This window comes from Teleopsis dalmanni, chromosome 1, assembly GCF_002237135.1.
Source record: "Teleopsis dalmanni isolate 2A chromosome 1, ASM223713v2, whole genome shotgun sequence".
In the NCBI taxonomy this organism is placed as follows: Eukaryota; Metazoa; Arthropoda; class Insecta; order Diptera; family Diopsidae; genus Teleopsis; species Teleopsis dalmanni.
In genome coordinates, this window is record NC_051846.1 from 170,877,154 (window position 1) to 170,989,019 (window position 111,866).

The 111,866-nt window shown below is 27.8% G+C and overlaps 7 protein-coding genes across 12 annotated transcripts; 4 read left to right on the plus strand and 3 right to left on the minus strand.

Annotated features, from left to right (window-relative positions):
• Positions 1 to 2,992: 2,992 nt before the first annotated feature.
• LOC119670340 (transcription initiation factor TFIID subunit 8) lies at positions 2,993 to 4,302 on the minus strand. Its single transcript, XM_038080569.1, has 5 exons — positions 4,082 to 4,302; positions 3,721 to 4,007; positions 3,505 to 3,652; positions 3,316 to 3,444; positions 2,993 to 3,257 (listed from the first exon to the last, which is right to left on the minus strand). The coding sequence occupies exons 1-5, from the start codon at positions 4,224 to 4,226 to the stop codon at positions 3,022 to 3,024; spliced, it is 945 nt and encodes a 314-aa protein (XP_037936497.1). The 5' UTR covers positions 4,227 to 4,302; the 3' UTR covers positions 2,993 to 3,021.
• Positions 4,303 to 5,716: 1,414 nt separating this feature from the next.
• LOC119670116 lies at positions 5,717 to 10,025 on the plus strand. 2 transcript variants are annotated; one of them, XM_038080242.1, is made up of 3 exons: positions 5,717 to 6,072; positions 8,804 to 9,429; positions 9,496 to 10,025. In XM_038080242.1, exons 2-3 carry the CDS (start codon positions 8,843 to 8,845, stop codon positions 9,944 to 9,946), a joined length of 1,038 nt encoding a protein of 345 aa, XP_037936170.1. In that variant the 5' UTR covers positions 5,717 to 6,072; positions 8,804 to 8,842; the 3' UTR covers positions 9,947 to 10,025. The 2 variants fall into 2 exon arrangements, with proteins under 2 accessions (XP_037936170.1, XP_037936169.1); XM_038080241.1 differs by having other exon boundaries at positions 5,718 to 6,072; positions 8,814 to 9,429.
• A 4,418-nt stretch (positions 10,026 to 14,443) lies between these two features.
• Positions 14,444 to 18,753, minus strand: LOC119670117 (NPC intracellular cholesterol transporter 2 homolog a). The gene is made up of 4 exons (XM_038080243.1): positions 18,575 to 18,753; positions 14,922 to 15,035; positions 14,664 to 14,839; positions 14,444 to 14,603 (listed from the first exon to the last, which is right to left on the minus strand). Exons 1-4 carry the CDS (start codon positions 18,654 to 18,656, stop codon positions 14,520 to 14,522), a joined length of 456 nt encoding a protein of 151 aa, XP_037936171.1. The 5' UTR covers positions 18,657 to 18,753; the 3' UTR covers positions 14,444 to 14,519.
• A 3,788-nt stretch (positions 18,754 to 22,541) lies between these two features.
• On the plus strand, positions 22,542 to 23,653 carry LOC119670351 (protein transport protein Sec61 gamma-2 subunit). The gene is made up of 2 exons (XM_038080580.1): positions 22,542 to 22,707; positions 23,239 to 23,653. The coding sequence occupies exon 2, from the start codon at positions 23,264 to 23,266 to the stop codon at positions 23,468 to 23,470; it is 207 nt and encodes a 68-aa protein (XP_037936508.1). The 5' UTR covers positions 22,542 to 22,707; positions 23,239 to 23,263; the 3' UTR covers positions 23,471 to 23,653.
• Positions 23,654 to 25,164: 1,511 nt separating this feature from the next.
• Positions 25,165 to 34,779, plus strand: LOC119670118 (zinc finger matrin-type protein CG9776). 2 transcript variants are annotated; one of them, XM_038080244.1, is made up of 12 exons: positions 25,165 to 25,527; positions 25,612 to 26,187; positions 26,259 to 26,456; positions 26,888 to 27,078; positions 30,079 to 30,434; positions 30,503 to 30,677; positions 30,747 to 30,914; positions 31,299 to 31,459; positions 32,108 to 32,758; positions 32,877 to 33,047; positions 33,174 to 33,919; positions 34,026 to 34,779. In XM_038080244.1, exons 1-12 carry the CDS (start codon positions 25,422 to 25,424, stop codon positions 34,577 to 34,579), a joined length of 4,053 nt encoding a protein of 1,350 aa, XP_037936172.1. In that variant the 5' UTR covers positions 25,165 to 25,421; the 3' UTR covers positions 34,580 to 34,779. The 2 variants fall into 2 exon arrangements, with proteins under 2 accessions (XP_037936172.1, XP_037936173.1); XM_038080245.1 differs by having other exon boundaries at positions 25,612 to 26,181.
• A 3,877-nt stretch (positions 34,780 to 38,656) lies between these two features.
• Positions 38,657 to 46,543, minus strand: LOC119670120 (protein suppressor of sable). Of its 3 annotated transcripts, none has more exons than XM_038080248.1 (8): positions 46,464 to 46,543; positions 44,324 to 44,781; positions 44,031 to 44,248; positions 42,137 to 42,451; positions 41,215 to 42,068; positions 40,805 to 40,953; positions 40,666 to 40,736; positions 38,657 to 40,596 (listed from the first exon to the last, which is right to left on the minus strand). In XM_038080248.1, exons 2-8 carry the CDS (start codon positions 44,646 to 44,648, stop codon positions 38,938 to 38,940), a joined length of 3,591 nt encoding a protein of 1,196 aa, XP_037936176.1. In that variant the 5' UTR covers positions 44,649 to 44,781; positions 46,464 to 46,543; the 3' UTR covers positions 38,657 to 38,937. The 3 variants fall into 3 exon arrangements, with proteins under 3 accessions (XP_037936176.1, XP_037936175.1, XP_037936174.1); XM_038080247.1 differs by having other exon boundaries at positions 38,657 to 40,593; positions 40,805 to 40,992; XM_038080246.1 differs by having other exon boundaries at positions 40,805 to 40,992.
• Positions 46,544 to 48,909: 2,366 nt separating this feature from the next.
• LOC119670121 (serine/threonine-protein phosphatase beta isoform) lies at positions 48,910 to 107,226 on the plus strand. Of its 2 annotated transcripts, XM_038080251.1 has the most exons (6): positions 48,910 to 49,533; positions 62,984 to 63,274; positions 105,100 to 105,447; positions 105,513 to 105,856; positions 106,829 to 106,963; positions 107,024 to 107,226. In XM_038080251.1, the coding sequence occupies exons 1-6, from the start codon at positions 49,482 to 49,484 to the stop codon at positions 107,135 to 107,137; spliced, it is 1,284 nt and encodes a 427-aa protein (XP_037936179.1). In that variant the 5' UTR covers positions 48,910 to 49,481; the 3' UTR covers positions 107,138 to 107,226. The 2 variants fall into 2 exon arrangements, with proteins under 2 accessions (XP_037936179.1, XP_037936178.1); XM_038080250.1 differs by lacking the exon at positions 62,984 to 63,274 and having other exon boundaries at positions 48,914 to 49,533.
• The last annotated feature ends 4,640 nt before the right edge of the window (positions 107,227 to 111,866 follow it).

The window sequence follows — 111,866 nt, forward strand, 5'->3', positions numbered from 1 at the left end:
TTTCCCTCACTTACATCAGTCTGGAGGCAGAATTTCCGATTAAAGTCGGGACAGGTTAAAGTTGGTGCCTCAGTTAATTCTATTTTAATTCTGTCGAATGCTTTTTGCTGTATCTCACCCCAATTCCAAAATGTATTTTTCGTAAGCATGTTTATCAACGGTTCCATTATATGGTCGAAATTGAATACAAACCGCCGATACCAATATGATATCTCAATGAATTGTCTTAGTTGACCGATATTATTTGGTGGTTGAATATCGCGTATGGCTGCAACTTTATCGGGATCTATATATATTCCCTTTGAACTTACAATATGTCCCAAATATTTTGTTTTCGTTTTGAAAAAAGAACATTTTTCCAAATTTATTTTTAAATTAGCACTCTTAATACGGCATAGTATTTCTTTTAATATGACCATATGGTGTTTAAATGAACTACCAGTAACAATTATATCATCAAGATAAGTAAATGCATGAGGTTCAAGATCTGCTCCAATGACTTGATTTAAAGCACGTTGAAACGTTACTGGTGCAGACTTTAGCCCATATGGCATGATTCGCCAGTGAAATAAACCACGATTTGGTACTTCGAACGCTGTATATTTTTTACTGTCTTCATCCAACGGTATTTGATAGTGTCCATCTTTTAAATTGACAGTACTGATAAATTTTGCGTTACTCAGGCGATTAAGAGTGTTTTGAACACGTGGAAGAGCATACTGTTCTTTTATGCTATGTGCATTCAATTCCCGATAGTCAACTACGAATCTCCATTTTTCGTTTCTCGTTTTGAGGAACACTATTGGGGCGCTGTATGAGCTATTAGATGGTTCAATCCATCCTTTTGCAATGAGATATTCCAATTGATCATCAATGACCTTTAGCATGTATGTGTTTATTGGAAAGGCTTTCTGCTTAATTGGCTGTTCATCTTTCATTACAATTCTATGTGTGGTAATGTTAATTAAACCTGTTATTGTCTTGAACTTTGCTAGTTCATTATCTACAAACTGTTGTGCAACAACCATTTCGTCTTCGTCTAATATATTTGTTGAAACATTGCTTAAATTTTCTGTAGATGAGTCGTCAAGTGTGATGCTGGCTTCTCCCAAAGTAATGGTTGTTCTGATGGATTTGAGAAAGTCCAGTCCCAATATAACCTCATCGATAATATGAGGTAATATCAAAAAGGCTCCTTTGACTGTCTCATGACCTAACTGAATGGAAACTGAACTAATTGCCTTGTTAATAAATATCGAAGTGCCGTCTGCCATTTTTACTTGCGTCGTTTTAACTTTTTGCTGCTTATAAATACCCACCTTATTAGCCAGAGTATGACTTATAAAGTTGTTCGAAGCTCCCGTTTCTAATGTTGCATTAAGTGTGTGACCATTGATCTGGATTTGCACTATGAGTCGCTCATCAGCTATTTGAATAGCTGAAGAAGAAGAGTAGGCATTCTTTTTAGAATTTCTAATTTTTGGGTCATTCAATAACATCATGTGCTTACGATCTTGTCGTGGTGGATGATGCATGAATTTATATTATTTTAATATAGTTTATCTTTGGTTAAGAATTTCAGATGTTAATTTGACAGCCTGTAAGAAAAATTTAAAGAAAATTGCATCGTTTGAATTTTTATATTGAAAAACTGTTTTAGATGTAATATAAACCACTTCCTTAGAAACTAGTTTGTCGATATATATATATGTATGATTCTATTAATAGCATTTATTAAATATTTTTTACTTACATTTGCTGTCAATAATATTTTGTGTTGATTTAATGCCGCTTCGTTCAAACTCTAGACATAAACATTTCGCTAAATGGGAGCTTAATGTATTTCAAACTGTTCGCGCAATATTCATATGATTCCGGATACGCGCACTTGGGTTCAGGCATGTATTTTCAATACAGTTTCCGAGCAGGGTTGCCATTATATATTCTACTGTGTATATGGTATTATAATAAGTCTGTTCCACGAGCTACTCCTAGTAAAACTCAAGTAAAACACAAATAAAGTGCCACAGATTTTTTACACTGGTTTTCATGGAACAGTTTTGTGTAAAGTCTGGTAAGAACACCAGTGCCGCGCAAATAAACAATACAAAAATAAACAATACCAAAACAGCTTATTCACACAACACACAAATTTTACTTGAAGTAAAATGTACGAGTAAAGTCTGTGTAGCATTTTCAAATTTCGACAGGGATGTTAGATGATCTCATATACTCAAAGCATAGCACGAGTAGCTCGTGGAACAAACAGCGGTCATTAACAATAATAACTATTATTATAAAAATAATAATTATCAACATATTATTATTATATATATATATATATATATAATAGTTTTTATGTAAAATTAAATATGTCGGAAATGTAAGCAATCAAATATGAATTTTATGGAAAAAATGGCTCTTTTCCAATCTTTGAACCGATCTGGGAGATGCCGCGGAAAATTCTTCGATCTTCGAAAATTAATGGCACCCTAATGGACATACCTACTACCCTTTGCTGGACTGCACAACCGTAGCGAGTACAAATGTATAAATTATATACTCTTCCTAATATTTTATTCCTTGTTTTATGTGTTAAAGGAATTCAGTCTTCGAAATGTTAAACCCTCATTTTCTTTTATCGTTTATTTGTAGAATGGAATTTATAAAACTAGTACCAAATTGGTAATATGAAAAGTTTTCTCCACTCCTTTATTCAAATGTAGTTACTTTGAGTTGAGTTATTATATTTCAGTTACATTAAATGTATGCTGCTAGGTATAAACAATTTTTGAAACAATACAGATACTTTCCTTTAAACAAAATTTACAGTCTGACTTTAATACAACAGTTGCTTTTTGACACAGAACAAAATCATATTTTATTTTTTCTAATAATATAGATAGTGAACTTATTTTACTACATTAAAATTAAACGTAAAATTTTCACAATGCTTAAATAAATATATAATTGTATAGAAACTTCAAATAAATTATGTTTTATAAAACGCTAATTTAATAACTATCCTTGCGTTTTATTATTTAAGTTGAAATTAGCCAAAAGCGGAAGCGCATCACTTTTGCTACGTTTAGGTAACGTTGCTGTACGCAAGTATGGATTATCAATATTAGGATTCTCCATAATGGCTTTATGTACTGTTGATGTTGGTTTACTTGCATCAGGTTTTGGCTCCTGTTCATTCTTTATTTCACCATCGCCATCAAATTCATTTCCACTTTCATTTTCATCATTGTCATCTTAATAAATTTAATAATTACTAATTAAAAATGTTACATTAACTTATTAAATATTTACCTTTAGTGGTTACATCTTCTGTTCTATTTGCTACCAAATAGTGATATTCCAATTCTTCAAAATCAAATACTTGATCAGTTGGATTTAAAGCAGACAAATATGGTGGAAATGAAGGTTTGCAAGCTATTACTGTTTATAACAAAGCAGAATAGAATTAAAGTAATTAACTTGAGAATTATATATACTTACAAGGAAACATATTGTCTTCGGTATCAAATAAACTATGTGTTTCAGATGTTTTTGATAAAAACTTCGTTAACGCTTTTTCTATATCTCTTTTTTGAGTGGCGGCTTTTTCTCGTATAGCTTCATATTCAGTTACTGGTTGTTTATGTGTCTACAAGTAAACGAAGAGAAGTAATTAATAATTGTTTTTGTTTATGTATATATGATGAAATAATTTACTGGTGTTCTAATATAAGCGTGTGGATCAGGAAAAACAGGCAAAAAGCTAGATACGTGTGGTGGATGATTTGCCTTATTACCAGCTTGCAATAAACTGAGTGATTTTTGTTGTGACGCCTGTGCAGGCATTGGGATTAATAGACGATTTTCTCGCTTCGCATATTCTGCAATACCTCGTATTTGAATTCCTAGATTGATTAGTCCCATAATAACATCATTCACGACGGGCGTTGTACGGCCTGATAACTCACAAAAACTTCGTGTCGTTTGTCCTATCGACATTATTGCTAGTAATACAATAAATTATATTAATATGTTTTTAGTTAATAAATAGATTTATATTTATAGTAAATGCACATACTCGATTGGAGTATTTCAGTAATTGTCTCGATGCATTCTTTATCAGCCGATTCGAATCCTTTTTCATACAAAATTTGGGCCACTGCCGTACTAAGAATTTTTCTTGCAACATGGTTGATAGGTAAAATAGATTCCGGCTTTTCCATTTAAAATCAAGTTTATTACAAAAATTTGTTTACTCAAATGAAATGTTTACTACTAATGCATTCACTAATAATTTTTTGTAGATAATAGGGTTTCCGTGTCAAATAATAAAATAACGTACGTATGCGTCATGTGTCAAACGTAATGCGATGCCTGAAACGTAATGTAATGTGTCAAACGTAGTGTGATGTGTTGTTCACTTCGACACATTTTTTATTTTTAACACGATTATTGTTATTTGGTTAAAATCTAAATTGTTTCAGTAACGAACTCAATTTTGTAGTAAATTAAAGTTACACATCAATAACATAAATTTTTGAAACTAATTGATTCAAGCTACGAATCAAAACACTCACCAAAAACAAATATATGTGCTTACAATTTTCACACAATAAAGATAACAACAGAACAGCTGGCTATTCATTTCTCTGCAGTCGAACAAAAGAAATATATCTCTGTGAACACCATTTTCACTAATATTCAGTAAACATACTTAATGCGTCGTTCTGAAAAGCACTTAGGGTCACGTTATGGCAATCATAACATTTTAAAAAAATTAATTTTATTTGTATTCTTTATACTATGTTAACATTGTGAAGTTAATAGTGGATTATAGCAATCACGAAGATTAAATGATTGAATGATTTCAAGTGCACGAATACCTTGGTGCTCATATATTACTCTAACTAGTTAGTGATTGCGCTCATTAGTAAAAAAGTCAAACCACGTCAAGACTGCAAATGAAAAAAAATATGATGTAACACATACACAAACACTAGGGTACAGTCACTTACGTATAACTTGTCCAAGTGCAATCTATTAATTACTTAGTGTACATAAAATGTTAAATATACGTATAGAAAGGTAAGAATTCATTCTAAAATGTAATTATAAAAATTTAATATTAGATATAATTAATATTTCCACAATCTCTGTGTTGAAAAAAATATGTTAATAAAATAAATAAAATCCTCGTCAGACATGCTAGAAACACTTTTTCTACTCATTTATTATTAATAAATTTTTTAAAATATTTTAATAAAACAAATATAATATCAAACGTATAGTTCAGACACACCTTAATTTAATTTTAATTTAAAAAATCTTAAACATCTTCGTTTTAGCTAAATTAAGTTGTTTTTTCCATACAAAATTCAGTTTTAAGGTTAGAACGAAATTAAGGAAAACGACCTTAATTTCGTTGAAATGAAGGTTGAAATTAAGGGATTTCAAATGCAACTATGCGTAAGATAAATTATAAGCAAAAGATAAACTTTAGATAACGAAAAAGTAATATTATTTTTAAAATAAATGTCTATGACAGTGACAAATGCAAATATACCTAATATGGTCTGCTTAATCGTTTAGTGTAAACATAGAAGTTGTGCTGTTAAATAAATAATCAGTTTTAGTTTTAACTGCTTAAAAAGTAAATCAATATAGTAACCTATAATCTTTATTTTAAATATTTTCTTTTGAGATATACATTTATCAAAAAAAAAACATTAATAATTTAGTAACGTAACTAATTGAAATAACGTTTCATTGTAATTATTTTAATTCTCGTAACAAAACCTTTTTCAAACGTATTAAGATATACTAGGAACGTAGCTGAAATGCAACTCTGTCATATATAAAATGGCAGCACCGTCAATTACTGCAAAAGTTTGACAACTTAACAAGTCGAGAAAAATGCTCTATTTAAGCGTTGTCGCATAATTGTGTACTAATGAAATAAATAAGAATTAAATACATTTAACAATAATTTAAGCATTAAATTACAATTGTGATTAATTTTTATGTGCAAGTGTTAACAACAGAATCATTTATTTTACGCAAACTCCTTTGGTAAGTGTTATATTTTGTTTTGTATACGCTTTTATATTTTGATTGCTTCTTGCGACTGTGTATGCTTTTTTCATTTCCCGCGATTATTCGCGCGGCATTTATAAACTTTCTCTTTCTATTAAAGTAGTAAATGTTTATAAAAAAAGTGTTCACACAATTGAGAATGAATAATTTGTAATTATTTATGAACAGTTAAATAGAAAGAAAATATTTTTTAAGCCGCGGAGAATGTAGCCCGCCATTTATATATTTTGGCGCATTTCTGCAACAACAATAGAATCAGTATCTGATATAGTAATTGCATAAATTATACGGTATATTAAAGTGCAATACTAAATAAAATAGTGAAATAACGGACACGATTAAGAAACATATTTTTTCAAGGACAGAATGGCATAATATATATGACCAACAAACCATGCATTGCAGCTTCATCAAATGTTTGAAGGATACAAAAACAACAATGCCGTGTAATAATTAGAAAACTTACTTATAAAATTGTTAACAAATTAATTATTACAGTTGAAGTATTAAAATTAAATATATATTAAAAATATGATAGGATTAAAATAATTTACACCGCCCAAATAATCTACTTCATGAAAGTGTGTTTTTATTGAGTACTGATTAGGAATATATATCTCTAAAATTTTCTGACCAACAGCTTCTATATTTACCTTCTATTTGTTATGGTAACACGTATGAATCTAAATGTAGTAGACCCGTCTGGACACGGGGTAATGTTCAATTTAAACCGCACCTGCCCCATCCACCCCGTATTCTCATTAAAGGAATTACAAAAACGTATACATGGGTTAAGATATGGTTAGGTAAAGTAGGTGGTGAAGAAAAGGAAGGAGTGTGGAAACGAGTGTGAAATATGGATGAATACGATTCTAATTGAAGTTAACCTGGTTTAAGACGGAATCAAAGATCAATTGGACTCAAGTTAGTGCGTACATTAGCACATGATAACAGATCAGCGACATCATAGGGGATAAAAATGTTGTTGGGGCACACATTACGAATTAACGCATTTATACGTGACAAATAACTTCCTGATGCAGCATGGGGCTATGCCCTAAACTCAATTAGGCTAAGGCAGTTGTTGCATGGAGAGGGCAAATTTCTGATCGAAAGATATTAGGCGATTGCCTTTTAAGAACTTTGTTACTATGCAACGGTGATCACGAGGAGGATAGTACATATGTGTGGAAGGCTGTAGGTCTATGTTTGTATTTAATCTCACTAATGTTAGCTCTATTGCTATTAGTGAAAAAAGAGTTCGAGTTTTTTCTAGGGTTCTATTATGTTATATACCTAAAAGATAAACATTTATTGTCAATAATATTATTATATGTTATTGTATTTTGTAGATTTTATAAAAATTTAATAATATTTTAAAAACATTTAATATCAGATTATCAATTTCAAATTAGTGATTATCACTATTAATTAAAATTAATAGAGCATCGCGCTATTAGCTATATTACTTAAAATCTCTAATCAGCAAAACTCTCACTTTTTAAAAAATTATATATATAACAGTATTTCCATTCACTAATTAAATTATAACAATTCTAGCATGAAATAATCTTATCTTAAAATGCACATTTGAAACTACTTAGAAGTAGATTTAGGAAAAGGGGACAGGGGACAGGACAGGGCGTTGATATAATGCTTTAATAGATAAGGATAGATTGTCTCTGCACGCTCAGATATATATTTAATTTTATAATAAAATAAAAGAGGAAATACACAATTTTTTTAAGGTATAATCGTATGTTAATATGTTCAGCTATATATGTAAATAAATAAAATATTATTAGAAGGGGTGTTAATTTATTTTTTTAAGTATTAGAATATATCAAGATGTTTGTAAGTATAATTATAATAAGACATCGGGGTGGCTGTTCATTCCTAATGACGCTATGGCTAGTAGAGCCCACTCTCCTAGATGCATTCGTCGATCCCTTTTTTCCTACTATTGATATATTGACACCTTTTGCAATGGAGCCAACAGCAGTGGACTTATAACCCTCCACACAGATGCAGTATCCTCTTTCAGACCAAGATTGCCACACAACAAGGTTCCTAACAGGCCTCCGCCTAACATTTCTCTGAAAGAATTACGTCCCCTGTTTCCAGTTCCCCTGTGCAGCTAGAACAGTTCTAGCTCAATTGAGATCAGAATAGAGCCAAGTACTAAACAGTTACTTGTCACGTATAAACACATGTATTCCTAACGTGTGTCCTCCATCTAATTAATTTTTGGTTCCACCCCATTGAAGTGATTTGGTTTCTCCGTCTGGACCCGGGTTTATGTTCAGTTTAAATCTCATCCTCCTCTACCACCCCTATCCTCTTCCCCACCCATGTTATCGTCTTGTATATCCTTTCATATTATGTGTTTACAGGTCCTAGCGGGTTACAACAACATCATAAGTTCCTAACCAGATATGTCTATGTTTTCAAGTGCTGTAATTAATTAGGATTATTATTTTAAGTCAACAAATTTGATTTTTGTTTAATTATAAACAAAAAATATTTAGATTAAAATTTGATTTATTCTTATATAAAATTAAACACTGTATATTTTGTTTAGTTTCCCTGAAAATGACTATCGAAGATAGTCGAAATATTGGAAAAATATTTCAATGAAATAAAAATCGTTTTTAAATATAAATAATAAATTGTAGTTTTTTTATTTCTATTTAAATTGACCAATTACTCCGTTTCAGCACTGCCACATTCTTTATTATATTGAAATATGTTCAAAATAACTGGTGAAAGTAGTCAGACTGCAACTAATAAGATGGCAGTATCAAGTACAGCAGTACAATCAACACAGCAGATTCCGAGTGGTGCAGGTATTGGGTCTGCTATTATATTTTCTTCACAAGAGTTGGCTGTGGAGAATGTAATGCCTGGCATTTATTTGACGAAGAACTTCATAGCTTGGAATGAACAGAATCTCCGAACGCATGGTTTTACACATATTATTATAATTGACAAACACATACAGGAACTTTATTATCCATCGCCAGTTTTTAAGTTAATCACGCAGGAAGCAAATGTCAATTTCGATCCATATAATGATTCGGGCTTTGAATACTGCAGTTCATCATCGACTTCCTCATTAAGCTTTGGGAAAGAATTTGAAGCGATTGACTTAAATTTCGGTGAAAAATCTTACTTAACGACCGTCTTGCCAAACTGTTATCGTGCTGTTAAGTTTATTAATAAGGCACTCCAAAGAGGTGGTACTATTTTAGTTATAGATTGCAACGGCAGCGAACAGAAGTGTTTGACTATTATTGTAGCGTATTTAATGTATAAACATAATATAAGTTTCAGGTAAGATAAACTAAATATACTTTAGAAAACAAATTAATAAGAATATAATTTCATTTCTATACATAGTGCTGCTTTTTCGCGTTTAAAAGAATTTTATAATAAAGCTGATCTTGACCGATTTTACATAAGTCAATTGTACGAATATGAACCAATATTGCAAGTACAACGCGCTCAATCAAGAGGACAAAGCTGTTCACGCGAGTTACATTCTGCAATATTAAAACGTAAAAAAACTACTGATGAAGAAATCAACTATGACACAAATGAGTTTTTAGATTCATTTAATCCACTTTCTCATTTCAATCCAACAACAACCACAACAGCAACAACACGAACACAAACATTACTTGAAAAACTCAAACACATTGAGAAAAACAAAAAACAAGTCAGCAACATTGAATTACTCGGGCGACAACAATCAACTCAACAGCAGACGCCGCCAGAAGTAGTTATTAAAAAACAAGCAGAATTTCCAACCAATCAAATGATGTGGGATGAATATGCTATGGAGCAGTAGTTATATGAGTTTACTTCGTAAAAGAATTCTAATTTTTATTATGCATTATAAATATATTTAAGTAATTTTAGAAATTTAAGTATAAACATTTTTTAAGTAAAAAGCATATATATATATTTATTTATATATGCACTCAAATCGCAATCATAATATGCAAATAAATGAATTGACAAACTTCTGAACAAAAAGAGCCAAGACAGCAAGAGCCATTCTTGGTTGAATGGGAGATAATTTCTCATATAGATGGAATAATTTATACAAACTATTATTTAAAATGATGTAAATCAATTTTCTTTAATAAAGCATCTTTTTAAAGTTTACATCTTTTTGACAAATTATCTTTACCCGAATCAAAAGACTAAATTTTATTTTATTTTTTTATTTTTATAATAAATAATTTAGTAAATAATTGACATTTTAAATGAAGCACAAAAGACTGTAAAGAAATCGGTCAACTAACAAAAATGTATTTGCATTAAAAAATACTTTATTTCCATTTAGAAAAATAACAAATTAATGAACTTACTTTTTTTTAATGAATTAATTATATTAGCATAGATATTATTTATAGTTAGTTGTAAAGATATAATAAGGCTTGTAAACTTCAAAATTGACAAAACCAAAAATTATATATATTTTTAAATGATATGAATTTATTGTTATTAATCTAAGTTAAAACTGTAAAAGATAGTTTTTTATTTTAAACTTAATATGAATACAATTTACAAATAAAATGTAGTACTTCGAACTGCAATTGAAATGGAAACTGATATTTTTAACGTATTGAAAACTGGAATCGAATGGAATGTATAAAGGTTTATTTCGGTTTAGGAATGTGTAGCTTGATGCCTGCTCAATCAATCACATTTTTCAATTGTTCAAATATAAATTAAATTATTCTTCAATTGTTGTAAATTTCATGAAAGAAAGTTAAAAACTCAAAAATAGTTTTTATTTGTAAAATTTGCTTTTTTCCAAAATATAAGCACAATAATTTTAATTAAGATAAAAAACTTATTTGTAATATAAATATTGAACCAAAAAAAAAATTATTTTTTCTGAAAACAAATTTGGAACCAATATATTTTTATTATTCAAAATGGAACTCCAAAATATTGGGGTCGAAACCTTTTCAAATTGTATTAATAAAAAGTTATAAGTTAGGCAAGACTTGCTTGCTATACATAAGATCCGTTTATCGTCATTCAATAATACAGTTGTATTGAATTGCATACAGACTTACTTGAATACAAAATCTTCCTTTTGGAGAGAATAACATATCGTTATGTAGTAGAAAAATATATTTAGATTCCCGACCCAAGTCTGGGAATTGGTTTGCAATTCATTTCAAATTATAATGTAAATTATAATGTATAAATGTAGTAAGTTATAAATAAATTACTTACAATCTGAATGAACAATGTAAAATTGAGTCATATAGATTCTGCTTAAATGTAATTCTAAAGATTTTACTTTAACGAGATAAGGTATCTGTTCATCTGTGCTTGGTGGTGTCTAGAAGAGAATAACGAAAGGGTTCAATAAAAATGTTTTGAATTTACTTTTAAAAAAACACATGAAAAAATATTAAGGAGATAAACATATGCAGTACTGATTATGACTATCACTTACATTATTAGTTGAAATATATATATATTTTTGTATTAATTTATATTTACAATATAAACAGTAAATTGAACAAAATTAAGACTAAGACTTCTTTGTAATATTATAAATCTTAATTTGAACTTAAAGAAAAAAAAATATTGCCAAATCCAAGCATTTATTACAAACTTAAAATAATTTACTCTTTTACAGTTTTAACTAATTAATAAATTTAAATTTATATAAAAAACAAAGCAACAAAATAAATGTTTTAAAAACGTTTGATTTATAAACAAAAAATATTTTTAACGCTTAAGCATTTATAACAAATAATAATATATTAGGTATAATAATATATAATAATAATATATATAATATATTAGGTTCTCATATCTACAAAGTGTATAAGTCTATAAAGCGATTTAAGTTAAGGTTTAGTTAATGCTATGTAAATGAATGTTTTAAAATGAACGTATGATAAAAATCGAATGAATAAAAAAAGAATAGAAAACTATAGATAATAGTATTTAGAATTTTTAATTTATATATATTAAATTAGTTTAAAAAAAATCTTTAGGAATATGAATCCCATTTAGAAATTAAGTATAACATTTTAATAGACTTACATATAAATATATATATATATATATAAACATATATTTGTATAATAAAAGCATAAAACATAAAAATCACTTCGGAAAATAAAACTCATTAGTGTTAGTTTTTATAAAAAAAAAAAAGATAAAATAATTAATACTATATGATGAAACTATTTTTGCAAATTATATACTACTATAGATCCAATTTAGAGATATATATAAGATTAAGACGAATGAAAAGAATATGTCAAAAATGTAGCACAAAAAAAAAATCAAATTTATAATAAATCTATGATTTTTATGAAATGTGAAAAAAGTGTATATTAATTATTTTAAATTAGCACAATTCATTTCAGTTGAAATATTTAATTAAAATATAGATTTATTTGTGTATTAAAAAAATTTATTTTTTTATATAATAGATTTATTAATCCGACTTTAAAATATGGAGTCTAAATTCAAAAAACATTTTTTAAATCTAGCAGTTGCCTAGGGTAACTTTGAATATAGTATATAACACACTATTTTCCCATTCAAGTAGAAGGAAACCAAACTGAGAAGACTATAAACTCGGCTATGTCCCCTAATTTTAAAGGGAGATACCTCTGTTAGAGTTTTTAAGGAATTTGATTCGTCTCTTAGTCCATAATTGTCACTAGTATATATAGTGAAGTACTGTTTTCTCCACAGCCACAATCCTGACAATAGTTGTTGGAGGGTAGACCAATATTGTTTGTATGCCTTCTTTTATATGGAATAGCTTTTCAGAAAGGATACCGTAGCACTGAGTTGGTTTTGCTTGAACTAAAACAGTAGAACAGTGCGAATTTTATTAAATTTGAACCACGTTAATCTTGTAATCAGACAAGAAGAACCTACTTAGTTACCTAAGACTAATTATTTACAAAAAAAAATTCGAATATTTCCTAAGCCCACTGATGATTAGTATTTGGCAATACTCGAAAAACCGTTGAATGGTCAATTAAATTTCAATAAATTAAATAAATATTTGTCCTTGTCTTTTCTTTGCTATTCGAATCCGTCTAACATTTAAATAGTTTCTTTTCGCCATAAAGACGTGTCACTCTCGGCAACAAAAATTTAAACATTCCTAATTATTAACGTTTAAGAGCCAGTTTAGCTGTTCCAAGAGGAGTACCAATATCCGAGAAGTGAATATCGGGGAGTAGTGTGCCTACTTAAGCGAGTTATAATAATGTTTAACAGTTATCCAAGAAATCCAGTATTCTCGAATTATAAGGAGAAGCACTGTTAATGTTTACGATAAATTCAACTGAAACTTGGATGTCCGAGAAAATTGCAATAGTTCCAAAAACGGCCGGGTATCAAACCAAATGCCGTTCATCACACACTAAACGGATTTTACAACAGATCCCCAAGGGCTATAAGAATAACAATAGAAAATTTTTAGTATTTACATCACATACTTATGACGCAAGATGGATTTTACTGCATACAATATTGTCGTTGTCAGGACTACAAGCGACCCGAAAAAGCCTGACCTTACTCCGAAAGCTTTAAGTAGCACAAACAGTTTTTAAACAAGTTTCTCAGTCTAAATAAATTACAAAATAATCACCGGTTTCTTCACTGGACTTGCTGCTGTTAACTGCTAACTTCTTTTAAAAATTTGAACTAAAGAACATCGACAGCTGCACATTCTGTGACATGCAAAGTGATTTTTCCGCACTCTTCATTGAACCGAATGCGGTTTGGAATATGGAACCAAACGACATTGCAAGGATTGTCAACAAACTTAATTAGAAAAGGTTTGCTTAGAAATATATTTTTAGGAATAACAGAATAGATCTGATAGGTCGCAGTGTTTTATTGTTTCTTCTTATCATAATCTCTTATTTAATATTGTAGTGTATCATTATTCCTTCGAATAATAATAATAGTGTCTGCGATTGGAATTCATTAAAGAACAGTTAGGTTATTATTACAAAAGTGATTTAAATATCAACTCTAAAGAGTTTAAAAAGTTCAACTTTAATAAAATTAAAGGTTGGCAGCTTTCTAAATTGATGTGGCACTGGGCTTGAACATCTAGATGCTCATGAGAACATTTAACAAGCTAAACGACTGCTCTTAGAATCTATGTTTGACTAATATTACTAATGCTTTAAAAAATGGTTAGTTATGGTTAACTTTACTTTGAGTTCTATATTTTTACAAATAAAATGCATATATATCAATTCTTTACTTTAATACATTTTTTATTTTTGAAAAATTCTAATTTTACAATTAATTACTTATTGCTAAACATTAATACAATCACTAAAAATATAATAATTTTAAATTTTCGAGTATTCTATATATATTATAGTTTATTAACATTTAATGTTTTACTGGATTTTAGCAGGTATCTCAACGCAAACGATATCATCGCCATTTTGATCTTGTAATTCCCATTTCACTAAAACAGTAACCTATAAAATCACAAGTGATATAATTCAATTTTTCAGAAGCTTGAATTGTATAAAACTTACTTTTGGGTAAGATTTGAGTACAGGTAAAGAAGCGATGTATTCATATGTCTCATCTTTTTCCAAAGGACATTTTAATCCGCTATCAACACAAGCATCGGGATTCTGTAAATGGAATGGCATTTCCACACCCAAAACTTTGCCATGCACAACTGTTTTAATAGCAGTTACTTCCTCAGCTATATACGTTAGAGAAGTAGAATAATTAATATATAAAGGGATGTATTTATGACATGTAGAGATGTATGATAAAATATTTACCTAAAGAGAAGTCAATTGTAATGGATGCGGTGGTATTACGTTTAAGTATGCATTCGTTCTTTGTAGTATCGCAGTCGGACACTACGACTTTTGTAAACTTGCCAGTTTTGGAACCTACAAGTAAAACGGAAAATATATAATAAGAGAACAATTGTTATGTTTCAAATGTCTTCAATGTTTTTAATAGATGATAATACAATAATTTTATTATTAGTATTTTATTGCACCAAGTAAATTCTTAAAAAAGGAATTACAGATAAAAGATTTGTATTTATTGTAACTCGTCAAAAATATATTTCCTTAAGGTAATACATATCCTATAAATACGGTTATAAAAAGTTAATTATTTATTTAACCTAAACTTATTTAGGAGCAGGTTATTTTTGATTTCACAAGACGCCACATCAGATTTATGGTATATGTCTCACTTAAGAATGTAATGAAAGACATAGTTATATTACTAAGTATATCTAAAAATTGATAATTGCTAAAGTACCTCAGAATAACAATATTTTTTGATTTTAAAGAATGTTCTCTTTATCATAACATATCATGGTAATACCATACTATTACCATTACCATATATAATATATATAATTAATGGAACAATAAAATAATTAATTATATAGTATTATGAACTTTGATAGTTTTAATTAGTGTAACCATTATTACATTTATAGGTTAAGATCTTGTATAAACCAGTTTATTATAAACCTATAAATAATATATAGATATTATTTTATTTAAAAAATATATGATATTATTAAAGAAAGAAGTAAAAAAATTATATAAATCATAATTTTCTAATAACTAATATAAGAGCTTTATTGCTTTATAGATGAAATCAAATATAATATAAAGTGAAACACTGATGATTACTAATCAATATATTAATCATACTTTAAAACGAATTTATGTGATAATATAAATATGCCAGCTATCGTTTGTAGACCCCAAAATATATGAAAACACCATAAAATGTTGAAATTATATTGATATTGATAATAATTCCAGAAAATCTATATATGGCAAAGATCAAATAAACGTTAATTGTTAATAAATATATATGAAAACATATATATAAATAAATAAATAAAAATATATATAAATATATACATAAATATATATATAAATATATGTAAATGTAAATGCAATTAAATACAGTTTATAATATATATTTTCTGCATGTGTTATTCATCAATCAAGCGTAAGTTTCAGACAAAAAAAAATAGAATATGTATAAATATTGATAACCGATTTATTGAAAACTAAATCACTAGCTCCTATCAAATTAACAACGTCTGTCTTAAGTAATATCTTAAATGCACTGTTATAAGCAACCTATATATTCTGTTATTGAATCTCTATAAGCACTAGCTATGTAAAAATTATACTCCTTCAACTTTAAAATCATAAGTCACATAAGAAATTACCAATTCAAGTTGATAGAAATTAATCGGGTGTCTACCTTTATAAGTAAGATAATAGTATTACATTAACGATTGTAGTATATTCATTTTTTACCTTAAAAAAATGTGGACAGTAGATTGAATGCTATAAAATTTTTTAGTAGACAGAACTCTTTCCATTTATGACCCCAATGCCAACACGTTCTATGATACTTGCTACGATAGACTAACAATTTTCAATATATGGTCGGGCAGATTTTTATAATTAAACATTGAGAAAGACCACAAAGATAATAAGAAGATAATGTTTATGAGGACTCTTAAGGACAGATAGAATGAACAGAAGCAAGTTTTAAAATTAAAATAATATATTTATATTTAATAATATTTTAAACAAACCAAGTTATAGTAAACTAAAAGAAAATATAGTATATATTATAAATGGTAATAAATTAATTTTATATATCTATATGACAATATTTTATCACCAGGAATAATAAATAAAAATTTACAAGATCTACGCCGAATTCTTAAAACTTAAGCATATTGAGAAATGGTGTTTTGAATAATGAACTATTAAATATCCGATAATCTCAGTAATTTAAATAAAATGTATTTTATTAAATATTATAAATATGTATATATAAATGTATTCCTTCAATTCATTTCAAAGCGGTTGCAGTCTCTCAATTGTCGTTGGCTACGTGCGATGGTAGTGGCAATATATAACGGCGTAACGACACATTAAAGTTTAATCTCATGAAAAATTTGGATTTTACAAACATGTTATATATATACATCTACATATATAACAGGGCTGTCCAAAGAATGATCCGCTGTTTTTGTCAAAAACAACTACGAACGCATTTGTTTCTTTCTACGACCCTCTAATCTGTACAGTGATTTATAATGGCCCGTGATCTTTTCTGGTCTGTTCAGTCCTGATATATAACATGTATATTCATATTTTGTACGTTATATAAACATATATATATACTTGAATAGACAAGCTTTATAATTTTTAACTTGTAAAGACTTTAAATTCTAAAAATATATAAGCCATAAATGTGGTATTTTAAAGCATAATTACTTTTATTCATAAGACTTGTATATATCTAATATAAATAAATACTTATTAAAAAATATATAATATATGAGAACAACACTAAGGCCGTATGCGAGTTCGAGTAAATTGATGGTAAATTGAGGAAAATTGTAAATTATGTCGGTATGGCACCGAATGTTGGTATTTACCAGAATTTCGAGTAGGGTAAATTAGATAAAAAATAGGTTAATTAGGTGTTACCATTTTGAAAATTTTATAAGATGTTTAATAAATAAATTTGAAAACTTTTAACCAAAAGTAATAAATAATAAAATAAATAAATAAATATTTACATAAATGCAGTGCAAAAAATCCCTAGGAAATTTTAATTTACTTGAACTCGCACACGGCCTAAATACACAAAGCGTTTTATTTTACTTTGCTTAAAAATAAAACACCCGACGTTTTATTTTACTTTGCTTAAAAATAAAACACCCGACTTGCAACTTATATTTGATTTATCAAAAATAAGTTGCACAGAAGGCGTTTCAAAGATTGATTATCTCAATTATCTTAAAAGATAATCACATTTATCTATAGTTTTCTATTAAAGGTATATCAATATTACAGAATATCTATTAATTAATATTATATTTATATATATAAAATAAATATAAAAAAATATATATAATAAATATAAATACATATATTTAATATATATATATAATATATATATTTATATATATATAATAATAATATATATATTTATATATGCGCTAAATTTTATCACAAAGTACATTTTTTTTATTTATTTGTAATATAATATATTTGTATATTTTTTTTCTCTTTAAAAAACCATTATTCATATTATAATATAGGAAATATTATTCATAATACAAAATGTTATTCAGCAGTTTTATTTTATTGCTCGAATCAATTAGTCACAAGTTTACATTTACAGAACCTTGACTTAAATTTGCTAAAAATGTCTTAATTAAATTTTTTCTTTATTATCTGTAAAGTCATGTATATTTTTTCCGCAGACACAACTGATTTGATTTAATTAAATTAAATTGATCCGCACAAAATTAGATTTACCAAACAAAGCGAATCCTCATACACAATCACACACGCACACATACACACTTGTAGACCTAAGGGTAGTTAAACTCAGTTTAAAAAAAATTCTATATGTTTACCGCAATCCGTAAATTGTAATCCATAAGTGAAATTTTGATAAGCACTAAATAAAATTGCTAAAATGAAATAAATTTGCTTCATTCTGATATAAGTTTCAATTTTTTCGCAAATGTTGACGAGCACCGAACCGCACTTGAGGGCTGCTAAGAGACTAATGAGAGAACACTGTTTATTTTAAAATAAATTTGTTGATAAAGGAACTAATTTTTTTTCTTTGAACGATATCGGTCGTCAGCAAAAAGATAATATATTCTGTCATTCACATATAACTGCAGAATTTGTATTTTTCGCTCAAATTACTCAAATAATTTACTTGCTAGTGTACATTTTGAGTCAATAATAATGTTTAGATATTTTTATTTAATTTAAAGTTTTTTCTTTCTATTTATTGCTTTCACTTCACATTGCATCTTCCGTACTATACACAAGCAATCTTCTTTATAGAACTATGTACGTTACATTAGGCATACAACGGCTTTATGGTGCACAACTCATATGTATCGAACATCTGTCTAGAATTATACAATATCATAATTAGAAAAAGTTACTTAAAAATAACAATTATTAATAGTTCTAACACACAATTATAATTAAATTTTAAAGGCACCACATATGTTCAAAATTCTTAATTATGTCAGATATATATGTGAGCAGTACCTTTACATCACATAATATCGTTACAATAATAATTGAAAGATTTTATTGTGTTCCTTAAACTCTGCGCCGACTTAGGTCCGACTTCTATTTATATGAATATTTGATCTAATGCGCGTATACACAGTGTAGATTTATTTATATAGATTAAATCAATATTTTGAATCAGACGCTCACTTAGATCTGACTCGTATTCGTATGAATATTTGATCTAATGCGCGTATACACAGTGTAGATTTATTTATATAGATTAAATCAATATTTTGAGTCAGACGCTCAGTTAGATCTGACTCGTATTCGTATGAATATTTGATCTAATGCACATATATACAGTGTAGATTTATTTATAGATCAAATCAATATTAAAATATTTTGATATTTTAGTCAAGCATTTCTTGTGTTCCCTGATCAATTTACGCATACGCAGTATATAGATTAAATCAATATTTTGAGTCAGACGCTCTGTTAGAACTGACTCGTATTCATGTGAATACTTGATCTAACCCAGCGGGACTTTCAGCGCTGAGGGAATCGATTCCCTCAGCGCTGAATGGTAATGCCTAGCGCTGATTATTCAAAGGAAACTCCTAATTACTTTAACACGTGCATGTCATTGCGGGCAAGCGCTGAATCGTTCGATTACCTTTTCGTATTTGTAATGCAACATATCAGCGCTGACATGTTCGCTTACTTTTTCGAATTTGTAATGCAACATATCAGCGCTGACATGTTAGCTTACCTTTTCGAATTTGTAATGCAACATATCAGCGCTGATATGTTCGCTTAAATTTTCAATTTTACCTATGCTATTGATTTTTAAATAAAATACTAACAATTTTTTTAGATGAATTATATTTTATATTTATGTTTTATAAAATCAAAATATTAATATTTACATAAAAATATATAATATATTTATATATCATATTAACTTATTTACATTTTAAATTATTTATATATAATTATTTACATGTTAATTTATTTAAATATTATCTCATTTACATATTAAATTGTTAACATATTTTCATATTAATTTATTTAAATATTAACTTATTAATATCACCATTAATATGTTCAGCTGTACTGCAGGAAGGTGTTGTTTTCGTACCAAAAGTTTGAAAATCATTTTCTATAAAAGAATAAAATATTTTAATAAATGCACGATTAAAATTCCCTGTTTCATTTATACCTTCTTTTTTAAACGATAAAAATTCCTCCTTTTTCTTTTTCACCAAACATTTATAATGTCTTACAGTATGCATCTATATATAAGACAAAACAAAAATTATAATTATCATTTTAAATATATTTACTTAATTTTGCATATACTTACAGTGAGTTTATGTTAAATTACAAATTATATTTTATTTATATTTTTGATTTTAAAAATTAAAAATTGTTCACTGCACGCACTTCACTAAAATCAAAAGCAGACTAAATGTATACAATGTAGGCAAAACAAGAAATTCTTAATACTCATATGCTTTTCTTCTTCATTCTTTTATAATTTCAACCCCGAAATTGCCTATGTCGAACACGAATTTCGAAAACAAAGAAAAATAAAAACGAAGAGCTATTACCTCCTCGCTTACTTTTTCAGCGCTGGCATAATGGTACCGCTGGGAATGCGCGTATACACAGTGTAGATTTATTTATAGATCAAATCAATATTAATATTATGTGAAGGATTCCTTGTGTTCTTTAATCAAATGAACATATACATGGTGTTTATACCATTTACATACAAGTAGTTTATCGATAACTACTTGTATAAGGAAAAATTTAATTATTTTAATATTTTGTCAAGTATTCCATATGTATGCATTTTAATGCATTTTACTTATACATTCGAAACGTTTGAACGCGCGGATTAGCCTACTGTAGAGTGCTGTATTAAACAAACACTGGCAAACAACAAATAGTGAAATTTAATTCATATTGATTTTCTATTTTAAAATTGGAAAATACAAACATTAACAAAACTTAATTTGCCTTTATATTTTATTTTTTGCCTGACAAAAACCGATCCTAAATTTTATTTTCTTCCTTTTAACATGTACATACGTCAATTTTGGCGCTCAATATTAGCCGCCAAAATTTTTTTTTTTCAGTCATCGCGCCCTTTAAATTTAATTTATGTTTACGTTACGATTTACCATTTCCTTTTAATAAAATAATGCTAAACTTTTCTACTAGAAAAATTTGTTACAGTCTTATATTAGTTATTGTAGACATATTCCAGAGAATGTTTAATTCAAACGATTTCTTCTTTGGTTGAAATGTTCTTGGATTCAAACAATAACAATTAATACAATAAAAATTTTAATTAATTCGACAAACAATTTATTTTTAATTTTCTATTCAGTATTTTTTGCAGAATCAATTTTATTATTTTATTATGTTGATGCTGTTTTGAGCTAGTGCAGTTAAGCACTTATACTCTTTTTTAACTCGTGGTGTTTTCAAAACCTCTGTTTACACCTTGACTAGATTATTGTTAATCACTTCATCAGACTAAGCAATAATTGACCTCAGATCTGCATACCTCTCCGAGGATCCTGTAACCATTTTGAGATTTGATAAAGCGGTGTTAGTAAGTCTGTCAGTTTTCGCAAATAATTTCAGGGCTGTATGCTTTATTATATATTTTTTGATGGGATCAATCTTGATGTCCCTGAGGATGTCATTCGTCCTAATGTACCATGCAACTTTGAAAAGTCTTCTCGGAGTCTTATTTATAATCACACATCTGTGTTCAATTTGGTCCTTAATAAATTAGAAAGAAATCTAACAATCTAACTTATTGAGATGCACTAAAACTATATTAACATTATAGACATGTATGCTGACGGGTCATTGTCGGTTAGAAAATCATATAAGACATATATTTTTAATATTAAAATATAAAAAAATATTTTATTATTTATATTTAAAAACAGTTTATTTTTTATTAAAATATTTTTCCAATATTGCGTCTATCTTCGATCATCATCTTCAGGGAAATCCTGACCAATTAGTCCACTAATAAATTATTATATAATATTTTTGGTCACAAATAAAATAATAAAATATTTTTTATTAAATTTGCACGTTTACTTTTTACAAATAACTCATACAGTCAATTTTTTATTTTAAAACACGTAAATAATTATTATTTTTGTTATTTGAATGTATTTTAATTTTTTTTAAATGAATTTTTAAAATTATTTCCCAGTTAAGATTATTTACTTTTGCATTTTAAGTCAAAATAATAAAAATAAAATTGAAAATTATTCAACAAAAAGTTTATATATAAAAAATAGCCAAAATTTATTACATTTCCAAATAGTAGTATATCCAGAGCTTGTGTGCAACCCTCTTCGTGCGACGTGGATCTACGTTCGGCTCTTGTTGTTAATCTACGAAAAGTTGCAGTATTTCTGACATTCGGTTGAACACATACGTAGTTCATTTGTACAAAATTTGTAGTGGCTAAAAGGTGTGGAGAAAATTTGTTTATATTTAGTGAATTTATTAAAAATTTAATTCAATTAAATTTGATTAAAATTATTATTTGTAAAATCAATATTATATTAGTACTTTGATTTAAGTATTGTATTGTGAAAATATCTTAAAGCCATGTTATTGAACTTTTTGTTACATTGTTAAAAGTTTTATTAACGCATATTTTCCGTCTACAAATTATTAATTAAAAATATCAGACAATAGTTAACATAAATCAATTTGCAATTATTGCCATTATGTACGTTTTGAGTTAATTAAAAATAAGAATCAAATTTCTCTTTAATATTGCCACGAACACAAAAGTGTTTCAAGTGAAAGGGGTTGGTGCACTTGAAGCAACCACACTTATAATTAAGTTCATTAGAAAAAGCATTTCTTTTTTAATTAAAATATCTTGTAAAAGCTTTTAACATATTATTAGAAGAATATTTGCACAATATTAGTTAACATATAATTACATTTTATTTGTCATAATGATTTAAAATTTAACTTTCTTTTTTTTTAGCATATAACCTGCCTCAACCTCAAGAATGGATAAAGTTGTTAAATTCTGTGAACCTGGACGCGTTTTCGCTAAGGACTCAATCCGTTTGGTGAAACGTTGTACTAAGCCGGACCGCAAGGAGTTCCAGAAAATCGCTATTGCAACAGCTATTGGCTTCTGCATTATGGGTTTTATTGGTTTCTTTGTCAAGCTAATCCATATACCCATCAACAACATCATCGTGGGATCATAAGAAATGCTATTAATTACATACTTAATTGCAATTCTTTACCTACACCTCAACATCTTAATTCCATTTTGATCAATTAGTATATAAGGAATTATTTTTCATACTGAAAACTTTGGTTATATACTAATATTTAGCAACCTTTACATAAAATCATGTCAAAAGTTTCACGTAAAATCGTTTTTAAATAATTCGTTTAATAAAAATATTTACCAAATGTAAAAAATTGTGCTTTTATGTGATAAATGATTATAAATTATAGTACTTTATATATAGTAGCACTTATAAAGTATAGTAATTATATAGTACTTTTAAGTTATAAGTTTTGTAGACAACCTCTAAAGTTCTGGTGGTATAGTCCTATACATTATGAGATTATAATTAGCTAAAGTTTTGTATAACATTGAAAAAGTTTATAATCGAATATTACAAGTTTACCTATTACTTGCTCAATGTTAATGTTAGAGAAACAAATGTTGCTAATTTCAGCAAACGACGTGGGGGGAAAACCCATTACATTAGTATTTTGTTAGTGTTGCAATACCTCACTCGAATAAAAAAAAATTATAAGATTTTCAATTTTGGAACACAGTTTACGTATTGATTGCTGGATTGGAATTCTTAATGTTAACTGCCATCTGTAAAATATAGGATTGAACGATAGTGACACTAACAAATCTTGCTATGAAGACTACAAGACTCCTCTAAATAATGAATGAGGGATTTTTATGTTGTTTGCTTTTATAGGTTTCTAATTGAGCTTAAAAACGCATATACTATTTATATTATACTATTTATACTTGTAATAACTTTGTGTAATACTGTATGTACACAAGTGCGTTTCTCCAGCAAATTTTCGAATAAATAAGAGCATTTGGGAGAGCATTATATCCCTGTCGAAATTTGAAAATATTACACAGACTTTACTCGTACATTATATTTTAAGTAATTTCATTTAAGTGTTGATGTGTAAATCAGCTGTTTTGGTTTGATTCTAAATTTTTGAATTGTTTATTTGCCCGTTCTCACCAAATTTTACACAAAGCTGTTCCATGAAAATCTGTGTACAGAGCGAAATTTTACATTTTATTTGTGTTACAAATAAAGTTCTCAGTTTTAACTTTATTTGTGTTTTACTTAAGTGTTACTTAAGTGTATCTCGTGGAATAGACCTAATATCTGTATGATGCAATTGTACAAGCAGCTGTAGCTGTAATATATTAAAACACGGTGGACTCAGACCAGAATGTGTAGCTGAAGCAGTTGCTACTACTTTATCAATATTCAATAAGTCGGGTATAATGTTAAAATTATAAAAATTTAATCATATAAAAAAATATAATTTATCAATTTAATAGAAAATATTTTTATATTCGCTTTCGACTTTCTATTTTGTCGTATTAGGCTGTATTCATAGCTGCATTATTCTGTTTGTTTTGCCGCTTTTCGCTGTTGTATTATGTGTATACGGGGTATAATATAAATGAATTCTTCTAGCCGTTTATCGATAATATAATGCACTTTTAATTTAACTTGATGTAATTTAGTTAAAACGAAATAAAAAATCAAGTTTATTTTTTTAAATCAAATATAATAAAAATAAATATAAATTTGTTAAAATTTATTTCTAATATCATTAGTTGATTTTAATGCTTATTATTAACAAATTTGCTTTTGTGTACCTGCTTGTGATTTTTGCCTTCCATTCGTGTTTCGTTTTCACTGATTCCGCTACTAGTTCTTGTTTGACGGCATATGAAGTGAGACATTTTGTGTGAAAAATTAAAATTATGTGAAAATGTTATAAATTTCTTAAGAATTAATAAAACAAACAATAATAAATTATAAAATATTGAACTGTGCTATAAAAATAAAGTGTTTAATAGCATATTTGTACTCGGTTGTTTTTTGTTGTAAAACACGCTATCGTTTGACTTGTTCTCGATAAGAGAAAGCAATGGAGGAAGACTTAATATTACAACAACCAACGGATAGGCGTTTGGGCAATACTAATGCATTACCCCCCGGGCCGCCTGGCGTAGAAATAGAACCAAATGAATTTAGTAAGTATTTTTTATATACTACTTTTTTTAATACAAAATATGGTTTAAATAAAAACAAATTATACTAAATTTACTATTTAATAGGTTCTAAACAGCTAGAATCTGAACCTTTAATAAAAAAAAGTCGAAGACGTTCACCTTCAGGGAGTCCGCCGAAAAGAAAATCAGTATCTCGGAGTCGTCGTTCGCCTTCTCCACTAAGGAGACGTCGTTCACCCTCACCAAGACGTAACCGATTTCGTGATTATTCACCAGATCGTAGACGTATCAGACGTTCGCCGGATCGTAGACGTTCTCCAGATCGACGACGATCTCCTCCGCCACGTGATCGGCGAGATCGACGCGATCGTTTTCGTGGTCGAGGACGTAGTAATAGTCGTTCTATAAGTCCAATTAGAAGGGGTGGTAATAGATGGTCGCCAATGAAACAAAATTCTCCGATGTTGGTACAACAACCACCTCCACCAATTATAGCTCAGCCACCACCAAGTGCACAGCAGCCATATGGTGTTATGCCGCCACAAATGTATATGGGTAATCCACCCCAATACAATCAATATCAAACCGGCTTTCCTACAAGACCAGATCCCTATGGTATGCCGCCACCAACAGCACCTAATTTTAATGCTGCTTATCCACCACCAAATACTTGGGGTAATGGTAATATATTATTAAATATTTAAATAAAAAATTTTTTTATAAATGTAACAATATCTTTTGTAATTTTGTAGATGCATATGCTCCTCAGCAATGGATGCAACAAACTGTGCCTGTGCCAGAGCAACTTCAACAAATGCAACAGGCACCAGTTACTACTGCAGCACCACCAGAACCGATTATGCTAGCAGCAAATGCAACTGCTCAAGCTGTTAGCATGATACCTGAGGCGCCACCGGGCACTTTAGAGAACAATACGGTTAATCATAATGGTATGAAATGAACATCTTATTAATTATTATGTAAAATTCGTATTTATAAATTGTATATTTCTTCAAAAAATATATTCCACAAATTTTTTTATCACCTCATCCAACAAACCAAAATACAATTCATTATCTAAAATTGTATACATAGACAAACATACATACGTTTATGTATATCCATATAATCAACTCAAAGAACGTACATCAAGCAGCAATGTCACGCAATTTAGGTTCAAAAGAGGTTAATACTAGCAGTCCACAGAGTAATTCAAACTACTACCTGTGTCTCTACATTGAAGTTAATATTAAAGTATTTCACGGCTATACATTGATTTATGCGTGAAATCGTAAAAAGCGTAAATAGTGCATAATTGTAAAAAATAGTCATTATTAATATGGTACATCTAATATTGTTATTTATTTTTAATTTGTTTTAGCGGCCGTTGTTAAAGAAGCTGAAAATCAACGGGATGAATTGAAATGGCAACGACTAAATTATTTGAAGAAAACCGCAGGCCTTAAGAATGAATTGAAAAAGTTGAAGGAACAACGCAAAGAATTAGTAATAGGTGGAGCTCCACCATCTCCGACAACAAAGGGTTTTATTGACGAGAATGAAAACCTTCAGGTATGCGCTCATTTTAATATATTTAATTATAGTTTCACAATAAAACAAATTCAATCATATTGGTTATGCTAATGTGAGATATACAAAGAAAAAAATTATTTATTTAAACACGATGCAGAACTATTAAGTTGATTAAATGAAAATAATTGCATTGCTTTAAACTTATTTTGCAAAATGAATTATACAATTGTGTTGAGCTTGTTGAAAACTTAACCAATTAATTTTAATTTGCATATTACACTGTTATTGAGTTATATTGGTGTTTGGTGTAAAATTTAAAGCACATGTATACGTATAAAAATAAGCTCATTCCCAGCAGTATTATTGTAGAGGCACTATATGCTATAGCCAGCCAATTTGATCTATTTGTCGACATCATCGGTCGAAAACAAAAAGATTTGGTTAAAAAAATATTTAATTTATCTAGCTAAAAAACTAAGTTCCACACAGATTAACAACTCAATCGCATTTCAATCAATAGAACAATTCCTCCATGTTGCATACATTGATTCCTTTCTTCATATTAAAAAATTTAGTTCCATAGAGAATAACAACTGAATGGCATTTCGAGCAGTAGAAGAAGTCCTTACGTTGTATATATCGACACTTTTTTTCGTATCAAAAAACTTAGTTCCATAGAGAATAACAACTCAGGCCATGTGAGAGTTGGAGTAAATTGAGGTAAAGTAAATTGAAATTTCCTAGAGCTTTTTGCATTGCACTTATGTAAATATTTATTTATTGCACTTATTTATTATTTTTGGTTAAAAGTTTTAAACATTTAATGAAATTTTCACGATGGTTGCACTTAAATTACTTAATTTTTATCTAATTTACCCTACTCGAAATTCTGGTAAATACTAACATTCGCTGCCATACCGACATAATTTACTATTTCTCTCAATTTACCATCAATTTACTCGAACTCCCATTCTGCCTCAATTACATTTCGATCAATAGAACAAGTCCCCCACGTTGCATACATCGATACATTTTTTCCTATTAAACAACTTAGTTCCATAGAGAGTAACAACCCAATGGCTTAACGCTTAGTAGAACACGTCCTTACGTTGCATATATCGATACCTTTTTTCGTATCAATAGACATAGTTCCATAGAGAATAACAACCCAATGGTATTTCGCTTAATAGAACAATTCCTTACGTTGCATACATCGATACATTTTTTCTTATCTAAAGTCTTAGTTCCATAGAGAATAACATTTCGGTAGGATTAGGAGGAAATTTTCTTCACGTTACATATTTTGATACCTTTCTTTGTATTATGCATATGGTATATCAACACTTATGCAAACCAAGATCGATTGCATGTAAATGTAGAGTAATTATCTTTCATATTGAAACAGTGTCATTTTTGTGATCACATTCTCAACAGGTCTTCGTTTTAAAGTTCAAGGCACGAATATATAATTGGGTTTGGATATAATAAGGTGCTAAATAGTTAATTCTAACGTATAACTACGTTTAATCCCAAAGTGAGATCTAATTATAGCTCTATTCCGCATGACATCACCTATCTTTTTTCATGTCCAAATGCGCATACGAGTCCTATTCTATTCCAAGCCCTATTGAAGAAGTCTCCGTCGTAGTAAAATGATTAATTTCAGTCAGCTTGAGTTTAAATTTAATTAAGACTATTGATATCCTCATCATTTTTCGAACCCACATATTCCTAATTCCACCCTGAACCGCTTGTTACCCAAATTCAAACCATTTATATGACTTATCCATTTTTGCTGTGTTTAGTTACATACTGACATACGGAAAAATATATAGCGTGAAATCGATTCATACGCTCTTGACAAGCTCGTTTATGAATATAGAGTAATCTTCTTCTTCTTCTTGAGTTAGTGCTATTACGTACTTTTACTCTATAATGGCTGGGGGCTTATCTCTACCCCACACTAGGCTTTAACTAGGCTAAAAAAAAAATCATATCATTTATTTGTCTTTTAGTTGATGACGGACCTTAAATCTGCATATCTTCCTGAGAGTCCAGAAGTGGACTTGAGGATTGTTAGGGCGGGGTTAATTAGCGTATCAACTTTAGTGAATAATTTTAGAGTTCTGTCTCTGATATATTTTTTCACTGAGTCAATCCTAAGATCTCTATGTATGTCTGTTGATCTAATATACCATGGAATCCTAAACAGTTTTCTTAAAGTCAGGTTTTGAGCTATCTGTAATTGCTTTAAGGTAGTATTTGAGGCTTTGCTATATGTAACACATCCGTACATAATAATTCATATTAATGCAATTTGATCTAGTAGACTGTATTTTTTTATTTAAATTTTTTTTTTGATTTTTTTGACAATTGATGGATTTGTATTAAAAATTAACCAACGTGAATTGAATTTGTGTGATTATGGTTTCTTATGTTTATTAAAAAATAAAATTGTATATAAAGTTATTTTTAAAATAAGTGCGAAAATAAATACATGGTAATTTTTCACAGCTTATGCACTCGATGATATTTACATACATTTATTCACTTATGCGACTTATAAAATGTGCACATATTTAATGTGTATGCATTGAAAGTAACTGATACCGACTGCAAAAGTTCATATTGTATGGACACGGCAAGATGAAGAATATATGATGTTGATGAACTTCAGCAAGAGAGATGTTAGTTCATGAGGACATTATTTTATGAGCTTTATTCTGTATTCTGTATTCTTTTATATAAAAATTGTACTTAGGTTTATTATGTATATACGTAGATTGTATTTTTATTGTATTGTATTATTAAGAGCATGATGTTCACTTTAGTTTTAATTACCTAATTGAATTGTCGGTGTCTAACGTGGGATCTAACCGGATATTCATATCTTAAGGCTGTTGGATTGGATTGGAGATGTTTGCGGAATGGCTACGCAGAACTTACACCAATATGCGCATATAAAATATATAAATAAAATATTTTAATATATATACATTTTAATAGAAATTAATTAGAATTTTTTTTTTATATCTCTAGAATCAAATTGGGAAAAAGTTAAGTACTATTGAAAATGTAATTGATATGCTTAATGGTTTGATTGGTGAGGAAAACATTGAAAAGGATCAGGAGTTGGTGGAAGCCGACATCGTAGATGAAACAAAACAACAGTTGAACACAAATTCAGAACAAGTCAAGAAAACATCAAATAAATCGACAAGTTCCGAAAGCTCTTCAGGCTCGTCTAGTTCTAATGATTCTTCATCATCGTCGTCATCATCTGAAAATGAGGAGGATGAAAGTTCACCAGAACGTTTAAAAAATAAAGCAATGGAATCAATGAAATCAAAAATAAAAGAAACTAAAAAGGATACTGACAACAATAGAGATATTAGGTAATAAAAATTATATACATTTATTTATAAGTTAATTTCACTAAATATTTTATTTTTTTTTTTTCAAGTACAATCGATGAAAATCGTGTAAATTACGTATTTTACGATCCTGAAATGCATTGGTGTCAAACATGTGACGTGTTTCCAAAAACAGCTAAGGACTATTTAAATCATTTACATTCTCGAGATCACATGGATCGTGAAAGCATTGAAACTCCATGGCACAGCAATATGCCTTATGATGTAATATAATATTTTATTATAGTAATTGTATACCAACCAAATAATATACTTATAAATATTTCTTCACAGCAATATCCAACATATTCAAATGTACCCAACAAACGTACTCCAATACGAGGTTTATCATTTTTTGTTCCAGCCACCGCTTGGTACTGTAAATTATGTCAAGTTTGGATGGGCGACTTACATTGCGCCTCTACACATCTTAAGTCTCCTTTGCATTCAAATAAGTATACCGTAAGATATATTTACTTTATTTTATTAATAAATAAAATGTATGTATATAGGACGAATTGAATGGTTCCATCAGGTTGTTCAACAAGAAAGTTTTTTATTAGAGTTGTAGCTTACATACATATATGTCTATCGAATTGGAAACAATATAATGTGAAAACAATGTAATGATTTGGATGAGGTGTGAACGTTTTCATTTCATAATAACAAATCAGTTCAGTAAACTGATATAATTAATTTCAGTGAATCAATCTTTTTTGTGCATTATGCGAACTATACCATATATAAAAAGTTTTTTAAACTATTTTAGGCACTGGGATACATTATAAAAAGTAAAACTTATTTGAGTACATAAAAACATTAAAAAAAGTTTATTTTTTTTTATAGCAATATTTAGAAAAGAATCCAGACTATGAAGCTAATTGGCTAGCAGATCGTCAACGTATTTTGAATGAAAAAAAATCTGTATCGGCAAATGCAGTAACTACTATTGGCCAATCCAATAAAAAAGCAAAGAAAGAAGAGAGCAAAAAACGAAAGAAAAAGAGGTAAATTAATAATCAAAATAAATTAACTTTATATAATTTCCTGATATAAAAAAAAAGTAAAGTTCATATTACTTTACTTAAGTCCATATTATTAGTACTATGACTGTATCTCATGAGAGTGAAATTTGTTTTGTTTTGGTTAAACGTATAAAATGCTTGTGTGTAGTAGTGCAGAGAACAGAAATTGAGAGTATTCAGCATTAAAAGGTAAACATAACCATAACATTGCATATGTATGTGTGTTAAGTTGAAGAAACCCAGCAAATTTCATTGCGTGAAATTCATGAACTCACATCACACTCTCTTCCCTCTCTCATCAATAAGCAACCGGTTTTCAAGTTCATGTTCATGTTCATGATAGTGTAAGTAGGCCCATAGATTTTTTTTGTTATTTTAATAGAACCTTGATGTCTATGCGGTTGCTAACATATTGCGGGTACTTATTTTAACAACTTTGTCACCTATAACGTTCCACACCTTATTTTTTCGGATCTTAAACTTCTATATCAAGTGAATTTGCTTGACTTTGAGAACCATTTCTTTAAGATCTGGCTGTCGATTTATAATTTCATAGATTCTATATCATTGTTGTAAAACATTCTCTTATTAATTTCTATATATCATGCCATATATTTCATGTATTTGCAGCAGTGACAAAAAGGAGAAAAAGAAGGACAAGAAGAAACGTTCGAAAAAACGTAAGAAGGCAGCATCATCAAGTTCATCATCGTCAAGTTCATCTACGGATAATGAGGAACAGAGAAAAAAGAAACCAGTCATTGTTATAAAGGAATTAGATAATCCCAATCCAGCAGCTTCTATACGAGTAACAATGCGTAAAGAAGATAATAGAAAAATTGAGGAAGAGGGTCCACCGCCTCCACCAATAATTTCAGTAGCAGCATATTCAGCTGAAATTGATAATTCTAACATTAATGAAATACATGCTCAACAGTCAAAACTATTAAAAAATAATAATGTAGAAGACAAAAACGAGGATAATATTATACAACAATGGAATACTTTGCAGCCGGTTATAAGTGAAAAAGAGAAAAAGTTATTAGAAGAATTAAAGGGTAAATTAAAAAATAAACCACGTGAGGATATATTACAAATTTCTAACTTACCGCGAACTGCTATAGAACCCATAGAAAGGGAAAAAGTTAAAAATGTAACAGATCTGTCTCGAACTAGCAACAGACGGGAAACGGATTCCATTCGCCGCAAATCACGTAGCAGGAGCCGTCGTCGTTCTCCATATGATGCTACGAGAAAAAGGAGGTCACGATCACGAAGAAGGTATATTTTTGAAATTTACTAAGACTGAAATTTGTATACTTACCATGTTTTAGAAGTATAGAAGAAAAATTCACAGTATTGGGTAATATAATTTTTTATTTCAATTTCTAAATTAAAGGACTCGTTCACGTGATCGACGACGACGGTCTGTATCACGTTCTCGTACACGTTCAATAAGTCGAAATAGAGCAGGAGATTTTAGACGAGGGCGTCGTTCCAATAGTCGCAATCGGCGTTATTCTCCTTATGGCGGTGGTCGCAGACAAAGATCCCGGTCTCTTAGAAGAAGGTTAGTAAATCCAGAAATGTATTAATCTTTCATATATTCCAGTCCGTGGTAATAATCTTATATATATATAAAAAATGATAAGTTCGAACTAAGTAATAACATTTTTTTTGACTGCTTTAATTTTAGAAGTCGCTCTCGTGACCGAAGACGTCGTTCAGGTTCTCGTTCTCGCTCTAGCTCTAGAAATCGCGTTGAAAAACCAATTGTGAAACATCCCGAATTTAGACCTCGAGTGCCCGAAAAAGAGAAAGAAAAGAAAGCAGCAGACTCTAAAGAAAAGAGAGATATTTCTAAGAAACAAAAAATAGCACCATCCATTCCATCAGGTAAAAAGTTACCTTTTATAGGTAAAATGCCTGTGTTTAAGAAACAAACTCCTGGACAAAATGAAAATGGCTCAGATAGACGTAGCGATGAAAATGGTATGATTTACATGAACGAAAATAGTACTGGTGCAACCATGTATAATCTTCAAACACCAAGACCAATAGCGCCGACAGCAGCACAAATACAAATGGCAATGATGGAGGATGCATTTGGCAATGCACCACCTTTCCATCCTGATGTTGGTATGAGGGTTGATTATGATGATTTAATGCCAGATCCTGTGCAATTTGTAAGCATTATGTCACAAGCACCACCACCGCCCCCACCTGATAGCGGACCTTTAGATAAATCGGATGCTTCCGATAAAGAAGATATGCTACCGCCGGGAATCGATGAAATAGAAACGGAAGAATTTTCAGACAAGGCAGCACCTGCAGATGATGAATGCGCCTTACCAAAGGAATTTCAAGCTGCGCTCCAGATTATATATCCTGGCGATAAGAAGCCAGGTGATGATGAAAAAGATGGCCTACAAAAAAGTTCTGGTATGTTTATATTATTAACAACAAGTGCAAAACAATTGCTTTGAATCAGGAAGTCTTATGTATTTTTTTTTAATGGATGCAAATTTATTTGTTTTTATCTTTTTAGGTGAAACAAAAATAATTGTTGATGAACCTGTTATGCATCCTGAGGATTTAGTTAGGGAAGGTATACATCTGGTAACATTAGAGGAATCTTCAATTATGGGCATGGACGAAGTATCACAATTAAGCATGAATGAACCATTAGTTTTTAATAAACGGAACACAGTAACTTCTGTACCACTACCTGTTGCACTACCACAACTTGAGGATTCTTCTTCGCAAAATGCAGCTGATATAGATTTGAGTGCAAAGAATGTGCAACAAGTACCAAAGCCAACACCTATTGAAGATTTATATAACATTGAAAATGGATTTAATCACGATATTATAAAACTACCATTGGAACCTACTATGGTGCCACCTCCTGAACCGGCTGATATACCAATGCCTTCACCAGATAAGGATGAAGTCACATCAGATGTTGTCTATGATTTGGACGACATACCAAAACCACCACCATCGCCAACAGAAAGTGAGAAGAATCGTCGTCAAGAAGAATTAGACGATTTAGCTATGCTTGGTATTGATGCTGACGATATGGCTGCACAATGTATGTAGTAAAGAAGAAGACAAGACGATAAGGCAATACATATACAAAGTTAAGTCCTCTCTTATATATCAATGCTTGATTTTCTTAATTTTATTTAATTACTTTAAATTAAGTAAGTGACAACAATGTATATCTATAACCATACAAAAAAAATGGAATTATTGAATTATCATATTAAAAGTATAATAAAGGATAATATTATTTTAGTTAATAATTGCATAAAACTTAAAACAAAAATTTATGTTATTAATATTGTAAAGATAGATTTGCAAGATGCATGAGTAAAGTCAGCAATGCATTTTGAATACATTTTGTTCGATGAGCATTGCCAGAGCAGAAGAAGAAGTTCATCATATTACACAGTTCTTATTATACAATAATATTTTGAACACATTTTAAGGGGTGAAGTGCCATCGTCCCCTTAAATATAAAAAAAATTTAATGCAAGAATGAAATGAGAATAAATATGATATAATCTTTAAGCACTGGATTACCAGTTTTTATTTTGCATATCAGAAACCAATTTATATTTAGCACGTGTGCGAGTAAGCCTAAGTTGCGTTCTAAATGAGGGAAATTTTAAGTTGTGCCGATAATGTAGTGATGTGTCGATACGTGTTGATAAATGGCCATATGTGTGCAGTGCAAAAAATCCCAAAAAATTTCCTATTTGGGACGCGTGCGAGTTAGTCTAAGTTGTGTTCTAAATGAGGGAAATTCTAAGTTGTGCCGATAATGTAGTGATGTATCGATACGTGTTGATATATGGCTAAATGTGTGCAGTGCAAAAAATCCCAAAAAATCTCCTATTTGGTTTAGTATCAACTTAGCCTAACTTGCATACGTCCTTAGTGAGAATAACATTTCATTAAAGTAATAGAACACTTAACATTTTTTTAGCAAAACCAATTAAGCCGGGATATGTTGACGTTCTAAGTACATTTTTAATAATAAATAAATGGTTTTTCTTATTTCACCTCGTTGAAATAATTCATTTTTTATATATATATTTTATATAGTCAGTGTATACTTATCAGTTAGGATGTACATATTTTGAAATTTTTTTCATACAATGCTCTGAGCATGTAAAATGATTTCAAGTGAAATCACTTTCATTGTACACTATTAGAGAAAATATTTTCAAATATCTTTCAGACTGAGGTGGTGTATACAATAATAATATGAGATCACGTCATGATATCACACAAAAAAAATATGTAATTGATGTATTAAATCTTTCTTATGCATTGTATATATCAATTACATATTCAATTAATAAAAACAAAGATTTTTCCTCATTGCTTAGCTGTTCACATTTTACATACAAATAATATTTCAAATTTTGGTAATTTCCCTTGTGGGAAATTTATTTTCAAGGGTTGCATTCGACATTTTTCGCCTTAAATGAGTTGATTTATTGATAATGAGCTCATATATATGAAAGATTTTTGTGTGATAAATGAGCAAAATCGCCTAAATAAGAAAGTGTGATTGTGCTGATTAATCTTATATAGAACATTGAAATGCTTTAACACATATAGGTACTAAAATATAACTATATTTATCTATGTTAGTTTTAAATCTTCGTAATTTCCCTTGTGGGAAATTCATTTTTAAGGGTTGAATTCAACATTTTTCGCCTTAAATGATTAAATGATTTATGCATAATGAGCTCATTTATATGAACAATCTTTGTCATCATTATCATAAATCATCCTCATTAGTGGTTATTATGAGCAAAACTGTCTAAATGAGACAGTATGAATGTGCTATAAGAAAGATATTTCGACATTTGAATATAACATAAAAGTTAACTAAGAAAGAACTCTTGTAGTTTACCAATTTCATTTCAAAACTGACTATATACGAATAAAGTTATGGCCGTGAATGTGGTGTAATACCATTATTATAATTTATACATACTTTTTGCAGTTATTAGCTTTTTTGCAAATGATTTTTATAAGACAATCTGAGCGCCTAGAATAATTAGAGGTTAGTTTAGATACAGTTCCTAACAAATCTTGTTGATTTACTAATTGATAGATTACTGGAAATTTAACCCGATTTTTAATAGTGTATAGGTTAGGGTATAGTGTTATAAATAAGTTCTCTGTTTTTAATGATTACGAAGTTAAGGTCGTGTGCGAGTTAGGCTAAGTTGATGCTAAACCAAATGGGAGATTTTTTGGGATTTTTTGCACTGCACACATATAGCCATTTATCAACACGTATCGACACATCACTACATTATCGGCACAACTTAGAATTTCCCGCATTTAGAACGCAACTTAGCCTAACTCGCACACGACCTAAATACCTTTTATGAAGATAATAAAAATAGATTAATAAGTTTTATGTTACGATTCGGAAAGTTAACATATTTAATGAATTATTTTAAACAGTTCTATCTCAGATTAGATTAGACTATTAGATTCTAAGTAGTTTAAAACGTTTTAGCATATATATTATATAAATATATTGCAATATTAAAGTATGTTTAAAGTAAATGATAACTAATGTGTTGTTCTATCCCCCATCGTTGCGCCCTTTCAGACATACTACAACTGATATTTAATGACAGGTAACTAAATGACAAGTAATGATGGAAATAGAGTGAGACGTACATTAAATCCAAGGTACTAAACAAAAATATGATCAGTAAAATTTTGAAATCAATTGGGTTTGGATTTTGCTGACATTTTTAGGTTATTAATATGGATTGTCGTAAAACAGTGGTTCCCAACCGGTGGTTAAAAATGGTCTATGAATAAAATTTATTAGGTATGGATACATAGCTTATGTTTTGTCTACTGAGACCTCACTTGTTATTCATTATACATTATACCAGACATACATAAATTATATTAAAATAATTATACAGTTTATTATATTTAAACCTTGTGGTTTCTACTAAAAATAACAATATCATAGCGAACCTTGGTTAAAAAAGGTTGGGAACGACTGCTGTAGAAAGGTTAGGTTTGGTTAGTTGAGGTGATGGCTTTGTGTACCAAAGCCCATCTAACCTCAAATAATTTCCCGTTATGATTAGCGTTCCCACGGATTAGCGTTGATAATACGCTGAACAGAAAGAGCCCTCAAAAGTCTACTGTCTGTTCGCAGTAGTTAGCACACAGGCAAAACAGTAGTCAGCGCATAGACAACGCTGAAAGGCATGACGCACACATTCCTAATTTTACAGGATGTCAGCCCTGTCACGTTGTTAAGCAAAGATGTACCTTAAAGATTTTAAATCTTTTTTTGACCAAAGATGGGCATTGACAAAGGAGATGAGACATAGATATCTCATCAGTTTAAATCCGTTCGATCGTGAAGTCTGACAGTGACTCTAGGTCTAAACACTCATCGTTATGACTTCGATGTAAACTGCTGCAATTCTAATCTCATGTTATTTTCGCGTTATATAAAATATTAATGAAAAATTTCGCTATAAATTAATTTTAAATAAATTCTATGCAGTAAAAGTTTTTATTTGAATTAGAAAATATTTCTCAAAACTTCTTAAATATCATTGTATAATCTAAGATCTTTTAGTCACATTACTGTTAATTACTTAAAAATATTTTAAACATTAAATACATATATAAAAAAAAAAATTAAATAATAGTAAGATGTCAGTATAGGACACATATTTTTATAAAAAAATAAATAAAAGAAAATGATATAGACATGTATAATAATGTATACATTCTTGAATGCATTTGATTTAAAATATCATAAGGTTATTGCTTAGATAGATTGGTTTACAATCTAATCACATAATCGCATGAGTTTTATACTTACCTCATCTGTTGATGGTACATGGTTTAGGCATTCAAGTAAAACGCTCGAAAGCTCATTACATAAAGGGATTGATGGGGTCTGGTACAAACTTCATGATAACAATGATAAATAATATTGATTTAGCTAAGTATAAAGTGTAAGTAGATTTATTAATTATATATAGAAGCTCAATGTGGTTTCAATTATAATGTAAATTATATACATATAATTTCATCCGCATAAAGTTTATTTTATTAAAATAATAATACAACAATTTCTTCCATATTTTTTTCAGTTTTAACTTAAATCTACATAAACTATACAAATATTCTTATTAAAAAAAAGGGGAGGAAGTATATTTTTCAAATACTTCTCACGGCTAAAAATGCTTTCTCATGAGTGAAGTGTGGTGATTATGATATTTACATATGAAAGTAATATTAATAATAAAAAACATATCTAAAATACTTATAATTAAAACTACGGTCTTACAACTAAAAACTTAACGCTCATGTTAATCATCTGAAAGACAACGATCTTATATATATATCAATTTAAAGTCTAAAACGGTTGCAAGTTATATCTAAATTTTTCGACGATTACGATTGTTACGATTACCAGCATTGCCATTAAAATTACGTTGTTGGTGCATATTATTTAATAAACCCCCGGGACCAAAATTATTAAAATTCCCTACCGGTAATGGACCAAGTAAACCTGGACCCCCGCTAAAATTGGGATTTATACCCAAATCAGGAACTATACCCGGAAATTGATGAAATGGATTATTCGTACCACCTGGCGGCATACCTAAAAGACTTGGACGGCCATTGGGTCCAAAAGGTGGCATATTCATTGGAGGTGGTACAGGTATACCAGGTCTAAATATTTGTTGTGCCATTGGATTATTATCACTCATGTGCGGTCCCAACATATTTGGTGGCGGTGAATTGAGAAAGTCCATTTGTTGCTGCGTTGGTGGTGGTTGTGAGAAATTGGGCAATATTGTAGTGCTACTTCCACCCTCTACATTACTTTGAATTTCATTGTCGTTGTCAGCATCAGACAGTATCTCTCCATTATCATCGATATAAATTCCAATATTTGTAAGGATTTCTTGAAGAGTTGAACTATTGAGTATAAAAGTAATATCAAAAATTTTATTTGGATTCTCATCTTGGTGGAATTTTTTTAGTTCCGTAGCAACTAATGCCAGTTGTTGGTTAGCCATAATCTTAAATTTCGAATTTAAACTTCTATACCAATCAGACTTATGCGCTAAATTCCGTAGTTCTATGTTAAAATTTTGTAGTTGTATAGCGGAGTTCGTAGTGTTGGATTGGCTTGGAGAATTGTTAGTTGCAATTGGTGGCGTGGAAGCTCTATTTTTATTAGTCACGGTTTCTGCTGCCATTCGCCTAGGATCTATTCGCTTACTAGTGTATGAAGTTGATTCATGACTTTGATGCTTGCTACTAGTTTTTGGAGGTATATAATATTTGGGCGATGCACCGTCTGAAGATTCTGGTGATGCTATAGTATTGCTAACTTTAACAGATTTACGTATAAGAGTTTCTGTTCTTTTTGTTCCTGAGAGTTCTGGCAAACCCAGTATACGCCGCAATCGTGGATCATTTGTCTGATCCGACTTAGAACTCTTTCGCAACTCAGTGTAATTTGGTCGAGATAAGTCAATTTTTATAATTTTATACAATATAGGTAAATGCGATGAATATGAAGCATCGATTTCTGTTGCTGGTGTAAAATTAGCTACCGGTTGGAATGGTAACCTAAAATCAATATCAACTAGGCCACTACTGTTTTGTATAAAACGCATATCTTTATCAGATTTCATGTTTAATGCCGATTCCTCTTCTCTTGCAGCTTCTTCAGGACTAAGATCATATATTGTGGCACGTTCATATTTTGGAAGACCATTATCTTCATCTAATTTTGGTGACTGTGATGCTTCAGGAGTAGCTGTACCGGATCTTGGAGTATTTGAACGAGAACGTCTACTTAGTGATGCAAACAAAATCTCATCATCACTATCATGTCTAGGTGACGGAGTATTTTCAAATTTATTATACTGTACCGAGTCAGTATTTATTTTGGAACGTGGATCCTTCATAGCTTCAGAAATAGGTTTGTAAATACTACTAAAAGGATTCTTTAATGATTTTTCAATATTAGTAAGTTTAGGTAATTTTTGTTTCGTTTCATCCATTTTAAAAGTTTTCTTCTGAAATTAATTTAAATACGAGAGCATTAATATACCAGCATTATTAAATTTTTTATATTAAAATCTCACCTCTTCACCATCATCATGCTCTAAATTGATGTCATCGATTATCAACTGTTCATCATCTCGTTCGTCATCGCCTGAATTGAAAAAAATGTTTAATTAAATATACAAAACTAATTGGGTTTATTGGTATTATGTTACTCACATGAACCACTTCGGTCAAATCCCAAATTTGAATCTTTCAAATACTGTGAGTAGTCAACTACCACAATGTTACTGCTATTTGAGTTTGAAGCTGAATCTTCTTTAAGAATCTCATCTTTATTTTGCACCTCATTTCCGAGTGATACAGTACTAGGAAGAAAACGCATATCAACATCTTGTTTTGTGGAACTATATTAACATCGAAAATAAATGTGAAAAACACAAAATGTAATAATAGGTGAGTAATTTACTACAAAATGTTAGTAAAGGTGTAAAATGAAAACAAAATTGCTAAAACTATGAAAAATATTACACATTGTGAAACAGATAGTACTCAAAATTATTAAAAATATTTTATAAATTAAACTCATAAAAAATTTACAATGCTTTGTGCTAATTTTAATAACTTACTTATCATCAGTGCTGTTCTTTTGCTCAGTTTTAGATTCCTCTGTTGGTTTGGAATCAGATTTAGCCATTTTAAGAGCATTAACCTGTATATCACTAATCTCAGCGGCAGTCAATCCAATCTGATTCAGTTGGCCTACAGTTAATTGATTAATTTGCTCTAGGTTTGTAATATTAAATTGTGATAATTTAGATATGTGCTCATCACTTAAAACATTTTTAAGATTTTTAATATCCAAATAACTAGGTCCATTATTGGCTATTGATTCCGAATTCACTAAATTACTACGTTGATTATTACTACTAGAGTTTGTTTCTAGCCAACGTGTTTTACGTTTATCACCTTTTGTTTGTGCTGGATTTAAACTATTAGAACCATTTCCCAGATCCATGTCTTCTATATCAGGCTTTATTATAACCATATCTAATAATGAAGGTATATTTGGTGTGGCCTTAAGTGTGGGTTGCTGCTTTTGTTGCTCAGTTTTGCGATTATAGTTTATGTGCTGTGTTGTAATGGACCAAGTATTTTCAACATTATATTGTTTACATAACTCCTCATGACGTTTATTCATTTGAACCACAGCATTTTCACGAGTAAGTCTCTTAAATTTGCCTAAAATTTCTTTTGGCGCTGTCTCGATATGTTTTAATAGAATACCACGTAACTGTTCAGAAAGTGGTTCGCTATGTGCAAATTTACAAGTTTCTATATTTGGGCAATCCATACCCAAATAATAGTATTTACAAGGAAATTCCGAATGCATATAGGAACATTTGTCTTTTTTCGCACAACATTCCATCAAATAAAATTTGCAAAGTTCTAATTTACGTGGTTCTTGTCTTCTTCCATCCTCCTAAAATTGATAAAAAAAAAAAAACTATTCAAATAAAATAATTTAATAATATTATAAGTAAGACTTACAGGTGAATCATGACGTTTTCGTTTATCTTGTCTGTTATTTCGATCTTCACGTCGTTTACGTGAATCCTTTTTACCACGCCGTCGTCTGCGATTACCAGTTTCAACATCACTATTATCACCTGATTCAAAACTGTCATATGATGTATAAGAATCTTCTGATTCATAATGTTCATCTTTGTAAACATTAACAGGAAGCAACGGTGGATGAGAAATAGGTGGTGGGCTACCACCTCGTACATTAAGCATCTCGTATTCATCGAAATCCTCATCAAGCTCAGGCGCGGGCTCAGGCGGTGATTCAAACCTTTGCTTTTTCTATTTTTTTAATTAATACATTGTTAATGATTAAATAATTAATAACTTAAAAAGTTATAAAGAAATGTTAAAAACGTTTAATGAGTTTTTAAGTAACGTAAAAAAATCTATTAGCTATATTGTTCGTTTTTAGTTCTTCAATCATTGGGCTTGGAAAACGATCAAAAGAATTTAAGTATTAATTTCATTTAAAAAAATATAACTTTTTTAATACTATACTAATATAATAGCTAATCACTGAGCATCTTAAAGATTTAGAAGCGAAAGAGATTTCATCCCGGGGCTACACACGTTGGTGCTGTTTTAGTAGCCCTTGGAAATCTATATGGCATATAACATGGAAGGAATTAGCTAAACGAATACATTGGTTAGGATATTGTGGGGTTATGTAAATGTGGAAGAGGGGTAAATTATTTGGGAACCATAGTTTATTATGGATGGGTGTGATTTTCGGAACTACACAGACACATTGACGATTAAGTAATGGTTAGCGTTCTTGATGGGGGACACGGCGGACTATAATGTTAGTTTTGATAACCAAATTTTTTAATTTTTCTAAATGTAGCTTTTTTATGAAAATCTTAAACATTCTCTTGGCATTATATCTTTAATTGAGATAATGTAGTTGAGATTATTTTAAAATGTATTCAAAGTATGTTAATTGAAACATAAGTTATAAATATGTATTGTATATTGTCTTATGAAATATTGTCATTATCATTGCCTCATATATATGGACTTTGTCATATATGGAATGGCATTTAATCGATCAATCAAGGTTTAGCTTATGATGAATCTTCCTTTACTAAAGAAAGTTTTTTAAATATAATATATAATTTTTTAAATAAATGTAACTTTTTAAATAAAATATCTTAAATAAAAAATAAATTTTTAAATGAAATTAATATTTGAAATAATATATATTTTTTTAAATTAAAATATAATTTTTTAAATGAAATATAATATATATGAAATAATATATATTATTTTAAATAATATAATTGTTTTAAATAATATATTATTTTATATTATTTTATATATATCTTATGTAAGGGGAAGCATTATTATTATATTAGCAATTCATCTACTATGGTGAAAATTCTTTTAAACGGTCATTCATTATCAACTAATTTTTGTGTTTAAGTGGCGTGTTTGGCTTAGTAGTTCCAAATAGAGGTTTGTAGTTTCAAAATATAATTAAAAAAAATTGGATTTAAAAAGGGGTACGCTAGAATTTTCCTTTTGGGTATAAAAAGTTGTTCACTTAATTCACGTGTGCTTTAGACAGGGACAGGGAGGGATATGTGTTAGAAGAACTTTCAATTTGGGTTTAAAAAGTTGTCCACCCAATAGAGGTGTGTGTTTGACAGGGTTATACGTTAGAAGAGTTTACATTTTTGGTGTAAATATTTTACATCCAATAGAGTTATACTTTGGAAAGGTGTGTACGTTAGAAGTATTTTCACTGCATATAGATCAAGATCAACAGTAAGTGTTTAACTACCGTTTTTAATATTATTTGTAACTAATTTTTATGCAATTTAAATATGTATGGCCTAAATTTGTTTTAAGGTATTACCTTTTCTTTACGTTCCTTATCTTTATCCTTTTCGTCACGTTGTTTTTTTCGTTTTCTACGACGACTGCTTTTACTCTGACCATGTCCTGCCAAAATATCACTATCTTTCGCATCTAAGAGACCGTTACGTGGTTCGAGTAACTTTGGTAATGGTGGTTCAATACCTTTCTTTTTCAATGCATTTGCAATAGCATATTCAATACTACTAGCATGATCGTCTAAATTTTTGTAAAAAAATAAAAATAAAAAAGGATCCCAATATAAAAAAATATGAGTTTCTTCGAAATAGCTACCTTCTATAGGTTGTGGTTTTTTCAATTTTATTGGTGCTGGAACAGCTAAAGATGCTGGTGTTGTATCGCCTACTAGATCAATGGTTTCTATTTTACTTTTTTCATTATTTTGTTTATGTGCATTAGTTTTTTTATCTGTTAAAGGACTTAATACAATTGGACTATTATTTTTGGATGGCGGTGAAGCAATAGTAACACCAGTTATCATTAAATCATCATCTTCTCCATCATCATCTATTTCACCATCTTCCAAATCATCGGCCACATCAGCCAATTCAACTTTATCGGCATGGAGTGCTTTACTCAAAACCTCTACCTCAGACATATTGCTCTCTCTCTTTCTCTCTTTATAATAGATAAGCAATTATAGCAGATATAACATAACAGGATAAGGGATGCCCTTATATCAACTTTATATGAATAATAGTTATGCTATATTAGGTAGTTCTTATTTAAATCTGTAAATAAATCAGTACATATGTATATAACTATTAAGCGATAAAAGAGTTAGTATATTTTATTAAATTTTGCTTTATATTTTTTCAATATATGTACATATATATGTGTGTACATAATACATCGCCCCGTCGTAACATTGAGTTTAATTAAAATAATATAAATTTCAATGTGAAATAGTTTTAATATAATTTGAAAATCTATGCTTACTTTTAGTTGAAAAATTATTTTTTTTTTTAGAAAAATATCTATGTCTGTATGTATGTCACTTTCATTATTTTATGATGGTACGATGCATATATTTAAACAAAACCTTTGCAAAATGTGTTGGTTTGATGACATAATTTTCATGCAAAGTCGAGTTAAACTATTCTTTATAAAAATTGTGTTCAATAAAAAGCATGATTTTGCGTTAACTTTTAAATAAATAAGATAATACACGTACAATTTTATCAAATTTACTGTTTTTACTACATAAAAACGTAGATAGAAGTGGTTCATTTTCCCAACAATTATGATTAATTGTTTTTCGCTCTTCTGTATAGTCAATAAACTAATACCAACACAACGAAAGATACAGAAAAAAAGAGCGAGAGAGAAGAGAACTGGTAATGCCTCATTTTACAGCAAAGACAAAAACCATGAACTAAAATCATACAAGAAAAACAACAACAAAAAAAGTAGTAATATACATAAGCAAATGTTGTTTGTATTTACGAGCAACATTTAAAATGGTTAATAATGTAGATACGTAAATTGTTGTTATATTTTCTAGCACGAGTTATAATTTTACATAAACACTTTTAAAGTAGATAAAACATCAGTCAAAATCTATGTCCATGTCCATGTCCGTGTCCACACAAACAAATGCAAATGTATTGTCCTCAAGTCAGGTCTGCTTTATTTACACATACCAACGACGCAGGTATACGATGACCCAATAATTAAACAAATAACATAAATTATTTCCTCAAAAACAGGAACTATGTAATGAATGTACCAAACAGCTTCAAATTATTTTTAATGTTTTTGTGCAAATTAACTAGGTACATTATTCTCCCCGATAGAGGAGCGAAGAGCAAATATACGAACACATACCAAAGAAGATATGTGAAAATATATGTATAAAAAAAAATGTTTATGACAAAGAACAATGCATCCAGCCACGTACAGCATTCATAATATATTGAATGTAGACAAAAAAAAAAAAGTTTGCAACGTCATACTGAAATTATTTGATTGAATTATTTAAATAATTATTTTATTGATAACGCGTAAAAATGCACAGATCGTAAATTCGTTAATTTTATATAACACTAATATTTACATTTAATAGGGACGATGACGCTGCTCTCTGTAATAAATTATATAAATTCTGCAACATTAATTATTATAGTACGTTGTTGCAAATAAATATTGCAGCAAGTCAAACTTTATTTTATTCCAATCCCTAATCTCCAATCGATTAAGCAAAAAAAACAAATACAACGAAAATAAAGAGAGGACAAAATGTCGCGCAGTTCGTATTATATATTCGCTACGTACAAATACATACATACATAGATATGTACATATATAAAAACCATTTGCATCTGCTTTTTGTTTAAATATAGAAAAATAAATTAAGCTAAATTATAGCTTATTATTTTTATAAATACATTCGACTAAATTTAATTTTCATTACTTTTACATTGAATCGCAGTTTAAAACATATGTGGTGTTCCTCTTAATTGCATAATTAAAACATATATAATTTTTATATATAGGCCTTATGTGTTTGTCAGATAGAAAAAATATTTCTTTATATACTATAATTTTCCAACTTTAACATAAAAATGTAATGAACAATTCAACAAATTCAACTTGAATGAAATGTAAATCTGTTGCGAAGCAAAATTTAACCTCGTATACCGCACAGTGTTGTATTTAAGCGAAGCTGAACATTTACGATTTGTGTATATGTACTAAATGGAAATAAATTTCAAAATGTTGCTGCGAAAAAAATTTTTTTCAAATTATTTTATGCTAATAAAACTGTTTGTTTAGGTTTAGATATATATTTCTATACAAATAACTTAGCAATTCAACTAGTACAAGAGATAAAAAAAATAGTAATAAATATTATATAAACAATTATTATTTGATTTCACAATAGCACGTATATATAAGTACTTGAACATATCCTACTGTTTAGAAGAGGAAGATATTATCACTTTCTGCATATATGTATGTATTAACACATGTGCATACACTTTCTGTATACGTATATAAACGCGTGTGCTATTGTTTTTAAGCTCAATTTTATAAAATTAACATATAATAGGTCTATTCCACGAGCTAGCCTTACTCAAAAACTCAAGTAAAACACAAATATAGTTCAAACTGATAATGTAACGCAAATAAAATGCCAAATTTTGCTCTTTACACAAATTTTCATAAAACGGCTTTCTGTAAAGTCTGAGAAGAACACCAGTTGCGCGCAAATAAACAATACAAAAATTAAAATTCAAATCAACACAGCTGATTCACACATCAACACAAATTTTACTTGAAATAAAATGTACGAGTAAAGTCTCTGTAGCATTTTCAAATTTCGACACAGAGCTCACGATCTCTCAGATGATCTCATTTACTTGAAAATTTGCTGGTTGAAAACACTTCTTTATACATAGTGTTACTCAAAGTTACTACGAGTAGCTCGAGGAACAGATCTATCGATTAATCTGAACACGGTGTGAAGGATAGTGGAACAAAAGCTTTCACAAACATATTAAAAAATTGTCAATATAATTTACCGAAGTAATTAAGTCAATTGATCCATATAAAATTATTAAAAATTTAAACTAATTCATTTTCATTACTTTAGCTATACAAAATCTTGATAAAAACTATGCAATGATGTGACCGATAAGAGTGTACTTCATTTTTAAATCTACTCGCTTAGGAAAAGTTGCTTCAAAAAATTCTAATGTAGCAATTATGGATGCAAGTTTAAATAAAAACTTACAACAATTAAACTACAAATCAAAATAAATTTTATACATATTGAAAACAAAAGTGCAGAAAGATAAAAATTGCTGACTTACATAAGACAAGCTAAAGTCTCAACGTACTGTCTTTCCATTCTTGCAAGTTAAGGAAATTAAATAAAAATCAATTAAGTAAAAAAAAATTACAAACATACTAGCTAAGAGCTTTAAAAATAACGAAAAGTACCAGCTAATAGCACCAAAAATGGACAACACAAAACGAGCATACTTTTGCTATTAATATAAGGTGATTTGCTTATTCGGATATTTTAGAAAAAAATAAATTACCTTATTTTGAAATGTCTTATTGAAATTACAAAGATTGACAACTTTGTATTTATAAATGCGACAACTGACATAAATATGAGGTTTAAAAATATACGTCAACTTGTCAAATTTTTGTAAAACTCACATTTTTACATACAAGGCAACAACAAATAGTTTAGTATTTGTGACGTCTTATCACAACTTTATGACAGTCGTATATATACGGTACTATTATGACAATACTTTGAACAGGCTTATCATACACCACTTATAAAAATTAAAAATATATATATATATACATATATAAATAAATTAAAAATAATTATAAAAAACATATTTTATAGTAAAAATATCTACATATAATCACACATATATCAAGTAGTTATTTACTTATATTTAATTATTTACGTTACTGAAATTTTTTCCACAACACTAATCATTTATGAGTACTCGTTGCATATTCTTTTAAGATAAGCAAGATTTCGTTTTTAAATAGTTAATTATAAAATTACGGTACTTATTATTTCAAAAATGCAAATATTTATATTTTGTCCAGAATATTTTTTTGTTTTTATTAATTTTCAAGGATTATTTGATTTAATTGAATTAAAAAAAGTTTACATATATTATTACATTTTCATTATATTGAATATAATTTTTTTATTAAAATATTTTAATATAAATATAAGATAACATTTTATAAGAATATATACGGTGTTTATGCAAAAATTTAATGACAAGGCTCAGATAAAGAAATCAAGTTGTCAGATAAAAACAGTATTCACAATAGTTAATTATTATACTTAGCTATTGTGACATTTGTTCAGCACATTATACATCAGTTCTATATTAGCGGTCGCCATGTTTAGTGTTGTTTTGTGAGAGTCGTGGAAAATGTCAACTAGAAAAGTATCTATTAATGATATTTGAACAAATATAAAATTTAAATGAAAATTTGTTTATAAAAATTCAAAAATTATTCAAAATTAAAAGTGCAAAATTTTACCACCAAAGAAATGATCTAACTAGATAATTCTTAAAGTTAAGGCAATTAATACAAACTAAGTATTTTTGATAATAGAATTGTGGTTAAATTGATGTTGGAAGCCAATAGAAACAAATTTAAATCAATTTGCATTTTGTTAATTTTTTATTAATTAAAGAATACATAAATTCCGATACCTCGTTAATTTTGGTTAAAAAATTTTTATTGGAAAAAAACCATTACACAAAAAAAAGCAACCATACAATATTACTTAAACTAAATAAAAAGTACGGCAAGAAAACCTAATAGATTCTGTGTAATAACTGCAGAAGATATAATTATTATTAGTGCATTAATTGATTTTATTGCAATTGGAGCTGTTGCAATATTTTTTATTTGTCATAAATAAATTCTATTCACAATGGCTGATTTTGATCTAAATGTAGACAGCCTTATACAGCGGCTACTAGAAAGTGAGTATTATTAATAAATTGTTTCAAAATTATAATACCCATTTTAATCATAATAAATTTGATTTTTTTATTTTTGGTTTTTTATCTTTCTGTTTTATTCATGAGCGTTTGTGATGAATGATAACTTGTGATGTAATTAAAAGCCGCATTTGCGAGTGTGGGCTGCTAAAGGAATATTATTCCATACAATTTGTTTTTTAAAGAAAGTAATGTAGTATCGAGTTTATTTACTTTTATTCTATATTCTATATAGATCAGAGTGGGTTCTGTTTTAAAATTCTTCGATTTGACTCATACTTATTTCGATTGAATTACTAACATTAATTTTCTTACTAATTAAATTAATAAGCAACCAATTGATATGGTTAAGCCGCAAATTTTTTTGTTTTACGTTTTCATTCTACGATATTAACCATTTAAAAAGAATTTACTTAATACAGTTGTCACTCAGAATTTTTCGTTGTATTTCGGCCTCAATTTGACTTTAGAATCAATTAATTTTAATTGATTTTCATTGCTAAAAATGTACATAAATGTTGTTGCGCCTTGTTAGTCATTAAATTTTTTACAATAAGTTTTCTAGATAAACAAAATAAAAAAATATAGACATATTTTATTGTAGATAAAATGGAATTGCAAGTTGTTTTTCTTTTGCTTACGAAGAAAAATAGATTCTAAATGAAAAAAAAAATTATATATACATTTAGATACATAATAATTATTCTATATAACTCATATATAATATGTGCCAACTGTAATAACAGTAGAATCTGATCGCTTTGTGTATTTCTTTATGTTATGTCTCTTTCTCTTTAACTGTTCTACTAATGCCTTTTTTTGTTCTATTACTATTATTGTCTATTTCGCACAGTATGGCATAGAGTCTCAATAATTCTAAATCTGACTCTCTTTGGTGCTTTTCTGTAGATGTCTTTCCATGTATATAGTGCTTCCACGTCTTAGTTGGCTTACCAGGTCTTCTGCTATCTTGTAGATTCCATGCCAACGCTTGACTCGCTATGTAATCTCTCGTTAATCTAAGGTTATGAGCTGTCTACTTTCACTTTCTCTGATTTCTGAGCCTTTTAGTTTAGCAGGCGTTCATTCGTGATATTCGTTCTGGCCATTACATTTTGAGAATTTTACGTAGACACTTGTTGACAAACACTTGCATGCATTCTCCCCATATATCTGGAGTGCTTCCATGTTTCATAACCGTAGTACAAGACAGATTTTACATATTTGTATTAAATTTTAGTAAGACTTTATTTATATATGGAAAGATGTATGTATAACAGCACTGAAAATAATAAGATTAAGGAAATGAACTCCCAGGAGTTATTAGGAATTAATAGCAAAATTGAAGAAGAGGGTATATGGCGCTTTCCTCTCCAAATGCTTTATTCCTTATTCAGTTTCGTAGTGATCCATCAAATCATATTCTTACAATGTTAAGTGTACTTTTTATTTATAGATTGTTTAAATACATGATACGGTAATACATCGTTCTCTATAAAATTTTTTGTGTTGAAAGTTTTAGTAATTATTAGTTTATAATATCTGCAATAACGTTTAATAAAAATGGGCAATATACATAAAATAAAAGTAAATACATATATATTTCCAAGAAAATATTTGATTAAAATAAATTTAATATATTTTCTTATGAAATAGTTAGAAACATAGGCATTAGCTCTATCTTATCCATTCAGAACTGTGATTGCATTTGAAGTGCAAAATAATTCAAGTCTGCTTTCGATAAATGTGATTTTTTTTCTACTAACTGATATATGATTCCAAATAATAAAAAAACATAACTACTACAATAAATCAAACATAGTTTCTTTTAAAAGACAATATTATTATAACACATCAAACTAAATAATTTTTCGAAGAACCCTTTAATATTTTATTTTCTATAGATAGTTTCTTTTTGTTCTTGATCGAAATATTTTTTTTATTTATTTATAATCTAATAAAAATTGAATGGAATTAGAATATCCATTGGTATTAATTGAAATGACAAAACAAAATTCATTATTTTAATGAAAATAGTGGCATATACAATATAAAAACAGCTATTTCATATTGCAAATTAGACAATATAATCAAATTAAATTATGATTACTAATTCTAGCTACTTACTCAGACTGAGTGTCTAACTAATATAACTCCGTCAACCGTTACTAGTGTTCTATTATCTAATCTTTACAAAATTCCAAATTAATTTTATGTATATATTATTTCATATATGGTATATCTATAAGTGCAATAGTAATTTAAAAGTACTAAGTAATAATTAGTGTACCTTCTTTATAGATAGTATTTAAAATAATGTATATGAGATTCGATTTACGATAAGGACTTAGGTTCGCGGTGAAAAAGTTAATTAAGTTCAAAATGTTTTTTCTTTGTATTTTACCAAAAAATTGCAGACAAATAGGACTAAATTTAGTGTAATAAAAACGGTAATACTAATATCTATTTGAGAATACTTCTTTTCGATATCTCAATATGGGATAATCTTTGAGCAGACAGTGCTAATAATATGTCAATAATAAACGTTAAATTCATATCATTTAAACAAAACAAAAAATCTATCAAAACATGTATTTATACTTTTCCTTTCCAGTCAAATAGGCAAATAAATGTAAATATCTGGAGTTGGAAATAAATATCGGGCTATATAAAGATTTTTGTCAGATCACAAGACTCTCTTGGTCAATTAATACTGAACCAACTAAGTACTACGGCATCGATGCTGCAGTACACTGCTTATTAGGGAAGCAAGCAATAAGTCTAGGTCTATCTTTGAAAGATTTTGTCGTGGTTCTGGCTCTGCGAATGGTGGGGATATTGTGTCAGTCAGTATCTATTATTGGCTATCAGAAAATTTAAAATCTGTTTTCTAACAGCTCTATCAGCTGTTACTTCTTAAAATTATAGTCGTATCCAAGTTTACAGACTAGTTAGGTTAGTTTTCTTCTACTAAGAAATGAGAACGTCGTTTTTTCTCAAAGCGTTAGAATCTTCTGAATTTTAAAATTAAGATGGTCTTCAAGTCTAGCGAGCGATAACGATAACGAACAAACGATTTTGTTCGATTTTGTCGACTCTCTTAATCTAATTATATATATATGTAGGAGAATTAGATTCCGACTTTGTTTCGTTTTTAAAAGGCGTATTGCCTTCGTAGGACTACCATCTAGTCCAATCGCAGATTCATCAGGTTGTTTCTATAGCCTTTCAAGATGTAGCCTATCTCCATTTATTTTCATTTCAACTATTTTTTTTATTATTTTAAATATATTATAATCCATTAAGTTGGTCTATGTTTTATCTAAGAATGAATGTTTTTGTTATTTGAGCGACGTCTTTGGTCATTGAAGTTCTATTTTTACTATCAAAAAACTTTCTAAAATCTATTTATTGCTATAAATAGATAATTATATTTCTCCGCGATACAACATTCATCCCGTGTTTTGGGGATGTATATCATGAACATATAAACATAATTAGCATACATTTTATAGTTTGGATACCTATAGAAAATGTCTACTATTTTCGAGTATTAGAACGAAAATAATTTCAAAGAAAAGTTATTTATAAAACTCCTTCTACCTCTATATCGAAAAATAGTTTTCCTGTCTATATTTATACAAGGCTTATCAGATATTTCACCACATTTTGAGATCTTAAATGCGAAGAGTCGAACATTTGTAGAATATATGAAAATAATTTTGTGGCAAATGCGGAAATATTCAAAACGAATTCAGGGATTTGTGTTCTACAGAACTGAGGCAGCCAATATTTGTTTTTATTTGCATTTATAAATTTGTTGTTTTAATTTAATGAAAATTGATTTTATGCAACGTCAGATGACAGAGAATCATTTTTGTTTATTAGTTGAAAACATTTTCCATTTCCAATGTAAAACAGTCGGCAATGCCATTGTTCAAATACTTAAACAACTAAGGCAATTGAAGGTGACATATGCGTCAGAGGAGGCAACTTATGACCATTGAATTATTGTACAGATTTTGTGTATGGTCAAGGTGCCTGAGATGACTCTGTGTGCTCTACTGCTTTGGTTCTTAACGTGATGTGATGTGGGTGGTTGAATAATTTGTGTGAATAAATGAAATATTAATTAAAAGCTATGGAAGGGGAGAGTACTCGTATAATCAGTGTGAAAAGCAAATATTTAGCTCTCAATGGGGCATAAAAAGTGGGGTGCATCCAAACTATTTTATGTAATTTTTAATATATTATGGACTATTTCCTGGAAAAATTTTCATGATTATCTTGTTGTATATTAAATAGTTTTTCTTTGCAATAAAAGTTATTTAATTTATTTCAATCAAATTAAATATAATATTAATTTAAAGTTAAAAATTATATAAACATTTAAAGCAGATTTTTATTTGTTAGTATTGGCAAACAAATACATATGATGAAAGTATTTTGTTTAATATTAATTATTGTTTATATATTTTAATATTACTTATATGTATGCAATAGGCATATTGTTAACACCATGCAAATTGTTACTGAATTTTTTCTGTGCTGAAATTTTTAATAAAAATGAGAAAACTCAACTATATGCAGGCATCTGTATGCAATCTGCCCACTTTCCGTTAAAAGAAAATCCAAAAATCTCATTGAGATGCCCCGTAGAGATATCAGTCTTTTGGTAGGTTTATTTACAGGTCATTGCATACTAGGTAACCATGCTAAAAGATTAAATCTCTCTTTTAATCAAACCGGTCGCAGCTGTTGGGAAAACGATGAGAGTGCCTCTCATTTACTATGACTTTGCCCAGTTCATGCACGGCGACGATTTAACACATATTTAGCTCCTTTTCTTGAGGATCTTGATCAATTACACGATCTGACACTAACCAGCATTTTGAGCTACGCCAAAAGTTCTAGGTGGTTTTAAACCTTTAGTTGTTCCTATATATACGGCAACACAATGGGCCAGTAGGTCTAAGTGAATTCCCTAGGGATCGTTGATATAACCTACTATAATCTATTGAAAAGTTTTTATTCTGACATATGCATATAGCTAAATAGGTTCCAAAGAAAGAACCTTTTTGCGATACAAGAGCTGTTATTGGTAAATAAAAAGAGTTGAATTTTTATTTATAATTATATTTTTGCAGAAAAAAATTTATTTCCATGTTAATATATTTTATGTATATTAAATTTTAAAGTTCAAATTATATATATAGATTTTTATTATGATATATTTTATATAAGTTTAAATTTTATATTTTATATATATAGATCTATTGAAATCTGAAATGATTGGGCTATAGCTGTCGTATAGATTAAAATGTCAGAATGAATGAATCAAATATCAACTTATTCATCTTCAGAACTGCATTAATTATTTGCAGTACATTGAGGAGTTCAGTTTAGGTTCAAATTTGGATGTACATATTTAGAAATATACACTTCTAATTTATAGAAACTTTTTCTTTGACAATTATATTTATATGATACAATAAATTTTTATGTTTCAATTACCAAAGAATAAATAATTTTTAAATAATATAGAAAAATGTGTTAAGTAACAATAAAAAAATGATGTACTTTATAAGCCCGTAAGTTTAAGTGATATCGAAGTGTTTATTCTCAAGATATTGAGACCAATTTCGATAGTTCTTTACATAAAAAATATGTATAATCGTAGTTATGTATCGTAGTTCTACAGAGGAACTTTGTTAAATTTTTATACTTAAAAATTTATTAAGCTTCATGAATTATCGTTAAAGTTAATTCTAAAATTTAAAAGTAAAGTTGATGACGAAATGAAATAAAATTGACTGTTGAAGTAGAAAAAAATATTTATTGCTGAGACGTGATAAAGTGGTGTGGTGTGGTTTGGTTTGATATATTGAAAAAATTAATTCCATAAAAGTAAACAATTATGTCCATATTGCCTCAGACAAAACATGAAAGAACATCAAAAAATGATTGCAAAGCATATATGTGCTTTGTTTATTGTTTTTATATAATCTTAGAGGTCAATAAGCTTAGATCTTTTCTTAAATATATCAAACTTTATTGATCATGTTGTCTACATATCAGCAAAGCAATTGTTATAGTTTTTGTAGGGTAAACATTTTGAAAGTATATTTTGTGAAATTGATTGATCAAGGAAATATTGCAATGTTCCTGTTTATGAAACATTTTAGTTTTTTTTAATTATCTGGATGCTACTTTTGAGGTTGAGTTTATATACATGATTACCATATCATCAGCAAGTTTTTCTATATATGTTTTCATTGAGGTGAATAGATCGATTGTATAAATACAGTCAAACCTCTCTATAAGGAAGTCGTTGGTGCCTACAAAAAACTTCGTTATAGGGAGGTCTTTGTTATAGAGAGGTTGAACCAATTTTTTTTTGTTTGAATTTTTTTTTTTTTTGCATTTGACTGAGAAATATGTACGTATTTATTTTTAAAATATATTTAATTCATGTTTATTCATATATATATATATATATACATAACATTAAAAACAATAACTGTATATTGGTAAGCCTATAATTTTAGTTTATTTAGACATTTTTACTTTTTCCTTATTAAGGAACTCTTCCAAATCCAAATCTTCTAACAAGTTAATAGTTTGCATACAAAGAAGTATCTCATAAGTGACAAGTTGAGTGCTTGATTTGTATTTGAATTTAATTTGTTATAGAGAGGCTTTTTTGTATGCAACAATTTGTTTGCATACCTGAAAAAACTTCGTTATAGAGAAGAATTCGCTATAGAGAGTTTTGTTATAGAGAGGTTCGCTATAGAGAGGTTCAAATATATATAAATCGCTGTGTCTTCAACAAAACTTCGTTATAGAGAGGAATTCGTTATTCGCTATAAAGAGGTTTGACTGTATTATACAAAATTGGATCAAAAATTCTACTACTCACAACGACTCTAAAATTAACTTCTCTTATTCTTTAATTTTTCTTTTTAGAAAAATAAATTTTTTTATTAAAAAGTAAGTTTGTCCTATGCCAAAAAACCAATCTCAAATCGTCCAAAAATTATATATACTACCAATTAAACTAATAGATGTTTCTAAAAACCATTAATGATGGATATTTTACGATATCCGAAACAGCTGCCAAAGAGTTTACTTGATTAAAAAATAAACATTTTTTTGGATTTAAAAATTTCTTCACTATTACTTTTCCTCTTTTTCTATGCAAAAAGAAATGTTCCCAATTAACATTGTCTAAATATATATAAATAACATATATGTGTATATAGATTTTATTACTTTGAATATCTGTTGCTGTTCATTAAAACATTTTTTTCGAGAAAAATTATTCATCATTTTTTGGTATGCTAAATTTAAACGGAGTCGTATACACAGTCATCGGCACTAAACATTATGTTTGACCAAATGATGCTGTTATTTAGAAAAATGTTAAAATAATTAACAAACATAGCTCACATCAAAAATATTTAAAAAAAGTATTTAAGAATGTTGGACTTTATCAGAATTCCTTAGAATAAATCGAAAGTCCGATGAGTAGACATTGACATAATTAGCTGCGTGAATAGCAGGCAATGTGAACTAACCAGAAAGACTAAGAGCGTTACAGTTTGACGAAAAAGTGAAGATATTTTTATTACGATATTAATAACTTTAAAAAGATATTAAAACTATCTACTCATGGTAGTCATTTGTTATAAATTTAACTTTGAATTCTTCTTTCACCTAGCTTATTCTTCAGATCTGGCAGATTACCTATTAGTAAACTTTAAAAGTTTTCATCAAAAGAGAGTTTTCTCATCAAAAGAGACCGCGTGAACACTACAAAGCTTACTGCAGTTCTTTTTGGTCATTGGTGAACCCATACAGAGAAACTGCGCATTTCTCATAATCCTCACAGCAGTTGTTGTGGAAATCTCCAGAAAAATAAAAACCATTAAACTCTTTCTCTGTGAATGTCCGGTTTTGGCGCCCAGAAGAAATAGGTTCTTAGGACGATATTTCTTTCACAGTTTATCAGACTCTTCATCGGTAAAGACAAAAGACTTATTAAATTATTTTAATTCGACGGAATGGATTTAGCGGTTACTCTTTTATATTATGGATTCCTACGAGGAATTTGGTAGTAAATGGGAAAAAATCGCTAATTGAGGTACATAGAAGTTATCTAATAGCCTCCCACTGCAATCAACCAAACATTAAGCGGAGAGCTGCCAGAAATAAAGAATTAATATCCGAATTAACGGTCAACTTTGAAGATCCTATGAAATGATACGAATGTTGTTTTATAGTTCAAATACGAGAATACACTCATATTGTATCGTGTTAGAAGTAGATCATAACGCTGATCCTTTTTTCAAAATTGAAGTTTGAATTCTTTTCTTAGCCAGTGTAGTCTTTAGATCTGGTTCAAGTTTTAAATATCTGTTAGCTAACTTCAAAAAAATATTTGTCAGAAATAAAGAACTGATCACCGCATTAAGGGTAAATTTTGAAGATCCCGAAATTTAGTATCATAAGATTTCGAATTGTTTGAATGTTGTTTTAAAGTTCAAGAAAAGTAAACCGATAAAGTAGTTATGTGATTAAAATAATGTCTTTTCGTTAATCACAATAAAGACTTTAATTCTTTTGCTAGAGTAGAAAATTATTTTATTTTATTAAAAGCTTTTTATAATCAAAAAAAAAAAAATGAAAAAACTAGTAATTGTTTAAAAAACAATTTCGAAGATATTATATATAAAAAAATTAGTTTATTAAAGTTTAATTATAATTATAAGTTTTTTGCTTTGGTAAGTTTATAATGATCACTTGAAACATCATTTTCACTTAAGAAAGTGTAATAACAATTTTATTTTATTCTTTTATAATACTTTCAAAACATTTAATAATACTTCATATAAATAAAAATTGAATGAATATTGATAGTCTTGATAATAAATTGAGTTCCTATTTATTTATTTTTATTTTTTTTATTTTTTTTATTTTTCTTTTCTATTTTTTATTAGAAATTAAATGTGTTTCTGTATCTGTGTTCAATTACTACAAATATTTCAAGCTCTTGTCATCAATTTCTACGACACAAAGTTCATCCATTTCTATTTTTATTGTGATTATTATTGCCTCCATTTATATTGAATTGAATTGTAATTGAGAAGAGTGAGTGCTGAAGAAATTTTATAAAAATTACTCAAAAAACAAAAAAAAAATAACTTTTGTGTAAATTTAGTCGTCATTTCATTTATAGGTTGAAATTTCATTTTTCTTTATTCAATTTAGTTTACGTTCGAAATTGCCGTACCGAGACAATATTATATCAACAGAATGATAACACTTTTTAGTTGCACCTTATGCCATTAAGTATATATATATATATTATATATATATATATACTTTTTTTCTACCAATTTCAATTTGTGCAAAAATTGGCGTAGAGTTGTTACACTTATCAATGCGGTAACGGTGTTATAATATAAATTGCTTTATTTATCTCGCCGTCGCCTCAGCCTTCTTCCACTCCGCCTCCTCCACCTCCTCTGTGTCATCGTCTCATCATAGATGGTGAATTTCATGTAACGTCGATAAATTTCAATTTACTTAAATTGAAAATTGAGGAAAAAAAGTTAAAATTAAGTAATGATTACGCCAGGCATATAATATGCTAGTGTATCTGTGCAGTTAAGATGGCTTTGGCATCAATTTTATAAAGTATCTTACAAATTGTTTTTTTTTTTTAATAAATTTTTTTTTTACAATTTATTCGAACGCAATTTATTACACTAGAGCTAATGAATTTTTCAATTTATTGGAAATTATTAATGCATCCGATGGCAAAAAAAGATACTAGATATTTTCAAATTAAAATTACTTGCTCTAATATATGAAATGTTCACTATATTTGTCAACAGAATCTCGTAAAATGTATCTGTCAATAAAAAAGAGCACATTCAGTTATTTTTCTTGCTTCAATCAGATACACAAATATGATTTCGTTGATATCGGCACCAATCGGTATGAAGTCGCAATTTATTTTCGCTTAAATTTCAATTTCAAAATATTTATTTTTCTTATATTTACAATTTTTACATTTTCAATTAACGTCCAATATTTTCTTAATGTAAGAATTTAATTGTTTACAAAAATAATGAATTTCTACATTTTGTGAAAATAGAAAACTAATTGTTTTGTTTATTTGAAATCAAATATTGTAGAATTTAAAAATGGTTATTTAATTGTGTAAAAAGTAAAATAAAAAATATATACTGTATAGTTTAGTATATTTTTATAGCTTTAAATTGTTCAGTAAGTATATTTATTATTGTTAGGGGATGTGGCGCTGCTACCGTCGGGTATATTGTGCCTCCTTTTGGGTTTATAGTAGGTCTCTCAACCCTGTTGCGTCAATAAAAAGCAGTATGCACAGTTTTACTACTTTACATAGTTTTATTGTCTCTTCCGTAAGAATATACATTACCAGGAGCTTATACCGTATGTACATTAGCGCAGGGCATACTAACAGCACATGTGTGGCCGACTCCTCATTCTTTTCACAGAATCTACAGTTTGCATCTGCAAGTATACCCAGTCTTGTAAGGTGGTGTTTTAGTTCAGCAAGAATAACTAGAAAATCAAATATTATATTACTATTATTACTATTTCTTTTTGGTCACAAAGAATTATAGGATTTAATGAATTTAACAAAGTATCCTACCTTAGAGCAAAAGAACCTCTGCATTTTACCTCTCCAAGTTAATGTGGCTGCTAAAAATGCTGCTATATCACTTTTCCATGTTAAATTTGAATGATCTTTAGTGTAAGGTATTAATATAATTCAGTTATAAACTTTGATCTGGTCTAGCATGAAACAGCCATTACTTTGTAGCCATTCCAACATGCAAAACGGCTTTATATACAGATAAACTTTATTAAAATTGATTCTTACCTGATTAAAATTAATTAAAACCAATTATCCAGCATTATTCTATTACATCTGTTTAACGGCATACAACCAATATTATGCAGTGTTTCCATTTTCATTCATTTCCTTCTTCAGTGCTGCTCATATTGAAGTCATCGCAACATATATCACTAAATTTTTAACAAATCTTTTCAGTAATTACCTCAGATAGCATCATCTTTATGCTTTCAATTTTCAATTATTTAAAAATTAAAACAAAAATAAAATGATTTTTGTTGTTGCAATTTCGCTATTGATCGATAAAAATCTCTCTATTACAATAGAGACAATAGTTACAATAGAAACAATAGTTTATATTAAGAAATAAGTTTTTTTCGTCAAATATGAACATTAAAAATCTATCATCCCTATGGTTAATCTTCTCAAAAGCAAATTATCTTTCATATCTTTTCGGATAAGTTATTCTATTATAATTAATAAGTTCATGCATAATATGCTTCATTAAACTTTAGGTGAGAGCCTTTGCTTGCATTATTGTATATATTTGCTTGCAGTGTACACTTTTCAATAAATAATAATAATAAATAAATTACATGAAGATAATTTATAAAATTATAGCAAATTATTTTTACAATATTCGACATGTGAAACACTATTTTCAATAACTCTTCAATAATACTCAATTATAAATTTAGACGTACAAATTGACTCTTTAAAAATGAACCCAATGTCACATTGCTCTGGTTACTATTTCAAACCTATGGTAGTGTTAAACATACAAAACAGAATATCAATTTCTAGGTTCAAGCATTCACTCATTTGAAGTTAGAAATGTATACATATAACACCACCAACTGTTTGTTAATGGAATGGTTGGAAAGTATATAACAATATCGAGGGTAGAAACCCTAGTACAAAAATGATCTGTAATACTTTTGTTCTCTATTTAGGTACAAAAACCGAATCTGAGGTTTTTTAATTAAGCATTCTTTCACTCAATATCTATTCTTTATTTAAATTTTATTTTGTAGGTTTATATATATATAGGCATTTTGGTTCAATTGTTCACTAGTACTTGAATCGTGTTTGTTTTTACTTTTATTGTAATTGCTTTTAATACTGTTTTCTTTATCGATAATTTTATTTGGTGAAAAATATTCTTCTCTTTTAAAAAGTATGCATTTTACTACAAAAATCTGTGATTTGTTGAAGAACATCTGTTTTTTGTTGTCTTTCAATATTTTCTAGCTTCAATTCTTGTGCTTGACAGAAAATATATAACAATAGATTAACTTGTTAAAGACATACGCACGAATTCATTGCTTTCTATATTTTGATTCTCTATGGATGTGCTACCACTTATGTGTTTTCCACTTTATGATTTTACCTGTGCTATTTCGAGTATTTAAATATAAAATCAAGTTTTTACTTTGTTTGCTTATTAAGTGGTTTAATTAAACTGATTGACAAGTTGCTATATATACTATAGGGTTAGTAACGATAACAGGTACATATTAAGTTAAGGAAGGCGTAGTATGTAGACTCAATAAAGTAATAAACTTTATTTCATTTCTTCATTTCTTTTGTGTTCTTCAGTATAACTAATGGCGTTTTCGAATGGTAAGTCTGCATTTAATCTAAATTTACTTTCGATCTGTCAAATAGTGAGTGGACTCTTGCTGCCTCAGTAACCAGGTCAAGGGCTACATTTGGTATAATGTAGAACCTCTGACTTAATACACAGTAGCAAATCAGAGGTATCTAGGTTAATATCTGACTTTACAGAGCACTGAACCATAGGACGGCATGGAGCTAGACTTGGCCTTTCCTGTGTTATCTCCTGTAATGCGTATCTACCAACTCTCGAAGAAAGGACATCAGAACACCTGATGTGTCTATGTCTAGGTTTGGCCAGAACTAGGCTTAAGTTTTTGGGGACCCCTGCTTCAACACACTCGGCGATCTTTCTAGCATTGGCATTGGTTAGATTTTTGCATTTATAAATGCATCTGGCTGGTTCTAGCTTGACTTTCGCTCTACTACCCACTATCACTCTAGGTGACTGACTTTTTATCAGAGCTCAAAAATATCAACTTAAATGAAATAAATATACTACAAAGTAGAAATTGAAACTCAACTTATCACATCTTACAATATTTACCTAAGATATTTACCTAAATTTACTACTTAAGAAGCAAAAGATATTAATCTAGCTATAAAAGTATATGGTAAATAAATTTATTTTATATTCAAGTGTGAGTTTGTGTGATTGTTTCATTTATTTTTTAATTTATCATATATAATTTTTATTATTTAATGACTTTTATTATTACTTTTTTTTCTACAAATATATTGCAATTAAAAAAATATATCTAATTATCAATAAAATATTTATCTATTTCTGACAATGCATCCACATTATAAAATTACTCGATTATTTTAAAAAAACTACTTCCGCATCTATTGCATCTTTATATAATCTTACATAATTGTAATTTGTGCAATAAAATTAAAACTAAGATTATCGAAAACAAAAAGAAGCTGAAGAACAAGCACAAAAATTACTTGTAGCTCAGCATATGTTGGAATTAGAAAAAGAGAAGAAACAAGATGCGCGCTCGCCGACTTCAGAAGCGCCAACTGCTGAAGAACTGCAAGAGCAGGAAAAACGTTTATTGCAACAATATGCGATATCACCACAGAGTGAAACTATGATTTCAGCAGATGGTGATCAAATTACGGTGCATCACCCACGTGAAGAACCAAAAAAATCTAAATTGAAATTGCGGGATTTCTTTGTAGCGGAATTCGGTATTTACATACTTAATTGAATGAATGATTGTTGTTAGCTCTTTCACTCTCTTATGTAGTAAACGGATTTCAAATTAAATAAAAGCAAACAATTGTTGTTATCTTTGTCGTAAATTTGCTAATCGCTATTTGATTTGGATTAAATGCAAATAAAAGTTATTTTTTATTTGTTTTTAAAGTAAACTGACTTTTATGTAGCGCTAACAATTGTATCTTTTACCTTTAGACAATTTGAATACAAAAAGTGATAAAGTTTTTATGTATTTAAATTTTATAGTGTGTGTTTGTGTGTACGTGTGTCCTTTTTCATCCGTGATTGTTGTGATGTATTTGTAATTTAATTAGTTTTTGTATTTTTTCAAAATATTTCCATTTCTGTGCTGTTTTAGCTTTTATCAAAATTTTGCACATATATACCATATCTTTATTTTAGGTATATATAATATAATTAGTTTTCATCTCTATAAATATCTACTTCTTTACTGCTATTTCACCACTTCTCTCAATTCACTTTCTTTACTCCTTACTCCTTATGTGTATTGTTATTGTTTCTTACATAAAAAACTTATCTACTCATTTAAAACTACCACATAATAATCTTTGTACTTTTTTATATATAACTTCCATATTCCTTCTATTATCTGTAATAGTCGTATAATATAGTCGTATCATTTATATATACTCTTCTGAGTTTGGTTTAGAGTTAGAAATGTGAATATAATGTATGTAATAATGAAATTCACGATCTCGAGTAACGGGCTTGGTAATCGTATATTCGAATAATGGACTCGGTAATCGAATTCGAGTAACGGACTCCGCAATCAATTATTCGAGTAACGGACTCCGCAATCAAATACTCGAGTTACGGATTTGGTAATCGAATATTCGAGCAACGGACTTGGCAATCGAATGTTCAAGTAACGGACTCGGTAGTCCAGTAACGAAATCAGTAGTTCAGTAACGGACTCAGTAGTCCAGTAACGGAACCGGGTGTCCAGTAACGGACTCAGTAGTCCAGTAACGGACTCAGTAGTCCAGTAACGGACTCAGTAGTCCAGTAACGGACTCAGTAGTCCAGTAACGGACTAAGTAGTCTAGTAATGGACTAAATAGTCTAGTAACGGATTCGGTAATCCAGTAACGGTTCAGTAAAGGACTCGATAGTCCAGTAACGGATTCGGTAATCTAGTAACGGACTCGGTAGTCCAATAACGGATTCGGTAGTCCCTTAACGGACTCAGTAGTCCAGTAACAGACCCGATAGTCCAGTAACGGATTCGGTAATCCAGTAACAGACTCAGTAATGCAGTAACGGACTCGGTAATCCAGTAACGGACTCGATAGTCCAGTAATGGTCCAGTAAAAGACTCGGTAGTCCAGTAACGGTCCAGTAAAGGACTCTGTAGTCCAGTAACGGACTCGGTAATCCAGTAATGGACTCGGTAGTTCCGAAACAAACTCACTCGTTAGTCCACTAAAAGACTTACTCAGTAATCCAGTAACAGACACAATCGGTAATCCAGTAACGGACTGTAGTTAAGAAACAAACTCACTCGGTAGTCCAGTAAAAGACTCACTAGAGAATCCAGTACCAGATACAATCGGTAGTTCAATAACGGACTCACTTGGTAGTTTAGAAACGGACTTTATAGTTCAGTAACCGACCCACTTGTTAGTCGTAAATAGACAGTAACGGACTCACTTGGTAGCTCCAAAACAGACTTGATAGTTCAGTACCGGACTTTGTAATCCAGTAACTGGCTCGGTAGTCCAGTAATGGACTCAATAATCGATTAACATGGTAACACTGTAAATTATTATAATTAAATACATGTAGTTGAAATATATTTATTGTTGCTACTTTGCGCTGTTACTACGTTATTCCATTACCGAGAATGTTACGCGAGATCGTGGATACTTGTAATATTTTATAGAACATTGAAATTAAAAATTATGTTTAAATGTCTATATACTTCTTAAAAAATGTGTTTAACACGTTCTTAATGGTGTTGTAACTGTGATAGTATCTCTATTATTGGAGAAGTTTACTTGGTTTGTATTGGTTTAAACAAAGAAACGTAAAACTGGTAACTGCATTTAAGATCGTTCTATAATAAACTGAAAGAACCTAACATTTTTAATAATTTCTTCTATATTTAATTATTATTTTTTCTCAGTTTATATATATATTGTTCATTATCTATAATTGCTGAATATTGGATTTTTTGTAAAAACTTACCTTAAGAAAAATTAAATTATATTAAATTATAAAAAAAAACCATAATGTTATACATACATACATAGTAAGATGTTGAGATAATTTTATATTCTTTAAAATGATGAATTTAGAAATTAATCTGGTTGCAGTTCTTTCTTGATTTATTTAAATGCAATTAAATAAAAAACTTTACGTGCTAATTTACAGTAGTGAAGTACTACAATAAATTTTTTTTTAAATATTTTTATTAGTTGTATTTTTGGCTGACCATACAACTGTTTCGAGTATTGCCAAATACCCATAATCAGTGGTCTTGGAATTATTTCATATATTTATTTATTCATAAATAATGATTGCAAGTACTAAGAATTGAGCTTGTACCCTGTCAAATTTGAAGCTAAGAGTGAGCGTTTCATAGCCAACTAATCCAAATCCGTACTTGACTTATATGTTTAAACTTAAAGTAGTGTTAATTTTCTATCAAAGCTCATTAAAGCTGTGTTATATATGAACGTAATCAAAAACCAGCTATTGAATAATTGAATAATAATTGCAATTTAATAAAAAAAACTGACTATATTGCTTTAGCACTTTGTTATGATAACTGATTTGGAGCTATATATACAAATCTTTATCCAAATGTACCGAAAAGGTTTGATAAAGTGTGAACATAGTATAATAGTTACAATTTTCTTTTTTTTTGGATCATACGATCTAAATACGAGTATAGTATAATTGTTATAATTTTCGTTTTTTTTTGGAGCTCTTTAACTATTTTTTAATCTTTAAAACTTTTGCAGAAAGTGTTTTAAAAAAATGTTTGATATGGTTTCAACTCTTTGGTATAATATATAATTTAAAGTTATGTTTAGTCATATGTTCCATTTTTCATACAAAATCCATACAAAATTTTTTATCAAAATATGCTAAAACGGTTTCTTGCCTTGTTAAATCTAATTGTACACATAGTATAACAGTTAGAATCTTCGTCTTTTTGGTCACTCTTTAATTTTTTTTAAAGTTATTGTTCTTTAGCCTGCCAAAGTTCCACGTTTTTTAAGTACTGCTTTAAGTTTATGTGCAAATCTTATATCTAACATCCTATATACCATTGTTTTCATTGATTGACTAAGTCTTTCTTTTACTGCAATCTCAAAAATGTCTATATGGATACAATAATAATTTCATAACTTGTGTTATTAATTGCAAAGGATCGCTCGATTCTATACTAAGTGATATGATAAATTAAAACAGATATATTGTTATAGATAACAGAAATTGTAAAACTTTTGTTTTCATGAGATTAAAACCCATGTATTTCCTATAATTTTGTTATTAATTTCCTAATATATTTTCTAACATATTACGTTTTCATTTTGAATTTTATGGCACTTAGTAAAGATTAAAAATTTCATTATAGTGTAGATATACTGCAACTTGAAATCTATACGTTCGTTGTATGATGTCATAAGCAATCGGTGTTTACTATAATTAGTTGAAATTATTCTAATGTTTTTGTTTTTATAACAATAAATAAATTGTATTGTTAAATTACAGAAATTTAATTATACATTTACCATACTAACTAAGGTGTGAAAACAGAATGAAGAAAATTATTAAACCATGATTATAAATGCATTACTATGTAATCATAAATGGGAATTTCTATTTCGATATAAAATCCAATTTATAAAAATCACATTTTAACAAGAAAATCATATATTTACATTTCGACCGAAATCAAAATAAAAGAGTAAAATTATTATTCAACACCTTTTGGGATATGATTGTTGGAAGGAATATATATATAAAAAAATGAAGAAAAAAATTCTTTTGTGCTCGACACGCGACAAGTCAATTCTTAGTAATTTAGCGCCGCTGTCACCTCCCTGTACAGAAATGAGAAGATACATATTCCACGTGAAATACCGGTGAAACTAACTAAACTTGAAAAATAACACAATCCAATCAAGGTAGAAAGAAAATATCAATCACAGTTGTTAACATTGAGTAAACATGAAATTATAAGTTATATGTCTTCAATTTTCAAACAATTTGCGAAATTGAAAAGAAATTTCCAAAACGCACAGCGTGAAGGAAAAGCCTTTTCGATAATTTCGTTAAAATAGTAAAAATAAAAATAAATACTAAAAACTAAATTTTTCTTGAAATGTAACCAACCTAAACATAGCGTAAGCATTTGTACATTAAAAGTTCATGAAAACATTGAATTGATCGCTTGCAGCACGTAACAATTTTCCTCTTATTATTATAATTTTTCTTTTTTTTCCCTTTTTTTTTTCTCTCTAGAAGACAAGGTTACGTATACGTACAGACGAACCCCAAGCTAACGAGTTTAGCTTTTTTCCTATATAGTTTTATACTTTTATTTATATTATTTTCTATTTCTGTTATTCTGTTTTTTTTTTTTTGATTATATTCGCTTTTCTATATTCAAGGCATTGCTTGTTATAATTTTTCTAATATTATTATCATACTTACTTTCCCAGTTTGTTTACTTTTGCTGTTTGTGTACGTTTTGTTGAGGTACGTAACAATGAAAATTAGAGACAAAAAAAAACTATCTAAAGGTAGTTACGTACTCGAATTTACGTTTTTGATTCGGTATTTAAATGCTTTTATATAGTTAATTAACATATATAAAATCTGCAGTTGAAAATAGTTGGAATAAATGCAAGGGTATGGAATTTAACCTTTATAAATGTTAATTAGGAAAAGATGAAACGATAAGTAAAAGAGTAGTTCTTATCTAAATTGTAACAAATTTTGAATGAAAAATAAAATGAAATAGAAAATTGTTGGAATTAAATATATAACTATATAATTAATTGCAGATAGTGTGTAAAAAATAACTAACTTAACATCAGTTCAAAGATTAAGCTACCTAAAAATAAACTTTATAATTAAAATATGTCAAGTACGGTCAGTTGAGTCAGTTGGTTAAGATGCGCTGACTCTGAGCTTCAAATTTGGCAGGATTCGAGTTCGATACCTGGTACTTGCAGTCTCAAAAAATTATTTACGAATAATTAAATACAAGAATTATTTCCAAAAACATGGGTATGGGTATTTGGCAATAGTCGAAACGGCTGTATAGTCAGTCAAAAATTTAATTAATTAAAATAATATAAATGAATTTTGTTGTTGTAGTTCACTACTGCTCGAAAAAATATGATTATTTTAGCGTTAATTTTTTGTTCGTCAAACAGTAATAAAGAAGTAACAACCAAATTTTGATTAAACCTAATTATTATTGCTGAAAGCCACGCTTCTTATCGTGACAAAGAAGCTATTTACCTATTAAAAGTTGGAAACGGTCGAATAGAAAAGAAAAGACAAGAATAAAAATTTAGTTAATTTATGGAAATTTGGCTGACCATACAACACCATTTCGAGTATTACTAAGTACTCAACATATATGATTATAGGAAATATTCGAATCTTTATTTAATTTGTTTATAGTCCGTATATATGGTATAAATTGTTTGAACTGCAAGTGCCAGGCTTAAAACTCGTGCTTGTCAGTCTTCAATTTATATAGGTTAATGGATATATTTAGTCATCTTGGAAAACTGTAAAGCGAATTCGTTAAGGCCGACACGTGCTCTCCAACGATGATGCAGGCACGCTGTATTTTTTGGATGTTTGTGTCAAGATCTAATATATCCAATATACAATATCTATATGACCAATATCTAATATACTCTTTTTGGATATTAGTATCTCTCTTACAGCGTTAAAATTGGCATTTATACATAGAGGTAGCAATAAAAACCTGTATAGATATAAATTCTAGTCGGATCAGTAGATTCACCTGGATCTGTTTAAATAAAACTTATATCAGTCAACTGCTTAAATCAAAATAATAGTTGCAATCTATTTTCTAATGACTTTTGTTAGGGTTATGGCTTTGTGGGTGAGGAGGAAACTGTACACCATATCATGCGTCAGTGTCCATGTACTAAATGTTCTATAATGTTTTTTATGCCCTTATTCTGACGACTTCTACAGAAGTCCCTGTTGACTCATCAGTATGTTGACTCTTTTAATACTAAAATTTGGAGAGTGTTAGTTATTTTATACCATATGTTCGTTTAGAGTTGTTTGGGTACGTGACGAATTTAAGACTTAGTTATTGGAAAATTGTATAGTACCTTGCATACTTAACAAAAAACAGCATCTAATAAAGAATGTGTGCATATTGACTTAACACCATATTGTTAGTTCATTTATGACATATGTTCGGCCAGAGTAGTGTGGGTATGTGGCAGAATTACGACTGTTAAGCTGTTAAAAAATTCTTTAGAGAGCACTTTATTTTTACTTTTTTAATGCATTTTTTATATCTTGTTTGACCGTGCGTGCAATCCTATTGTCAGATATTCTTTGGTTTAATTAATTTTGTTATAACCGTTAATACTTTTTATTAATTTCTTTTTACTATTATTTGATTTTAATATTTTTAATTAAAAATATTAAAAATTAATATTAATTTCCACACGGCATTCTTAGTTAATTAATTAGTGTTCCTTAAACGTTATATCATAAAGTTCTTCTTACAGATTTTATTGAGAGCATAAAAGTGTTTTTTAAATTTAGTAAATGTGTTTTAAAAGAGATTTTTCGAAAAGTACTGAACTACAACAACAAAAACACATTTTTATATTATTTTAATTAATTGAATTAATTGAATTTTGGCTGACCATACAGCTGTTTCGAGTATTGCCAAATATCCATCATCAGTGGTTTTGGAAATAATTCTTGTATTTTAATTATTCGTAAATAATTTTTTGACATTGCAAGTATCAAGAATCGAACTTGTGCCCTGCCAAATTTGAAGCTCGGAGTCAGCGCAAATTTTTCTGGAGTTTTGTTAATTTGCTGTGAAAGTTTTATAAAGAAATTCACTTGTTGTGTTTATATTAGAATGAAATCATAAACCAGTTGTAGAATAATTGAATTAATTAATTATATTTTTATTTTCAATTATAAAATTTTAATACTATTCTTTCTGTAGAGGCATTATTTGTTGCATGATTGATATACATATTCTTTTTTATGTATAAAACCCAATCTAGGAACGTTAATACTGAGGAAGTCATGCTAATGTTACTCTATGAGTCGCACGAGCTTTTTAACTTTTATTGCTTTTTATTTATTTTTTTCTATTATTTTATATTAATATTTTTAATTAAAAGTATTAAAATTTAATATTAATTTTCACACGGCACATTCTTAGTCAATTAATTACTCTTCCTTAAACGTTATATTAAATTCTTCTTATAGACTTCGTTGAGGACATAAACGTGTTTGATAAATTTAGTAAACTTTTTCTTAAAATATTTTATACTTTAATTTGTGATCAAAATTATTATATTATTATTTATTAATTTAATTGGCTAATTGGTCATTTAAATAGAAATAAATCATAGAAAAGCTGTGATTTATTGTTTATATTTACAAACAAATTATATTTTATTAAAATATTTGTCCGATATTTTGACTATATTCGATAGACATCTTTAGGGACATAATCCCTTACTATCATCGATGACTATCATTGATGACTATCATCGATGACTATCATCGATGACTATCATCGATGACTATCATCGATGACTATCATCGATGACTATCATCGATGACTATCATCGATGACTATAATCGATGACTATCATCGATGACTATCATCGATGACTATCATCGATGACTATCATCGATGACTATCATTGATGACTATAATCGATGACTATCATCGATGACTATCATCGATGACTATAATCGATGACTATCATCGATGACTATCATTCCTGAAGATAGATTCTTGAAAATAGTCAAAATATGGAGTATTTTTATTTATTTAGTATTTTAAGAAAATATAATTTGTTTTGATTCTTGAAGATACTCAAAATATGGAGAAAAAGTATTTTAATAAATTATAATTTGTTTTGATTCTTGAAGATAGTCAAAATATGGAGAAAAAGTATTTTAATGAAATATAAATTGTTTAGATTCTTGAAGTCAAAATATGGAGAAAAAGTATTTTAATAAAATATAATTTGTTTTTAAATATATATAATAAATTATAGTTTTTTTTTAAATTTATATTTAAATGACCAATTAATTAGTCCGCTAATAAATTATTATGTAAACTTTTTTTAAGGATCTAGTCTTTAAACATTATATCATAAAACTCTTCTTACAGATTTCCATAAAGGACATAAATGTGTTTCATAAATTAATTATTTTTTTTTTTTTAAATCGAGTATTTTATGAAATATTGAATACGTTTCTCTTTCCTTACCTTTCATAAAGATTTTCCAAAAATTTAATTGACTGACAAAACCAAAATTTCATACTTACCCATCCACCTCTCTCTTGTTTGTTTAAAAAAGATTTTGCATGTAAACAAAAATTTAATTTTAATAAAATATACATTACCAACACTCTGAACCCTTAACCCCACCCCACGCAGAAACTGTGGTGGGTCATTAATGATGTTTTAACAAATTAGATTAAAAGTACAAAAATAACTGAGGAGTATTTACATATGCAAAATGTAAATTTGTATCTAATAGTACCCAAATGATTCTTTGCTTGTTTACCCGTACGAGTCGAGTATGAATGCGAATGCGAGTAATATGCGTGCCTATTTTACGTTTCGTGTTAGTTTGCTATGGTGTCACATGACATGACACTGTAAACACAGTACAAAGTATTTTGTATTTTTTTAAGTTTCATACATAACTTTTACTAAATTCGTGCCACTGGCACGTAAACACCACAAAAGTTGAAGAACTTTAATATGTTGAGCCTGAGCCCAATAATAAAATAGAGTACACAAGTACACATGTAGTATCTAACGGTGAAGGAAACTCATTAAATTTATGCACAGCGCTTATAAAACAGATACTCCCGTATAATATATATATATACAAATATGACTTTATAGAAATGAGCATATACAGTTATACGAGTATATATACCTATAGGTATATGCTTCGTTGTCTGTGGATGGCAGCAATAAAATTTGCACTTATTATTAATAAAATCTACACATTTTGTAAGCGAATTGCGGCATTTTCGTCGCGTCAGAGCTTTAATTTTTCACTTTTGGTATTAGACTTTTCAATGTGAGTGCAGATATAACATATATAATGTTGTAATGTAAAATGTATTAAAGTGGAACATGCATAGGTAAAAGGATTTTCAAGGTCATGTGCACATGGCTTCCTTTTTGCTTTTGTTAAACGATTTTGTTGTTTGTACGGTGCCTTTCGGACTATCATGCTTTATAATAGTTCTGACCTTTTGGCATACTTTATATATATATAATTTTAATAGGCATTGTTTAAATACATGAATTTAGCTAAACGAAGAATTATTATACATTCATAAATTATTTTGTCAGGAATAATACACTATTAAATATTTCACTATACTACAGCACAGCACACAAGCAGATAAATAGATTTATTCTTTCAAGAAATTTTAAGTTATTTATGATTATCAAGATTTTATTGTCTTAACACTCATAAAACATGAAGTCATGAATTTTATATTATTTGATTGTGCAATAAAAAAAATATTTTTTTTATGTTATGACAGAAAAATGTTACTCATACGTCATGATGTACCAGTCTGTACAAACGGTTGTAATATAGAGTTGTAAAAGTAACAATGCAGTTTTAAATAGAATATTAAAGTACACACTTTATATAAAATAAAATACAAAAAAAATAAACGATTTTTCAATATATTAAATTTAAGTTTATATTTTAGTCTTAAATTTACATACGATACGCTGTAATGACATATCCTTTTGTTTCCAATTGTGTCACTTGCGTTGCAAAATTTATGTGAAGTACGAAAACTGGCAGGCAAATGTTGTATATTTAATTCAACACGTGCATGATTTTGAGAATTTTCCGAAAGTAGTACAATGTCACAAAAAGAATGACTCAAAAACCCCCCACCCAAAAAAAATGAAACTTATTTAAAGTACTGTAAAGAACAAGAAGCAGAGTAACTAAATGGGCGTAGTAACTCTGTGAAGAGTACTTCAATAAAATATACTCACTCCAACTTATATATATATATGGAGTAAGATAAGAAAGTGTGTATTTATATGTGTGTATTTTATGTGCATTTGTGTGTATCTGTGTGCTTTGCTGCTTCAAGTTTATTCGGGTTTTTTTTGCAGCATGTAGTGCAGTAATTTAAACTGCTCACAAGGGACTTAAGTATCCTGAAAGGCGCTTGATATATAAGCGCAGCGTCAAAAAGGCGGCAACAAAAAGTTTCTCTTTATAAATTTTTTTTAATATCGTTTTTTTTTGACAGCCAAAAAGTTTTAATTCAGTTTTATATTCACGTCTTCCTCAATATCTATTCAGCATATTTTCTTTATTTTAAAGTTATTCTTTGAAATATTATTACAACTCAATATAAGTTTAAAATTAAAGGATTTCATAGAAATAAAAGTTGTTATATACACTTTCGTGTAACAAAAAACTGAAAGCTCAAAATTGATTAAATAGTTTTTAAGAAAAGAATTTGGTGTTAAGAATTTGGGATCAAATCTTAAAATTCAATTTAATTAAAAAATAATTCTCAATAATGACTTGAGTTTTAAAGCTTTAATTTTATTTCATCCAAAACGATATTTCGTTTTCATCATTGAGAGAATGACTTAACGAACTGCAATTTTCAGATTGTCATATTTTTGTATATGAAATTGAATTATATTAAACCAATGGAATATACAAAATTCACCCCAAATAACTATTATTATATCATCTATATTCTGTTTATCCATTCTATGCCTACACTATACCAATTTCAATGACATTCATCCTAAACGAATGCGCCTTCTGTTAAAACTAAACAAATCATATATATTGTCTTTCCCAATCCTTATTACTCATGCAAAAATTATTATTATTCTTTTGGAAATCCTATAATATATTTAATATTATTTTTATTATATTTATTATTTTAGAGGGTTTTTCGAATAGCAAAGAAAGAAATAAAGGACAAACACAAAAAATTATAATATTTTTTTCTTACAACATGGTTATTGTTCTTGTTTTTTAATGTATTTGAAGTTAAAACTTTCACATTAGTGTAGTTATTTTAATATAATTGAGGTTATTAAAAAGACTTTTGCTAAAGCACCTGAAAAACATATCGAAATTAATCTTTATATAGGAAAGTTGTTTAGCTCTTCTATAAAAATTCAAATATTCATTTGAGAAAGCAAGGGCATGAACTAGGTAGAAAGGACGATATAGAAGGGGAAGGGGTTACGGCTAACTAGCGGGGGTTGAATTAACAGTATACTTTGTGACTAGGGTCACGAAAGCCGCGGTTATATAAGGGGATAGTGGAGAGGTTATGGTCCACTTCATCGAAGTAGTGTGTTAGGTATTGGGGTGGCTTATAACGCAAAGCTAGAACAAGGTCTTCTGAAAGAGTGATAGGAGTAGAGACGTCGGGGGAAGGTCACGGACCTCACCTCATTATAAGCTTGGCTAAAGATTCAAGTTAGTTTTCAATCTCCGAGTTTTTCCTCGTACGATAACACAGCCCTTACCTTTGGATTGTCGTTATAACCTAATCTAGTCTAGGTAAAGAAGCTAAAGATTATACCAAAATTCGAATTTTCATATTAAAACTAATTTGGGTTTTGAAGATTGGAATAAAAATAGTTATTGTTGTTATTGTTGCTTTAAACTTCCTTTCGAATGATAAAACACCAACCATTCATCAATAGTGAATGGCATTACTGTCGATTATGAGTAACTTTCGGACATTTCTTGAAACTTTGTTAGTAATAATAGCGTTTAGTTAAAAAAAATAAGACAAACTAATACTAATATTGTATTTTAATCATCATTTTAGTTTTTAATATTATGGTCTTAATATATTATAATTATTTAATGTTGGGTGTAGTTACATTGCTTTGTGTTTTTCCATATTTTCCATTGTTTTAACAAATGTTTTTGTTCAGAAACTGTTTATTGAATAATTGATATACAACTATTTTGGCAGCTGGTTTCGAAACATAAGTTTTATCTTAAGCTATAGTAATGATTACTTCATACAAAAAGTGTTTTTTTATTTGATTTGTATTTTCTGTTTTTTATTTATTATTTTTTTATTATTCATATATATATGGTTTTTATAAGCTTTTAAATATTAAATTTTTATGAGAATTGTTACGTGCAATGTAGTAATAATTTTATTATATTATTTATTTTAATATTACGATTATAAAACAACTTTTATCGTACCTTATTCTGCTGGCACCTTGTTAAGAATAGAGACATATATAAGGGTATTATGATGTTCATAATACTTATTGTAAAAACATACATTAAGACTGAAAAGTTTTCGGAAATTCTCATTTAAAATTCGCGCGCTGTATATTTTTCGATATTTTAAGTTTATGTAGTTTGGCAGCACTGTCCTTAATTACTATGCCAAAAATGAGCTCGATCTGTCAGACAGTTCGTTTACGGCAGCTGTTGAAACCAGTTCACCTCAGTAGTGCGTTGCGAAATGTCTTCGACGGTCGTACGACCGTCCTGGAAGGCTTTGTACCACTCATAAACTTGAGTTTTCGATAAAACTGATTCCCCATAAGCCTTTTGTAGCATTCGCAACGATTCTGCACACGAAATTTCGTTCGAAACACAAAATTTGATGCAAACTCTTTGTTCAATATTTTTTTCCATTGTTTTTTTCGCAACGCCCTACTGAGGTGAACTGGTTTCAACAGCTGCCGTAAACGAACTGTCTGACAGATCGCGCTCATTTTTGGCATAGTAATTAAGGACAGTGCTGCCAAACTACATAAACTTAAAATATCGGAAAATATACAGCGCGCGAATTTTAAATGAGAATTTCCGAAAGCTTTTCGGTCGTATAATGTAATAAATTATCTATTATTAAATTATAGAAAAATGAAAGTATTCTATAAAAAATTAAAGGTTTCAGAAGTATTTATATCTATATCACAGCATCACTTGTTTACAACTACCAAGTACTGTTCACTACTTTGATTTGATTTTACCACATGAAAGAACAATGGACAAATTTAAATCCCATAATCACTTACTAAGAGAACTACTAATACAATTACAGAATCATTACTTTTATTTAAATTACATTACTCGTACGGACAGTGGAAAGATATATCCTACAATAACAATAGATAGAATACCGACGGGACCATTAATTCTGTCCCATAAAGAGGAGGTGTCCATTTAAAAGAATGTATTTTGTATGTGAAATCAATATTGGGCACTAGAAACATGACATTGTTAAGATAGTTGTCAGTTTATGATACTATTCGTTTAACAAAGTTCTATATATCGGGTATTTTTTTAGCTGGTTTGACAGTTGAGAATATCGAACTGTGTTGACATTTCTGTACAGTAAGGTTTGGCAATTCATCATGAATTGTTTAATGCTAGAACAAAGCTTCCAAATTGTGGTAATTCACCTTGAAATAATTAAATCTGTTCGCGAAATCTATAGAGTTCTTCGTCGAAGAATTGTGTTTAGTGTTGAAACTTATTTCTAGTTGAATGGTTATGTCTTCAATCCTCAAGCCGCTAATGGATGAATTGTTAACATTCATTAAAAATGACTGTTTGGTGCGGTTAACACGCTGGCGGCGTCATCGATCCTTATTTCTTTCGAAAGAATAAATGAGGAAGAAGCTCCCGTTACGGTGAATGACGAGCGTTATTGAGCCATGCTGACTGTAATTTTATTTCCTAAAATTATCAGTTAAACATTGATACAACGACGATATTTAGTTCCAACAAGGTTGTGGAGCAACTTGCCATATAACGCTCTAAACAATCCATTTATTGCAAAAACATATCGAATTGTTGGTAACCACTTTATTTCCAGAAGTGGTCCGTGCTGTTAACTGTCTCCCAGGTTCGTGTGATTTATTGCTTCTCGATTACTTTTTAGAACACATCAGTAACTCTTGAAGCATTGGAAACCAATATCAATGCCACAGTTGACGCCTTACGGTCACCATTATTGCAAAAAATAATTAAAAATTAGACTGATCGTATGGACCATGTAACTCGTAGCTGCGGCGAACATATGCCGGAAATCAGATTCAAAAAATAAATGCCATTAAATTATTAACTAGATTATAATAAAAACTATTTAATTCCAACAATATTTCTGTCTTGTATAATCATTTTAAGTTCTCATGGAGCTAAAAAAACGTCCGATATAACATTTGAATGGTTTAGAAAAGTTTATACGATTTATATATCACCCCGTTAGTATATAATGCAAATATTATATATTTACTCTTAGAAGACTTTTCAAGGTACCATAGTATATTCGGATGAATGACATCCTCAGGGAACTCAAGATTGAACCGATCAAAAAATACATGAAGGATAGAGCCCTGATATTATTTGCGAAAACTGACAGACTTACCAACATCGCGTTATCGAATCTCAGAATGGTTACAGGCTCCTCGGTGAGGTATGCAGATCTAAGGTCAATTATTGTTTAGTCTGATGAAGGGATTAACAATAATCCAGTCAAGAGGGCTTTTGAATATACCTCGGTTAATAAAGAGTAAAAGTGCTTAAGTGCACTGGCTCAAATAGCTTCAACATACATAAATATTGTTTATAAAAAATAGTTCTTTAAGTTTTAAAATGTATGTTTTTCAGTTTCGTAAGTTTCATTAAGTTTTCTTTTACTTTCCATTTTAAATGAGTAAACAAGGTATTAATCCATTATGCCAACATATGACAAATTAGCTTGCAGAAAATAAAGAGCTTGCAAATATTTTCCTTGTATAAATGCTGTCAACACTTTCGATTCACATAAAAACAATCGATCGATAGTTAAATCAACCGAAATGTGTATCTTAACGTATACTTACAAACTGTGGCAGCAAAGTGCGCTTACAACGCTTGCAACGCACATAACCAAGCAATTTAACTTAACGTCAGAGATTTCCACAATATGGGAATTTGTGCCACACCCAGCTGACTGCCACAATCATCCATTATTTTATATTTTCTACTAAGTTGATCCCTTTATTTTCTGCCATTTTCGTCAGAGTTTATCTTTGCATTGCAGTGTTGATTATATCGATTATCTTATTTTACAACATTTGTATACATGTAAAATAATTTAATTGCCCACACTTCGGGGATAATCAAGCACATTTGAGAGTGTAAAATAAACACTTCACTTTAATTATTTTATCAATATTTACATTAAATATTTTTACACATTTTATTATTATTTCTTTTTTAAATTTTTATATATTTTATGTGTAGTCGTACTTGTTGTACTTGTGTCTTGCATCTACTGAATGCATAAAAATAGTTTTTATATAGCTCGGTTCAAGTGGTTTAATATTTCTTTTAAACTGAGTTTTTTTTTACTTGACCTTTACAATTCGAATGGAATGAATATTGCAATATATTTAGTTAATGCGAGTATGTATATACATTTCTTTTACCTATTTACCAAAACATTTTTGTGTTTAGAGCCTGTAATAATTGCATTTTTGCTTGTGCTAGTTCAGGCGTTTTGATGGGTCTGAAGTGCTAGTGAGGTGGGACTAAGTATGGCCTTTTGTTGTAAATTCGTTGTACTTGGTTTTATTCTGGTAACAGTTGGAGCTGATATTGTTTCAGTTTTAGTATTTTGTGTTTTTATTTTTCTATTTCGTTTCATTAATAGTAAAAAAAGTTAAAAAGGTTGCTTTTAATACCATCTATGTGATAAATATGCAGTTTTCAAATTTAAAACCTCAATATAGAAAAGTTTTAATGAAAGTGACTTAAAGTTCAAAGTTGAAATATAAAACTGGGTCTTAAGAAATTAAATACTTATAAAAAAAATATAAATAAAAGAGAGAAAATCAATGCAATACAGTAGAATAAGGGTGTATACATTAGTTATATTGCGTGCTTCACGTGAAAACTGACTTAAGTTATCTTTAAAAGCTAAACATGCGGAATGATTATAGGTAGAGACTATTGTGATATTTGAAAGTATTGTGATGGGTATATGCAAACGCTGATAATTATACTTTAATTGTATCCTACCATACCTGATATAATTGACGTTATAAATAACACACTAATAAAATGATAAATACATAACGCCTATTGCTATGGCGCTTTTACTCTAAAATTGCTAATATTTTCGTTATCATTATTAGAATCTCTGTAAACTTGTTTTTCATAGGTGTCAACACAAACATTCATAGCATAGTTCGTTTTAAAAAAATATATGCCAATAATTCTACTATTCCACAAAGTACACCAAAATCGATTCATTATAAAATGTCGAAAAGTACTTAATATAAACCAGCTGTCAATAAATAAAATGTTACCCAGTAGGATGAGTGCTGCGAACTTAAAACTCAATTTTCTTAAAAAAAACATTCGGATAAAACAGGTTAAAAAATCATAGAAGATTCTAGTGGATCGTATCGTATCGTATCAATATGACTAGCTTTATTTTAATTGTTACCGCAGATGGTATTCAGTTTTATTGTAACTAGCAGCACATCTCGTGATTTTGATATACCAGTAAGAAAATGTCTTGAATGCAACAGTATCACTCCTAAAATTCTTAGTGAGTCATTGAATATTGATCCTAAATCCATCGGCAGCTCATTTGCTGATGTTGGTAAGTCAATGCAATAGCATTCTAAATATGCTAACAATACTTCAGGAAATATTGATAAATTTATCATCATGAGTCCTAACATATTGGTAGAAGTTGATATGGATAGAAGTGGCAAAATGCATCCTGAATCCAGTAGCAGTGTTTCTGCTAGTTGAATTTATTTTCAACAGCATTTCTAGAAATCGTAGTAGCTCAATGAAAAATGATGCACAATTTGCCAGAACCTCTATTGTAAATATTAGTTAATTTTTAAAAAAGCAATCTAAACAATAGCTTATCCAGAACCGTTAGTGTATTATTAACGAAGCGGTCTGAGTGCACCAATAGCGATCTAAATGTATCGGTAGTATATCTAGAGATAGTGAATCAGTAAAAAGCGACAAAAATACTTTAGGGATATACGTGAAGATCTAAGTGAACTATTGGACAAGGATTCTATATCAACCAGTAGTGCAGCATATCTAGTGATGTTGGTAAACCAGTAAATAAACGTCCTCTTCAGTTTTAAATTATATTAAATAAACTGACTGTTTTATGTAGTTGGGTTTTACTGCAGTTTCTTGTTTTTAAATCTGATGGTATAAGCCCTGTAGATAATATATGACTGAGAAGAAATTAAAAAAACTGATACTGCGTGCGACTATGCTACATATCATTTAGTGTTGCTGATATCGTCTATGATAGTCGATAAAGAAGATATACACAACATTTATCATAATTGTTGTTTCGGTTTTTGGAGATAAAGTTTGATTCTGAATATTATAGTGACGTATATATATTAAATCTAAGATACAAAAGCATATAAGATTATAGTGGAAAACACTTTTGGCTTTATATGACATTATATGACCAAGTAAATGTAGATGTTTTGTAATATATTTTGATATTGATATTGAATTCTTGAAAAAAACTGAAATAATAATCATATAGTTTCTAAGAATTATATAGAAAAATAAAATATAAAATTTAAAAGGTTAAAATATTATATTTCATTGTAACACTGAATATTTTTAAAAATACCTTTGTTTAGTATATATATACATAATATATGGTTTTCATTATTTCTGTTTTTCATTACTTTTTCCAATTTTTATTTCATTTAATGTGTTGTTTATCATGTAAATACATTTCATTGCCATTTTAAATAAAAAAAAATTAATTTTCACGAAATGTTCATTTACTTCAATTTGATTTTTTATTTTAATACTTGTGTTAACGTGTCTTACTTATTGCTTAATAAAATCTAGAATAATTTTCGTAATTCACAGACGAAAACATATTTTTTTTCTTTAAATTTAGAACACCGTATGAATCACTAGATTTTTCGTTATCTTTATACTAAATTTATTTTTATTGAGTTTAATAAACTACATGTGACGGTAGCCATAGTAGAATTTTAATCATTTTTTATTGCTTAAACAATTTATTGGGTGATAAATGTTTAAAAAAGCCTAATAATTTCTAAACTAAACATATAAGCTTCACATGAATGAATTTAAAGTATTATAATAAATAAGTTAATTAATTACGTTTTGTAATAATTAAATTGCACTTCTGAACACTGAATTTAAAATAACGAACTTTCCATTTTATAACATTAAGCTTACTACAAGCGAATTTTATGGATTGTAAATAAAATTAAAAATAAATAACATTTTTTAGTATATTCAACTTAAACATTTAATTAATAAATTTATTCAATTTATTTGCAACACAGCAACGAAATTTTAATGGATTTTATCATTAAAATTATTTGTACATAATAAACGTTGAAAATAATATATATACTTAATATAAATGTATGTACGTATTATAAATATACATATTAAATATAAATACACATAATAAATATAAATATATATATTAAAAATAAATATATACACATATTAAATGTAAATATATATATTAAATATAAATATATATATAGTTTATAAATATATATATTATTTATAAATATATATATTATTTATAAATACATATATTTAATGCAAATAGATATATTAAATACAAATATATATATTAAATATAAATATATATATTAAATATAATTATATGTATTAAATATAAATGTAGATATGAAATTTTAATAGATTGTATCATTGAAATTATTTATAAATAATAAATGTTGAAAATAATATATATACGTAATATAAAAATACATATTAAATATGAATAAAAAGTATAATTATTATATAATAATATAATTATATATATATAGTATAATTATATATATATATTTAATATAAATATATATATATTAAGTATAAATATATATATATTAAATATAAATATATATATATTAAAATAAATATATATATATTAAATATAAATATATATATATTAAATATAAATTTATATATATTATATATATTCATATTCTAAATAACGAATAAAAGTCCATATGAATATATGTTACTTTTAAGGTTTTACAAATTATTAATTTTATAAATTTTTTTTTTTAAATTTCCAAAAGTAAATAATTTTTTCCACATTTCTGAATGACGTCATTGCATTATGTGTATACATATATTCTTTCAATAATACATACATATATAAAAGAAGAAATACTTTCATATTTTTAAATGTTTGTTTATATTTTCTTTATATTCATTATATGCCAACTGAACAGAGGAGGTCGCTTTATTTGTTATAAATTTTTTGTATATTTGATAAGATAGCAAAAATAAGAAAGTACAAAATTTGATAGAAATCGACTTAAAAAAATTAAAGCTAAGCGATAACACACAAGGGAGAGTGAAAAAAAAAATAAAAATTGTTTTAAAACTTCTTTAGCAAAAAATGTGATTTTTATATTAAACAAATTTATTAAATCTAACTTTTATGAGTATTTTATCATATACGTTTTTTTTTGCAAACAGTGCCATAATAATTGTATTTAAAAAAACAAAAAAAAAATAAAATAACTGCATAAAGAGGCTTTGATTATGAAGAATAAGATAAAAGTTTATTCACAAACTTAAATTGGTATTTTTAGGTGTTAAAGTATAAAGGAGTAATCTTTCAGGAATGAATAAGGAAAGATTTTATTCAATCTATGGTCCAATAAATGGAATTTCTCACTATTTATTCCTGTCATGTAATTTTTTAAAAATTTTTTATGCTTTAACAAAAAAAAAGAAGAAAAAATAAATCATTGTATCATGAAATCGAACTGCTGTAAATTCATTTCAGATATTATTGATAGAAAGAGAGATAGTTTAATATTTAGTAAGTTAAATTCATTTATATTAGAAGGCATGTATAACAAGTAATGCAAAGGTAAAGGTAGTGATTGATGAGGAAGGTGTGGTAGATGGAAGACAGTCTTTAGATTGGGTCAAATATGGATGCTACAATATGGATTTAATGATCCAAAAAGGGGATAGTTTCGACTTCATTGAGGTGATGAACAAGGACGGTATGACATTATACTATAAAGACGATAATGGTGTCAGGTGCAAAACTATAGTTAAATTGGTTTGACTATAGACTCTGATCTGAGTCGTAATAATGCATAGAGATAAAGAATTCGAAACTATTCATGATATAACCAAAAAATTGTGGTGAATTTATGTCATTTTTGGTCATTTTAAATTTAACGCTTTTACGAGGGTCACTATTTAGATTTTGAGCCTATTAATAAAAAAATACTAACTTGCTTAAAATTGCTTTTATTATTATTATGGATAGGCTATGCATATATTGTGAGCTGAAAGATCTTTTTTGCAGTTAAAATTGCTTTATTGTTTCTCGAAGAATTCTACTCTATGATTAATACACTTCTGTATGCGTTCAAACCGTTTGTCAGAGCATTTTTTTTCAATCACTCTCAGACACTTCCAAAACATGGTTTTTAAATGCAACAACGGCTTCTACTTCTTTCGCCGACAAAAATCTTTATCCTCGTAATGTATTCTTGACGTTCGGGAACAATAACGTTGGGTAGTCATTGGGTGCCAAATCAGGACTGTACGGCGGATGACTCAACAATTTAATTTTTTAAATGTTCAAATACCATAGTCGGTTGTTAGACGAGATGTGTGAGTACTCGCATTGTCTTGATGGAGAATGATCCGACGGCGCTTGTTTGTTTTCCATATTTCACTGACGACTTCCGGTAAATAAGTAAACAAATGGTTGTATACCATTCGAAATTGACCGCTTTACGTTCCTGTAATGGTATAGTTGTTATGTGACAACTATAGTCGCTTGTTTCTTCAGGACAATAAGCATCTATTTGTTTCGAAGTGCTACGAGTGCGAACGATTTTTGATGAATTTGGTTTATCGTAGTTGATACTCTTATAGTAGTAGGTGTAGAACTATGGTTAGTTTAGATTACTTATTAATTCTGTGATTTGAGTCATTATAACCCGTAAAGGGAATGTGTTTGACGTTATTGGAATAGAGAGCAAGGATTTGAGAATGAAATTAATTTACTTTTGTTGATATTTGGATTTATGCCATAATACAATTCTATCATTGGAATAGAGACCAAAGATTTTAGAGTGAAATTAAGTCACTTTTGTTAATATTTGGATTAATATATGGCATAATACATAAATGGCGTATAATAATATATAAATACATATGGCATATACATATAATTTAAAAATATATTCAAAAATATAATTATGTATGTCTAAATGAATATAATAAAAAATAAACAAAGAAATTATTTCTTTCAATAAATATACATTTTATGAATAATAAATTTTTCTCCAAAGTTCGTTCACACGTGTTTCTATATGTATAATACAGTGAATATATATGTGTTTAACACAGATATATATATATATAATTATATGTTTAATTTTTTCTATGGATACATATATTTCTGCTTGTTTTGTTATCATTCATTGACATTCTATTAAAATTTTCCATTTCAATGAGACTTAATGTGTTCCATAATTTTTTTCTTGAATTCTGAGAAATTGATTGCAAAAATCAAGATTTGATATTAATTTTCAGAATTTTCATTAATTACACAATAAAAAACATATGTTTTAATTTATCTTGAAGTTAGTGTTTTGTGTGCATATGTATTTTTTCTGTTCGCATTTATATTTTATTTTTTAGTTGTAATTTTAAAAATAAAAATCAATAACGCGTTTGTTTTCAGTTTTTTTATTTAAACGCAACGTTTCCTCAACGTTTATTTTGTGTGTTTCAACACAAAATCTAAAAATAAAAATATTTAAACTTTTTGCAAGAAAACTGTATATTTCATATATGTTTGTGGTTAGGTGGAAAAGTTTAGAATTTTCGGAAAATGTTTTGAAAAATTGAAAAATTGTTTACAAAAATTATTTATAATCTGAAATTTGAAATAAAATAAAAACACTCATACGCAACGTTGTGCATAAAATAAATAGAGCATATTTTCAACTAATTGTTGAGTTAATATTTTGTTTATTTTTTTTTGGACCCTTTTTAATCCTTTTATTATTTAATTGAACTTTTTTGTTTGATTTTTATTAAACCAATATTTTGTAAAAATTTCTATACTGTTGGTTTTTGTGGTAGAATAAAAGTTGGGTAAATATATTTTTGCATAGTATATTTTTGTAGATATGCTTTATTTTCGCTTTTGGAAGTACTCGTATTATCGGTGCTCAAGTATGCGTTACTGGTTGTTTCTGGTATTATTTTCTATTTGCGATATTTTAGCTTATCTACTCTATTTTTTTTTGTTTTTTTTTTGTTTTGCTATTTACGTCTTTATGTATTGAATTTTTTGTATTTGCTTTTGATTTCATTTATTTTTATAAACTTTTTCGTTCTTATTGTTTTTTACCTCTTTATGCAAACATTTTTCTTAATTGTATTTGCATTTCGCAAAATAAGCTCAGAAACAAATGTAAATAATAGTATAATCCGAACTAATGTGCTTAACGTTAAATGCAGACATGTCACGTGTCTTTTATTGCTTTTCCTCTTTTCAATTGTCGTTTTTTTTTTGTTTTTGGGGCACATAAAATATAATTTATAAAAAATTAAATAAAATTAAAAACAAATTATATGGGTTTGATGCAAAAGTTTTGGGTTGGCAATAAATAGGGTTACATATTACGTCAGTTTAGAGTGTTTATTGTTTGAAATAAAAATTATAAAAGTAAATAAAAATTAGAGAATTAAATGATTCATATTAAAATGATTGATTATTTATAGAATGACTATTTTTAGATTTTTAAAAAATGCAGCTGTTTGGTTTTGGTTTGCTTTAAAGCCACAGATAATATTTAAATTGAAATTATTATATGTTTCTGTTTTTTTTGAAAACTTGTTAATTAGTTTCCATTTCACAACTACTATAGAATAAAATTATTATAGTCAACCTTTGCGATAGATAAATCAAACTTTTAAGATCTATATTTGGATGACTTCTATGATCTTTAGTTTGTGGCCTTCCATAGCGAAATACCTAATCTGACCTGGAGTTTTACACAGAAACTGTTCTTCACTTGTTTTCTTTTGCACAGTAACTGTTCTTATCTCTTTTTCTTCCTTCTTCCAGTTGTTTTTGCAATTTTAGTTGAAAACCAAAAAATTTATAGTTGTTTCTTCAACAATTATATTGAATCGAATACGTTCATGTTATTTAAAAATATAAACATGTTTTTTTGGCTTTTTCCAAACTCAGAATGATGTCTCTTTTCTTTAAGAGTTGCCATGGTATCAATTGTACGAAATCGACAACCAGATGGTTGGAAGAGTTGCCAATTTGTTGGTACTGTTGCTACAGATACTATATGTATCTTTTGTGAGTACTACAGAATGAGTTTTATAACTTCGATTGTAGATGTATCCAACAAGTTCATCGTTCACCACAAATTCTAGTTTAACCATTCTAATAAGAATTTTTTACAGGTCATCTTCGTCTTCTTTGATTTATATTCTACTAAACATAGAAAACGTTATTGAAGAATTGTATCCAAAAAAAATTATATTCCTGTAACCCCAATGTTGTTGAAGGTTTGTTGTTGCCATCTTTAACAAAACTTATTGGCTTCCTTTTCTCCAAAAGTTGCTTATAAAAAATTAACACAAAATTGTAAAACTAACCAATTCTGGAATCACTTTTTGTGCTCTTTAATAATTAATAATTCCTCATGTACTCGATCCTATTTTTTATATTTTTAGCCACTGTATATTTTTATATTGAAAATATTTATACAGTGGTTTTCTGCAACTCAATGGTAAATTTATTCGTCAATTGCTATTATCATTAAGTTGCTATCGTCGTTTACTTAGTATTACCAATTCTTTTTGCTCCACTAAGTAAAGTTGATTTGAAAAGCACGTTAAAAAAAAATCATTGGATGCAAAATCCAATGACAAAAAACAAAAATGCGCAATAATAACGATGTTGTCTTGTGTACTACACTATATTATTGTATTTGTGGGATGTAATGCAAATGTATTGCAAGTGTTTTACTGAGAATTAAAATTTTGTAAGGTAATTATTAATTTACAATACAACATAATTGTATGTAGGGTATACCAATAAAAATATAAATACATTTAGCAACATTTTCAGTATCTGATTTATTTACTTTAGTAATTCTTGTTTAGAATTTTTTTATTATGAATTTATCGCTTTAGGTATTAATTTTATCTCGATAGTAGATGTGTATTTTCCACATTCTTCATATCAGACTATTTAACTTAATTTAATTCTTAAACAGTTATACAGTTTTTTTTTTAACTATAATAAAATATTAAAACAATTAGTGGTTTTCCCAACTGTTTCGATCTGACAGTTACCTTTGTTTTTTCAACTTGTTTGTAGGTTTCAGTTCAATGAACCAATAAATCAATGAATGAACCTCGTTTTAGTAAAAAAAATTTATAAATATAAATAAATAATAAATAATGCATAAAAAATTTCTGAAAATATTTTGTTTGAAAAATGATGTCATTTAAAAGTTATTTTCACTTGCCATATATATTGTTATTCAACTAAATATCACGTTATGAAATTAGTTTCCTAATTAGAATTGGTAATTCAATATTTACATTATTATATATAATTTTGGAAAAGCCTTATCTCAAAGCATATTCAAACTAATTCGTTAATTGTAAAAAATGGTATTTATAATTAGAAATGTAATTACTTTTAATATGTATTGTGACGAAAGCAAAGTAATTATTCTTGCAATCAAATTATAATACTTAATTAATTAAAAAAAAAAAAAATATATTGAATGTGTTTAATAATCATCAGCTATAAGTAGTTTGTGTCTGCAATGAAGTTAAGATGAGATAAAAACCAAATAACGCATATCGTTTATTGTAATGATCGAAATATCTATATCGATTTATTATAATAAGTTCAAGTCAGCTTGAATGTATTATATGTGTATTAGGTTTTAGGGCCTTTGTGATTCTTATAAAGACATTTTTCGATTATTGAGTAGAAATTGAGTAAAGTAAAAATATAAAAGAAAACTACTCTTTGCTTTCGTTTGTATTAATAATGTTGTATGTTGTATTAATAAGTCAAGTCGTTTTTTGTTTAAAAAATTAATAATAAAAAGTATTGAATTTATTACAAACTACTTAATAAAAATAACTAACTACTCTTATAAGAATAAAGGTAAAAATAATTGTGTTCTAAACAATCATCTGACCCGTTCTAGCTAATTGGATACAATAAGCTTAACCTTTTTTTTCTCTGAAAAAGGGGAAACTTAAGAAACAATTGGTACTTGACGTAAACGTGAGAGAAATTTAACCTGTTACAAACATTAAGAAATTATTTTACATTTCTTTCTGTATTATGTTCTGATTAAATTTTGGGTTTTTATATTGTTTTGCATTGTGTGTGTTATGTCAGAACTAATCACTTCTTCTGTGTTTTGCTGTTTACGTTTTCTACGTTTGCTGCGTCTACGTCACCTTCAGAACTATGTGAAAACAGATGTAGCGCTTAATAAAGTGTAGAGATAATGTGGATTATTTTAGATTATTTGGTTGAAACTATAAAGTTAATAAAAATGTTTACAAATAATTGAATTCAAGGTTCTATAACACGTTTCAATCAGTAGGGAATATAAATTAATCAAATGTATTTTGCATTTTACTTAAAAAAATTATATTGTTTTAAAGGTTAAAATAAACTTGGATATAAATCAATCAGATACAATATTTAAATTTTGAAATATATATATAACTATATACGTTTTTAAAAGAGAAATAAATTAGATAATCATTACACAATTCCTAATAAAAAAATTTAAACTTCATGATTATATACAAAAATTTCTTTAAACTTAATTTAGAGATAATATGCAAGTAATTACCTCAAATGATTTATATTACATGTGCTCGTTCGCTTAACACCCCCACACATTTGTTAGGCGTTTAAATTGTTTGCTTTGGTAAATAATATACATTATGCTTAGTTAGTATCTATATACTAAAACAACTCACTAAATTGATTAGTTTCATTTTATCTCTCACCTTCACCTTTATTTTCAATTCCACTTTGCGTTTGTAAATGAAAATAAACTTTATAAATCCCTTATATTATCTTTTTCTGTTGTTCTGTTATTTTTACCATCACAAAGTAACCTCAAAAGATATTTACATATTTTTAGGTGTAATTTGGCAGAATTATCAGCAGCAACGTCTACTGGGTAAAGGAAAAAACATACTCGAGTATATATGCATAAATTCTATTTAATTTAACAATAAAAAGCTTTCTAGTAAAATGCAAATTATTTTGGTCGGAGCAAGAAAGAAAATGAAAACTGAAAAAAAAAAAAATAAAAAAAGATATCAAAAGAAAATGAAATAAAAATTATATTAAATTGAACCAAAACTCAAATGATTGAAATATGGGTCATTGCAAAGCGGAAGCAATTACTACTACTTATACCCGCACCCAATAGATTTGCATACTCTTAGGCGCTGTAGACGTTTGTCTGTGTGTGTGTTTGTTGTTTTAAAGTTGTTTTATTTTATTAAGAATTTGTTTTATAAGAAAATATTTTGTGGATAGTAATGTATGTAGTGTAAGAATGCTTCCTTCTGTACTTGTGCTCACATGCTCATTGTAATTACAGTAAAATTAGCTTAATTGGATAATATATTATAATTTGAAATTAAATGCTTTAAAATCTTTACTTACAGCCATACTGTTAAAAGTATCTAGAAAAAAACTCAAGAATGTAGCTTCGAAAAGTATAAGATTTATTGCTGATGATCTATACTTCTCTTTCTTTCTTATTAGGACTAAGTTGATCGCTGCCGATATCGCCGTTGTTATTTATTTGTTTTATAAAACGAATAATTAAATTGCTATTAGAGTATTAACAAAACTTTTTCTGGGTGCTAATATACTTTATGAATATTATGGCATATGAATCCTAACATATGAAAGTTATAACCTCACTAAACAAAATTTGCATTTTAATTGGGTTTGGGCTTGGGGCGATGGTCAACTGACTCTACCGTTGTTTTTAGCGTGTAGTAGTGGGTGCAGGTGTCATCCACTACTATATATTAACTCAAAAAATTATATTTATAACATTCAAGACTATCAATTTTTCTGATTTTTAGCTTACTGTGATGAAACTCGACAATTATTCCATACAAATCTTTCATTAAATGTTTCCACAAATAACTTCTGTTATCTTTATATATATATAATGTCTCTACTTACTTTTCGTAAATTATGTTATGGTAATCTATAATGATTTTGTGGACTTTTTCGTTGAGTTTTAAAGTAATTACTAAATTGAATATTTAGAGAGTTCAGGCATGATCGGTGTCTGTATTATTAAATTTGTATTAAACATTCTAGATGTTTGATAGTCCACATGCATGCAAATTGCAGTCTAACCAATGCACAAAATAATACACAACTACTAGTTTCAAAGTACTCATTACTTTTTGATCATACCTCGTAATAAAGGGACTGAGTTTAAAAGTACCAGAAATATATGTTACAAATTTTTGAAATCTATGATTTTAAAAACAAATGCTTTTGGTTGAAAACTCAATGATAGTGATAGACTATGTATCATAGTCATCTGTTATGAAATTGTGACTCTTTTTTTGGTTTTGCAATTATACTTTTGAGTGTTTTGCGCTGTTACAATTTGATCTAATTTTTTTATATTTATACTATATGTATTTTTTTTATTTTATTTTTTTAAATTTATATTATATATATTTTTTTATTTTATTTTTTTATATTTATATTATATATATTTTTTTTTTATATTATTTTTTTATATATATATTTATATTATATATTTTTTATTTTATATTATTTTTTTATATATATATATTATATATATATATTTTTTATTTTATTATTTTATATTTATATTATATATATTTTTTATTTAAATTTTATATATATATATAATATATTTTATTTTATATATTATATTAAATATATATTTTTTTAATTTATTTTATATATATAATATTAAAATATATATTTTTTTTATATTATTTTTTTTATATTATTTTTTTTATATTATTTTTTTTAAATTGTTTTTTTATTTTTTGTTTTATATTTTTTGTTTTATATTTTTTTATATTTTTGGTTTTTATATTTTTTTTATATTTTATTCATATATTTTTTTTTATATTTTATTCATATATTTTTTTTTATATTTTATTCATATATTTTTTTTTATATTTTATATATATATATATTTTTTTTATATTTTATATATATATTTTTTTTTATATTTTATATATATATTTTTTTTTTTATATTTTATATATTTTTTTTTATATTTTATATATTTTTTTTTATATTTTATATATCTTTTTTTATATTATTTTTTTTTGTATATTTTATATATATTTTTTTATATATTTTATATATATTTTTTTATATATTTTATATATATTTTTTTTTATAATTTTTTTTATATTTTTTTTTATATTATTTTTTTTATATTATTTTTTTCATATCATTTTTTTTATATTATTTTTTTCATATCATTTTTTTTATATTATTTTTTTTATACTATTTTGTTTACATTATTTTTTTATAATATTTGTTTTATATTATTTTTTTTATAATATTTTTTTTATATTTTTTTTTTACATTTTTTTTTTACATTATTTTTTTACATTTTTTTGTATTATTATTTTTTTTATATTATTATTTTTTTTATATTATTCGTTTTTATATTATTTTTATATACATTTTTATATATATTTTTATATATATATTTTTTGTATATTATTTTTTTATATTATACTTTTTATATTATATTTTTTTTTACATATTATTTTTTTTTATATATTTTTTTTTATATATTTTTTTTATATTTTTTTAATTATTTTTATTATTTCGTATTTTATAGTTTCTGATTCTTTTTACACAATATGTATATTTTTGAACTTATTCCATACTTAATAATTTAATATTCTCTCTTTTGGCTTTTATGCTTTTTTAGTTTTAATTAATTGTTCCCAACATTTCTTACACAAAATGTGTATTTTTTGCGGTGTACTTAATCAATACCTAATAATTTAATTATCTTTAATTTGATTTTTTTGAGCTTTTTTTTTTTAAATTTACAAGTTTAAATTTAACAAGTTCCAAATATTGAATAAATAGAATCTATATTTCTTCTGGTAAACTAAATGATGACTTATTAATTAAATGTACTCCTGTTTAGTTTTTGAATGTTTTTCTTCAAAAACGTTCGTAGTACTTTATACACAAAATGTATGCTGTTTGTTCTGAACTAAATTAATAACTAATAATTTAAAGTTAATTTATTTGATTATTTTATGTTTATATATTATTTGATGGTTCCATATACTTTTCAAACAGCATATGCACCTTTTGTGGTGAACCAATGAATACTTAATAATTTAAACTTCTTTTATTTGAATTTTTTTTATTATAAAAGTTATTTTAATACATCGCAAAAAAAAAAAATATTACAAGAAAATTTTGATTTTAATATAAATGGAAAATATCTTTCATAAAAAAGAAATTCTAAAATTTTCCCGCAGCAAATTTCAAATGTTAAAGTGTAACACGTGTTCCCTCCACGAAAGTTGACTTTTATTATGCATTTTATAAATAGGTATTGTATAGTATACGAGTATTACACCTATCTAAACAATATAAAATTTAAGAAATCATTTAAACTTAAGCACACAAAGATAGCATCTTTAATAACCGTGCTATTATCATAACAACAATAAACTACGAAACAATTTTTATACTCGCAATGTGTACTTAAAGCGGTACGTTTTTCATTGTAAAATTGCATCTTGTGAAAAAATTTTCTTTACTTGCCATAATAGTGAATTTCCACTTGAATTATTTTAGTGTTATTATTCTCATTGTTGTTGTTGCTGTTGTGGTTGCTTTTGATAATGTTCAGTACAACAGTAGTGGCAGTAGTGGCAGTGCTCTGGGTTAATGACGTTTAACTTTTGTTTTCGGTTACTGTCATACTGACATTTGAGAAGTTTTATACAGATTTTAAGTTCCCTATTGCGCGGCGTGTTTTTGACATTGCTTTTAATCTGCATTGCTGAGATGTAGATACATATAAATCTCGATTGGGTGGTGGTCAGTAGTACTACAGCCTGTTAGGCAATTGCATCAAGTAATTTTGTTTCGATAAAAATCAGATAATATTATAAACTAGTACATCAATTGTACGTCACACTCTGCGCTCCTTCCTCTCGTAGCCATTCACGAATCGTTTAAATTTGTCGTTGTCGTTGGCATAAATTTCATTGTTGAGCTTGGTGAAGGCATGTTTAAGTGGCATTTTTTAATGTTTCAAACTTTTGAAGGTTACTACGCTCTACTGACTTACTAAAAAGTTTTTCCATTTTTTCCATTTTTTACTCTTGTTTAATTTTGAACTGTATTCTGTTTTATTTAATCAATTTCTATTATTAAAAAAAGGTTGGCATAATTTTTTATATTCAATTTTCACACTTTAATGACTTTATTTAAGTATGATATTGAAAATAAAATTTTATTTTATTTACAATTTACGTGAAGTTTTAAATTTTGGCTTATATATTTCCAATGTCATGGTTAGGTGGTTAGGTTGGAGTAGCGACCTTGTGTACCAAGAAAGCCCACTTGTGCTCCAATAATGGACCGATGTGGTACCATAGGAATAGCGTTGGTTCGTACATAGACGACGTGATCAGTTTACGACCAACGCCAAAATAGGTAACTTGACAATAATATGAATTTGGCTCCCTAATATTGTACGATAGGAGCTCAGTCAGTTTGGACAGAAAAGCGGCCCCCAAGGTTTTTGATCTTCTCCTAGTTAAAGATGGGCACTGATATATGACATGGAACATAGTTTCCTCCTCATCTTCAGAGCCACAACCGCGACAAAGGTCATTATAAGGAAAAGCTAGTCTCATAGCATGCCTTTCTATTAAGCAGTGATCCATCAGCACCGATGCTGTAGTACTGTGTAGATTTCGCTTTAGTTGAATAAGCTGAATCGTAGGTTCAAATTAGACCAAACCGATCTACACATCGGACAACTGGACTCATCAGCCCATTGTTGCTTGGTTCCAATGATATATTTATATAAATATTTTATAATATTTATAAATACTTATATAAATACTTTATAACTTTATAACATTGTAAACCCGAATTAATTTAAAACATTTCTAACATTCTATTTCTTTTTTCAAAAATTTATGAGACCAGCTGCTTTATGAGAATTCTCCATTTGCATAGTTATTCTTTACATGACATCCTTCAACGTTTAAGGCAAACTGATTTAAATTTTGTCATATATTTTCGCATATCACTTTACTTACCACTTCACTTAACATTTATTAGCATATGCTTTACTTTACTTTACTTAAAAAAAAAAAAGAAAATCTAGCAAACAAAAAGAAATTTATTTTTCGTTGGACATATTTGGAAAATCGGGTCATAAGCACTTTCATTCAACTTTTCTATATGAACATTTTTTTTCTCATAACACATATTAAAAATGAAGATAAGTAAGATAGAATCCTGATTTTTTGTTATTAAAAAGGATTTCTTTAAAATAAACAGTTTTGGTGCACGGAGATTGCTTAATTGGAATATTTTTTTCAAGTAATTTTTATACACACTGCAAAAATTTTTAATATAGATAAGTAATTTAATTTAATAAGAAAAATTTGTTATTAATTTTAAATTTAAAATTTATATTAAGATATATATATTATTATTTTTGTTTTCTTTGTTTGACGAAATTCGAATTAGTCTGTAAAGCAATTTTATCCAATAGTGTATGTGATCACTTTGATGATCCACTGTGACTAGGGTTCTATTACAATATGAGAATACAAAATGAATACAGGATGTCGTAAAACAGCTTGTAGCTGAATAAATTTTATTGAAATTCAGAAATCGTTTAACAAACTACGACTTATATCATTAATTTATATAGATCGAACAGAAATGAGAATGTGTTATTTAGATAATTTTACAGAAGACTAGGCCTGTCTGTTTTTCTGACAGGATATATATCGCATTTATTTTTAGAGAGTGCAAATCAAAATTGGTGTGAATAACCGCACTAAACATTAAACAATTTCAGTGCTCTATTTTTAATATACTTTTGCACACTGTGACCATTGCCATAGGTCGGATACAAGTTTCTTCGAACTATTATGGTTGGAAGAGAAAGTGTTCTCTTTCATACTTTTTTTTCTTCCTTTTCTTTTATATTTTTTTCTTCCTTTCCTTTCGGACTTCCTTTCCTTTCATGCTTCCTTTTCTAAATGAAAGAAATGGAAATAATATAATACAATATTGTTATAATATGTTAGGTAATACTGGCGATCCTAAGGATCCACTTGAGTCGATTGAGCTATTGTGATATTTTACTAGAACTCAAAAGAGTAAAAACTACTTTGATTATTACAATAAATAAAAAATTTATTTTTGATATTATGGTAAATTATTTTTCTTTGAGCCTGAATATATTATTTGAACTATATCCAGTTTAAACCATTGACGTTTGAATATACTTCTGTTCAAACATTTGGCTAGCGTAGTTATCTATTTATAGTGTTTGACGTTTTGCAGTTATATGTATTTTTAAAGAACAAATCCAAAATAAAATGTAACATAGAGCGGTTTCCACATTTGGTACATATCGGAGAATTTCGAGTAATTCGGAGAATTTTGAACATTTTGGAGAATTTTGAGCATTTCGGACAATTTCCAGTATTTCGGAAAATTTCGGCATCTGAAGTATTCGATCCAAATTATTAAATGCGAGCTATCCGAACACTTTGTAACAAACATTTTGAAGCATTACTATCCCTTATAAATCACACGAAAATTTTATTTATTGATGTGGGGATATATAGCCATTACATTAAGTTTTTATTTAAGTCGATTTTCTAAACTTCGCTAAGTTTAAGTGTTCTTAAATGACACTTATATTTTTTTCAGTGTAGTTAAGTAAGTCATCAACTCCATCAAGTTTTTTTTTCAATTTTTTTTTGTTTTGTTTTGCATTTTTAATTTTAATTTATGTCACATAACTTCATCGTTGTTAGCATAGTTGATATTGTTAGTGCTTATGAAGATATATCTCTAAAACGACAGGCAACCCCCTCGTGTTTTTATGTAGCCATTCTTAATTTAAATATACAAATGTATTCATTCAACTGCTTGCTTTTCATTATTTTTATAATATGCATAAGTATGGCAACGCTATAGTAAAAAAAAAAAAATAAAAAAAAAATATACGCACTGTTTTTGGAGGCGTTGGGATATCCACCCAACTATAAGATTCCATGTTTCGTATTCTGTGCCTTGATGTTCATTCATATATGCAAAATTATGATAAAAACTGTTTTGGAAGTGCTGTGGACGTCAGAGAATATAAACGACATGTACAGGCTCAAAAGATATTTGCCACATCAGAATTAGTTGCCTTTTACTATGGCTTCGTTTATTTTTTACATTAAACATTTCTATAAGAAAATAAAAAGATATAAATTTAAAGTTTAGAAAGTTCTTCGTTTTGTGTAAAATAACTGAAATTCTCTTTGGCTTCTTTAGTAAAACTGTATCTGACAATTAAATATATCTGCTTATCATTAATAACAAAAAAAGTAGCAAGAAAATTGTAAACGAGGAAATAATTTGTTGTAAATTTGTATGGTCATTGAATGATGAATCATGTAAAATGTTAAAAGTACACAAATAAAGTTTAATTTGATTTGGAAAAATATTTTTTTTTGTTGAATTTTATGAATATATTTTAAATGCATTTCATTGTGAAAATTGTGAAAAGACATTAGTATTTCAATGCTGAATATGGTCAGAATTGGCAGCAAATGTGTGAAATTGTTTAGATTGTTTTCAATATTTTTTTTAACTGAATAAATAAAAATATTAAAATAATTCTGTAAAAATACTCTACCGCGTGAACACTGCAGTTCTTTTTGGTCATTGGTGTTTAGGAACCCACGCAGAGAAACTGCGCGTTCCACATAATCCTCACTGCAGAAGTTGTGAAAACTCGCAGGAAAAAGAAACCATAATACACTTTTACCGTGAATGCCCGGTTTTGACGACCAGAAGATATAGGTTCTTAGGAAGATACTTCTTTGATAGTTTATCAGACTGTTCATCGGTGAAGACGAAAAACCTATTAAATTATCTGAATTCGGCGGAATGGATTTAGTTTGTACTCTTCTATACTAGGGTTCTTGCGAAGAATGTGGTAGCAAAACGGCGAAAAATCGCTAATTGAGGTACATGGAAGTTATTGAATGGCCTGCCACTGCTACTGCAATCAACCAACCAACTCTATGTTTTGTAAATAAATATTACATATTGTTTTTTTTTTAATTATATAAAAATCTGTATGTTATTTAAGTTATTAGTATTTATTTTAATAAAAGAAATTTAATCTATGTATAACTTGACATATTTACTTTAAAATTCTCTGATAATGTCCACTTCAGTTTAATACGATGAAGGACATTTATCCAATTAACTTGTAATATTTACGAAAGCACATTAGAGGACAAAGCGAACTAATTTCATAATAGTTTTTGCTTACTAAGAGAAAAGATAGCCATAAGGTTTACTGTATTATGTTTCATAATTGATTATACTTACTACTTGTTTGCTTATTTTAATATCCTTCATTTGTCTATTGTTCAGAGTTCAAACATAACATTTTGGTTATAAATATTCGATTAGTCAATATATATTTTATGTATGAAATTTACAAGGCAAACGCTGGTAAATATTTATTTTCTTGCCATAAATTAGCATCCTTTTCATACAGAAAATATGAACATATAAACTCCAATGTTTCATATGTAAAGCACTAATTGAGGTCAACCTAAATAATGTAGTTTTAAATATATATATTTTCTAAATAAAAGGTGTTTAAATTGTAGCTATGTATTTTTGTATTGAAATACAAACACAATAAAACAATTTAATTTTAGATATTTATACATAATATTTTTATTTAAAAATGATTTCATATACATGAGTGGTTATTTCATTAATAACATGAATAATTTTGGTTTTAAGGTCATTGATTGCTTGAGGTTTATTGAAGTAAACCAATGGATTTTATATAACCGATATAAAAAAACTTTTCAACACCATCGCCTCACATTTGAATACTACGCATTCTTTGCTGAACACAACCTCCAATACTACTGACAGATATGTGAATATACGCACAGTATCAAAATGTAAAATTTAACGACTTGTTGTCAGTGGACTCAGATGCCCAGTTCACTTACTTATAATTAAGTGAAGATACTACAGCTAGCTATTCGAAGTAAACATAATAAGACATTTATTTCAATAGTGTTATATCGCATGATATATCCAGTTCCCAACACCAATTCTGCATATCAAACCAATACTGTGATATTGTATGATTTTAGTGAACAGTTCACATAGACATTTCCTGAATATTATATGGACATACAACTTTCCTCTTAATAAACTGATTTGGTCAGAAAAATTTATGGTATGGTACCACTATCTTCTTAAAACAGTATATCTTCCAATTTGAAATCATCTTCGTTAGGTTAAAGTGGTTGCCTTATACATCAAAGCTTAACTAAACAAATAATGGACTGTGGTTATATCTTAGAGCAGCCGTTATTCACACGCCAAACCATGTAGTCCACCACAAGCGGTATAAAGACTAAAATATTCGACAGACAATGTCAAAGAAAACAACTACGAGTACCACATTGTAATAAAAGTGAACCAACCGAAACAAGTTTAGAAATTTGGTTATGTTTCTAAGTTTGAGTGATAACTGCTTCGTCAGATGAATGAGAAAAGAGAGCTCCAAATATATTAAAACTTTGACTTATCAAATACGATCAGATAGAGAAGAATAGACTGTTCACTCCTTCATTGCAGTGCCGCAACCGCGACTCATTATGAAGTAACACAAGTTTTAAGGCTTGTGGCTTCCTAATCTGTTACTGACCTGTCAGTATTGATATCGTATACTTAGTAGTGAATACGTTTCGCTTTAGTTGAAGCAGCTAAATAGTATGCTTCTTTTCTAAGTTGTAATAGGTCTTCGAGTTTAAGAAGCATTTTCATCTACCGAGATTTTTTTAAGTTATTGCTAGATATATTTGTTTGATGGTCATTGCAAGTAGAATACTATTGCTTGGAAAGTAAATTTTAGAGAGTAGCGTGTTTATTTGAGACCAGTGGATGTAACCACAATTTAAGATGAAATGAGCTCCTTCGTTAATAATAATTTCCTGTGAAATAGTTGATCGGTTTTAAGCTTCTTTAAAACCCAATTGGCTAATGTTCTAAATGGAATGTTATGAAATTTTAATGTTATAAAAAGATTTGTTTTAAGCTTTTAAGTAAATAAAAATAAAATAAAAATCTTTATAAAGAATATTCCATGTGGTCCTACTTCTTGGGAATTTTTAATCGATATTTTTCGATTTGGGTGACAATATCCACATTTTTAGTAGTTTAGTGTAAAGTTTTGATGGGTTGATTTTTTTAACATGGTAAACATTATCTTTTGATATGATTTTATTTTTATTTTAGGTGTATATTTTAACCTTCAAGAGCCACGTAGCTTTGAAAAAAGATAAAATTCTTTTCCAGTTTTTTTAGTTAAAGTGTTTTGAACAGAACATGTTCCGGTAGCGATAAAAACTGTTTCGAAGTTTCAAATAAGTTAAAATATATGTTGTTTTATGTTTTTTTTTAATATATTATTTTAGCATTCTTTTTTTAGAAATGAAATGTGTCATATTAATTATTTATTAAAATTGAGTTTTTTAATTGTGGTTTCAATCTCTCAAATGATTTAATTCACCTAACTAGAATAGTTATAATTATGATTTATTTACCACCATGACATTTCAAACTCTCTACAAAATTTAATTTAATTTTTTTTTTATTAAAAACGAAAAATATAGACTTTTTTACTTTAATGTTTCGTTTAAACCCATCACTACTTATTATATTATTTTTTTAATACCACATTGAAAGCCAGCTCGTTTTCGCAAGTTCTAGAAAGTCTTTTATAGGATGTTGGATGTGAAACCTTTAATTGAAAGTTTGATATGGTTTGGACTCAGTTTAATGCCTAAGCTTATCTTATATGAAGTATAGTATGTTACTATATTCTATCCGTTGGTTTTGGTTACTATACAGCTCATATAAAAATATGAAAACTTCCAATAAAGGCGGCTTTTTTAATACAATTTTTAGAAGGGTTCGAACAATAATGAAGAAAAACAACAAAAATTTTTGATTCATTTATTGAAATATGGCTGACTATATAACGTTGTTTCGAGTATTGCCGAGTACTCATCATCAGTGATCTTAGGAAATATTAGAATTTTTATTAAATTAGTTTAAAGTTTTATTAAATAAAAATTTGAATATTTCCTAAAAACACTGATGATAAGTACGAGTACTTAGCAAAACTCGAAGCAGCGTTGTAACCAGCCAAATTTTAATAAATTAATTATAAATTTTTGTTGTTGTTTCTTCATTACTGTTCGAACGCTTCTAGTTACTTTTCGGCATAAGACGAGTAACTTTCGACAAAAAAAAATCAATGTTAATAAAAAGTTTTTTTTTTTTTTTAATTAAAAAACAGGTATCATCAACCAAAGAATCGCAACATTGATTATAAAATTAAGAAGGACTTCTGGTAGATTTTATTTATTTATCTTAATATTGATTAAGTCCTTTATGTTATTAACAACAAAAATTTTATTTCAGAATTATCAACCAAAGCAAATTAATTTAATTATAAACAGATATTAAAAACGAAACAAAGAATTTAGATAAAAAGAAAAAATTGAAAAAAAAAATTAAACAAAAATTAAAAAAATAAAAATAAAATGAGAAATAATAAAGAAAAAAAATTGTATTGGAAAAATACAAATAAAATTAAAATAAAAAATTAAATTATAGAAATATAAAAAAAGAAAAAATAAATAAATAAAGAAAAAAAGAATGGTTTAATAGTTTGTAAATAATTATCGGATTGCAAGTACCAGGCTAAGAATTTTAATAATAATTTTAATTTTTGAAATTCTTTTCTCTTGTTTATTGTTAAGATACAATAACTTTTAACATTAAACTTACATGTACTTGTAAAATAATTATTTAGAAATTTTTACTCGTGGGTATATTATATATTACTATGTAAATAAATTGTATAAATAAAATGCACATATATTCGGAGAGAATGCAATTATAACTATAAAATGAAATTACATTTTTGCCTTGTGAGTCAAATCCAATTTGGTTAAAACGTATATTTTCCACACTGTTTTTGTACCTATTTGTCATGGTTTTCCAGTTTTAGTTCTAAGCCTGAAATTCAGCAAATTGCTTTAATGCCTCGCTGTGGTTATCGCACACGTTCAACTTAACCACGTTTAAACCTAATTAGCGTCGTTATAGTGCTACCGTCCATTTTATCTTCTGCCGCCTATAGTCTATTTTGGAGATACAAAATTCAATAAACAATTTTGAATTCATTCTGAACTGAAGATAGATACACTTTTGTGTGTATTTTACATATACTGAATTTGCTTCTCAAAAATTTAATTATAAATAAAATTTTCTTAAATTTGTTTAAAGTATCATAAAAAAAGTTCACATACAATATATTTGTTTATTTTGATTATTCAAATTTAAATTAATTTTTTTTCGCCTTATTTGATGCTTCAGTTGATTTTTATTGCAGTTTAATACAATATTTTTACACAATTTTAAATGGAGAATTATTGTGAAAACGTGATCTCTCATAGAATATTTCAAATTACTTAAAATTTTAAAACAACTGAAAAATTGAAACGATTTGTTTGTTTTTTATAGCTTAATTTTTTTTTTGGATATAAATTTTTTATACTTTATTTTTTTTTTAATTTTTTAAGTTTTTTTTTATTTTTTTTTAAATTTTCATTGTGATATACAAATTTGTTCCAGTTAAAGTTTGTTGAACAAACTTTGGACTTTGATAAAAAGTCTGTGAGTTGTTGCACAAATGTTTAAGTTAAAATTAATTTTAATTAAATTTTGAAAACGTGATATATATACGATAAATTGAAATACAACTTAATAAAAATCAAAATTTTCTGCTTTGCGAATTTTTTTATATGGAAAAAATAAATATTTATAACTTAATCAAGAACATGAGGTAGTAAAATTTTTAAACCAATTATTATTTATTTGCACCCTTCTGTAGTAGTATGGATCGTTTATTATGAATACGGTATTTATTCGCTTCTAAGTCAAGTTTTAAGACTTTCATTCAGTATCTTCTTCAGACATTTTGTAAATATTACAAAAAATTTACTACACTGTATAAAAAATTATGAATAATTGATATGTATGACTCGATCTTTATTTAAAAGCGTGCGCTACGTTTAAAAGTTTTGTAATTTTTACAAGTGTTAGTAAAAGTCTCCAAAACCATCAAAATCTATAATGTTATATTCAAAAACTAATACTTAACATTTTTATAACAGTTCCTTCTTTGTAAACTTTTTTTACCCCACAAGTATTACAACTATTGTGAAAGTCAAAAACTAGGGAGCTTTGGTATACTAATCTACGTTTTGGACTATTAATTCAGTTTCATTAAATTGAACTTATAGCTTCACAACTGCAATTCACTTATTTAGGCTTAACACTTTCTGAAATTAGAAAATCCTTATTAAAATTTAAAAAAAAATTTATTAGGTTAGGTTATTATGGTATGGTAGTCAGTTAAATTAAACAACGCGCTGAGACCTTACAGATCCATTTTATCAACACTACTTAAACGGTATCTTAAGTGCTTCTTAATTGTTCATGTTCATGTTGAATCTTTTTTGACTTAGTGCATCTGGGCATTTTTACCCTTTGATAGCTGGGGGGTTTCTGCGGAGTTCCACCCTTCTCACTGACTAATTTATGAATTCCTCAAAAGCTTCGTGATTATGCTTGAAACCATTTAGAAATACTCAATAAACTGCTGACTACTTTACGAAGCTCTAGCTGATTATAACTAGAGCTAGACAGCTGTGTAATAAGCTTTTCACTGCTTTTTTTCATTCTAAGCAATAATTTTCTACTAAATTGTAAGTACGAACTTCCAACCTACATATGTGTCAGCTAAATTAATAGAAATTAATCACTAGAACCTTAAAAAGTCATCAAAAAAGGGTCTTCGTTTGTTTGAACAAGCCCAATTAAACTCTTGAGCGATAAATATTCGGGTATTACTTATATCTATTCTTCGGGGAAGATTAATACTATGTTCGGTTTATTCATCCGCCTTACAGTTTCCCACAATGTCCTTATGCCCCGAAACACATATTAGGCGTATACTAAATATAATGCTAATATATAATAAAATATTTCAGTTGATTGATATATTCTTTATTTTTACTTTCTGGTTCTATATAGTCTCTTATTACACACATGGACTTGGGCTATATAAAAAATCTTGAAAATATGTAGAAAATCTAAAAAAAATATTTTGAGTACTATAAAAAACTCAATAAGGAAATAAAAGTATCGTATATCTATAGGCATCGAAACGAAAAGTTTCGGTTATTATCGATATTTTATATGATCGACTACTTATCAAAATCATTAAGTTTATTCGTGATTTGAGAAACGAATCCAATGTGTTGCCTAGTGTAATTATTCCAGAGAACGAGATGTTTTTCATTTTCTACCGCAACATGTATTTTATTATTGTTCTAATAAATTATTAATACGTGTATCTTATATAGATTTTGTTAAAATGAAAGATTTGTTTATGACTATTGTAATCTTTCTTCTACACAGTTTATACAAATTTTTAATATATAATGTAAATACATTTTATATTAAATTGCATTCCATGTACAAAATGTAAAAATTCACTTGTTTCGGATGGTATTGTCTTGTATTTTAGTAAAATAGCCTGAAATATTATTTTAAGAATAATAAAAATTTTTAAAATATTATTCTTCCGCCTCAACGCATAATTTTGTATATTCCTGATTTCTAATATAACACAGTAAAATGCTATAACGTAAAAACGAACAAGTTCCAAATTAAAATCTTGGGATATAAATTGTATCTAATATCTATGTGATGTATTATATTAAGAAGCTAACTTTTAGTAAACTAGCGGTGACTATATAAAGATTAGATTGTGTATAATATAAATGTTTGTATATTTAGAGTTAACTATGCTCATTTCATAAAGTATTTTCTGCACTTAGATTTTTTGCTAAATTGCAAATATGTACTTAATTCATTTTCTACATATTTAAATTATTTTTTTTTTTGTTTTTTACATTATTTTATTTAATAATATACAAATTATTTATATACATGTCTATATTAAATTTATTTTTTTTAGTGCGAAGCTGTCGTACTGGAAAGTCAGTTCAAATGTCAGAGGCTGAAGTGCGTGGTTTATGCTTAAAATCACGTGAAATATTCTTGCAACAACCCATACTTCTAGAACTTGAAGCACCACTGATTATATGTGGTGACATCCACGGTCAATATACAGATTTGTTGCGTTTGTTTGAATATGGAGGCTTTCCTCCAGCAGCTAATTATCTCTTTCTTGGCGATTACGTCGATAGAGGCAAGCAATCACTAGAGACAATTTGTTTATTGTTGGCATACAAAATTAAATATCCAGAAAATTTCTTTTTGCTTCGAGGTAATCATGAGTGCGCCAGTATTAACAGAATTTATGGTAAGTTTTGTATACCATCTCTTAAAATAATATTTAATTACATTCTCTTTTTGTTTTGAACGCAGGCTTTTATGACGAGTGCAAGAGACGTTACAATGTTAAATTGTGGAAAACATTTACAGACTGTTTTAATTGCTTACCGGTTGCCGCTATTATTGATGAAAAAATATTCTGTTGTCATGGTGGTTTGAGTCCAGATCTGCAAAATATGGAGCAAATAAGACGTTTAATGCGTCCTACTGATGTGCCTGACACTGGTTTGTTATGTGACTTACTCTGGAGTGATCCTGATAAAGATGTACAAGGTTGGGGTGAAAATGATCGCGGTGTCAGTTTTACATTCGGCGTTGATGTTGTTTCTAAATTCCTACATCGACATGAAATGGATCTTATATGTCGGGCACATCAGGTTTGTAATAATATTCAGAAATAAATTAATAATAATATTAATAATAATATTAATAATAATATTAATAATAATATTAATAATAATATTAATAATAATATTAATAATAATATTAATAATAATATTATTCTTATTATTAATAATATTATAGAAATAATATTCAGAAATTATATTATATATATAGCTGAAGGCAGTATATTGTATATACTGCGTTCCATGTTTCAATCAAGACCGTCATATCAAATGTTGTTAGCGATAATATTATGATTATTATTTTTATTTTTTTTTATATTTTTTTTTATTTTTTTTTATTTTTTTTTGATTTCCATATTTTTTTATATATCATATTTTTTTATATATCATATTTTTTTATATATCATATTTTTTTAATGAAAACAACTAATAATAATATATATAGGTTGTTTTAGGTTTACTCATACATCGTGCACTTAGTAAAGGGATCTATTATATTAACATTTATTTATATGCATATTAAGTATAATAGCATAAATAACTAATCTTACAGTTAGTAAGTTCATTTTCTGTAAATTCTAGAAATGTACAGTTTTAAAAAATATTATTTTACTTTTGTACTAAAACTAACGAACATTTTGAGCTGGAAATTAGAGGGACTTTAGAATATCTTTCATTCTTATATTCTATGTTGTCATTAACAGCAATTCTGGAACCAGGATGGTTCTTTAAACACTTCTTCGATTTGTCCAAAGCGTCCATATGCTAATTTGTAAAAAGCTTCAGTATGCTGTATATGATGTCTGCTACAAATATACTTATAGGTATTATTTCAAGAGGTATTGCTTGAAATCAATAAGTCTTGATAAGGTTTACCACTAGCAACACTAACCTAATGCAATGAGCATTTGTTTTAGTTTAAAAATATTTTTTGTTTAAAAAATTAATTTAGTGTAATTTGATTAATTTATTTGATTAATTTTTTATTTTATTTAATTAAAGGTTGTTGAAGATGGTTATGAGTTCTTTGCAAGACGCCAATTGGTAACGTTATTTTCGGCGCCAAATTACTGTGGTGAATTTGATAATGCTGGCGGTATGATGACAGTCGATGATACATTGATGTGCTCATTCCAGGTACACAATAAATTGTTACTAATATAAATATTTTATTTAAAATTTTTTTTTCTAATTTAGATTTTAAAACCATCCGAAAAGAAAGCGAAATATTTATACAGTGGTATGAATTCTTCAAGACCTACTACACCACAGCGTAATGCTCCTTTAATAGCTTCGAATAAAAAGAAATAATATATCCATCCACTTCCGTTTCCTTGAAATTATTTATTCTATAAATTTATATAAAATAAATAACAAAAATATAAATAACGTAAAGAATTAAAAAAAAATCTAAAATATATAAAAAGTGAATTTATAACAAAATCTTTAAAAGTAAAAAAAAAAAGTTGAAAATAATTCGTAATGTTATCACAGAAAATGAATCATTTAAGTAAGATATTTCTTCAACTATGGGACATAATATTTATATCATTTTAAGAATACAATTATAAAATTAGAAAAATAGAAAAACAAAGTAAATATGTCATTTTGATTTTATAATTCTATAATTTATGAAATAGGTTCTTAATATAGTCTAAATTGTTAATAAATAAACGTATATTAAGTGTACATTTATGTGTATTTTTTAATATGCATGCATGTGTTATCTTAATAAAAATCTAACTAGAGTTGAAATTATTATTAAAAAGTTATTCAAAAATAAACAAACATTTTAAATATTTTTAATTAACATTAAAATGATATAAATTAAGTAACATATTGGAAATAGTTTAAGATAAATAATTTTTGCAACATAAAAAAGAAAATTACACTTAAAGTATGTATAATATTTATTTTCTAAATGATTAAGTATTTTATTTAGCTTAAAAAAAGTTTTCAAACTATTTTAAACGGTCTAAGCATTTAGAATATTTTACTTTCTGTCTTAAAAATGATTTAAGAATTCATTTAAAATTCGCTTAAGAAGCCGATATGTTGACTATATGTATTATAAGCTCTTTAATTAATTGCTTTTAAATTTCATTTAATAATTGGCATTTACTATCATTAATCTATGTCTTCAAATAAGTGCACATGCTGTTTAATGACAGGCTAATTTGTATATGTCTTTAAAAGTTTATAAAATTTATTTGTGTATGTATTTATTATACCTCAAAGGCAATGTAATCTAATATTTTATTTAATGTCAAAGGCTTGCATTAACATTTTAATAAATACGGTTGAGCTCTTCTATAACGAAAAGAAAATCTTCCCTATTAATATTTAGTTTCAAGTGTATAGCTTTTCGTTTCACTTTAATCTAATATAATTATAATTTCTGTATCATGAGTTTTTTTATATAAAGAAGTAATTTTCTGATCCCGTGTATATTCGCTTTAAGAAAGCTCGACTATATTTACTGTATTTACTTCATTTAAAATTTTAATATTTAGTAAACTAACTATACTATATATAAATATTATTTGAGCTATTTGAAACTTCAAATATTTTTATGTTTATGTCTGTTCGAGGAAATGCTTTGAGTATAGCGTGTTGCTTGAAAATATTCGAACACCATATTATATTCAAAGAGTTGCTATTATATGTATTTGTATAAAACAAAAGAAAAATAATATTAAATATAAAGTACATTTCGAAAATTTCGAAAACAATCAGTACTTGCATTCGAACATAAAAATGTAGCTAAAGTTCAGCCTATTTAAGCGCCCAGTGAGCAACTCGGAACATCTTAAAAGATCGTGAATATTTTCGAAAAATTTCAATAATCGATCCAACTGTTCGAATTCGACTATTCTCGAACTGTGCGAGTGTCGTAATGTTCAAACAGTTTAAAGTGGTCGTTGACAGCTATTTTACAACTTTAAATTTTAATCTATTTATATGTTAATTTAAAATTACATTAAATAATTATCTTTTCAAACGTATTTGTTGTGTCTAATAAATTTTATTAAAAACACATTAGTGATATAATTAAAAAATATTTAATAATTGATTTGTAATCTTTAGCTGGGACATTAAATAAATAATTTCGTATTACAACATTAATATTTTAAGATTCACTAATATCTTTTATAGGCACTATTATTGGCATTTATAATTGGAAGCGTAAAACAATAAATTTTTCGAAACTAATCTTCCAGTTTTTTAATATATATAATATATAAATATATTGTTTAAGAAGATATGAATTAATAATACACATATATTTTCATTAAAGTTAAGTTCAAGTTAAACAGTCTTGTGCACTATAAATTAGTTTTTAAAATCCAAGTACAAAACGTGCGGTCGACTTTTTATAAATAATATAATAAAATTAAAAAAAAAAGTATTTATATATGTGTACACAATATATACATATAAAAAAGGAAATTTTTTTCAATATTTTAGGTGCTTTAGCATATCTAATAACTTTTTGTTGTCAAAATTGAGTAGATTTATAAAGTTAATACTAAAGAACTATAAAAATTATCGTTAGTTTAAACTAAATTATAAAGACTAAATTATTAAAAAGTAATTTTACTTAAAACACCAATTTTCGCATAAGTTTATTAAAATTTATAACATATTTTATTAAAAAATGAAAATCATCAATCATAAATGGTGTAAAATAATATTTTCAAATAATTTTTTTAAACTTATTAGATGTAGTGCCTTTTTTGCCTCCCTTTAATGAAATCAATTTTCTGGAAGAAAATAAAAAACATTTAAAAAATAAATACGAATATAAACAAAAAGCAACCTACAAAAATATTTAACAAATATTTATATCAATAATTGTAGCATAATATAAAGAATTAATATATATATATATAAATATAAATATAAATAAATACATATAGTAAAATTTACGTAAAACTACTATATATATATATATATAAATAAATAAATAAATAAATAAATAAATAAATAATTGTTTACGTCAGTAACGATAACAGCAACAAGTCAATTAATTTAAGTCATATTCAACGAGAAGAACGCAAAGTTAAACTATACATAAGTTAATCTAATGAATATCATGAAGTACTTGACATAATTAATGATAATTAATCTATTTCGATTTTTTTTTAAGTTTGCATTTCTCGGCCTTACTAATATCTTCAAAAATGTACGTTCATTTGGAGTCGAAAATATGATAACAAAAGTCTAAGGAAAAAATGTACTTTGCAAAAATACAAAAGCCTTGACTTTAAAGCAATTTCTTTGTAGTTGAACTAAAATGTATAGTTAAATTTCCTTTGAGTCGATTAAGTCGACTTTAAATGTCCTGTCTGATTTTGTTAAGTTTTCTGTATTAAAATATATGTCTAGTGTTGCTCGTATATCTTTATAAAAAACTAAACAAATCACTTTATTACCTATTGAAAATATGTTAATATATATTACAATATATATGTAAAGTAAATACCTACTATTTAATTAAAAACAAAAAACAAACTATATTTATGAAAAACCAAGAAGAGAATAAAATTGTATTTCTGAAACTTAAAAAAAAATAAAGTTTTATTCGAAAGAAAAATTAATTTCACAAATAGTTGATAATAGTGCTGTTGTGGTGCACATTATCAATACATACTTATCTATGAGTAAGACCTTGTATTGAGGCGATATCTTGTAGGGGACTGTAGTCGTCGTCATATAGGCATGTATTATCATTGATGATCTTAAAGTTTTTTAGAAGAAGAGAATAAAATTGTATTTCTGAAATTAAAAAAAAATATAATTTTATTCGAAAGAAAAATTAATTTCACAAATAGTTGATAATGGTGCACATTATCAAGTCATACTTATCTATGAATAAGACCTTGTATTGAGGCGATATCTTGTAGGGGACTGTAGTCGTTGTCATATAGGCATGTATTATCATTGATGATCTTAAAGTTTTTTAGATAAAGGATGTGAAAAGCAGTGATCAGTCAGAACTTGTGTCATTTTAAAAAAGAGCCAGAGTTTCCGAAAAGTACTGTTGAATTTTAACTTGGTTCTTGAAAAGTGAGTGCTACCATATTTGCATCACGATACATCTGCTTCCATGGCAATGCTGTTTGTAGGCGAATTTGTATTCACTATTACTATGTTATATAAATTCTAAAAAAAAAGAACTTGTGATTTCTTTAGTATATCGATATGGTAGTCCATTTGTCTTTGATTTCAATATGTGCATTGGTTAGAAGAACATTATATAGAATGGTTTTTACGAAGATGAAAGAGTTTTTGAAGGATAAAGTTGAAGCTGTAGGTGAACTTTCATTTTCAACAGTGCTGAGATATGATTGACTAGCAGTGAAGAGCTGTAATTAAGTCGCTGTTAAATTGGTTTGCGTCCATGTCAGTGCTATGTCTATGGCATATACTTTAGCTTAAAACAACGTGTATTTTTATAACATCTGTTCCTTTCCCTCACCATAGAGATAATGAATAATGAAAGTAGTTCTGTAGTCTTACATTTTTTGTTAGGTTTCGTCTGTATATATTAAATAGCATTGAGCTTGAAATTATCAGCTATCTGATCTTGGGATTCTATCTGATGATACTTAAATATCGGTGGAAATAAATATACTAATAACTACTTTTCAGTTGTGTCTATAAAAATTTTCATTTTAGTCAATACCCTTAGGAAGTTATTCACAATTAGTCTTACTGTGATCCTTGATGGAGTGATGAGATTAGAACAAGGGAATTCCTTTCTACATGATTGTACATTTTTTAACTGGAACTGCAATTTCCATTTATTAACAGGACCGTTCGCCCTTAGTCCGAATATTATAAGCTTGACTGGTGTGGTGAGTAACTATTAGTTGTTGTTGTGGTTATTGCAACCGAGTAGAAAACAATAAAGTCCTTCAAAACGAATTCGATGGTTAGAATAAAATGTGGAGTGAATGTGAGTGGGATTGTGTGAAAAAGCGGAAAAATGAGATGATGGTGCGCCAGTCCACATAAGAACAATGCAAGTATTATT

Bases quoted from the DNA above. Each gene is read 5' to 3' on its own strand.
- LOC119670120 (XM_038080246.1), bottom strand. From the start codon at position 44,648: ATGTCTGAGGTAGAGGTTTTGAGTAAAGCACTCCATGCCGATAAAGTT. The intron at 42,069-42,136 runs GTAAGTCTTACT...TATCAATTTTAG, and splicing joins GAAAACGTCATGATTCACCT to GAGGATGGAAGAAGACAAGA. The intron at 40,597-40,665 runs GTGAGATTTTAA...AATTAATTTCAG, and splicing joins AGCATGATGATGGTGAAGAG to AAGAAAACTTTTAAAATGGA.
- LOC119670351 (XM_038080580.1), top strand. From the start codon at position 23,264: ATGGATAAAGTTGTTAAATTCTGTGAACCTGGACGCGTTTTCGCTAAG.
- LOC119670118 (XM_038080244.1), top strand. From the start codon at position 25,422: ATGGAGGAAGACTTAATATTACAACAACCAACGGATAGGCGTTTGGGC. The intron at 25,528-25,611 runs GTAAGTATTTTT...ACTATTTAATAG, and splicing joins AATAGAACCAAATGAATTTA to GTTCTAAACAGCTAGAATCT. The intron at 27,079-30,078 runs GTATGCGCTCAT...TTATATCTCTAG, and splicing joins ACGAGAATGAAAACCTTCAG to AATCAAATTGGGAAAAAGTT.
- LOC119670340 (XM_038080569.1), bottom strand. From the start codon at position 4,226: ATGGAAAAGCCGGAATCTATTTTACCTATCAACCATGTTGCAAGAAAA. The intron at 3,445-3,504 runs GTAAGTATATAT...TGTTATAAACAG, and splicing joins CGAAGACAATATGTTTCCTT to TAATAGCTTGCAAACCTTCA. The intron at 3,258-3,315 runs GTAAATATTTAA...AAATTTATTAAG, and splicing joins AGAAGATGTAACCACTAAAG to ATGACAATGATGAAAATGAA.
- LOC119670117 (XM_038080243.1), bottom strand. From the start codon at position 18,656: ATGAAGCAAATTTATTTCATTTTAGCAATTTTATTTAGTGCTTATCAA. The intron at 14,840-14,921 runs GTAAATATTTTA...TAACGTATATAG, and splicing joins TACAATTGACTTCTCTTTAG to CTGAGGAAGTAACTGCTATT. The intron at 14,604-14,663 runs GTAAGTTTTATA...GTGATTTTATAG, and splicing joins TACTCAAATCTTACCCAAAA to GTTACTGTTTTAGTGAAATG.
- LOC119670121 (XM_038080251.1), top strand. From the start codon at position 49,482: ATGGCTGATTTTGATCTAAATGTAGACAGCCTTATACAGCGGCTACTA. The intron at 105,857-106,828 runs GTTTGTAATAAT...ATTTAATTAAAG, and splicing joins TTATATGTCGGGCACATCAG to GTTGTTGAAGATGGTTATGA. The intron at 106,964-107,023 runs GTACACAATAAA...TTTCTAATTTAG, and splicing joins CATTGATGTGCTCATTCCAG to ATTTTAAAACCATCCGAAAA.
- LOC119670116 (XM_038080242.1), top strand. From the start codon at position 8,843: ATGTTCAAAATAACTGGTGAAAGTAGTCAGACTGCAACTAATAAGATG. The intron at 9,430-9,495 runs GTAAGATAAACT...TTCTATACATAG, and splicing joins AAACATAATATAAGTTTCAG to TGCTGCTTTTTCGCGTTTAA.